This window comes from Malaclemys terrapin, chromosome 12 (assembly GCF_027887155.1).
Source record: "Malaclemys terrapin pileata isolate rMalTer1 chromosome 12, rMalTer1.hap1, whole genome shotgun sequence".
NCBI classification, from domain to species: Eukaryota; Metazoa; Chordata; order Testudines; family Emydidae; genus Malaclemys; species Malaclemys terrapin.
Genome location: NC_071516.1, coordinates 5,551,350 through 5,695,528, shown reverse-complemented (window position 1 = coordinate 5,695,528; position 144,179 = coordinate 5,551,350). Strand labels below are relative to the sequence as shown.

General features: G+C 44.6%; 1 protein-coding gene across 1 annotated transcript; it reads right to left on the bottom strand.

The window, feature by feature from the left end:
• Nucleotides 1-63,272: 63,272 nt before the first annotated feature.
• On the bottom strand, nucleotides 63,273-143,034 carry LOC128846701 (uncharacterized). The gene is made up of 7 exons (XM_054045946.1): nucleotides 143,030-143,034; nucleotides 141,973-142,489; nucleotides 67,872-68,061; nucleotides 67,116-67,460; nucleotides 66,093-66,168; nucleotides 65,281-65,367; nucleotides 63,273-64,520 (listed from the first exon to the last, which is right to left on the bottom strand). The coding sequence occupies exons 1-7, from the start codon at nucleotides 143,032-143,034 to the stop codon at nucleotides 64,073-64,075; spliced, it is 1,668 nt and encodes a 555-aa protein (XP_053901921.1). The 3' UTR covers nucleotides 63,273-64,072.
• Between the last annotated feature and the right edge of the window lie 1,145 nt (nucleotides 143,035-144,179).

Here is a 144,179-nt window from a genome sequence, read left to right as displayed (position 1 = left end):
CCACTTCCAGACTTACCAGTGATTGTGGCAAATGAAAAGTTTAGGTTGATAACATCTGTTCTGTGGTCAAATGATTAGAGATTCCTCTGGTCAGTTTCATAATAGCTTCAATATAGTTTATATATTGTAGAACTCATTTAACCTATAACACTATACACATCACATGAACTCTAAAATACCTTCTGTCCATGAATAAGACTTTACTATCCCTGATCCTTGGGTCTGGTCAAACTGGGATTGGTATAGGGCCAAATGGGTCTTCACAAAGGTAACAATATGCCAAATTTGTAGAGCTGGGGAAAACATTTCTATGGAAGAATTTTTTTTTTTTGGTGAAAAATGCAGATTCAGAGACACCAACATGTTTTGCAAATTTGTGTTAATTTTGACAAATTGTTTTGGGGAAAAAAATCAGAAAAATGATTTCATTTTGACATTTTTGAAATGAAACTTTTGATTTTTCTATTTTAACTGACTCTGCATTTCAAAATTTCCTTTCATTTTATTTAAAAAAGGGAAACAGTTTCAAAACACTTTGAAACTGAAATTATTATTTTTTAATTTTTGATTTGCTGAAAATTTTGAAAAAAATCGTTTTAAGTTCAACCCAAAACTATTTCTGACACCCCAACAACTTTTTGGAATTGCCAGTGAGCCAAAATACCTGTTCTTTTCCCAGCTCTACAAATTTGTGCTTCTATAATGCCTGGGCTGCTGGTGGCCAGTTTGGCTTCTGGTGTTAGTTAGAGCAGCCTTATGGTTGCTTTAACATATGGTGGCTGTTAACAGAGTCCAAAGGTCTAACTGGGGATTGTCAGAGAAGAGCAGCGATCCAGTCACACACACTGCCTGTTCTGGAGCATACCAATTCCTAGGGTAGTGCTCTAACCATTGGACAATCCTTCCTCTCTTGAAGGCACTTGTCCTAGTTCCAGATTATGGACCCCTCGAGAGCCATCTGTTGCTACTCGGAAGCAGCCCAAGTCTGGAAGCGATCATGTGTACAGAGGGAGATGGGCTGGAAATATCTCATAAGTTGAGATCACTGGTTTCATTCATGAACATAATTAAAAAATGACATGTTATTAACGTGTCATTGTACTCTGCATCCCAAGTAACGAGTATGTCACACATGCCCAGATAAACAGCTCTGTCACTGATGCATCACTTCTTCACTCCGGGAGTGATTCTCAGTTACACTAAGGCCACTTTACATGACTCTGGTGATTAGACTCTGAATATCAGGCCCTCAGCAGTCCATCCTAGGTAGAACAGCTGCCTCGTAATAATAGGGTTACCATACGTCCGGATTTTCCCGGACATGTCCGGCTTTTTGGGCTCCAAATCCCCGTCCGGGGGGAAAGCCCAAAAAGCTGGACATGTCCGGGAAAATTGGGGGGGGCCGGGACGGGGGCCGGGACGGGACGGGGGCTTGGGGGCCGGGACGGGCCGGCGGAGCCGGGCTGGGGGCTCCGGGGCTGGGCCGGTGGTGCGGTGCCTGGCCGGGGGCTCCAGGGCCGGGCCGGCGGGGCCGGGCCGGGGGCTCGGGGGCTCCGGCGGGGGCTCGGGGGCTCCGGCGGGCCCGGGCCGGGGGCTCGGGGGCTCGGCCGGGGGCTCGGGGGCTCCGGCAGGGCCGGGCCGGGGGCTCGGGGGCTCCGGCGGGGGCTCGGGGGCTCCGGCGGGGCCGGGCCGGGGTCTCAGGGGCTCGGCCGGGGGCTTGGGGGCTCCGGCGGGGCCGGCACCGGCGGCTCGGGGGACGGGCCGGCGGTGCCAGGCCGGGCCGGGTCTCGGGGGACGGGCCGGCGGTGCCGGGGGCCGGGCTGGGGACCGGCGGTGCGGTGCCGGGGGCTTGGGGGCCGGGCCGGGGACCGCAGTGCTGGGCGGGCCGGGGGTGGTCGGCCGGGGGCCAGGCCTGGGGCCGGCACCCCAGGGCCGGGTCCAGCCTGGGCCGCGCCTCCTCCCCCCACACTCCCCCTTACCTGCTTCAGGCTTCCTGCGACTCAAATGTTCGTGGGAAGCAGGGGAGGGGGCGGAGACTTTGGGGAGGGGGCGGAGGCTGGGGGCGGGGCCGGGGGCCCGTGGAGTGTCCTCCTTTGGGAGGCACAAAATATGGTAACCCTAGTAATAAGCAAATAGTGTGATCAGAAAAACATGGCATCCCCTTTTCAGGTTGAATTTGAGAAGCTGCAGTTTACAGAAATAGCTATAAGTCCGTAATAGCCAGCTTGGCTCTGGGCACCACTTTTACGTTGGTGCAATCCTCCTAAAGCATCTTACTGTTATTGATAATCACAGCTTATTGCTTGAACATTTTAAGGGACTTTGATTCTTTAAAGATTCTGCGCTTCACATGGATCATGTGATGAGTGTAAAAAAATGCAGGTTTCCATGCCCACATAAATCTGAGTTTAAGATGAAGACTCCTGCTGGCCAAGTTTCTCACTCTGAGCTTGAACTGAACCCAAGCCAAATATGTTTGAGGTTTTAAGGAAAAATATGAACATTAGAGGTATGAAAAATTATGCATGTTCATATGAAAGTTTTCACTGTTTCATTTTGGACACATTCACCTCCCTGTGTTGTGTTTTAATGCAAAAACATAAGACGTGTCTGAACATTCCTTTTTTCAAAGCCACTTATTATTTAAGAGGAGTCTATTTTCTCTCAATAATAGCACTTATTTTTGCAAAGAGACCTACCTCCTGGGTTTGACTGGAAAAGCCCTCAAATAGCAAAGGCAAGATCATTTCTGCAGTATTTTGGAGCATGTCAAGACATTAAAAAACCGTACTACTCCCTCCCCAAAGGTGGAAAGTTCATTTTTTATCCAAATCTCTTTTGGTCTGGAAACTATCAGATTATGGGACCTTCTGTGTCCTAGCCTGTACCTCAAACCTATAAAGGGCCTCCCATTATTAGTGGAAGAATCAGTAAAAAAGAACTTCCTGGAAAGTTCTATGTATTTCTGCTTTGAATACCATGCAATGCACCTTTTACAATGATGTGACAGGACACTGATCAGAGGAAGAAGAGACCCTCCTCCTCTCCAATATGCTCCCCCAGTTCAGGCACTTTTGTGTTAGTTTAAATATGAAAAAAGAAAAAGTAATGTCAAAAGGACCCTGCCCCTTCTGAGCCAAACACAAGTGCAATTAGGCTTCCTTCAGCCAAAGTCCAGGCATGAGGTGTGGCAACCTTCAGCCAAAACCAAAGAAAATGTTGGAAATATGGCTCATTTCACCCAAACTCCAGAGTCAGTAAGACTTCCACTCCCCTCTCTGCCCAACCCACCTTCCTAAAGAACCTCTTCCTAATTTTCACTTCCAGAGTCAATTCTAGCATCTCACTCCTCATCTTTCTTATAGAGTGTGAGAGATAAGGGGGATGGTAAATTAATTAATTCCTTACAGCTGGTCCAACCCTGTTATTTCCCCACCCCCTCCATTCAGGGGAGGCAGCTGTGGTCCATGCTCCAAACAGAGGGAGGAGGTTAACCTTTTCCCTGCCAATCTGCACACACACACACACAGAGTCTGACCTGAGTGAAAAAGGGAAAAGTTGATCTTAGCAATAAAATAGCTTTTTCCAGTTACTGAAATTTAGGTGGTTGGTTTGGGGTAGGTTTTTTTTTTTCCATTTCACATATATACACTGTAATATTTTACATTTAGTATTTATGTACGTTATACTCCCTTATTAATAGCTTCCTGGGTACACCAGTATATTTATGTACACTATAAAAGTGTGTAGATGTATACAGCTATATCTGTGCACTGTTGTATATAAACATATGAATGTATATACCATAGTTACTATATATCTACTTACAAACTAAATCTCTGTATATGTACACACAGGCCCATTGATATTTTCTTTCTCTTTCAGGCCCTTTGCCCAAAATTTCAGCGAAGAATCAGATTCATAGATGAACATGATTTGTTGTGGAAGAGTCAACACGGCCTTTGTAAAGGGAAATCATGCCTCACTAATCTATTAGAATTCTTCGAGGGGGTCACCAAATATGTGAACAAGGGTGATCCAGTGGATATAGTGTACTTGGAATTTCAGAAAGCCTTTGACAAGGTCCCTCACAGAAGGATGTTAAGCAAACTAAGCAATCGTGGGATAAGAGGGAAGGTCCTCTCATGTATCAGTAACTGGTTAAAAACCAGGAAACAAAGGATAGGAAAAAATGGTCAGTTTTCAGACTGGAGAGAGGTAAATAGTGGTTTCCTCTAGGGATCTGTACTGGGACGAGTACTGTTCAACATATTCATAAATCATCTGGAAAATGGGGTAAAGTTTGCAGATGATGCAAAATTACTCAAGATAGTTAAGTCCAAAACAGACTGTGAAGAGCTGCAAAGGGATCTCACAAAACTGGGTGACTGGGCAACAAAATGGCAGATGAAATTCAATGTTGATAAATGCAAAGTAATGAAAATTGGAAAATATAATCCCAATTATACATACAAAATGATGAAATTTAAATTAGCTGTTACCAGTCAAGAAAGAGATCTTGGAATCATTGCGGATAGTTAAGGCTACATTTTAGTTAGGGGTATTTTTAGTAAAAGTCATGGACAGGTCATGGGCAATAACAAAAATTCACGGGCCCATGACCTGTCCATGACTTTTACTAAAAATACTCACCCTCACTAAAACTTGGGTGGGGGGCTGTAGGTGCCTGGGTGGGGAGGCAATCCAGGGGCGGTCCTGTTGGTACTGGGGGAGAGGAGGGCCAGGTCGCAGCATGTCCCGGGACCTCTACTGATACTGGGGAACCGCAGCCAATGGGAGCTGCGGTGGCGGGGACTGTGGGCATGGGCAGCGTGCGGCACAGAACCCCCTTTCCCCCCGGCCCCTCCACTGCCTAGGAGCTGCAGGAGGGCCATGCCGGTGGGAGCTGGGGAGCTGGAAAGATGCGCTGAGACCACTGCATGCATTACCAAACAAACAGGAAGGGGACTTTCAAAAATCCCAAGGAATTAAAGGGGTGGAGCTCACGGTTGGTCACCTGGGGGCAGGGCAGTAGAGTTCAAACTGATGACCAGAGAGGCAAGAATAGGCATTGTGTTGTGGGACACCTCCTGGAGGCCAATTGGAAAGTTGTAATCAACCAGGTTGTCTACACTGGCACCGCGGTGCTGTAGCCCTGGTGCAGAAAGCTGTATGCCTCTCACGGTGGTTTTTTTTTTTTACAGTGCAGCAACTGTGCAGTTTCTGTGCACTAAGTGGATTGGCAGTGTGTACATCTTGGGAGTTACACCGCAGAAAGCTGCTTTACTGTGCAGAAACTCCCCAGTGTAGACAAGGCCTAATACAGGCTCTGTCCGAGTTGAAGCTGATCTGAGGAGTAAAGAGAAAGAAACTTGATATGTCTAAAAGCAGCCTGTACCACACACAGTCTGGCAGAGCTGGTTGGAATAGTTTTTCATCAAAATGAAATTGTTGTGAGTTCTGCTGTTTGGAAGCCAACAGGTTTCGTGGAGACATGTCATTTTTCACACAAGTTTCAATTGGAAGGTTTTTGGGTCGAGGGCACAAAGAGAAATTCGATTGCCATATGGGAGACCCAGATTCAAGCCACTGATTTGGAGTGAACCAGTATGAAAAACACTGCTCTAAATCAGGCAGAGGAAGGACTTGAACCTGGATCCCCACCTCCGAGGCCAGGGCCTTAACTGTACAGATATGTTTGCAAAAAATTATAATAATATAATATATGGAGATATATCTATCTCATAGAACTGGAAGGGACCTTGAAAGGTCATCAAGTCCAGCCCCCTGCCTTCACTAGCAGGACCAATTTTTTGGCCCCAGATTCCTAAATGGCCCCCTCAAGGATTAACTCACAACCCTGGGTTTAGTGGGCCAATGCTCAAACCACTGAGCTATCCCTCCCCCCCCAGATAATGTAGAGAGGCTTCCTCATTAGGGACATAGTATTATCAAAACAGGAATTTTGAGATGTGCCTTAGAAGCGGAGGGGGTTGAGAACAGAGGGTATCTATGGACAACAGTTCACCATGGAGGCTGTCTAGATTTTTTTTTAATGGAAATTTTATTCCTTCCTCATTCACTGGTTTGTTGTTTAATGAACTCCAAGATCATTACACTAACTAGCAAGCTACAGCGTGGGATATGCACCCCTCCGTCTCTCTGCCACAATTCCATTTTTGGTATAATTTTCATTCCAATGCCACACAAAAGCCACGTTTTGAACCCTCAAAAGTTGCCACAAAACAGAATTGTTGCCATCTGCTCAGCTGTAGAGGCAAGCCCCAAGTGGTTGCACATATTTTGCTTCATTGCATATTTCAATGGAAAAGGGAAATTTTCTAGAGCAGAATGTTTCACTTTTTATCAATCTGAAATGTTTTTGCCACTTACATTTCTCAGTAAATTATTCCAGCATGATTAAATAACAATGCTGTGTTAATTCATGCTGATTTTTGCATTGGAACCCTTAAAAGGATATACACTATCCACATTGTTACCCAAATGTGTCTTTATATTTCAATGATACTAACCCCCAGGAAGGCAAAAGAAATGAAGACAAGTTAGATTGCTCTTTATATTTTCTTGGACTGTCTTTGAATTTTAATCTTCACTAACTGAACATTAGTGGCTGAAAACATTTAAAATAATGCTTTGATTTAAAAGAAGGGTGTCATGTATTTGAACATCAGAATAAATAACTCACCAGTTTGCAATAGGAAAATTAGAGAAAACAATAACCCTTATTTCTGCAGTACCAATAAATAAAGAAAAGAAAACAAAGCTACAAAAAAGTGCTCTGTTTTCCTGGCACTGCATTAGCAGTCAACTAAAATATATTGGGCAGACCCTTCGCTAGTGTTAATTTCCATAGCTATGTTGATTTCAATAGAGCAATGGCAGTTTGCCCAGTAAGGTCCAGAGTATGACATAGTCCCACTGATGCTATTGATGATGTAGTTATACAAACAAAAGCCCTGATCCCGAACACATTTAAACACATAAATGTACTCCTGCTGGTAGTGAATATTGATTACCCATTGGAATCAATGGGACTGCTCATGTGAGTAAAATTACACATGAGCTTAACTGTTTGCAGGATTGGGACCAAGGAAGTTAAGAAAAATCATGTTCCCTAAAGGGGAAAAAATAGAGGGAATCCAGAAAGTTTCACTGATGGAACATGGCATAACTGGGCATAATTTCAAGACAATTGGGTCGCAATTGCCACATAATTAACAATTCTGCTGGTGATGCACAACCCAGAAAAGACTCCAGTCCAGTCTTTCACAGTGCTGCTGTTCCTATGAGGTTGACAAGAATAAAATATTATTTCTGTGGCTAATCTACGCAGGTGCGACTCCAATGCACAGAGAGAGCAGATCTTCTGAAAAGATGGTACCAGGAGTGAATATCAGAGTACATTCATCACTTCTAGTGACTAGCTAAGAATTGTTACATTACATTTTATTTATTTGTTACTAGGCCTGCTGGAAAATTTTCCCTTGAGACTTCCCTCCTATCCCCGCAAAAGGAAAATTGAATTTTTGACCAAATGAACATTTTAACAATAAATATCTGCGTTCCTCAAAAATATTCAATTTTTCATCACAAAACTGAAAATTTAAAAAAAAATCAGCTGAAAAATGTCAGCCAAAAAGTGTTCAAGTTTTGATTTTTCCATGAAAAATCAAAATTTTGTGTTGAAAATTGGGACAAAAAATGAACATTTTTCTCATCTTCATCACAATTTCCTGTGGAACACCCCTATTTTCCAACCAACCATCTTTGTTAACCCAGCTTCCCCACCCACCAGAGACTACTTTGTCTCATCCACCTGTTATGTCTTGTCTTAAAGCTACAAGGACTTTTATGCAGTGATAGTTATTTAATGATTGTACAGCACTGAGCACACTCATTGTAACCTTTATGTGCTGCCACAATATAAATGTTAAATAATAATAATAAATTGACAAAAAAGGAATTTTTGAATTTGTCCATTTATGTGCACTGGAAACCTTACCCTACAAGTTACGTTCATCCAGTCCAGGAACAAAATCAATCCAGGCTCCATGCATCCAGTCAAATGTCAGCAACACACCTTGAATTCTGAATACCAGATAGTAGCCATAAACAGTCTACAAATCAAGAATTTCTTCCCTAGATGTTATTCAGGGACTAATGTCACATAGAAAAGAAATGTTGAGACAATCGTAAGCTGCTCACAGATAATTCACAAACAGAAAGGGAGGCCAAATTCATTGAATAAAATCATTCACTGCATATTATTCACTCTGCTCTAAAAGCAGGTTGGGAGCAGCTCTGAATATGTAGCCTGTGCTCCCTGTCATTAATACCATGGTAGCGTCTGGAGGCCTCCACCTTGATCAGGGCCCCATTGTGCTTGGAGCTGTACAAAACACATAGAGATAGCTCTTTGGGCAGGGACTTACATTCTAAATGGACATGACAGACAAAGGGTCAGTGGCAGAGCCGGGAACAGACTGGGCCATAACAAGCACAAGAAGACACAAACCTAGCCCAGGATTAACTTAGCCAGGGGGCATCCCAACTAACAATAATTTTCCCATTTTCCACACTACGCCAGCCGCCAGGATGGTGTATGATGGCCAAGAACCAAGTCCCTATACTGACTGCACTCCACTCTGGGATCACCCATTCTCTAACATGATCTTCCCTGGGCTACATATTCAGATTTTGCAGCCAAACCATGTCAGTGGCACAGCACAAGGTGCCCTACCCTGAGGATCTGGCCCTGAATTTGTCAAGAATGCACAACTGGCTGGGTCTCCAATACTTTGTTACAAATTTCAGTTAAGTATATTGACTAGGGATGTCATGCCATCGAAGCTGGAATCGTGATACATTAACAGGACCTGAGGGGAAAGGATTCACGTGGGTTTGCAGCAGTCTCTCAGTACACTTCTCAGCGCAAGGGCAGCCAATTGCAGAATGTTCCTGCTTCCACCAGACTGTAAATTGAAAGTGAATTAAATCAGCAGAGTACAGACTTTCTGCAGTACCTTAATTTACTTCCTTAGTGAGTACAAGAGACACATGATTAGTCAGCTTCTTTTGTATGGCTGCCTTAATTTTGACATAAGCAGAAAAAGCAGCTACTGTTGTTGATAGAATGTGTTTATTTGTAGCACTGTGATGTTTCCTGTTCCTTCCTTTTAATAGTTGCCACACAATTATTCCCCATCTTTTCCCAAAGTAATTCTTCCACAACTGATAAACATCTTTCCTTTGTTGCAGTGAGCCTCTTTTATTATTTGCAGAGGGCTGATTGAAACTCCATTTCCTGATGGCACCAGTCTGCACTCCACTAGTAACAAATTTACAATGGAAATGGGCTTAATGAGATTCTTCATGGTGAAAAATAGAACTTGGCTGATGATGATAGTAATTACTGAAGCTGAGTCCTGGACTGATGTTTTCTCAGTTAGAACAATTTTGCTTGAGTAAAAGATTGACATTTATCAATGTGGAGTGCACTTGATAAAGTTGGTCATTTTCACTTGCATCTCTAGTGACATATTTTATACAAACTACTTGAAACCTTTAATTGAAGAGATGACACACTTCCTTTCCCCATGGGGCCCCTGCCTCATTCAGTGCACAAGATGGAGGTGCTCTAGGAAGTATTCATGGTTGTGCAGTGAAGGAGGCTGTTGTCCGTAAGACTCCTGCCTCAGTCATTGCAGAAGGTGTTAGATCCTGCCCACAAGAAGGTTCATTTGGTTTCAATAGGCCATTGTGGAACATGAGAGGACACAACACTTGGTTGATTGCTTCCCCCCTCTTCCCTGGTCCCTCCACTCGCTCCCCCCCAAAGAGGAGACATGGACTTGTCCCATCAGCTTGAACTCTGGGGGACGGGAATAAAAATCCTGGATAAATAACCCCCCCCTATCTTTATGCTGCTTGGACTCTGAGGGTTCAGGATTACTAAGCATATATCCCCAGTGCTTGGCCTGGGTTAGCCCTTAAGAATCGATAGAGCTTGCTTATTATAGAAGCGTCTACCACAGGGACTGGCAACCCTTGGAATGCGGCCCATTAGGGAAATCCGCTGGTGGGCAGGAACGGTTTGTTTACCTGCAGCATCCACAGGTTTGGCCGATCGCAGCTCCCACTGGCTGTGGTTCTCTGTTCCAGGCCAATGGGGGCTACAGGAAGTGGCAGCCAGCACATCCCTCATCCCACACCGCTTCCTGCAGCCCCCATTGTCCTGGAGCGGTGAACCGCGGCCAGTGGGAGCTGCAATCGGCTGAACCTGCAGACGCTGCAGGTAAACAAACCGGCCCAGCCCGTCAGTGGATTTCCCTGACGGGCCCCGGGCCAAAGGTTGCCGATCCCGGTCTACCATCTCTTGGAACCTAAGGCCTGGGCTACACTAGGGAGGAGTTTCGAACTAAGATACGCAACTTCAGCTACGCTATTTGCGTAGCTGAAGTCGAAGTATCTTATTTTGACTTACCTGGCCATCCTCATGGCAGCGAGTTGACCGCCGCGGCTCCCCCGTTGACTCCACTTACTCCTTCTGCCGAGGTGGAGTACAGGCGTCAATTCGGGGATTGATTTATCGCGTCTAGACGAGACCTGATAAATCAATTCCCGATACATCGAACACTACCCGCCGACCCGTCGGGTAGTATAGACATACCCTAAGACTGTAATTCATTTGTGTGTGTGCTTACCTGCTTTAACCTGGTAAATAACTCTTGTTTCTTTTTCTTAGTTAATAAATCTTTAGTTGGTTTATTAAAGGATTAGCTACAAGCATTGTCTTTGATGTGAGCTCTGGGGTTGAATTGAGCTAGGGTAAATAATTGGTTCTTTTAGGACTGGGAGTAACCTGAATGTTGTTGTGATTTTTGGTGTAGGGGACCATCTATCACAAAGGCAGGCTCACCTAGGTGGCAAGATAGACCAGAATCCCCCAGGGGACTGTCTGTGACTCCATGTTAAGGCAGTTATAGTGCATGAGGAGTTCACACTTGATGTTTGGTTGGTGGAATCTAAGTATAGAACTCACAACCAGTTTGGGGTTTGGGCCCTGGTTTGTAACAGTCTGCCCTGAGTTTGGCACTCATGCTCTTGAGCCGCTCCAGACAGCTTGACAAAATGTATTTTGTGTGTGTAATTATATAACAAAAATGCAACAACAGAGTGGGCATGAGTCCATATCCTAAGTTGTTGGTTTTTTAAGCGAATCTCCTAAATTGCCTCATTCTCAGGTCACTTCTACTCACTGTTGTGCTGGTTTCCCTTGCATTTAGTCACCCAAATGCCGACAGAATTCATATGGATGACGCTTTCTCCCATTTGTGAAAATGGGAGATTGGAGGCAGTGGTGAAATGAAATAGGCTAGAAATGTAAAAACTGTGATCTAAAGCCTTTTGATTCAGGGCATGAGACAGCCACAAACTATCTGGGGTTAGGGAAAAACGTGGGCAGGTGAGTCCATGATTGGTCTTAATGGAGACTCCTTCACCTTTCTTTGAACCATACTCCCAAAGGAAGAACAAATAGGAAAGTTCTGCAATTTCCTCTCTCTTATGTGGGTTTATCATTCAAAGGATCAGCTGGAACCCTGACCATTGACCTGAAGATCTAGCCTTTTTTGACCACTCTTGCTGGAACTGCAAAGCCTCAAGGTTTTTATGTGGGTCAATAAAGTGAATATTTGCAATTAGCTGCGTAGGCTAAAATACATAGGACGATACATGTTATTTTCAAGTTTCCAAGAGAATATTTACTGTAAAAAAGTGCAACCATTTAAAGAATAAAAGAGAAATTGCAATCCATAAAAAGTTCCTGACAGTCTTCTTAAATTAGCCCACCTACCTCTCAATTTAATCCAAAATTATAGCTGCTTTTTTGACAGTCTCTGAAATATTTCACAACATTTGCAGTATTCACACCCTCTGCTTTGTACCTTTCCACTATGGCATTTTTTTCCATCTCCATGTAAGTTTATAATCACCTGCCAACCTCTACAGAGAGAGACTGGAATATTCACTATGTTTAGTGCTTTGAAGCTGTTCTGTACCAAAGTCTATAAATGGCACAATGATGCCCCCCTTCCCTGCAATATCTCAAGTCAAATATAGAGATTTGAGGAGTTGCCTTTTCCAGTTTGCTCTAACAAAGCCCATATTCAGTGTTGGTGAAAAACTCACCCCCTGCCATCTCTTCCTGAGATTTGGCTCTAGCACCTCAAATCTTCTCCCCAGACTAGGCTGGTCCTAGGGCTCCTCTTTCCAGACTGCTTAGCCCACACCCTAGATCTTCTCCCTCCAGAAGGATCCTCCCAGCTCCAGTTGGGGTAGTGAGCAACCTGTCTGAATGACTCAGCAGAACCCAGCTGACCCTTTTCTCATTTGGATCAACACCTGCTGTCAGGCCAATGTTCCCATTCTGTTATAAGAAAGAAAAGACAGGCTTTGAAATACGGCCGAGATCTAAATGGAGCCAAACAGTCTGGAATGTTTCCCAGGCTTGCTTCTGTTATCTGAGCTGGTGAAACAAACAAAAGACAGACAAGTTAGATACTGACTTATATTGACTTAGAAAAATATAAATAGGTATATTCAAAATGGCAGCTAGCCTCAAGCAAGCCTCCAATTTTCTTGCCAGCTTTAGCAACAAAAGTGACTATACTACATGACCTATGAGGGAAGACTGAAAAAATTGGGTTTGTTTAGTCTGGAGAAGAGAAGACCGAGAGGGGACATGATAACAGTTTTCAAGTACGTAAAAGGTTGTTACAAGGAGGAGAGAGAAAAATTGTTCTTAACCTCTGAGGATAGGACAAGAAGCAATGGGCTTAAATTGCAGCAAGGGAGGTTTAGGTTGGACATTAGGAAAAACTTCCTAACTATCAGGATGGTTAAGCCCTGGAATAAATTGCCTAGAGAGGTTGTGGAATCTCCATAGTTGGAGATTTTTAAGAGCAGGTTAGACAAACATCTATCAGGGATGGTCTAGATCAGTGGTTCCCAAACTTGTTCCGCTGCTTGTGCAGGGAAAGCCCTTGGCGGGCCGGGCTGGTTTGTTTACCTGCCGTGTCCGCAGGTTCGCGGTTCCCAGTGGCCGCGGTTTGCCGCTCCAGGCCAATGGGAGCTGCTGGAAGTGGCGCGGGCCAAGGGACGTACTGGTCTCCGCTTCCAGCAGCTCCCATTGGCCTGGAGCAGTGAACCGCAGCTACTGGGAGTTGCGATGGGCTGAACCTGTGGACGTGGCAGGTAAACAAACCGGCCCGGCCCGCCAGGGGCTTTCCCTGCACAAGCAGCGGAACAAGTTTGGGACCCACTGGTTTAGATAATAATTAGTCCTGCCATGAGTGCAGGGGACAGGACTAGATGACCTCTTGAGGTCCCATCCAGTCCTATGATTCTACATAGATTGCAGGCTCTTTGGGTCTGAGACCACCTATTTGGTCTGTGTTCGTACAGCACCTAGTACAATCCTTGACTGGGGCTTCTAGGTGTTGACACAATAAAAATAATAATTAACAAATACTGTACCTGCTAAGTGTGTGTGTGCATATTTTGGGTAAGCAGTAAGGTGCTATAAAGGTACCAGTTTAATAGCATTTTAAATGAAAGTTCTCCATCTTAATACATGGAGCTGGCACAGTATAGACAATAGCAGTTGATGTTTCCTGCCAACCTTGATTATGAACAGAGGTTAAAAGATTTCTATCTAAATAAAGAAGCAGAGAAGAATTTTAAGGCATATTTATGAAAAATGCTAAATGCAACACCAGGGAGTGACAGTTAAAAAGGGTTTTCAACACATTGGGAATATTGGCTGTCCATTGCCATCAGTAATGTGATAAGATTTATGCCTGATTGACCTGCTCAGTGTGGTGAGAATGAGAAACCGTGTTTACCCAGGTGCAAAGTATTCAGCGAGATAATGATGTTCTCTGAAATAAATGGTTGGCAAAGGAATTCAATTGCTTTCCGGACATTAAGACTTTGGGTTTTGGATCACATTACACTGGGGAATCCAATCAATCAGCCCGTAGATTCGCCAATGAAGGGGATTAGCATTAACCACCATGAGTGTTAATTAAAAATAAAGGGATAATCTCTTTAAGGCTGCCTAGAGTTTAATACTTAATGGACAACACTGCACTGCCAAGTGAGACATGGCTGAAAATTGTGTCCAATTCAGAGATTTATAATACCTAAGTATAATCAGAAGCTTTAGCAGAACACCAGAACTGAATCACACACCAGATTGAGGAGAAAGTTGGCTGCAGTTCCAAATCTAAACTCTGGTTCTGGACCTTCTCTAGTGTAAAACCTTGACTCTCTATTCTTTACTATAGTTTCCTTGATAACTGATATTGGGTCTGATTATCATCTCTCAGGCTGCCTTTACACCAGTGTGATAATCATGTAATAATTATACCTCGCTTTTATCCAGTGCTTTCCTGCAATAGAACTCCAAGTGATTTACAAAGGAAGTAAGTATCAGTATTTCTATTTTACAGATGTGGAAACTGAGGCACAGAGCAGCAAAGTGATTTGCCCAAGGTCATCCTGCCGACCAGCCTTCGAGGCTGAAATAGAACTCAGGTCTCCTAAGCCGCAGTCCAGAGCTCTATCCACTAGACAACACTGTCTCTCCAACTTAACTGGATTCAGTGTAGGTAATGTAGACCTGAGTTCTAGTCCCAGCTCTGCAACTGACCTGTTGGGTGCCCTTGGACAAAGGCACTTGCTTGCTCTGAGCCTCAGTTTCCCCATCTGTAAAATGGAAATACTGATGTTTACTTCCTTTGTAAATCACTTGGAGATCTATGGATGAAAATTGCTATCTAAGAGCTATTGTTATTAATCCTGATTGACACTGGTGTGAATGAGATCAGAGACAGGCCCCTTAGTGATCATTAAAACACATTTAAGATTAACCTATTTTTCAGCTTCTTATGACCTTCATCTGTGCAGACAATATGTCACAGAACAGGGTACAGGTTTGAAGATGAAAACAGCATGGGAAGTTTACAACCCTAATCATAAGAACATAAAAACGGCCATACTGGGTCAGAACAAAAGGTCCATCTACTCCAGTATCTTGTCTTCTGACAGTGGCCAGTGCCAGGTGCTTCAAAGAGAATGACCAGAAAAGATAATCATCAAGTGATCCATCCCCTGTCGCCCATTCCCAGCTTCTGGAAAACAGAGGCTAGGGGCATATCTGTCCATCCTGGATAATAGGTTAACAGCTCTGCACATGGAACTGCCACTGAAGCCAACAGGAGTTTATCACACCGGATCAAGCCATAGGACTAACTCATCCAACAGCTTTTTGAGATGGAATGTTTTAACTCTGGGTCTGGCAATGTGAGTCCTTCGGTGCCTGCTTTTCCTTGGATTTAAAGATGGGGGAAACTCAAATTCCAAAGCTTTTTGTTTGGGTTTCTGCTAAAGCTAAACAGTCAGTATTTCAAAAGCTGATCTGAATTTCTCAGGTCTACAGAAAGGGACTGGAAATCTCAAAAGAAGAGGCTTTCTTACAAGACTCCACTTCTGACCCAAGAGGACTCAGACTTTCTCAGCACTCCAGGCTGGCTGGTGGCTGGTTTTGTTCCTGTCTGGAAACAAGAAAGGAAAGAAAACTGTATGTAAACTTCTCAGAATCTTCACGTCAAAAGGTTTGATTCAAGTTCTAAAAATAGGTGACACTCTGTGGTGTTCCTGAGTGTGTTCACTCAATTCACATAGCTAATTATTTGCTAGTCATACATGGTGATAAAGTGATGGTAAAGTTTCATTCTGGAAGCAGCCTGTGGTCTCAACACCCCATGAGCCCATACCTGTCACATCATTAGGAGGCGCCAGGCATTGGGAATGCAATGTGCGCTTACAGCTGACCAAAACTCATTTCGCCGCACAGTGCGAAGAGTCACAGCACGGTGCACCTGCCTCCCGCTAATCTGTATAATGACAAACTGAACAGGATGTCTCAGGGGCTGCCATCTATACCCAGAAGTCATTAATGGCTCCAGCTTCCATGAAAACTCCCCTGCTTTGGCCTGCCAGATTCTTTCCAACTCAGTAGTGCTTGGGAAAAAGAATTCTGTGTCTAAGAATAAAGTGAAATAATTATCTGGATGAGGGAATGACAAAAAGTGTTAGAAGCAATGGGTGCAGACTATGTGAAGGGCTAAGAGGGTACTAAAGATACTAAATTCACTTTCCCCAGACTACTGTTTGAGCCTTGGCTTTGCCTCAATTCACACTGAACTTTTTAATGCAGAGCATTTTGATGATGAATGTTGTTTTACATATTTTCTCCCCGATGAAATAAGAGGCAATACTCTGTGTATACCTGCAGTGAGCCAGGCCTACAGTGTGACAGCCATTTGTAGGTATCTTTAGTATCCCCTATTGCAGGGATAGGCAACTATGGCACGTGTGCCAATGGCAGCACGCAAGCTGATTTTCAGTGGCACTCACACTGCCTGGATCCTGGCCACCAGTCCGGGGGGGGGGGGGGGGGGGGGCTCTGCATTTTAATTTAATTTTAAATGAAGCTTCTTAAACATTTTAAAAACCTTATTTACTTTACATACCACAATAGTTTAGTTCTATATTATAGACTTATAGAAAGACACCTTCTACAAATGTTAAAATGTATTACTGGCACGCGAAACCTTAAATTAGAGTGAATAAATGAAGACTCTCACAGCACTTCTGAAAGGTTGCCGATCCCTGCCCTATTGGATGAGGTGGGCCTCCTCCAGAAGTCATGCATGTTCAGGCTCATGTATGCAAACATTTCATGGCCACACATGAGCAGTGAGAACACACGTGCATGCAAAACAAATGCAGACACATACAGAGCACAGCACACATATTTTGATCTATATACGTGCTGTACCATGCACGTATGCAGGATGTGTGTGATGCATGTATGCATGCCCACAGGCTGACCAGGTAATTTCACAGTACCCTTCACTCACTACAGAGAAGGAATGGGTCACCACAGTTTTGCTTACCAATATTTCCATTCTATCCATTAATAGCCTGTACTAGAGACTAATAACAAAGAATTACACAAGCAGGTTTAACAGTTAATTAATGGGGCATCCATCATTCCTTGAAAGAGTTTTACTTGCTGTCTAAGAAAAAGCTAAGATTTGTCTATTAGATCAGTAGTGTTTAACTAAGGGTCAGTTCCACCAGGAATTTATCACATATTCATTTAATAAATTATCACAATTTAAGACAAAATGTAGCAGATTGCAGGGAGATGGAGGGAAAGATCAGAGAGACCGTGGAATATAAAACATGCAAAAACAAGCTCACAGGCTAATTGAGTGGCTGCTTCACTTAAAAACAAAAATTTATTTAAAATATATCATGGGAAGGCAATGACAGGAGATAGTTTTGCCCCACTTAACATCTGGAGCAATATTTCCTTGCTTGCTAAGGCTAGAGAGAAAACCAAGCTGAGACGTTCACAGGCAGAGTTTGTACTGAACTGGAACTTTCTCAGCGTTCGGGGTGAGTGTTAGAGAGAAATCCAGGAGATGCAGATCTGAACTTTCCCAAAGTTCAAAAGATGTGTGTGCTTTTTGGGGCGGGGGCTGAGATTTGGGGAGAATTCCTCAGCGTTCTGAAGCTTTTTAACTTTGTTAGTGGGGAAAAGTAGAAAAATAAAAGTCTTCTGTTCCTCACAGTCCTCTGATGACAGTTTTTAATCCACTGTTTTGATGTCCAGTCTACTTCTTTCTTAACAAGACATATATATCCCATTCAACCCCAAATACTTAAACTTGGCATCATAAGCCATGCACAACCTACACCTATGGTTTACGTTCTCATTATAAATACCATAAATACTCTCAGAGGCTCTCATAAAACAGAGGTGTCATCTTCAGGACATAAGGCTCTTGAACCTTGAAGACTAAAATGAAATATTTACGTCACTTACAAAAATATTGTTGCATATTCCCACAAATCTCACACAGAGGAATTCAACCACCACCTGTTTGAGCTTGTTTGCCAGGTCATCAGTTTGATTACTCACCACTTAGACAGAGCAGCCACCGTTACCTTAATGTTTTCAGTTAGACCCTCAGCTCCCTGCAATCCGGAAAACCAAAGTTTTCCAATGTGTCATTTATTGAGAACACTGTAGCCTGAATCACATCCTTTAACTTACTTAATACCCTTCGGTGTCTTTCCTTAAACAAGTCTGACCTGAGTAAATCAAATCTATATCTCCTGATGGTGTGAACCCCAGAGCCTGCATGTCCATCTCCTGGCTGAATCGTGATGCTGACTCTCCCTGATATTTCTCTCTGGAAAACATTATTGCTAACTTCATGTTTGGCGCCACTTCCAGCAGTCCAAAGCCCAAGATCCTTCCTCAGGTAAACTGCCATTGACTACTTCTTAAAGGGAAGTTGGGTTGGTGTTCAGGAGTCACTCTGGTGGTTCAAACACATCCTTTGTATGCAATTCCAATACCTCTGCAGGGCCCCCCCCCCAGGACTTTCTGTCCGGGAAGCTTCAGCAATTCAAGTTACAGTTTCCAATACCAAAAATGGGATCAAGACCTCTCAGTCACTAAGACCTATAGGATTTGGTCCAGTCAGAATAATTGAAATTACATGTTGCCAAAACTATTCCAGATATCTCAATTTCACTACTTCACCCTTTCCTGCTTCCAATTCCCTGCACTTATGTAGGTGGTTGGTTCACAGCTGGGTGATGATGAGTGTTGTTGGAGCAGAGAGCTCTAAGATATGTGCTTCTCACAGATGGAAAGAAAGACTAAAGTCTTACCCAGAAGTCCCTCACTTCTTTATTACCTGTTTTATTGTAACATCTAGGTGCCCATCATAGACCAGAACGCCAGTGTGCTAGGTGCTGTACAAACACAGAACAAAAAGATGATCCCTGCCCAAGTGGCTTACAATACAAATGTAAGACAAGAGATGTCAGATGGGGGAGTACAAGGAAATAATGAGATTGTTATGTAACAAGTGAGCAATAGAGGCTGGTATCATGGACTGACTGGAGGTGAGCATTGACAGCTCTGTAGCAAATGAGAGATGATTGGTAGGGTGGGGATTGGCCAGGAAGGGCCTTGAAATTGAAGACAAGCCCTTCTTATTTCTGTGTTCCCTTATTCAGTACATATGCCTCATTGTAGTAAACAATTTAATATTTACTGTTTCCTTACCCAACAGGTCACCAGGAGAAGCAATCACTTCTTGCAAGATACCCTCCAAATTCTTATTTCTGGGAGTGGTCAGCTGCACGCAGATCCAACCAAAATGGAACCTTAAACCTGGAAGAGGATTATCTAACCCAAAGACATGGGGCCAGATCCTCATCGGCTGCTGTTCCATTTGTGGAGCGAAGAGAAAGGGCAACTGTCACATTATGGGAGCTGGGGATTCCCCTGGTTTAGCAAAATCCTGAGGTGGCACAAAAAGCCAGTGTAGCCAGCTCCATCCCACTTCCTTGAGAGTTTGAAAGTGGAAGGCAGCTTGGGTGAAAGTGATCATGAAATGGTCGAGTTCATGATTCTAAACTAAAGGAACGGCAGGAGGGAAAACAGCACAATAAAGATAATGGAGTTCAAGGCGGCAACTTTAGCAAACTCAGGGAGTTGGTAGGTAAAATCCCATAGGAAGCAAGTCTAAGAGGAAAAACAGTTCAAGAGAGTTAGCAGTTTTTTAGAGACATTATTAAAGGCACAGAAGCAAGCTATCCCCCTGCATAGGAAAGATATGGAGTATGGCAAGAGACCACCCTGGTTTAACAAGGAGATATTCAATGATCTGAAACTCAATAAAAAGTCCTACAAAAAGTGGAAACTAGATCAAATCACAAAGGATGAATATAAACAAACAACACATGTATGTAGGGACAAAATTAGAAAGGCCAAGGCACAAAACGAGATTAAACTAGCTAGAGATATAAAGGGTAACAAGGAAACATTCTAGAAATAAATTAGAAGCAAGAGGAAGATCAAGGACAGGGTAGGCCTGTTACTCAAAGTGGGGGTGGGAGGAAGAATAACAGAAAGTATGGAAATGGCAGACGTACTAAATGACTTTTTTGTTTCAGTTTGCACTGAAAAGGTTAGTAGCGACTGGATGACTAATGTAGTCAATGCTACTGAAAATGAGGTAGGATCAGAGGCACAAATAGGGAAAGAACAAGTTAAAAATTACTTAGACAAGTTAGATGTCTTCAAAGTCACCAGGGCCTGATGAAATGCATCCTAGAATACTCAAGGAGCTGACTGAGGAGATACCTGAGCCATTAGCAATTATCTTTGAAAAGTCATGGAAGACGTGAGACATTCCAGAGGACTGGAAAACGGCAAATATAGTTCCAATCTATAAAAAGGGAAATAAGGAGAACCCAGGCAATTACAGGCCAATCAGCTTAACTTCTGTACCCGGAAAGATAATGGAGCAAATAATTAAGCAGTCAATTTGCAAACATCTAGAAGACAATGCAGTGATAAGTAACAGTCAGCATGGATTTGTCAAGAACAAGTCATGTCAAACCAGCCTTACTTGATTTCTTTGACAGGGTAACAAGGCTGGGGGAGATGCAGTAAATATGGTTTATCTTGACATTAGTAAGGCTTTTGATAATGCCTTGCATGAACTTCTCATAAACAAACTAGGGAAGTACAACATAGATAGAGCTACTATATGGTGGGTGCATAAGTGATTGGAAAACCATTCCAAGAGAGTAGTTATCAGTGGTTCACAGTCAATGCAGAAGGGCATATCAAGTGGGGTCCAGCAGGGATCAGTTCTGGGTACAGTTCGTTCAATATCTTCATCAATGATATAGATAATGGATAGGGAGTACACATATAAACTGTGTGAACGATACCAAGCTGGGAGGGATTGCTAGTGCTTTGGAGGATAGGATTAAAATTCAAAATGATCTGGACAAACTGGAGAAATGGTCTGAAGTAAATAGGATGAAATTCCATAAAGGACAACTGCAAAGTACTCCACTTAGGAAGGAACAATTAGATGCATTCATACAAAATGGGAAATGACTGCCTAGGAAGTAGTACTGCGGAAAGGAATCTGGGGGTCATAGTGGATCACACGCTATATATGAGTCCACAGTGTAACGCTGTTGCAAAAAAAGCAACCATCATTCTAGGATGTATTAGCAGGAGTGTTGTAAGCAAGCCTCAACTCTGTGCTGATTAGGCCTCAACTGAAGTATTGTGTCCAGTTCTGGGTGCCACATTTCAGGAAATATTTGGACAAATTGGAGAAAGTCCAGAGAAGAGGAACAAAAATGGTTAAAGATCTAGAAAACATGACCTCTGAGGGAAGATTGAAAGAATTGGGTTTGTTTAGTCTGGAGAAGAGAAGACAGAGGGGACATGATAACAGTTTTCGAGTACATAAAAGGTTGTTACAAGGAGGAGGGAGGTAAAATGTTCTCTTTAACCTCTGAGGATAGGCCAAGGAACAATGGGCTTAAATTGCAGCAAGGGCGGTTTAGATTGCAGATTAGGAAAAACTTCTTGTCAGGGTGGTTAAGCACTGGAATAAATTGCCTAGGGAGGTTGTGAAATCTCCATCATTGGAGATTTTTAAGAGCAGGTTAAACAAACACCGGTCAGGGATGGTCTAGATCATTGGTCTGGAGTGGCGAACCACGGACAATGGGAGCCGCAATTGGCCAAACCTGCAGACGCGGCAGGTAAACAAACCGGCCCAGCCCGCCAGGGGCTTTCCCTGAACAAGCGGTGAACCAGCTTTGAGAACCCCTGGTCTAGATAATAGTTAGTCCTCCCATGAGTGCAGGGGACTGGACTAGATGACCTCTCAAGGTCCCTTCCAGTCTTATGATTCTGATTCCTCTTGCCCCACTCGAAGCAAAGGGGGCCTGCCAGTGGTGGTCGGGGGTGTGGTTGAAGCCTGAATTGCTCAAGCAAATTTGGGCTGCTACTAGCTACAGCATCCTTCAGTTCCCCCACCTACTCTTTCCATCCTTTTCAGATCTTCTGGGAGGGGCTCAGACATCAGAGGCTCTGGACCATCATGCCGATAATGGGGAAAGAGAGTGGAAATGCTCACCGAATAACCATAATTTGGGTAGTATTATTGGTTAAAAAGAGAGAAGGATTACATCAGTCTGGACATCAGACACAATTAACTCTGTGCACCAGACCAAGAAGAAACATAGGTAATTGACAGAGAGACCATTGCATTTTAATTCACTTCCCCTTTGAAAAATGAGCGTTGGTGCTAATGAAAGGTAGCAGATTGTCCTTCATCACTGCAGCCCTCTGTTTCCCCCGGAAAAACAATACCACCGGCGGCAGCCCTCGAGCTGGTTATTTCAATTTTTTTTTTGCATTGAGGGCTCTCCGCTTGATGCACAGACTTACAGAACTAGACATCTGGAATGATACCACTGGACATTAGGGGCTCCAGCTTTACACCAGTGTCATTTAGGGGTTGTTTGCATGCAGAGTTGCACCAGTTTAACTCAAGGTTTGACTGTAAAGAGATGGTTAAATCAGTGCGAAAGGCTGTGTGGACACTCTTATTTCACTTGAAATCAGGTTTCTTTTGGCTTAACTGAAATTGATTAGGAACTAAACCAAAATAAGCCACTCAAACCAAAGGTCAAGTCTGCATTAGAAACTACTGCCAATAGAGCAATCTCAGGTACGGGAGTGATTTTTATGCAACATTTCTATGCTGGCAAAAGCTCTAGTGTAGACAGTTATACCGGCTTTTGCCAAGAGAGCATATTTCACTCACTGAACTGGTGTAAGCTCTATTGTCAAAGGCACTTTTGCATGTATAAGCTGCATCTACATTAGGAGGTATTGTTGGTATAGCTACACAGGCTCATCTTTTCAATGTAGACCAAGCCTCAGTGTGTCCACACAGGAGCTTTGAACCAATTTAACCAGTTTAATAAACTGGTGCAAGATTGTATGTAGAGAAGCCCTGCGAGTAGATCTGGCCCTTTGTTTTCTTGAGACGTGCGTTGTATTTAGTGTCACTCTTTGGCAGCACATAGCATCTCAGAGCCTTGTTAAGAAGCTGGATTTGGACCTGGTCATTAAACCAGGTTGGCTAGGAAATCAACGTGAAGGCCAATTATTTCTTCTTCTGGCTCGTTATCTGCTCTCAGGTTTGCACCTGGCCGTGATGGCTGCTGCACATTCCACTGGTACATGCAGAACATTCCTCGCAATCTAGTCACTGATTAGTTGCTTTTTACTCATTTGAACACATCCACCTTCTCGCCATTATTTTGTCAACATGTAGGATCCTGCACTTGCTCAGATAATTGCTGTGGGAGCATTTGTTTCTTACTTGGCATTGTTTCCCCCATGTTAGACTCCTGAGCACAATACACCAAGGAGCTTAAAGCAGTCATGAAACCAGGTGGGAAATGATGCATCGCTTCTGACACAGCAACTCTGCCCATGTTACCAACTCCAGCAAGTCACTCTCCCCAGGAGGCCCAGAAATGCCCATTTGAATTAGGTTCTTTCAAATTCCTGCTGCAGTTTCTGGGTTGTGAAAAGGGGTTGCAGCCACATCAGTAGATTGAACGTCATGCTGAGCAAAACGAGGGCAGCTTTCTCCAGAGTTCTCCTTCCGCTAGTCACCTATCATCCCAAGCTTGGAGAGGTCCTGCTTTGAGAACCAAACGAAGATCATAAAGGGGTCTGGTGTTCTCAAATGTGGTGCCTGAGTTCTGATGGTGATGTCTTGGTTTCCATCAACCCCATTTAAACCCAAGCACTCTACTCTGCTGGGCTCTTACCATTTGATACTGCTGCCCATCACCAGAGTACTAAACACCAGTCACATAAAATCAACAGCAAAATGCCTAGTAGACTGGCCTGGTCCTCTGGTTTCCAAACCTGGGAGCTTTTTTGTGTTCATTATTTGTAAGCAGCAACCAAGGAAGGGGGTAATGTCTCCCAATTCCTTTATTCCCAGCCCACCATCCCAGACCAATCCATTTCTTTTCATTTTTGAGGAAAAAAGTCAACATTTTCCCCAGGCCGCAAATGCTCTTTGTGAATAATGTCATTTTATCAAAACCCCAAATTCCCTTCAAGAAAGAGTTTTGACGGAAAATTGTCAGCCAGTTCTAGTGATTTAACAAAAGGGGTTCATTTGTTGGGAAGGACATGGATGGGACTGAATCCAGCTTTTGTCCTCACCCAAAATGACTAAGCCGTTGTGATTTGTTCTATAAAATAAAAATAAAATCAGCTCCCACGACAGAAAATTATTAACCCTCTAGATGTGTTGATAACGTAGCTGAACAATTTCTTGATTTTTGCTTTAACCCTTGCCCAACCCCTATTCACCCACTCTTCCTTATACTTCTTGGGCTCAATATGTTGGTAACTGGGTAAAATGCTCTGGCCTGGTATGCAGGAAGTCAGACTAGCTGATATAATAGTCCCTTCTTGCTTCCCAGTCTATGAATGAATCTATGGCTACTCACTCCTGCCCCTCGCTTACCCCATTTCCATAGAGCTGGAGGCGGGGGGACACGACCGGGCTCAGGGAGCGTGCTGGCCGCAGGGGCTGTCTCAACTTGCTGATCTACTTAAAAAGGCAATGTTGTTATCCTGTACGATCGTCAAGGCCGGGATTATGTTTTACAATACGTTTGCACAGTGCCTAGCTGAACTGGACCTTGATTTCAGTCTCAAGGGGCTACTGTGAGACCAATAATAGGCACAATCATAAATAGCGGTGACAGTATCGTACATGGCTACCTGCATACTTATTACAACGAGGGAGAAACTCTAGTTCAAATTCAGATCAGCTTCCTCTGTCATCAGAGAGATCAGATAAAACCCACACCTTTGATTTTCTTTAGCTGAACAAGCTCTTGACGTGTTAGGAGATTTTAATTAGATTTTGCTTCACAGTAATTGCCGATCCTATGGCAACATAGCTGGAAATGAACAGATCAGACTAAGACACAATCTCCTCCTCTGAGAGAAATCTGTAACCCCAGCTTCACTCTTGTGGTGTGCCGTGCAGAGTGGTGTTTGGACAGAGCTGGGCAGAGGGGTTTAAATGCAATGACTCGTTCATGTTGTCTTGCATTGGGACAGGGTATGTGGCTGAAAGGGACAAATAATTGAAAAAAATAAAGAAAGACCATTACAGCAACAGGCTGGTTAATTGAATCCTTCCTAAGGTCATTTCACTGGGGCCCCTCTTGTGAGCAGAGGATGGGACACATAGGCAGAGGTTGAGTGTAAGTTTTAAGGACTGCAGCGGGTTGCCATAGATTGATGCCACTCCTAGCAGCAACAGCCCATGCCAAACGCTCCTAGACTCTGCAAAGCTCTGAAACATAAACTGCTCTGCACACACAACACATGTGCGGGTGCAGGGGAGGCTGATCCTCTAGGGTGGATTGTTCCTTGTAACTCATAGAACAGAGCAGAGGTGCTAACAGCCTCGGTGATGTTTTCCCAGGAGGGAACTGGAGGACATGAATCCTGCCTGCGCTGAGGTTTTTTGTGGGTGACTGTACATGGCTGGGGGCTGCATACTGGCCCTGATTCACAAAGTCCTTAAGCACTTGCTTTAGGTTAAGCACATTCCTAAGGGCTTTGATGGATGTAACCAAAGCAGCACCGACACAAAGACCCCTTTCTTGGGGCTGATTTCTATTCAGCTGCTTCAGTGATTTCACTCAAAGGAGACAGGACTTTACTTACACAAACCTGAGCCTCGAGTGTTCTTGTAAACAGGCTGCTCCCACAGTCTAGTATATGCCCTCATGTGCCAGCAATGCCCCTCTGCCATGTACATTGGCCAAACCGGACAGTCTACGCAAAAGAATGAATGGACACAAATCAGACGTCAAGAATGATAACATTCAAAAACCGGTTGGAGAACACTTCAACCTCCCTGGTCACTCAGTTACAGACCTAAAAGTCACAATTATTCAACAAAAAAACTTCAAAACCAGACTCCAACGAGAAACTGCAGAACTGGAATTAATTTACAGACTAGACACCATTAAATTAGGCTTGAATAAAGACTGGGAGTGGATGAGTCATTACACAAACTAAAAACTATTTCCCCATGCTAATTTTCCCCCTACTGTTACTCACATCTTCTTGTCAACTGTTTGAAATGGGCCATCCTGATTATCACTACAAAAGTTTTTTTCTCCTGCTGATAATAGCCCACCTTAATTGATTAATCTCGTTATCGTTGGTACGGCAACACCCATTTTTTCATGTTCTCTGTGTATATATATCTTCCTACTGTATTTTCCACTGCATGCATCCAATGAAGTGGGTTTTAGCCCACAAAAGCTTATGCCCAAATAAATTTGTTAGTTTCTAAGGCCTGGTGTACACTGGGGGGGGCGGGGGAATCAATCTAAGATACACAACTACGAGGCTAGCGTAGCTGAAGTCGACGCATCTTGGATCGAATTAAAATTACTTACTTTGCAACCTCGCAGCGCTGGATTCACGGCCGTGGTTCCCCTGTAGACTTTGCTTCCACCTCTTGCACTGCTGGAGTTCAGCAGTCGACGGGAGAGCGATCAGGGATCAATTTATCGTGTCTACACTACACGCGATAAATCGATCCCCGATAGATCGATCGGTACCCGCCGATCCGGCGGGTAGTGTAGACGTACCCTTTGGTGCCACAAGTATTCCTCATTCTTTTTTCTGATACAGACTAACCCGGCTACCACTCTGAAATCTAGTTTTATGTGTCTCTCATATGGGAGTGACTGTCACTCCCATATTTGTCTTGCTGATTTGGAGCTAATGAGACTCACCTGATCTGATTGAGTCAGCAGGTAACTCTGCACCTCCACAACAAGTTCCTAAAGACCTGTCACAATGACGTTAACGAGCTGCCAGTGCCTCTTATGCTTCAGCCATCCTAGGTGCAAAATTAAAGCAGGGACATCACGTCAAATGTTTGCAACAGGAAATTAATTTTCAGCTATCCTGGCTGAATCCAAGCTACAATCTTGGTTTTGCACAGGCACCTGAGTGCAGGTGTGTTATGTTCTTAAAAGTTGGTGTTTGCTGTCCTGCGACAGAAGAGAGTGGTATCTGAGAATGTACAATAACATTCTCATTTTGTACCTTTCAGCATAGAAATACTTTGAAAATTCAAAGTACAAAGCTGGAAGCAGGTGCAATAGGTAACAGAATCGAGATGGGAAAACAGGACAAAATTCATAAGAAAAAGATCTAAGATGTAGAACTGGGGGGAGAACCAGTCTAAGGAGATGACGGTCTTTGATATCATTCTATTGTATGAAATACAATACCCCCGACTGTACACCAATTAAGGTATAATTCCAGCGTGAAGCTCTAGTTACTCTGGTTTTTCTTTTATTATTTATGCTGTCATTAGGATCCTTTGATGGAATTACAGCCTGATTATGTGCACTTGGAGAGTACATTATACCTTATATTAGATTATTATTATTATTTATTATTATTAACTGCCTATATAAATAGTTGAGATAATACTTTTCTCACTGCAATACTTAGTGGTGACTTAGACACATGACTTGCAAGATTAATGGCTCTGAATATTGTATGGAGATTATTATTGTAATTATTATAATTATAATTCAGTACAAGGAAGTATGTTAAGTGAACTTTAAGGTGCAAATGAGCACTCAGAAGTGAGAAAATTCCACCGTTAAGGCACACCCACCCAGTCTCAACTCTGTCCCTTCCAGGACATGCATATTGATGATCTATAATTAAATGATCACATATATTTTTCCACTGGTAGAATACAATTGCTTGGTGGCATTTTCATCACATCTTGTAACTGTTTTTCGTTCCTTTATACTTCCGGTAGTTGAGCTGTCATTGTGACGGAATGGCACTATCCTGTAATAGCCCAAATTAACTTTACTGAATTAAATTAACCCTGATTGAATTAGGGTTAACACCTTTGGGGTACATTGTAGTAGAAATGCAAAAGTTTATGTACTATTGTAAGACTGGAAGGATCTTCTTTAGCAGGAAGAGAAGATTAATGCAATCTCTGGTAGGTAGGAGGAAGTTCAAAGGTCTTTATGGAACAATATGAGTGAAGTGGATTTCCTAGGAAGTAGCTTGAGGTTAGGAGAATGCAGAGTCTCCTCTCCAAAGCTAACCTTGTGAAGATATGCCCCAGGGAGAGAGATCTATTGTGTACTAACTACTGGCTTCTGGAAACTCCAGATCAACTCCCCCTGATCTGTATAAAGTCTGAACTAAACTTGTCTTGAGGGTGCTTTGTAGCTGCAGCTGTGATGAACTGGGTGGGGGTTTGAAGGCTTGGTCCTACCAGAATCAACCTTTGGCTCCGTGGGTTCCTGGTGAATTTATTAGCATGGGTGTAGATGCTTTGATTGTTTTTTAGTATGTTTTCTCTGTAGTGCCTTTTGCTTTAAGAATAAAGTCGGCTTGCTTAGAAAGATCTGTGTGGCACTTGGATCTGTTGACAATCATTCTGTTATCAGGGTCTGAAGAGAAAGCAAGCAGGTGTCTTTGGGCAACCTCTCTGTGCTGGGAACTATGCAATGAGGGCAGGGAACTATGCAATCTGGAAATAGCCAGGTCAGCGGGGAGAGAGATGCAGGACTCTCTCTCCAAGAAGGAATCAGCTAGGGAGCTGGGAGCTGGTGCCCTTGCTGAACCACTGAGGTGAATGACCGTTGCAGTTACCCTGAACTATGATAGGGTTCCAGCCCTCATTTTTCAAATAAACTTTTTGGTTGCGTTTGCAAAATTGGAGCTTGCACTTTTTTGTGCCTAGAATTGAATTTGTGGGCACAATGCTGAGGATTTGCATCTCCAACGTCTCAACCCCAGGCACCTCCTCTCCGGATGTTCGAGGTGGAAAGGCTCAGTTTTGTGCCTGTGTGGCGGGTTTTGTATCTCGTCAACCCCTTTGATTCGGGGGCGGGGGAGAGGGGCGGCGAGATTAACCCCGCCTCCCTGCGTCTGCATCGGTCTTACTACCTCCCCGGTAGTCAGGGCTGTGTGGCCCAATGGTCAGAGTCCCTCTAAATCTGCTTCCTCTAGTAGGATAGCGCAGCCTAGTGGCCGGAATCCCTATAGTGCACTCCTAAAGCAGCGGGGCCCAATGGCCAGAGTCTCTCTAAATTCTTTTCCCCTTGGGGGATAGCATGGCCCAGCGGCCGGAGTCCATCTATCTCCTCTGGGGTGAGAAAGGGGTCAGTGAACTATGTCGTCACAAAGGGGTGGGGGGTTAGAGACCCCCAGTAGGGGAGCCGGGGCCCACCCACCTTCACCGGGCTCCAACCCAGGGCCCTGTCAGTGACGGCGTGGTCCGCCACGGGCCAGCGGGGAATCCTACCGCAACACGCTGCCCTCAGAGTGGTGGTGAAAATTAGCAACACAAAGTTTATCCCAGTGTCTATCTAATTTCCCAGAGCATGGAAGGCCCAGCCAAGCATAGCTCGGCCTCATGCTAAATCTGTTCATAATTATCACAAAACCCACCAGAGTGTTTGTAAAAACAACTTGCTTTGAAGCGGGGAGAGTTTGCCACTTTCAGGGCATCAGAAACAGGTAGAGCCACATATCCAGTGCAGGCGTGGGGAGAAGCAATTTATCCTCGCTGCAGGAGAAATGGAGCACATCAGAGTTTGTGAAAGGCACCGCTCTTGGAGCTGAGTAGGGAGAAAACTGAAAATCTAGGTATGCAAAGGAAAACCACAGCCCTCAGGATAAAGAGCAAAACCCCACAAAGGGGCAAACATGACTCACCCTCCAGCATGAGATACCCCAGGCATTTATTTCTCCTTCTCTCCTCTAATCCCAACATAGCCTGAAATGAAATAATGGCTCTGTCCAACTGGTGGCTTCCACCACCTATTAAACAGTAATAACCTTTTGTCCGCAGGCTTTTCCTTTGCCCCAGATGCTGGTTATCTCATTTCCCAAAGTGGAAAGTTATTAACTAGAAATGCAATACCACAGCTCATCAGCCCATCACTTGCCTCCATCTCCAAACTCACCTGTCCTGTCTGCTTCCTGAGTGCATTCAGTCTGCAGCTGTGGCAGTTCTTTGTTCTTGGAAGAGAGAGAGAGAGAGAGAGAAAATTATAATGTCATGTCTCTCCTATTGAAAATACCCAAACTTGCATGGGAACCCTGAGTTGATGGTTACGTCAAAGGGCCCAACAGGCAGAAAGTCTGCAGGTGGCAAGGTTCTGGCTCTGGGAAGTGTCTGCCCTCAAGGCGACCCACAGTATGAAAAGTGGGCATTTCTGGCAGAGGAGCAGGAATATCTAGGGAAGAGGTGTTGATTCCATGCGTCCTGTCAGCAGCCCCCATAGTAGCTGCTGCAGGGAGGCGGGCTAGCTCAGTGGTTTGAGCATTGGCCTACTCAACCCAGGGTTGTGAGTTCAATCCTTGAGGAGGCCACTTAGGGGATCTGGGGCAAAATCAGTACTTGGTCCTGCTAGTGAAGGTAGGGGGCTGGACTTGATGACCTTTCAGGGTCCTTTCCAGTTCTATGAGATAGGTATATCTCCATATATATAGTGACCCCAATGTGGACTGAGGACTTGGTTACACTTAAAACACTACAGTGTCACAGCTGTGTTGCTTCAGTGTAGATGTGACCTACACTGACAGGACAGGACCTCCCATTGATGTAGGTAATCCACCTCCCTGGGAGGTGGTAGCTAGGCCCATGGAAAAATTCTGTCCACCTAGCACTGTCTACATGGGGACTTAGCTTATCTACCCTGCTCAGGGATGTGGGTTTTTCACATCCCTGGCCAAAGTAGTTAAACTAACCTAATTTTCTAGAGTAGACCAGGCCTCTAATCCACTGAAGCATTGGATTAGAGATTAAGGGCTTGTCTTCACATGCTGCACCGCTGCAGGTGATCCACTGTAGCGCTTTAATGAAGATGCTACTACACTGATGGGAGAACTTCTGCCATTGGCGTAGTTAATCCACCTCCCTGAATGGCAGTAGGTAAGTCAATGGGAGAAGCTCTTGTATTGACATAGTGCATCTACATGGGGGGTTAGGTCCATACAGCTCTGTCGTTCAGGGGGGTGGATGTTTCCCACCCCTGAGCTATGTAGTTATACTGATATAGTCTCTAGTGTAGACCAGTTAGAGAGGAAGAGAGATTAGATCTGATCAGATTAAATTAGATTCAACCCTCAAAAGATTTAGGGAGGGGGGTTTCTTGGATAATCATCCAACCTTTCCCGATTATGTTCACAGTGTAAAGACAGATAGGTTAGATACAAAAATAAAATACTCTTGCTGGAAAGGTGCAATGTAATATGACTTTATTTCTTAGAATTCAGAACCCTACCAGAAAAGAACCAAAACCAGAGAGGGACAAAGCAGGCTGCCCCTTAAAACAGAGAGGCAAAACTCACCTCACCTTGCTCTAAGCTGGCTCTCTTAAGATTGACTGCCGAGGAGACCGATCACACCCTTCCCTACAGAGCTCACTGGCCTGCAAGCAGAACCAGGAAACTCTTTAGGATTTAAAGTGACAGCTTGTAAGTTCTGCACAGTTTTCAATACACCATATTCTGAACAGTTCAAGACACCAAAAAATGAGCTACCAGTCTTAAACATGCAAGGGTAGACTTTCTGGGCTGATATCTGCTGGGGATGGAACTACCCTAAAGAAAGCATCTTTTCCAATAATAAGAGGCAAATTGTCCTGCAGCCAAATTGCACAATATGAAAATGATCCCAAATCCTCCAAGGGCTTCATATGAAACAATTAAACAGTTAGCGTTTTTTTCACAAGATGCCAAGGAATTAAGACAGGTTTCAGAGTAGCAGCCGTGTTAGTCTGTATCCGCAAAAACAGGAGTACTTATGGCACCTTAGAGACTAACAAATTTATTTGAGCATAAGCTTTCGTGGGCTACAACATCCGAAGAAGTGGGCTGTAGCCCACGAAAGCTTATGCTCAAATAAATTTGTTAGTCTCTAAGGTGCCACAAGTACTCCTGTTCTTTTTAAGGAAGTAAGACGATATTATGGGCAATGGAGAGGACAAAACACCATTGGTAAACTCTGAGAGAGACAAGGTGTGGGAGGGAATATTTTTTATTGGACCAGCTTCTCTTGGTGAGAGGGACAAGCTTTCCAGCTGCACAGAGATCTTCTTCAGGTCTGGGGAAGGTACTCAGAGTGTCACAGCTAAATACAAAGTGGAACAGATTGTTAAGCATAAGGAGTTAAAATGTGTTAGAATCATAGGGTTAGAAGAGTCATCTAGTCTAACCCCCCGCCAAGATGCAGGATTTGTTGTGTCTAAACCATCCAAGACAGATGGCTCCAGCCTCCTTTTGAAAACCTCCAGTGAACGAGTTTCCACAACCTCCCTAGGCAGTCTGTTCCATTGTATGACTGTTCTTACCATCAGGAAGTTTTTCCCGAGATTTAACCTAAATCTGTTCTGCTGTAGTTTGAACCATCACCTCTTGTCCTGCCTTCTGTGGCAAGAGAGAACAACTTTTCTCCATCTTTTTTATGGCAGCCTTTCAAGTATTTGAAGATCGCTCTTGTGTCCCCCCTTAATCTCCTCTTTTCCAAACTAAACATACCCAGTTCCTTCAGCCTTTGCTTATATGACAATCCCTCTGATCATCTATGTTATAGAATCATAGAATATCAGGGTTGGAAGGGACCTCAGGAGGTCATCTAGTCCCACCCCCTGCTCAAAGCAGGACCAATCCGCAACTAAATCATCCCAGCCAGGGCTTTGTCAAGCCTGACCTTAAAAACCGATAAGGAAGGAGATTCCACCACCTCCCTAGGTAACCCATTCCAGTGCTTCACCATCCTCCTAGTGAAAAAGTTTGTCCTAATATCCAACCTAAACCTCCCCCACTGCAACTTGAGACCATTGCTCCTTGTTCTGTCATCTGGTACCACTGAGAACAGTCTAGATCCCATCCTCTTTGGAACCCCCCTTTCAGGTAGTTGAAAGCAGCTATCAAATCCCCCCTCATTCTTCTCTTCTGCAGACAAACAATCCCAGTTCCCTCAGCCTCTCCTCATAAGTCATTTGCTCCAACCGCCTAATCATTTTGTTGCCCTCCGCTGGACTCTTTCCAATTTTTCTACATCCTTCTTGTAGTGTGGGGCCCAAAACTGGACACAGTACTCCAGATGAGGCCTCACTAGTGCCGAATAGAGGAGAATGATCACGTCCCTCAATCTGCTGGCAATGCCCCTACTTATACAGCCCTCTGGATCCTTTCCAGTTTCTCTACATCCTTTCCATACATTGGTGACCAAAATTGGACACAGTACTCCAGCTAAGCCCTAACCAGCATCAAGTAGAGCGGTACTATCCCCTCCCATGACTTGCATGCTATGCCTCTGTTAATGCAACCTAAACTTGCATTTGCTTTTTTTGCAGAAGCATCCCATTGCCGACTCGTGTTGAGGCTGTGATCCACCACAACTCCCAGAACCTTCTCACCAGTGCTGCTGCCAGGCCAGTTCTCCCCTACTGTGTATTTGTGCATTTGGTTTTTCTTCCCTAAGTGTAGCACCTTACATTTGTCTTCCTTGAATTTCATTTTGTTGTCTATAGCCCAGTTCTCCAATTTATCAAGATCCCCCCACCCCCCGCCCCAGCTTTGTGTCATCTGCAAATTTGATCAGTGTGCTTTCTATTCCTACAGCCAGGTAATTAATAAAGATGTTAAACAATACCAGACCTAGAACAGATCCCCCTGGAATCCCATGTGACACCTCCCTCCAATCCAATGTCATTCCATTAATAGTTGCTCTTTGTCTGCAGTTTAACCAATGAGGTGTCCACATAATGGTAGCTCTGCCAAGCCTGCATTTCTCCAGCTTACTTATCAGAATGTCATGTGGGACTGGTTGCAAAGAGAACATTCAAAATGAAGTGGGCAATTAACACTCTGTGACACTGATTACTTCCCCACATCTGAAGAAGAGTTCTGTGCAGCTGGAAAACTTGTCTCTTTCACCAACAGTAGTTGGTCCAATAAGAGGTATTACTTCACCCACCTTGTCTCTCTAATATCCTGGGACCAACAGGGCTACAACGCCGCAAACAACAATTCATAATCACTTTGACTCTCTTTCAGCATCTCATGCAGGGACTTCTCATGGGGTCATGTGCTGGCAAGCCACGTCCCTCCTTCGTTAGAATACGGGCAGCTGTGTTTCTTATGAGCAGAAACTGTATATTGATTTATCTGAGAGTCAAATGAGAAGAGAGTGGCAATAATCAAAGCTGGATGTTATGAAAGCATGAATCAGAGCTGCCAAATCAGAGCTGGGAAGACAGGGGCATACTCTGCTAATGTTCTCACCAGAAGGCAATAGGAACACGCAGAGGAAAAGATTCAAGGTGTTCCTGTATCAGAGTTTTAAACAACACTCCGGAGATCCTCAGGGATGGTATTGAAACCATGGAGAGACTGTAAGCATTTTGGGGCTGTCTGTTTGTTCTGGGCTTGTACAGCACAGTGGGGTCCTGCTCCATGACTAAATGACACTAATAATAAAATTGCAACCACAGAAAGGCAATGTGAGTATAACAAAACCCAATCACAGCTCCTGAGTGGGGATTGAACCTGCAACCATCAATACCAAAAACACAATTATCCTACGTTAGACTAAATGAGTAACTCTGTGAACTAGTACCAGTAGTAGGCTTTTTTACTCTTGGTGTGAAACAGCTTCTAGAGGGTGACATGACACATTTAACCAGTGTGTCATATAAGTAAAGGCAACATGATTAATAAACAGCTTATATTTGTATGTGATGATCATTTGGCTTGGGGTGCAACCAGACAAGAGAGGGTTTGTGTCACCTCTTGCCCTGTAACCTGGGGGCCTCACAATGCTTTTCTGCCATAGACCCCAACTTGGGCTGCTCACCAACAGCCAACCAGCATGCATGTCACACCCTGAGTGTCTGTGCATAGCTGCAGCCCTGGTCCAGGGACGCTGACCCCAGCAGTCTGCCAGCAATACAGCACCCTTGGTTACAACCAGCAAGGTGACCCCAACACACTCCCAGTCCCGAATTTCTCCAAAAACAAGTGCCATGCAGTGTCCAGCCCTCTCTTAGACAGCTCGGAGAAATAATAAGGTTCATTGCTCTCATCAAGAGACAAAACCCCATCACAGCATATTAACTTAACTGGGGTAAATGCACCCTTACCTTTAAACACAGCACTGGTGGTTTAGATTAATAGTAAAATGAATTTATTAACAAAAGACGATAGGGTGAATTTTAAGTGAATACAAGTATAAGGAATGAAGATAGAGTTACAAGTAAAATAAAATATGCTTCTAAAAGTCAAAAACATAATCTAGCAAGCTACTGGCTTTGTTCACCATGATTTCTCTCACCAGCTGTTTTTCCCAGCTATGGCTGACTTTACCTCAGTCAGGACCTGCCACAAAAAGTACAAGGTGTGGGCTTTCCTTGTCTTCTTAGGTGAAAGACCTTTGCCTACACAGGTTTCTCACCTATATTCAGTTCCAGAGACTACAACTCCCCTGCCCCTTGGTTGAAGGACTCATCTTTCTCAGTTTTCAAGAGCTCTGTTCCCTCGTGTCTTTCTAGTCACGGATAGCAAAGATGGCTTCTATCATTGCTTATAGCTTCCAAAGTTCAATGACCTTATTTCAGTGGTTCTCAAACTGTGGGTCAGGACCACAGAGTGCGTTGTGACCTCATTTTTAATGGGGTTGCCAGGGTTGGCTTAGACTTTCTGGGGCCCTGGGCCAAAGCCTGAGCCCCACCGCCCAGGCCAATGCCAAAGCCCAAGCCCCACTGCCCGGGGCTGAAGCCAAAGCCAGAGGGCTTTAGCCCTGGGCAGCGGGGCTCAAGTTACAGGCCCCCTGCCTGGGGCTGAAGCCCTTGGGCTTTGGCTTTGACCCCCCCCCTGCCTGGGGCGATGGAGCTCGGGCTGGCTCAGACTTCGGTCCCCACTCCTGGGGTTGGGTAGTAATTTTTGTTGCCAGCAGGGGGTCGCAGTGCAATGAAGTTTTAGAACGCCTGCCTTATTTCAGAAGGCAGGATGATGTCATGTTGTTCTTCTCTTCCTGTGGGCATCCCATTCCCTTGGCTCCCAAATAGGGCTTCCATTGTTTTGACTGCAGTTTACATAGGAGACAGGTAAACAGCTGCCTTCTCGCCTGTCTGGGAGGGAAACTGCTTCTGCCTGTTTGGCCACAGACTTGAAAACATAATAACATTAAGTATCCATATTTCCCCATATAACATTAATACCTACATTTCACAATGATATTAATCATCAATGTCATTAGCTTTCAGAAAAGACCTCACCCTACACACATTTATAATACAGTGATATTGTACACAATCACTTGATTCAATTGCTTATCGCTTGAAGTTCAGCCTCCCTGTCTTTCTACACCAGAGAACCTTTGCAACATATTCTTTGAAAAATAAAACCCAGACCAAGGTTCTCTCTCCTTGTGAGCGTAGACGCCATGTTGTCCCCTCTCCTCCAACCCTTGTTAGTGTGAGGTTTGCCTCCATACCTTGTTAGCTTGCTGGGTCTGCTTCCGCGATATGTAAATACATTCTCATTGTCTTTCAAAGTACTTTGGAAGTAACTCCCAGCACTCGCCGATGGAAAACTGTTCCATAGGAAAATGTTCAGTCAGCTCTACTCAGACCTTTACTCACGCTGGGAGTTAGTAGAAACCCCCCACTTCCAGTATCCCACTGAAACCAAACGAATCGACGCAAAAGAATAAATGGACACAAATCAGATGTCAAGAATTGTAACATTCAAAAACCAGTCAGAGAACACTTCAACCTCCCTGGTCACTCAATTACAGACCTAAAAGTGGCAATACTACAAGAAAAAAAGTTCAAAAACAGACTCCAATGAGAAACTGCTGAATTGGAATTAATTTGCAAACTAGACACCATTAAATTAGGCTTGAATAAAGACTGGGAGTGGATGGGTCATTACACAAACTAGAACTATTCCCCCTGCTGTTACTCACACCTTCTTGTCAATTGTTGGAAATGGGCCATCCGGATTATCACTACAAAAGTTTTTTTTCTCCTGCTGACAATAGCCCACCTTAACTGATTACTCTCGTTATAGTTGGTATGGCAACTCCCATTTTTCATGTTCTCTGTGTGTATATATATCTTCCTACTGTATTTTCCACTGCATGCATCCGATGAAGTGGGTTTTAGCCCACGAAAGCTTATGCTTAAATACATTTGTTAGTCTCTAAGGTGCCACAAGTACTCCTCATTCTTTTTGCTTGAAGAATAAGTTATTTCTCAAAGTGAGTAAAGGGATCAGAATCTTTTCTCCATGCTGTGCTGAGAGATGCAGGAAATTAAAATTACTTGTTTGTTTCTTATCAGGAGGTAGCCATGTTAGTCTGTATCCACAAAAACAACAAGGAGTCCAGTGGCTTAAAAACTTCAGATCTGAAGAAGTAAGGTTTTTTACCCACAAAAGCTTATGCCCAAATAAATCTGTTAGTCTTTAAGCTGCCACCGGACTCCTTGTTGTTTTTGTTTGTTTCTTGTTAGTTGCCTGCTTAAGCCTAGCATGTTTAACCCACCCCAGACTTATTTATTTATGTATTTAGTCATTGCATTAGACACACTGCGATTCCCTCCCGGACTCTCCTACCACTCACCCCCCCGCCTTCCCTCAGGGCTGGAGTGCTGAAGTAATATAAAACACCAAAGAAGAGGATAATATAAGACCATTATGATACTGCTGGGAATGTAAATCAAAGAAGGAAATGCATAAATGAGGTATGATGAAGCAGAATGGAAGGGAAACAATTCTTTCAAGATTTAAATTGGGAAACTTTTTGATAGTGACACATGTACTGTCTTGATAAATTGCTGGTAATTTAATTCTAATAACTCTCTACCCCTCTTGCATCAGTGTCCACTCATGTTCAGCCCTTCCATTTCACTCCACTGCATTGTGTGGGTTTCACTCCTTTGCTAAATCCATAACTATAGAGATAACTGTAGCACTGAATCAGCTATGCACCAAACCCTGGACAAACAAAGCCAAAGAAATGAAGACCATGATCAGAAAGAATGGCGAAGGTGTGAGGATGAGTTTCATTCCTTTAACAAAGATGATAGGAACCTAAGATACTAGGAATTTCCCAGCTGAAACCTGTTTGGGCCACTATCCTGTCTCTGACAATAGCTAGAGAAAAAATGTAAGAAAGCTTGCATTAGGCAGTTTGGGGATAATCTGGCCCTCCCTCCCCCCCAGAAAGCTTCTTCCTAGCTCCCATCAATCAGAGATTGGCTTATGCCTTGAAGCATGATGTTTATATCCCAAACTTTTTAAAAGCCTCATTAATGTAACTCTGGATATCTGTATATTACTATCATTATTTATGTGTATTATGGTAGCAGCTGGAAGTCCCAGGAGGGGGTCTTACTTTGCTAGATGCTATACAAACACATAACTAAAAGACAATCCTTGCCCCAAGAAGTTTACAGTTTAAGTATAAATGTTCAGTCTTCATTATATTCCTGCTTAGCTCTTGGTCTTAATAAGATCTTGTGGCAATGAGTTCCTCTGATGAATCGTGCCTAAGAATCACTTCTATAACTTCACTTTCAAGAATCTATCTTCATAGTACAGATGAAAAATATACAAAGGGAGAGAGCAGAAGGGAGATACATTTGGGGTACAAGTGAGGAATAGCTCACTGCAGTCAGCAGGGTTGTTTATGTGGGCAGAGTTGCTTTGGTGCATGGGTATTTCCAAGATTGGACTCCGTATTTGTAAAACTGAAGTGTTGCTGTATGTAGCGGGAATCTCTGCGATACTCCTTGAATGCTCATTTATATAAAGAAATGTTTGAAAAAGATAAGAAACCGCCCACACGAAGAAGGGCAGCTAATGGTTGCCCCTACGCATGGAGTTTTAATCAGGATTGTCTGTTTGTTTATTAAATATGTTGCTTACTGAAACTTCAAAATATGGTCCCATCAGAGGTCTTTGGAAAGACTTCTGCCACTTTACTGTCCTGGGAATATAGGCTACTCCAAGACACCACTGAAATTCGGGACAGATTTTCTTTTTTCCTTGAAGATATGAACAGTCCTTTTGGGGCCAGATTCTAACATCCTTACACGGAATAGCGTCTTACTCCTTGCATAGTTCCATTATCTTTAATGGGACCACTTATGGAGTGAAGTGAAGTGGAGAGAAACATGAGTAAAGGTCACCGCATTTGACCATTTGACAATAGTGATTTGGTGGGCCAAATTATCAAAGGAACCATTTGGGTTGCAGGTGAAGAAAAGTGTGCACACATTAGCTCGTTTTTGCAATGACCTTCCTTTGTGGGCACATTTGTGTGATAGGTACTTCCAACAACCCCTCTTTCCCCCCCCTCCACCCACTGGAGGAACAGAGCCTCCAAATCTACTTGGCAGTTTGTTCAGCATGGCTGCACCCCAAAACTCAAAAATAATGGCTCTTTTTCTTTGCATGTTTAAATACCACAGAGACCTTCATTTTCTGTATTCTCCATCACATTCATTTATTAAATTGGCTTCTGTTATTTGCAGTAATGAGGTTGTTAGGATGACACTTGTATATATGTACAGCTATCTTAAATGTACCCACCTCGAGCTTTGTTCATGCAAAGAGTGGGTAGTTGATCTCATTTGCGAGATGAAGAATAATGTGCTGGGTTGAAATGTCAGAAATAATAATGGGTGGTATTAGCTCCCTCGATGAAAGAAATACATCTCTCGGTGAAATAACCTGGATTTAATGTTCAAGATTGTTACAATGAATCGGATGCCAACCCTTGATAAGTTGCCTACAATTGAAAGCATTGTGGAAATTGAAAACATAATGTACCTCACTTAAGTGATTCACGCTATTAATATATAGAGTTTCCAAACTCCTGTTTATCAAAGATGAGCAGACTGGAGAATAAGTGCGTTAAAAAAAAGAAAGAAAGAAGGAAGAAAGAAAGAGAAAACAAGAAAAGAAAATAAGTTCATGTGCGTACAGAGATGAAAGAAGAAGTGAAAATGTTTCTGAGAAATGAAACGTAGCATAGCTCTAACAAAAGCTGCTCTGCTTGGGCGAAAGGAAAGAGAAGAGCAGGGGGAAAAACACCGATCTTTAGTGTGGGAAGAGAATTGCAGAAACATTCCTGAACAATAGTGATGATTTTCAGCACATAAGGAGAAAGGCAAGTCTCTTCAATTTGTTGCTTCCCTGCTTCATTGTGAAAAGTCTCATGGCACTGACAGCTGTTTCAAATGGCTACCCAATGAATGGAGCATCCCATCTAGCCTCCCTATTACCACATTGTTGCAAATGCTGGCAGGTTTCAAATCAGAAGCAAGACTGGACAAGATTGGAGTATAATTCTAGGTGTCATAGGCCAGTTAGCTTTGCATGGAGGAAAAGAATGGTATAGGGCAAGCTAGGAATTGTTGACCCTGAGATTCTTATCACCTTTCATGAAGAGTCCACGTTTCTCATACACAATGGTGATGTTGATTCTTTAGGGCCGTGACCTAACAGCCCACTAAAGTCAATAGGAATCTTTCCATTGATTTCAAATGGACATTAGGTTGGGCCCTTCCTGAATGTGACCCAACATAGAAATATCAGAGCTGCCACATCTGGAGCAGAAGAAGTCACTGTGTTTGTTTCAGCTTGCCCAACCATTCTGAGTACCACTTTTCAGAGCTCTGTACTAAGACTTGCCGTTTACAGCCAGAGTGGCAGTGTGGCTGATGCAGTGACTGACCAGAATTGCTCCCACTTGAGCCCTTTCACTTCGGAGAGTCCTGCATCCAGGGCATGGAGAACCTTTTCTAGTAATGGTTAGATTGGTTTTAGAGCTGGTCAGGAATTTTTGCAAGGTAACATTTTTTTTGGTCAAATGATCCTAATTTTTCAGAACTGAAGTGGTGCGTGAAACAGCGTCAGGTTCAACAGACCACCTGACTCGAACAATTGTTGGTTAAAAAAACAAGTTTTGAGATCATTGAGCCGGAAAATTTCATTTATTTTTTTTTACGTCAAAATGTCTTTTGGTTTTTGAAATTTGAGTAAATTTACTTTACAAAAAGAAAAGAGGTTGAACTCAAAACAAAATGTTTCAGCTGCCCCAAACTGACATTTTTATTTATTTATTTTGGGGGTTTGGGTCTGAAAAAGTTTTGAGATTTTGACTTTTCCTGATAGAAAAAATCTTTTCCCATCCAGCCCAATTTATAAGTGACCAATATGGCGAGTCTCAGTCTCACCTCTATTCTCATACACCCACATTTGCCAGAAAATCTGCCTTTGTGTCAGCTTAACTGGCTTCATGGTGATTCCCCTATTGTAGATGAGTCCTCAAGTAGCATCGAGCCAGTGAGGCCCGTTCTGTGTCCCCTCATTCCTGTCCAGCCATGCTATTAGGGTTGCAGCAGAGGGTTAGGGCATGTTGCTAAACGGCTGTGTTCCATCAATCCCTGGCTTCAGAATGGAGGCTGTTGTAGCCAGGCATAATTTAGAGAAGCTCTGAGGCTGCTCCAAGTTACTCTGAGGACCGAACTGGTCCTTGGCTGACCTAGCATTCAGGATGCACAAAGGTTAGTCACCTTTGCCCCAGCAGCACAGAAAAGCAAATGAAGATCTGACCCCAAAGCAGCAGGTGTGGTTTGCTCATATGAAGTGGTCAGCTTTGCTAGAAAATGCAAGACTGGACAGGAAGGGAGACAGGAAGGCAGAGAGTGTGATTTTGGGAATTCTGAGTGTAGGAGTAGAAGACAATAGGCGCAGTTTTGTTTTTAGCCTGTAGGAAAAGAAAAATGAGTTTCTTAAGCTTTAGTTTCTCAGGGAAACCTCGTTACTTTGCATTGAGATAAATGCTGCTCCTCCACTCGCATTGCTTCTCTTTCAAAGTTAGCTGACCTGGAGTAATACATTTTGATTTTGATTTTAAGTGGTTTCACTTGCGAGATGATAGCAAGCCTATTCCTCCTTTATGTTGCTCCAATGTATCGGTGGCATTTTATTAGCTTTATTACCTTGATTCTTGAGTAAGACTTTAATGGTGCCTGACAGTGCCCCACCTACATCAATTAATTCCCCGGGCATTCAGTTCTTCTCTGTCATTGAATCTCCACCACAGTCTGCATCACAAAGGGGTTTCTAATCATATTTAAGAAAGTTATAGTTCTATGCCTTCCTTATCCGATTACACAGTAATATCTTTTCATTGCTTTCCTGTCCAGCAGCCCGTTAGCCGGTCAATTAGCTACCCAAGGTTGATTCACAATATGTCCCTGAAATAGATAAATGCCCGTCTTCATCTTGAAATTCCCTTGATATATATGACAATGATCCACCTTTTCCTACAGCTACTTAATAATATGTAACCTATAGAGCAGCCTATATGAGAGAGCAGGTGGCAACTGCCCTCCAAAATATGCTTCTGTAAAACAGGGTTGGAACTTTTCACGGAAGTTCTCAGAACTCAGTAAGAGAAGTTGAACCCTCAGAAACAATGACTGCATTTTAAAATAGGTGTTGCTGAACCAAATGGGACACAAGATTCTTGCAAAAGATAATGGGGAGCAGGTAACTTAGAGTACTGTGCACATAGAATCCATACAGCCATAGAGTACAATTTACAGTATCATGTATTGACATGGAAAGGCAAGTGAGGTGTCTGTGATCAGCAGAGCTAACCTCAGATCAAAACCTGGGGTCCAAACACTCTGAAATTTGCCTTTCCCTAAAACAGGCCATTAAAATCAAAGGATATATTCCTATTGACTTCAATGGCTTTTGCATCAGGATTGGAACATTTCTGAATGTTGCTGGCGGACGGAAGGCGGGTTTTCTTTAGGAATTGTGACCCAGATCCAAATGTTCTGATTCAGGCCCCTCTATACTTATCTGTGTCTCGCCAACCAGCTTTGATCGTGTTTTCCCTTGGAGACAGAATATGCCATGGTTTGTTGCTGCAATGAATGCCGTGGTTTTCTGGGGACTGCACCCAGATCACCATCAGAACTAGTGAAATGAGGCCTCCGATGGGCAGCTTGAACAGTATAGACAATGTTTCCATTTCGCATGGCAGCTTCCTTCAAGGTGATTCACTTGTAGGAGAAGAGTAAGTCAGGGAAATTCCCCATCCAGTACCCCAACCCACGCAACACTGTCTGCTCTAAACATTCAAACATTTCGCACATACTTCCCCTCATTCCCTGTATGCTTTTCTATAGTTTGCGCTATCACTTGCTCGCCTTGGTCTGCAGTCTCTATACTTTTGTGAAACTCCCCATTACCTAGAAATTTCACCAGCAGATTGAATTCCAGCCCCTCTTGTGAGCAGCGTTGCTTTCAGTCTCAGGGTCTCGTCTCTCAGGGCCAACATATCCTGCATGCATTCAGCCCAACTAAATGGATTCTGAGGACTGTAGAACAGTGGTTCTCAACCGGGCATCTGGGGCTCCCTGGGGGGGCTGTGAGCAGGTTTCCGGGAGTCCGCAGGGCCAGTGCTAGACTTCCTGGGGCCCAGGGCAGAAAGCTGAAGCCCCACGGCATGGTGCTGAAACCCAGAGCCCTGAGCCCCAAAACCCGGGGCTGAAGCCAAAGCCTGAGCAACTTAGCTTTGCAGGGGCCCATGTGGCGTGGGGCCCTGGGCAATTGCCCTGCTTGGTACTGTCTAATGCCAGCCCTGGCTTTTAATTGCAGAAAACCAGTTGTGGCACAGCTGGGCCGTGCAGTTTTTATAGCATGTTGGGGGGAGGGGGCTCAGACAGAAAAAGGTTGAGAACCCCCCCGCTGTAGAAGATAGGGGCCCACTCCAGGCCACAGAGTCATTTTGTAGCTACTACTGTTAGCTTTGCGGTTGCAATAGCCTCCACAGCTGCTACGTGCCTCCACCCCAGAGGATTTGTCCAGTGGATCTGTCTGCATCATTGTGAACCCCCTACCCTGCCCCATGCCCATACTCCCCTTCAGAAAGCTTCCTGAAGCATAGCTGCATGGGTGCACGTGGGGTGCAGAACCTCACGTGGGCTGTCCACATCCCCCTCCCACTGTGCACCGACCCCAGTGTACTCAAGGCCTTTTATAGTGCTTTTTTGGGCCACAAGATCTGCCTTAAACTATCTCTCCTAGTGCAAGTCCTTTACAAGGGTGCTTGTGGCAGATGCCGACCCCATCCCTCTCCTGCTGGCATGGCCCAGCCCAGCAAGCTCACTGCCTTCTCCTTTCTTCTCTCTCTTGGGTCTACCCATGATTTACTCTGACACTAGAGCCTTGTGGGGTTTCTATTTTAACTCTATAGCACCTCAAGTCTACCCTTCCTCTGGGAGCCTGGGTGCCAATCAGTGGCGGATTAATGATTTTGCCACCCCTAGACCCTGAAATAATTGCCGCCCCACCTGCCCCTGGCCCTGCCCCGACTCCACCCTTTCCCTGCCCTCATTCCAACCCCTTCCCCAAATCCCTGCCCCGGCCCCGCCTCTTCCCCCAGCGCGCCGTGTTCCCCCTCCTCCCCTCTCCCTCCCTGCTGGGAGGGAGTGTTCAGAAATAGGATGCGGTGGCGAGCTGGAGCAGGGGAGCTTCTCCGTGGGTGCTCAAATTTGCCGCCCCTGCAAATTTGCCACCCTAGACCTAGGCCTTGTCGGCCTAGGCGATAATACGCCGCTGGTGCCAATTTAGAAAAGCCCCCTCTCCTAAATACAGGAGTCTCACAGTCTCCCCCTGGGCCTGTGTAATAATTCCGGTGAGCGTACTCTCCTTATATTCAATAGTTCCCAACTCTCCTTCTGGGGTGTGTATGCTAGAAACCAGGCAGGCTTCTTCTTCTAAATCAGGAGTCCCACTGCCCACCTTCTGCAACTGTGCAAATAATTCAGTCCTTCCAGCCTATGACTGGGAGAGCTCAGCAGGTGAGCATCTTCCCCTGGGTAGTGTCCCTCTTGCTATGAGGGAGGAGGCACTGGCAGCATCTCAGCTGCCATCCTTCCCAGAGCTCATCCCGGTTGGGTGAGAGAGAGGGGAGCCTTGCCCCACCCTATGTTACAAGGTTCCTGATCCTTGGCCCTCCTTAAACAGTAGTGTGTGTTTTCCCCAAACATTGACTAATCCCCTGACATCATTTCTTCTCTCCCAATAGCTGCCTCTGCAATTCCCTAGGTCCTCATGTACCCCAAACTCCTGAACCTCAAAGAGCCCTGGGGTTGGCTGAGCGCTAGTCCCTGCTGCCCTGAAAGGACAGTACCAGTCCTGTTACAATGCCATGCTTAACCCACATGTGAGATCTCACATATTTTCTCTTGCAAACGCTCCCCGGAACTGTGCAAAACCCCACTAAACACTGGTCTGTTTAACCCAGAGAGAGGAAAGAGGCCATTTTCATTTCCTCCATGCCAAAGCAAGAAGAAATGGCTCCATATCCTTTCCTTTAAATGCATCTCTTCCAAAACTGCTAAACAAAAAAGAAAAATCCCTTGTGTGCCTGTCTCTGACGAAGTGGATATTCACCCATGAAAGCTTATGGTCCAATACGTCTGTTAGTCTGTAAGGTGCCCCAGGACTCTCTGTCACTGTCTCCTCTAGGACATCCTGGTAAACAGCTGTTTCACCACATGGTCTTAACTCGAAGAAGAAAACTCCACACTGTAGCCCAAGGGGCAGTTTTCACTACATTGTCTGGTTTCCATAACATGGGAATCCTTCTGCCTGCATTCAGAGCACTTCAGCTCCAGCACATCGTCGCTGAAGCATAAACTTGCTGAAATGACCTTTGCCTCTGATTCCTTTTGTTGTGTCATGCGGGGTAACTGTTAGAACTCCAAATACTCAGAGCCAAACGCCAATGTGCTGCATGTCCCCGTAATCTTAGTTCAAAGTCCACTTGGCGTGATCTAGGTGAAATAAATGATTCCATGAAAGAATTCCCTATGATCACATTTATATAAACGTGCTCAGGCTTCAAGCATGGCATGAGCAGATGGGGTGGTGGGGCGTTAATACGACCTGCTGTTTTCACATGCATATGCAAGAGGGATTTAGACAAAAACTGCCCAATTGTCTCCAGTGAATGGATCCACACCACTGCCAGGCAAGTATTGGTGTTATCTGCCCAGCATACAAAATATGTCCCTTTTGCTGGCTGTCAAGGTGGAAGCAGAGGCTTGTTCTGTGACACACACACAGATTATGATGTGCATCGAAGAGAGGCTTTTTCACTTTTGCTTTACTTTTAAAATGTTGTGCTAGCCGGATACAGGCTGTGTTTCATTCTCAATGCATATGGTAGCATGAAGGCTTGCAGATTTTAACTTGAGGTGTGTGGGGCATAGTCTCATCCCTTTCTGATTTCCCCTAACAATTTGTTTTTTCTGACTCAGGGAGAAAAAACCCACAACCACCACAAAAACCCCAGACCTCTCCAGATTCTGAGAGCAACACAAAACACTTGAGCCAGGCTCTCATGGTTACCTTGATGTCATCACAACCCCTTCATGTGTTTGTGTATCCTTCTCACTCTCGAGTGCCTGTGCAGTGCCACAGTCAACGAATGTGGAGGTGTTTCCGTGTGTTATCGTCTAGCTTAACAAGCACTTGTTTCATTTCACTGATGGTGAATTGCAAGTTATTTATGGTCCAACAAGACTCATGACCTTCTCATGCATTTCACTCAGTTTCTATTCCCCACCCACCCACGGGTTGTCACCTAGAGCATGGTAAATTCAAACAACATGGCTGGTGTTATAAATGGGTTCATTAATTTTATGAGCAATAATACCTTAATTCTGGTATCTCTGTGCTCCCAATCACTGTCATATCTGAGCACCAGAATGTTATTACAGAAGCTAAGATACTGGTCATCAACTCTCGTACTTCAGGACACAAGTTCAGAATAGTCGGGAAGGAATTTTACTCTGAAAACTCAGGGTTTCAGTCCTGAAGAAAATGGGGGTTGGGGGTGTATAATATTGTGACATTATCCAGGGTACAATCTGGACCATGGAACAGCTGTGTCCCCTTAGCTCTGTAGCCTGGGGTGCCTTTTACCCTGCTTCGCTGTCAGAACCTCCACTCCTGGCCTACTCACACGGCCTTCAGCATGCAAAGTCACTCCCAGCTGAGTTCATTAACGCTATGGCCAGCCACTCATGAATTACATACAGCACAACACTAGAAAATCCCTAGGCCCAGCCTTGTTCCCCAGAAATGTGCGTCTTGTACTGCTCAGTACCCTTCTGAACAATACAAGCTCATAGAAAGTCCGTCATTTCATCAAGGGAAAATGATATTGCGCCAGCCGTGTTATCACTGATGGGAATTTCCCACACACTCTAATTCAAACACACCGGTTAAGATAAAACAATAAGATACGTTTATTAACTACAGAAAGGTAGATTTTAGGTGATTACAAGTGATGATGCATAAAGGATTGGTTACAAAAGAAAATAAGAGTAATACGTAAGCTAATGGCTAACTTAACAAACGAACAGAATTCAAAGCGAAGGTTTTCCTCACCATACACTGCAATACATTTCATGGGCTGGATCTGCTTTCAGCCTGGTCCCCTCCCGCTTAATTCAGTGTCCTTCAGGTATTCATTGATGTCATGAGAAGAGAGATGGGAGGAGGAGAGGTGAGTTGGAGGCCACTGTCCCTTATTCTTATACCCCTCTCCCTTCTTCAATTACCCCCAGCGGGGATGCAGGTGACACGCAGTCTCTTGTGGACATGAGGTTTGAACCATCTCTGTGATAAAATTTAAATTTCTTGACAGATTTCAGAGGGGTAGCCGTGTTAGTCTGTATCAGTAAAAACACAAGAATTCCTTGTAGCACTAAGTCTCCAAGGTGCCACAAGGAAATTTGATAAATTTCTTGTTTACCTCTTCCCCATGCTGGAGTATGGCTGCTTAAGCAGGTGATAGCCCTTTTTTTTACTTAAAACATTAAAGGAAATTTCAAAATAAAAGTCATTTCAAATTGAAAAATCAAAGCGTTTCCTTTAGAAAATCTCAAAATAAAACTTTGGGGTTTTTTTTGGAATTGCGTTTTGGGCGGGTTGACTGAAACAATCTGGTGTAATTGACACAAATTTGCAAAATATTTGAGCGTTGCTGACTCTTTCTTCTTCACTGAAAAAAGTTTGGGTTGAAAAATTCACCCAGCTCTACTCACAATCTCAATTAGCTTTGAGATTTAATGATGAAAATCTCTACCTACAAGCTAGGGATTGTATAATAATTATTAAGGACACAAACAAATGCAAGCGCGGGGAATGCAACATGTAAACAAATTACTCTGATGAAACTGTACATTTTCGATGCTGTCTGCTGCGCTGTCCTAGCCCATGAGAACGGCTATTCAAACACTGGTGTGGATTCTGTAGTTCTTTGGATTGCAATCACTCAAACAGTGGAGTAAGCATGTACGTTTGCAGTTTTAGTCGTGGCTATGGTTTAATTTCTAAAAATGATCCAGAGACTTAAAAAAAAAAAAAAAAAACAGAAAAAAACCCCTACAGCTCCTTCTCCAACTGGTTATGACTCTTTTAAGCTGGGATGGTGTGATCTTACTAATGGATGAGGAGTTTCCCGAAACTGAATACCGTACATTGGACAACAGCAAAGCAAACCCTGCCCTGTCCCATCGCCACTGTACCTTGTGAGATGAGACAGTGTCTGCTGCTCAGAACTAGATGCCATAATCAGATAAAGGCTTCAGATTAGAATAAAGATTTCAAGATGGCGCTCATTTCTCTGGTGTACAGAAAGCGCTAATGTCTACAGTGAGTGACAGCTTCAAAGTACCAAAGCAATTTTCAGCAGCAATAGCCTGTGTGGAGGGGGGGGGGGAATCATGACACGTTATTACGCATTACGACAAGACAAGGAACATTTGGCGGTGGGGGAGAAGCAGAAACTTCCCTGTTTTTTTGTTTGTTTGTTTGTTTGTGTCACTAAATCAGGAAAACCGCAAAGTAGAAAAAAGCCACGGCCTCTGTTTTCAACTGGATGAACAGCAGGATTATTTGGAGAAGATAAAATGCAAAAGTAGGAAGGTCCACTGGTCCCAGCTCAAGTGTCATTCACACCCCTGTAACTGCATCCCACGCACTTGGCCCATTGACATATTTTTAACCATCAGAGGATTTTAAAATGAGTGACTGATGCCAAAATGTTCCAGGGGCTCTTTTATTTTGCCAGCTGGAAAATCAAGATTGTATTTTTCTGACAATATATTTTCCAAGTGGGAAATCCATGAAATGAAAAACAATCTCAGCAGGGTCTCCTGATTGTTTGGAGGTTCTGCAGGCCTGAGCGGGCACCGACTGATGATAATTAGCAAAACTCACATGGATTTCAATGACGCAGGACTAGACCCTACATGTGCCTATCGTGGGGTGACTGGGAGTTCAAGGGCTTCATCAATTCTTTCTTTCCTTCCTTCCAGTTTTCAGCATGGAGAAAGATAACCAATTTTCACTCCCTGGGTATATTTCAACTGGCCATTCTAGCCTAATCAAATTCTCAGTCTAATTATTCATAAAAGAGGTAGCAAGCTGAAGAGCTCAAAGTGATCTTTCACTCCCTACTGACATCATGCTTAGGGCTGTTTCTTATTTTTAATAATCAGGCAACCTACATTCAAACCGGGCATGGGTTGAGGGCTGACCTTGCATTTATTTGTTCCTTTAAAAGTTTCGGGCATGCAGGCCCTCAGGACTAAGCAATACACTGAAGCATAAGTTATTCTCTAGCTAATTCTTGGGAGCTGTCACTGTTAGGCATTGAATTTTAATAGGAAACGTCAGGATAATCTCCTTGTACCTGGAAGCACCTCCATTGGAGGACTTTTTCTAAACAGAATTAATGGCTCTCCCCCCCTCCATCCCCCCCCCCAAAAAAATAAAAAAAGCTTGATGTACATCTAATCCCGCTTGGCAGGCCATTTGTCATGGAGTACTAGTCTGCATTTATAAGGCAAGCTCCTTGGTACGGTTGCAGAGGGAGGAGTGGGTAGCTTCTATGCCTTTGAATTGCCTTTACCATTGTGGGGATCAAATTCAGGCAAGTTCTACTAGCTGAAGAAGTAAAATACTGACTACAGAGGGTGGGATTTCCAAAAAGTGCTCCCTGTTAGCCTAAAGTTGCTCCTACTGAAGTCAATGGACTAACTGGGCTCACACTGAAGTCAATGTTCAATCCAACGTGATGAGTGTTTTTGAAAATCTCATGCAGCGTTTCCAGAGCTTGGACATTGGTCTAGGCTTGACTGGTTGTGTGCAAAGAATGTAAGTACATGGAGCTAAGGCTTAGGAAATACCTAAGATAGGCAAAGAGGAGAGAGAGAGGCCCATTGACTTCACTAAGCTTTGGATCAGGCCCTATGAGAATTGGAAAAATCATGCACCTGAACATTGTGTTCCAATTCTGAATGGTTGGTTCAGCCTGGCCATGTCTAGATCTCTTATTTGCTGTTCATGAGCATTTCTGAGCACCGGCTTTCATTCACAGGCTGTCTAGTGAATGATTCCGCTTCGTACAAACACCTGTATTTGCCTGCAAACAAGAATATTCATTATTTGTTATTCTCTCTCTGTCATTCCTTTCCTTCTAGTTTCAATCATCGAATCTGGGAATAGAAACAATACTGTGTGCCTGAGGTGACTAATCCCACCCCAGGAATAACAAACAGCAAAGAGACACAGTCTCTAACACCGTCTAGGCTGAAAGTTGCTCATACACACTCTTCAGCAAATACTTGCACATAAAAAGTCCCTTTACAAAGATCTGATTGATTACCAGCAAACAGGCATCTGCACTGAATATTTCAGCCAGCACTAATGAGAATGGTTTGGGTTCCAAAGAGAGCTCCCAATAATAGTCTCTAAGGGCCGTCAGCCTTGAGAGCGGTTTTCTCACGGAATCTCCAGAGCTGAGAACCGCAGAACACTTGCAGAGGGACTTCCAGTCGCAATGTCTTCACCAAGACAATGAGTCACCGGGATACGAGTCTTGACGGGATGACACACGTCAGGAAGTCCCGCTGCAGTCACTCGGTGGTTCTGTGCACTCCAGTGTCCTCTGGGTCACACTCTGACCTCTTCCCCCTCACCTGGACTCTCCAGACGCATGAACACATTCCGGGCGAGTGGGAGTCAGGAGAATCCTCGGAGGTAAGAAGTGGTGTTTCCCCCTCTAGTCGGTTTCCCTCCTAGTTGTTAGGAACATAAGAACATAAGAGCGGCCATACTGGGTCAGACCAATGGTCCATCTAGCCCAATGTCCTGTCTTCCGACAGTGGCCAATCCCAGGTGCCCCAGAGGGAATGAACAGAACAGGGCAATTTGGTGTTTGGTGGAGGCTGGAGAAGCAGCAGCAATAACTGCTCCACCTGGGTTTGGGGGCCGTGGGGGCGTGGAAGGGGAAACCTCTCCCCCCCAGCAGTACCCAAGGAGGGCCACACACTGTGATGTACTTGAAATCAGATGAGAAATGTTGAGTTTGCATCTCATCCATCCATTATTACTGTGGGCACCGTGGGACAGACTCTCTGATGCTGTAAATCGTCGTTGACTTCAACTGAGCGACACCAATTTATACCAGCTGAGAACCTGGCCCTTAGTTTGTTTTCCAGAGAGCAGGGTACTCAGATACCACAATGACGGGTGACCATAGTCGGGCCTCTGACCCTTCAATGGACCCCCGATGTGGTAGAGCGTTTCATAGTCTTACCCCAGTTTCCCTTTGTTAGAGACCAGGTGGCCTATAGAGCTTGGCCTCTCTTTATGGCTCCAGCCCTCCGGCTGGATTGTTTGAGTCAGCCCTTTTGAGGCAGTAAAGAGTCTCACCCCAAGGTCCTAGTGGCCCTGTGATGGGCCTCCATTCGCTGCTCCCGGGGCCCGACATCTCCCTCCCCCTTCTTCATCAGGGAAGGGACAAAAGGAAGTCAGAACAGGGCCAGGAATAAAGTTTAATAGCCTGAGTTAGGAGGGACAGCCCCAATATGGGGCTTCGGCAGTCTTTGCCCTCCTTCAATGTGGGGACGGAGGCCCGCCATCTCCTCTGGGTCCCAGCCCAAGGGCTCTATAGGCAGTGAAGGAGTGTGTGCTCAGGTCTCCTGCTGACCCTCCAGGGCTGCTTCCGACCTACGGCCTCTGCAGGTATCTGCTGTCTGGCAACCTTCCCTGAATCCTTCTGCCAGGAAACCGGCCTCGCTGGCTGGCTTTTTCCTATCCGGTGCTGTGGAGCTCCTCCACAGTGGCTCTCAGCCTCTCCAGTGCCCACCCTTCTCCGACTGGGTTGCAGCTTTTTATCCCCGCTGTCACTAAGGAGCCATTTAGCTGCAGTGCGGGATTGCTCTCTTCATTAACTCTTTAGTGTCTGCTGCCGGGTGGGGCCTATATACCCCGTCACAGTGACCCTTGTAAAACCTCGATGAAACCTAGGGCATGTCTACACAGCCCCGCAGTTCAGATTACGGGTGTGTAAATTACAGCACGTACTAGCGTGCTGCTCTGTCACCGCTCCGTGTAGGCCCTGCGAGCGCAAACTAGAAGGTACCTAGTTTACATTAATGTGTCCAGGGCCGGCTCTAATTTTTTTGCCGCCCCAGGCAAAAAAGAAGAGTGCCGCTCCGCCGTAACACACACCCCCGAGCGCCGCCCCGCTGACCCCCCCCCCAGCGCTGCACTGCTGAAACCCCCGCCCCTCCCCAAGCGCTGGGCCGGGCTGCCCAAACCCCTGGAGCACCCCGCCGCTCAAACGCCCACCCCAAGTGCCGCGCCGGGCTGCGAACCCCCCCCCAGCACCGGACCGCCCAAACCCTCGCCCAAACCCGCGAGCGCCACGCCAGCCAAACCTGCCCCCCCCCCCGAGCGCTGCGCCGCACCGGGCCGCCCAAACCCCCCGGAGCGCCACGCCAGCCAAACCCCCGCCCCCTGAGCGCTGCGCCACGCCACCCAAACCCCTGGAGCGCCCCGCCGCTCAAACCCCCGCCCCGAGCGCCATGCTGGGCCGCCGAACGCCCCCCAGCGCCGGGCCACCGAAACACCCCCCGCGCTGCCCAGCCGGAAAAAAACAAAAACACCGCAAGCGCCCCCCGCAACCCCAACATTGACCGCCCCTTCTAATGTGCCGCCCCAAGCACGTGCTTGGTCGGCTGTTGCCTGGAGCCGGCCCTGAATGTGTCCTGTTTCAGGTAGTGTGTGCTGCTGTTTATAACCCCATAGCCCAAACTGTGGGGCCATGCAGACAGGCCCCTGGAGAGATGATAGAGCTGAAATCAGCATGAGGTTTCAGATCTCTGACTGTTACTGAATCGTTTGAGATGCATGTTGCATTCAATACTGTTCCTGGATGACAAGGAGGCGTGAGTAGTAAATTATTCCTCCTTTCGTTTTCATAGCCAGCCAACCAGTTACAGTACTTACGTTGCAAGCATGGGATCCCAGGGCAGATCTGATCAATCCCATCCCTAAAAAAACAAAGGGCAAATCAGACATCCAGAATCTGCAGCATAATACTAATTACTGTTGTTATTATTACTTAATTATTTAACTACATGGCGCCCAAAACAGGGACCATTGCCATCAATGAGAGTTAGGTGCGTAACCTACTTTGGCGCTACTGAAAATCCCACCAGGTGCCTGTCTGAATTTTAAGGCATCTAAATACTTTTGTAAATCTGGTCCTAGGAGTTTTTACACACATACAGGAAAACAGGCAGTGTCCCAAAGAGCATACAATAAAACCCAAGCCTTCAGAGCCTGCATCAGAAATCAGAAACCAGTGCTACTTAATTCCCTGCTGTTCCTGGTTCTTACTGGGAAGTTTTCTTCTCAAAAAAGAGATGCTCTTAACCCAAGCAGCACAGTATGAAATAAATCTATAGTGACAGGTTTCAGAGTGGTAGCCGTGTTAGTCTGTGTCAGCAAAAACAATGACGAGTACTTGTGGCACTTTAGAGACTAACACATTTATTAGGGCATAAGCTTTCGTGGGCTAAAACCCACTTCATCAGATGCATGGAGTGAAAAGTACAGTAAGCAGTATATATATTACAGCACATGAAAAGATGGGAGTTGCCTTACCAAGTGGGGGATCAGTGCTAACGAGGCCAAAGCAATTAAGGTGGAAGTGGCCTATTCTCAACAGTTGACAAGAAGGGGTGAATATCAAGAGAGGGAAAATTACTTTTGTAGTGCTAACGAGGCCAAAGCAATTAAGGTGGACGTCGCCCATTTCCAACAGTTGACAAGCAGGTGCGAGTATCAGCAGAGGGAAAATTACTTTTTGTAGTGACCCATAGTGTGTATTATGAAAGTATGAATGAATGGGTTTAAGAGCAAGCTCTATTTGCTGTAAAAGTTCTTTCAAAACAAGTCCCAATAAAATGATTAATTTATTGTTTCCCGCTAAAAGCCAGGGTTCTCCTTAGACAATAATGACATTTGTGTCTTCAACTGACAGCCAAGACAACAGAGGAAACAGCAGAGAAGCTGGAGTGAAAGGCAGTATCTCCGATATGCTTTTGGCTTCATTCGAGAGGGAAGCGAGTGGGGAGAAATAAGCTTTCTTTGGTTGTTCTCAGGAGAAGAAGTAAGGAGATTCAGTTCTGAGGAAATTTTTGCAAGCTTTCTTGGTGGGTGTTTTCAAGTTAGTTACCTTTCAAGAAACGAAATAGGCTTCTAGTTCTTGAAAGGGGTTTCTATAGCACGGTGGTTATAAAGCAGCACCTTTGAACCACTCATAGAAATGTTAAAAGCTACAAGATCAGATGGTTAACAGTGGAATATTAGGCCTTTCTAAGGGTATGTCTATACCCAGCCGCTAATTCGGCGGCTGGCAATCGAAGTTCTGGGTTCGACTTATCGCGTCTTGTCTGGACGCGATAAGTCGAACCAGGAAGTGCTCGCCGTCGACTGCGGTACTCCAGCTAGACGAGAGGAGTACCGCAGAGTCAACGGGGGAGCCTGCCTGCCGCGTGTGGACCGAGGTAAGTTCGAACTAAGGTACTTCGAACTTCAGCTACGTTATTCACCTTAGTTCGATTTGGAGGTTTAGTGTAGACCAAGCCTAATATTGGTCCAATGCCTGTTAAAGTCAGTGGGTTTAATGACTTCAGTGAGCATTGCATAGAGCCCATCCTGATCAGTATTAACAAGATTTCTCCATTCCACAGCATTTCATTAAAAGCATATTCAAACACTGAGACAGCACCATTTTTTTCCACAGTAGATCATGATTTGTGAGGTTGGAGAAAACTCCAGGATCAAGAAAAATAGATCGCTGCAAATCTCGTACCACCCTCCGTTGGAAGGGAAGTAATAGCCCAACATGCTGTTCAGGGAACTGTTGCTAAGCGTGGTATTTGGGTGTAAATGTGCCGCTACACTGAGATGAAATTGGAGTGGAAGGGAAGCGTGGTGAAAATGGGTTTCTCATGCTTCTGCTATGAGTTCCAACTGTTCCTGAGCAATGGTGTGAGAACATGCCCGTGCAAGAGTGCAGGCCCAATGAGTGCCTTACCGGTTCCAATGTACAGTATTTTAAAGGGAAAATGTGTTCCCTATATAAAGAAAGAGCCACTGGTATGTGTTAATATGCTCACTTCTTCCCACTGAAGATGGAGGTTCAAATCCTGATTTAAGCCATAATGGACGATTAGTCAAATGTATCTCCAGTGAAGTCATTGGAGTTATACCTGGTATGAAGCTTGCCCAACGAATTCTATGATCTTACCTGTATCTTTGTGCATCAGAAATGATTGATTCTTTCATTTACAGGATCATTTTTAGAACTGCAATATGTAGATAGTAAACTTATTGGGAGCAGTGGGAACTTATCTAACTATATGGTCTGTGAGCATGATACAACTATTAATTATTATTTATTATTAATACCTGGCTCTTGGATAGTATAACAGTGTATCCTAACTATAACCCATAACTATATTCCCTCTATTCTGCTGTGAATTCTTCTCTTCTATATCTGACATCCTCTCTTTTACTGCATAAGGAATAGCAGTCAATAATACTGTTTATCTTTAAGAGAAACAATAAGTAACTAAGCCTCATGCAGTAATATGCTTTGTAGGGTGCTAATTTCCTAGGCATTAAATCAGGCATGCAACTCTCATTATTGCAGCTAATTCCCAGTTCTCAACAAAACATTACCCAATAAAACATTATGAAAATAAAGTGTTTCCTAAGTGAACAAAATGTGAGCTGACACTCTAGACAATCTAAGAGATGTGTAAACACGGCTGGTGGCGTACTGTTTCTAGAGGAACATTGGAGACTTTCGAAAGAAAGAAAGAATGATGCCATGTTACCAATTAACTTGTGTCTCCCATCGCACATTAGAGCCAAAAGGAGAGAAAAATTAGGAAAAAGTTATTAATACACACCCACATAACATGCAACCTTAACAATGCTGTTGTGACCAGCTCCAGCATAATGTATCATATGTGATATGTACAGAATTCAAATTAATGTATAAAGAAATGGTTTAAAGATGTTATAAAGATGTTATTGGCTCTTGTTTAGGATGGCCTGAATAAGGTTCTGATTCAGCAAGTCACTTAAGCACATGCTTAATTTTAAGCATATGAGTAGTCCCATTGAAGTCAATGTTTATAGCTAGGCGCATGTTTAAGAACCTTCAAGCATCAAGTCCAAACTCAGCAGGGTTTCTTCCCATTATACACACCTGATTTCATTCTTATGCTACTAATGCTAAATTTCTTTTTGTTTCTCTGTATTGGGCCCTACCCTATATTCATTGCGTTCCTAAAATCCCCATTCAGGCCTATGGGAATGCTCAGTGTAGAAGGAATGCAGAACCGGGCCATGGGACCAACTGAATCTTTGGTGCATTTCTACTGACTTCAGCAGATTTACAGCAGGCAACAGAGAACCTATGGAGTGAAATCCTGATCCCAGAGAAGTCAATGACAAAAGTTCCATTGACTTCAGTGAGGCCAGAATTTCACCCACAGTGCTTGAAATGCTTTTACATATGCTAATCAACATACACAGGAAACATATACAACTCCAATTTCCATCAAAATATGCCATCTGGTTTTGAAACCTTTATGACATGTTGGTATAGGCTGCTGAATAGGGGAAAGATAACAGTCATTCTATAATAGAATTCATTCTTTTTCATTTTGCATGTGTCTGAGTGTGTGAATATAATTCATAGCCATTATCAGACCATTCGTACCCAGATTTTATGAAAGTACCTTTTATTTCCTTTGTGTGTTCAGCACACAGAGAGCTGGCAGTATATTTAATTTAATTTCTATAATAATGTATGTATTGCTATCTTCCCCATCCTACTTCCCTCTCCAGCTGGAAAGAGGAGGAGATAGGTATTGTCAACCTGAATATACTATAGCCAGAGAAATATTTATAAAAAAGTATGAATGATTAATAAGTACAGCCAAAGCATAGTCACAAAAGATTTTAGAAAAAAAATTATTTGAAATGATAAACAATTGCAGGTATGTATACGTACAATGCAACACACACACACACACACACACACACACACATATATATATATATACATTTTGAACACCAATGCAAGGAGGTAAAAATAGATATGGTAAATATATAATGTATGTGTGTGCATTTGTAATATATATATATGTATGTATTTATATAATTTTTCTCACTTTCTTACATTGATATTAAATATTCTACATTGTTATGAGAGAGACAGACTCATTAAAACAAAGAAGTCATTATAGGCATCAAATAAAGAATTACTGTTTGACAGCCCGAGGCACTTTAGCTGTCTCTTGTGCCTTGAGTTCTGACACAGCTGAGGTTCGTGCAAATGCCTTTAGCAACTTGTACCAGTAGAAGGATTCATTGGCTTCACGGAATTTGCATAAAAGCACCCTAATACCACTGGCTGGATAGACTGGATAAAGAACTCGGGAAGAGTATAAGCAACATTTTAAATGATTTCATTAAAGTAATGTGTGGTGGTCCATGGGTTTCACAGAGCACAAACGCTGAAAGGCAAAGTGATAAATGTTTGTTAGGAGCCCCTTAAACAGAGTACAGAAAATCCCGTGGGCACTCCAAACCGGTGCGGATGCGGATGGGTTTACATAGTTACTGTGTGATTGTGATTCTCAGACTGTTTCCTATTGTGAAATCTTGAGATCTCAGACCTTGAGACCCATTCCTGAACATCCCCCCTCCCAGTCCTAAACCTGCATTTTCTCTGTGGCAACTACAGTGTTTGGTTAACTGAAAGAGTCGCACGGGCAAAACTGTGAAGAAGGTATTAAAACAAACTGGATTTAGTGTTTGGGTATGTCCCTCTTATGTTGTAAGTTTAATTTCTTCCCATGTGGAGTCTTTATGTCCCTCTCCACTAATTCCCTCACTTCTTGCCAGTGGCCCTCACTGTTCTAACTTTTCTAGATGTATCTATGTGTTCCAGCCCTTCTGTGTGTTTGCTCTGCCATCACTTTTGGCATGGTCTGCCAGCTGATTACACCTGAATTTACAGCAAAGGAACACATGACAAGAAAAGAGACAAACCAGTGTAGTTGGGCTTTGTTGATTTTCTTTAAGTCAAAAGAGTCTCTGGAAATCTGTAACCGGGCTACAACGAAAAAGAAATTCCCAGCTCAAAGACAGATCAATGGTGTATGGTCTAAGCTCTGCAGGCCGTCTGGGATTGCCTTGTGGAGCACCACAAATACATGGGCTGCTGCTCCAAAAGCAGAGAGTATTGGGTTATTATATTATTATTATTTCTATTATGGTAGCACCTGGAGATCAGGAATCGGGGCTCCATTGTTCTGGGGCTGCACAAAGGCACAGTAATAGAGATTCCCTGCCCCAAAGAGGTCACATTCTAAACAGACACAGGGACTGGATATGAAGCAGAGACATAGCGAGTGGCAGTGACTCACCCAAGGTCTCACGGTAGGTGAGTGCCAGAGCTGGGAAGAGAACCCAGGTTTCTGGACCCTGAGTCCAGTGTGCTGGCCCCTAGATTAGGCTCCCTCTCCATTGTGCATGCAGGCCTTAAAAAAATGGCATTGAACAAGAAATCAGAGCGGTCTAATGCTGTGCTATTCCCAAACATCGGAAACGTATAAAAACATTACAGCTAGAAAAAGGCTCTGATTGCTGTTCCAGAGATTGTATCTAGCTAATAGCATTACTGTGACCTAAAATCCCTCCCGGCTATTACTTAGTCCAAGTTTCAGAGATCGTGTTTATATAAATTAGATTTTCTAAGCTGGCAGGTGAGAAGCAAAGCAACGTTTATTAATGCAACTTAGCCTGAGGCCAATGCACAAAAAAAAACCCAAAAGTATTACAATGAAACTTAAACCTAAATCTAACATTATAAAATGTTCAAATGCTTAAATAAAGATGGAGGACATAGACTATTAAACCAGAGCTGATCACCGGGCCACTTGTCTTTTTCTTATTTGAGCAGCTGCTCATAGGCAGGTTAGAGGGTTGTCCAATGTGTTCAAAGACCCCTCTCTCCTTTGGCAGCCCCTCTCTCTAGCACTTGCTGCCCAATCTGTGTCCATTCTTTTTCAGAGGCCAATTCACTGGCCCCGGGGAAGACAAGGGGAAGGGAGGCAAAAAAAATCTGCAGAGAAATGATGCATCAAAACGGTCAAGAGTCCTGGTAATTGTCAGAAAGTGTCTTATCATCCAAAAAATGCCACTGAGTCACAGTTCCTGAACACCAGGGCATTCTAATCAAATCCACTTCAGGGTTTCACAGCTGGAATCTGAACTTTAGCAGGCATAAGAAGTTCATTTCCCGCTCGGTTCATAGTTAACTGACAATTACCCCACATTTCAGTCTGAATTGGTTTGAACTCTGAAGACAATGACCTTTGGATTTGCCTCATGGTTTCGCTGAGGGAGGAGGAAGATCAAGATTCTGAGGCATCAGTTTAATTCTGGAGGAGTAAAACTGTGTGCAGATCTGTGGCCAACTCAGCCGTAATACAGAAATTTCCAAATGCTTCAGCGAACTGAAAAGTAAAGAACAAATTAATTTAGGGTCAAAAATAGTTTGTTTCCATTTTGATCTTTTAAAAAAAAACTTTGAAGGACATTTCGAAACAAAAAAAAATCATTTTAAAGCAAAAGTCTGAAACATTTCATTGAAAAAATGTCAAAATGGAATGTTTGGATTTTTTCAGAATTTTTTTTCTCCCCTGACTGAAGCTATTCGGTTTGGTCAATCCAAATCTGCATTTTTCACTGAAAAAGTTTTCACCAAATAATTTCTCCCAGTTCTAATGAGAAGGAAGGGGCTGTACTTCCTTGCTTTTGAATGAATGACAAAACTCACCTAAATCCATTCTGTTTGGCCTTTCCTTTTCACTACAATTCTGACCTTTCTGCACCCAGAGTAGCTAAGAGCCCTGTTAAGAGCCATGTCTTATCTGAGATTATGGATTAAAGTATCCTGTGTATTTTAGCAAAAGTCCCGTCCAGACACTCACTTTAACTCTGATGTTGCTGTTAGAGTGGAAGGTGAACATAATTCAGTTGAGGTCTTTTGAGAAGTGGGGAGGGACGTAGGCTTTGAAAGGCTTTGAACATTCCTCATTGAAGTAGCTCTGACATACATCCTCCTCCTCCTCTATTCTCCCAACCCTTAGAGCACTAAACAATGACACCGCTTGGCATGATGTGATGTTCTCTGATGAGGTATCAAGCAGCCTGAGTGAATGTTGGTGAGACTACTGGCTTCCTAACTGCATTTTTTATTGGGTGCTGCTCTCATCCTGTAGGGTCACCTGTCTGTGAGTGCATCCAATTATCTCAGCAATGCTGACTTCCTTTGATAATACCCTCAAAATGAACTGGCACCTGTGTCTTCCTTCTCCACTCTGCCCCAGGAACCATTTCTCAAAGGACGGAGAGGGGATAAGGACACCTTTTATTTGCTGTTAGGGAACCATTTGAACATTCTCTCATTAGTGACTTAGCGGGCTTTGCATAGATGGGAGGGGGCTGAAACAGCTGCCATTTTCTGAGCGCATTTGCTGACCGTCAGGGAACATATCAGACAGTGAAGTTTACCTCAAAGGGATCGGCCACGTGACCTTTTGTGCTGAAAGGTTACACAACCTATTTGTTTCCCCCGAAGCAAATTGGGATTGATTTGTTACAGGGGCCTTTGGCGGCTAGAAACATGTCCTTAAAAAAACAATTAACAACATTCTCTGGTTCTGCATCACCCTCCGTTGATCAGGATGTGGGGCTCAGTATGGGAGGAAAGAAAAAGTAATTCCATAAATAACATTTGCTGCCTGGCTTTCAAGGCTGCACCTTGGCACATGATCTGATGAGCTCCCAATAAGTAAGCTTCTAGGGCTAAGTTAGACCATCTGTGGGATACTCTGGAGAAAAGCCCAATTGACTCAGGAGGTGGTGCTGGTCACCAACTTGGCAGTACTTTTCTACTTGAATCATTACTACCGATCACGGAAGTGTTAAAAGACACCGTGTTGCTGAAGGCACCATCTTTCTGAGGAGACTTCAAAGTGACGTCCTGGGGGAAGGTTTTCAAAGGCACAAGGGCAGTTGGGCCCCCATCTCCTATCTGTGCCTTTCAAAATATCCCCCCTGATCAATTATCATGAAAAATCTCTTGGGACTTTTCACAGAACAGTGATGTCAGCCGAAAGCAAAGCCTCTCGCAGGAAACTGAACCACCTCTGAAATGGAGCCCTGGTTTATGAGCGAGCTCCATGTTCCACACCATTGGAGAGGAATGACTCAGACTAATCCATTTGGCCTTTTGTGGACATATTTTTGGAAACTGGCAGAACATTTGTCCCTAATTGCGTAGGTCTTGACATTGATAATAAGAACAAATTCATCTGATGCTGAGGATGAGATCCATACAAAGAATAGACAACCTCTAATAATGTATTTGTAATATATGGAGTTGTGCAGAGATGGCTGTGTTGGAGGAGCTTATAGAACCTCCTTTGTTACTGACTTGACTATTCAACGTATCTCCAGCAATCAGGCACTACTGCCAAATATTGCTGGGTAAAGCTGGTCTGAAAATCTTTGACAAAATCCTTTTCCTTTGGAGAATTCAGTTTCACCGAAATGGAAATATTTTGCGAAATCCTGTCGATTTTGCCAAACTTTCATTCTGGAGAAAAATATCAGGACAAAAAAGTTCTGAAAGGGGACTGTTTTGATTTTTCCTTTCAAAATGATTTTTGGTTTCAGAATTTTTTTTTATATTACATTACAGGTTATTGTTGAAACAAAATGGGTTTTTTTCCCCAAAATTTTCTTTTATGGACAGGTTTGAAATTTTCGGGTTTCGTTCCTCATTAGGACGAAAACAAATTTTTGATCTCTCCAAATCTGTGAAATGGAATTTCTGTTCTCTGCACAGCTCTACTTCTGGACATGCCTTTGCTGGGGTGTTGTTTTATTCTTTTATGGGAACTTTGACTGTAAGCTCCTTGGGCAGGCCTGCCTTTTTCTCTGTGCTTATATATAGTACAATGGGGCTCTGGTCCATTACTAGGGTTCCCAAGAGCTACGGTACTTGAAATAAATAATAATAATAATGAATAATAGTGACTGTGGTAGTAATGTTTCTGACTCCTAAAGGAGAGGACAGCTGTAGAGAGCCAAGTGCTCTCCCTCTTACACTGTTGCTACTGAATTGTTCCATGTCTGAGTAGAAAAATCTGTTTTCTGAAAGAGCAAAAGAACAAAAGAAAGAAAGAGTAATTTAAGTGCTGCTTTGAGCTTCTATTGTTGGGTAGATTTGTGATAGTTTGGATGAATTCTAACTGCGTCTTCCATATAGCTGCATTAGGAACAATACAAATAAAAGCAAGCAACCACCACAACAAAAACCCCACTAGCTAGCATTTCCTTCTGATAGCATAGCCTTCCCATGCTATTGTCAGAGGAAATTCTCAGACACACTCATCTGGATTTATTTTGCTCTATCCTTGGCAGAAGCTGGGGGCTGCAGCTGAGAGGAGAGAAGCAAGGTTGAATGAGGAAAGGGATGTAAATCCCATGTGAGGATCAGGTGGGCCCAAAGCCCATTAAGTTGCATGTACAATTCACGTGTATTGCTTTTATTCAGGTTACACTCATTGCCCCGAGAGGTGACATTTTTTGTTCTGACCCACTACAAGGCTGAATGTGGCATCTACATCTTACTGCCTGGTGTGTTATGAGAGAGATAAGTGGAAAGTGTCTCACCATGCCCTTTCAGTGAGTGGTGGCTTGCTTCCCTCTGACCCCTCCCTCTCTGCCTTGTTTACCGCCTCAGTAACCTGAGAGGAGGTGAGGAAACAGAGACTAGTGAAAAGGTGAAAGTTGGTGTTTGCAAGTCTGCAAATAGGTTATAGCTTCGTTTGAGCTGGATCGGAAATACTAGTTGTCTGCTGTGCGTGCAGCGGTAGCAGTGCAGGATCAACTTCAGAAGGCTGAGCGTTTCAGTCTGGAACACACATCCGAAACCTACTTCTTGTGAGATTTTCAGCATCATTTTTCAGCCCCAAGGTATTTGAATAGTTGGAATCAGATTTGATTACCCGTCCATATTTCTGGGGGCTTCTTCAATTGAAATCTCCAGTCTTTTTTCCCCCAAAGTTGTCCATTATAAATGGAACAAAAACATCGACTCCTTTGCCCGAGTTGCCAAACTGAGGGGTTTGTAAAATGACGCCAGACTTGGAAAAGTCTGGGTGAAAATCTCCCAGGGTGTGAATGCAAACAGAGTTTTAGCCACAAATAGTTTGTGTTGTTTCTAGCAGATATTTCGCCGAGCTTCCACAAATCATCCAGGGGTTCAATCAGCAAAACAACAAAAGTGAAGCAACTTTTTGGAAAGGCTGCTCAGCGCATTGTATTCCAGATTCCGGCGCTGCCTAGGAAATGAGACATCGACTCACATGCTGCTCAGAGACATTCCGTCTTAAATTTCTGCCTGAGTGCTTTCTGCACATTTTGGATTTTCTCAGTGATTACTGTGTCGCTCAGGTGGTCCCCAAACTTCTGCTTCAGTAACACCCTAATGATTTTGATGCACCGCTCATCCATCATGGGCTTAGCCTCCCGAAAGGTGTTCCCTCTCCTTCCTGTGATGGAGTGGCTCTGTATATAGTCGGACGTGAACAGCTTGTAGAGTAGTGTTTTGCATGCGGTGCTGATTTTCTGGTCAAATCGGATGGCCTCTTTTAAATGCTCCTTTGTGTAGCCATTAAACAATTCCACCACCTCGCATTGCTGCCTATGGGGTTCTTCCTGAAAGGACAGTGACTCCAGCCGCTGCACCTTCCGTTTCAGGGAGAGGACCTCTTGCTGGAGATCTACTATGATTCTCTCCAGTTGTTCAATCTTCTCGGACCTAAAAAGTAAAATAAAGCATATAACATGCATGCCTGCCACAAGGCGCCATTCTCCTTCAGTTAGCAATGGGTGTGATGTGTCAGTTCAGGATGCATTGCCCATTGAATACCCAAGCTACCTGAGTCTGAAAAACTGGGCTGGGAAGAGCAGACTTTCTCCTGGTACTAGTTAAGCCAATGGGAGTTTGCCTGGGTGAGGATGTAATGATCTTTCCTTCCATTTCACTTTGCTTTAAGCTTTGGTTAAAGTTTAAGATGGAGTTATCGGTCTTTTCCTATTTTGTTCCTATTCTCAAAGTTCCAGAGGGCAGGTATGCACAGTATGAAATAAGACCCGCAATGACGGGAACACAGAAAAGTGCAGTGCCGGAATCATGCCATGATAAGAGATTCAGAGCTTTAGAATAAAATAGTTTATAGACTTGGTTTCATGATCCCACATTTCTGATGCAAGTAACAATAACAACAGTGAGACAGAACTATGTTTGGGTGGGACAGAGGTCAATCTGAAGGTTAAATGATGGAGAGCTGAGATATATATGATGCTGCAATATTTTGAAGCCGAGTTATCATGATACCAGCATATAAACCTTCAAATCTGAAAGAGGCTTCAACCTGATTCTTATCATGTTGACGGTTTGGGCTCTAACAATTGCTGCATGTTGTCTGGTAGCACTAATCTGAATGCTTCTATTTTCTGAGTATTGAGGGAAATGTAGCTATGTGCAGGTATCTGTAACTTCATCTTTCATTAATTACCTTTCCATTTCACCAGGGCCAAAATCTTTCGGAACTACCTCAAAATCAGCTGTTTCTGGGGAACCTTCAGTCTTTGGTTCATCACAGCTAGAAAAAACAAACAAACAGACCAATAAGCAATGGAAGAAGTTGTTTCATATTTATTTCGTAAGTGCTCTGTGGTCTAAAGTGTAGAACGCAGCATTTTGTAAAAACCCACCAACTTCCAATTTCATGTGGCATCCCAAGTAAACAAGGTAAATATCTCGCAATACTTTATGTCACTGGGCAAGCATGTCAGATGAATGTCACTCCTTGTGTTTTACATAGAAAATATCAGCGACTTAAATACATGTTATATGTTATGGACTTGATTCCCCACTAGCTTACATGTGTATAGTCTCTTACAAAACAAGTGCAAAAGGGATGCAGAATACTGCCATTCATGGTTTGGGTCATACTTAAATGATTACATAGGGTGCGGGGCAGTGGAAATTCAGGCCCTCACTATAACTTCAATTGAGTTATTCTAGATTAACGCTGGTGTAATTGAGGGCAGTTTCTGGCTCTATGTGGAGGGCAGGAAGAGCTGCCCCAATTTCCGCTTTGTCTTTCATGGATCCTTTGTGGTCGGAATAGGCAGCTCTCCTCAATTGTCCCAGATCCCCTGGAACTCCCCTTTGTCTGAAAAGTTCTGTGAACAAGGCAGGACAAACCAAACTATATGAAGCAAACAGCATCAGGAAATGGAACCTCAGCTACTGAACCACAAGTGGAGACTATGAGAAGCACTTTGAAACCTTCACTGTCCTTACTGCTTATGGGAATATTACCTGTTGGTACAGATGTGCTGCTGACACTTAGCTAGAATGCCATCTGACTTCCTTTTCATTGTCAGGGTGATGTAATCTAGAAAGAGGGTTAGAGCAGGAAGCAAAAGACAGATGTGAAATTGTCATCACCTGAATCCATTGGTCTCCAGAGCATGTTCATCTAAGTATTCTGCTTGATGTTCCCAAACTACCAACAGCATGACCCAAACATGCTGTCTTTGGCTTGAACTGTTGGATTTTGTTACAGGCAGAAAGAAAAACCCTCGTCACAATATATAGTTGAAATTCAACCACAATATCCTTAGCAAGGCACTGTGCCATCAGTGAAGAAACTGGGCAGGGGGAACATGGCTCATGAAGGTTAAAAGGTCTATGGACACTAGTGTAGTCATCAGCACAAATGACAAATACACAGAAAACAAGATTGTTACTTTCAGGGAGGTTTAGTATGTGTGTATGGATGAATTGATAGGTAAACCCGAAACAGGTCAGATGTTCAGGTCAGCACATTTTTGGGTACTTTATAATTAATTAAACAAATACATTATATTAGGAGTGTGGTTCACTGGCTTGTGTGGAAAGAATTGTGAGCGTATGAGAAAAGAGCTGGCGATCTCAGGGTTCTTTGGATCACAAAAAAGCCACTATCACAGAGTTTCAGAGTAGCAGCCATGTTAGTCTGTATCCGCAAAAAGAACAGGAGTACTTGTGGCACCTTAGAGACTAGTCTCTAAGGTGCCACAAGTACTCCTGTTCTTCTTACCACAGAGTTGTCACCTTGGTGAGCAGCCCCATCAGAGAAGAGACACCAAGGATGAAAAGGACTCAACTCTCACCATTACTGTTCTCACACCCAAGGAAAGCACATGTGCATTGGTCTGCAGCCCACGCTGCAGAGAAACAGGAATTCAGAGCCCCTCTGACACTTTTCACTAACACCAACATTCAAATTTAAAAATAGACAGGAGTGGAATAAAATAAAACATTTGACTCATTCACAGACAATAATCCCAGCTGGTTTACCTCTGGTAGCTGTGCCAGGCCTTGCTTCTTCATTCTGGGATGTTCCAGGCACCGCCAGGGACAAGAACGGAGATGGTGATTTGAAGGCCGGGGAAGAGTGGTGAGGTGCTGACATTGTGCAGTGGGATCTAGTCGTGCTAGTCAGGATGCACCTCTCTTTTAAGACAGAAGAGATGGCAGCATCACGCTGGAGCCCTGCGTCTTCATCCCCGACCAGCGGTTTGACATAGAAGCTCCTGTCATCGCTGTATTTGCGAGAGGAACTTCCTGGCATCCATTTTGGAAAAGACTTCCTTGATTTTTTAGGTTGGGATGGCAGCCCACTGTGCACTGCTGGTTCTTCTTCTGAAAGCAAGATGGGGCACGTATGGTAATTGGCAATACCACAATGACATATATTGCAACATCCCACAGCAGTGTTCTCAGTCCTTACTACATGGACGCTGTCGTACGATTCATAAGGGATGGGATGAGGATATATTTATGATCCATCCATTTAAAAAAACCACACCGGGGTATAAGGTTAATATAGTTAATTACTTTCCTCCAGAAATACACTGCCTGCTGTATATTAATCCTCCTGTGCAAAACTCCATACTTACTTAGCTTCTCAAAGAGTTGTCTATTTTCCTGCAGCCTTTTCTCTAAGATATCTTTATGCTCTGTTGGAAGAAAAGGGTTTTCAATGTTCATTTCACTTGTTTCTAGAGGCTGCTCCCAACAGGCCTAAGTCTAGGATGGATAATGATCACTTACCGCTTATGCCTTCCACAACCCCCCAGTACAGACCACTGAAGCCAGGGCAGCGGGCTAGCACCTGCTCCCCCACCATGTAGCGATGAAATGGCTTTCGGGGTTCTTTGATGTTTTCAATGTTGATCACACGGCTGCCATCTGGCCAGCTGATTAGAACGAAAAGCTTGGCAGCCATTTGAACCCGCACCACCTAGAAGAGAAGAGAAGGAACACGAATACATGCCAGGGGTAGTTCACCCTTGCTGGAGCTATGTTCCAGAGCATACCCACTTTAATTATTAGGGACGCAGAGGGAACTGCTGGTTGCCTAGAACTTTTGGAGATCAGGCTTCTTATTTGGGTGCCCAATTTAGGAGCCTGACTTTAAACATCCATCTTTGAAAACCTTGTCTATTATTCACTGTGAAAAGTGCGTTCAGCTTTAGTGAAACCTGTGACCACTGCTTGCTTACAGTGTTGTTATGATGCCTTGTTCATGTCTGATGAATGCAGCATGTTTATCAGCAGTTTGTGAACTGCTGAGGGTCATTCATTAAAAGGAGTAAATTCAAATATTGTGCATCTATTCAAGGACTTGCTTCAGGGCAAAAATAATGCTAACAGCATGAATGTCCTGGAGATAATCAGGTTAACTGGGAGCTCAGCTGCTGTAGCGGGGAGTGCTCTGGTAATGCCTACAAATCACGAGAATTACAAAAATAACCAGGCCAGAGTGTTTGTAACCACTCTCCAATTCCTGACAGCAGATTGTTTTCGCACGGGTATTTGTAATCTGGCAATGCTGGGACCACCTTGGAGTACAGTCGCATGCCAAAACGCTGCCCACCGTGATCGGGAGGAACACAGAAGCAAACCCCACCTGGGAATTTGTATTGACGATGAGCGTAGCACGTGAAATACTTGTCCCTGCAACAAATTCCCTCCCCTCCTTTCTGCTGTTCCTCTGATTCTCGGCATTGTGTGCACTGAACATTTCCAGTTTTCTCCTGGAGATTGCTCATTGAAGCAACTACAGGTACAGGCCTGCGGGGGTGTCGTTGTTGTTGTCTGGTATTTTTTTGAAAGAGAAACTGCAGTTCCAACAATGACATGTATCATCTCAGGCCACCCAGAGCTGGCCGGAGCAGTGAGAGCTATTTGTCTGGTGCTATATAAAATACTCTGCATTGACTTCAATGGAATCATGGCAATTTCCCATCAGCTGAGAATCAGGCCCACTGTACATGAAAGGCAACACAAAAGATAGAAGCAAAAAGGAACTACATGCATTTTAGCCAAAACCAATAGACCGTTCGGAGTAAAACGAAATATCCTAGGAATGAGAATATTATGCTCTGAAGGCATGCTCTACCCCAGCCGAGTGAGAGCAATACTGCAAACAACATTTGAAAGCTGAGTTCTTTGTGGGATGGGGGAAAGCCAAATACTTCCTTCAAACCCAGATTTTCAGGAAAGTGAATGCACATTTGTGTGCCTGGTTTGCATGCTCATGTAGCGTGTCCGCTTTCATGACAACTGCAAAGGAAAGTTCGGACATGTCACTGGTCATTTGCACATGCGGCAACAGCACTGCACTGAAAACGCCCGATTCTCCTACACGGCGCTCAGCGTACTTTGGGCACAAACAGCCCAAGTCACACACCGCCCTCTTCCAAAAATCAAAAGTTACTTTGAAACAAGTTCTCCTGTGATCAGCCAGGCTAGGTGGTCAGCGGAGAGACCATGTGGCCCAGTGGCTAGCCATGAACTAGGAGACAGGAGATTTTAGTTCTATTCCATCACTGGCCTGCTGGATGAGCTTGAGTAAGTCAGTTCCCATCTCTGTACCTCAGTTTCCCCATCTGTCAAATAGGAATAATGACACTTCCCTCCTTTGTAAAGTGCTTTAAGATGCATGAATGAAAGACTCTTTATAAGAGTACTAGTATTATTGCATGACTTGATCTCTTTTTAAGCACGCTCGAGAAAATGTGGGTGTGGCTTTTCCACAAAGAAAGCCAACTCGGTATGAACCCCTGCAAAGGCAGAGTGGAAAGTGTTGATCACGTTAAAACTCGCATGCCAATGAGAGAATTTATAGGCCCCAAACCATTGCAAATCACTGCTCTTTTTTAGCGTGCAAATTCTGTCATCTGTGCACACAACAGGAATTATGCTTAACTTCTTTCTGCCAAAGAACCACACACCTCATGGACTAGAACCTCAAAGTCATTCTGCTCTGACTTCTATTTAAAACAGGCAACTGTTTTCTCTTAATTTTGCTTAGAATACTCCCTGTGAAAATGCTATGTAGTCTTTCCTTTACGACTGGAGCTGCACAAGTTAGTTTCCAGTGTAAGTGGACAGCTCCATCCATTGTTATTATTATTTGTATTACAGGAGCACCTAGAGGCCTGAATCAGGGCCCCATTGTGCCAGGTGCTGTACAAACACCTAACATGAGTCAGTCCTGCTCTGAAGAGCTTACAAATAAAACTGACGGGACAGACAAAGGGGACAATCTGAAAACTACTCCACTTAGGAACGACCAATCAGTTGCACACATTAAAATGGGAAATGACTGCCTAGGAAGGAGTATTGTGGAAAGGGATCTGGGGGTCATAGTGGGTCACAAGCTAAATATGAGTCAACAGCGTAACGCTGTTGCTTAAAAAAGCGAACATCATTCTGGGATGTATTAGCAGGGGTGTTGAAAGCAAGACACGAGAAGTAATTCTTCCACTCTACTCCAGGATGATTAAGCCTCAACTGGAGTATTGTGTCCAGTTCTTGGTGCCACGTTTCAAGAAAGAAGTGGACAAATTGGAGTAAGTCCAGAGGAGACCAGCAAAAATGATTAAAGGTCTAGAAATCATGACCTATGAGGAAAGATTGAAAAAATTGGACTTGTTTAGTTTGGAGAAGAGAAGACTGAGGGGAGACAAGATAACGGTACATAAAAGGTTACAAAGAGGAGGGTGAAAATTGTTCTTGTTTACCTCTGAGGCTAGGACAAGAAGCAATGGGCTTACATTGTCGCAAGGGAGGTTTAGGTTGGACAACTTGAACAAATTGTCCAGTGAGGTGTGGAATCTCCATCGGAGGTTTTTAAGAACCAGTTAGACAAATACCTGTCAGGAATGGTCTAGTTGTAGCGTAGTCCTGCTTTGAGTGCAGGGGGCTGGACTAGATGAACTATTGAGGACCCGTCTAGTCCTACACTTCTATGATTATCTCATTTTACAGATGAGAATTTGAGCCAAAGAGAGATTAAGTGGCTCACTTACGATCACACAGGAAGTGTACGGTGGAGCTGGGATTTGAAGCCAGACTTCCTGAGTGCTAGTTCAGCTCCTTAACCTCAAGGTCATCCTTCCTCTCCAGTATTGGAATTATCAATAGCATTTCTCTCACGCCAACCACCGTGGTGTCGGGTACTCTGGCTTGGATTGCTGCAACATAGTAGGTGCCCCAGGAGTATCCGGCACAAGGGGAGGAGCTGATGGGGCATGTACAGAGCTGAAGCATCTGTACTGCACACTGATAGTAAGCCCAGCACCGCTGGCGTGGGTACATCTTCCAAATGGGAGTTTACAGAACAAAATGGCAAACACGAGGGGAGCCCAAGGCCCTGCTAGTGCCTCTGGTCACACAGTGAAATGGAACGGGAGGGGAGTCTGGGTTACGCCCTGAAATGGAAAGTTGGGGTGGTTTTGTTCCAAGCATCATTGCATTGCATGGGCTGTGGCTATAGGAAGCCTTTAACAAGCTCACAAAGATTCTGACAGCCTCAACGACACTCAGCAGCGCTGTCCTCCAGACACCAGACAGGTTTATTGGAGACAGAGGATAACCCAGAGCAGTTACACACGGGAGCAAAGACATGTTACAGCACAGAACAAGAGGGAGACTGGAGCAAACAAAATGCATAGTCAGACCTCACCCAATCCAAACTGGTTTCATGACTCCCCCCCCCCCCCCCCCCCCCCACACACACAGATTAAAGACTTGGTGTTTTCCACACCATCCACATTGATTCCATTCACTCTGGGCTCTGAATCACTCCAAGGGAATTGTTTCATCTCCCACCCATTCTCAAAAGGAGGTTGCTTGCAAAAGCAACTAACTTTCCACAAACCTTCCGAGTCCTATGTAAAATAGCTGCCCTTCTAGCAAATACTATCCCCTGATTCGTTCCAATTCCTCTCCCTCGGCTAGGACATGTCAATGAGTTTTTAATATGGTACAATATTTTATCTTGTGTTAATTGGCTTGTCTCCAATCCCCGGTCTGCTATCGCTGTACAGCCTTAGTGCTGTAAAGCACTGGGCTGCAGATAACCCTGCTCTTCAGACCACAAAAGGTTACAAAGAGACTAAGCTACCGGGTGGGATAAATGCACAGCTGCGATTTCACCCTCCCTTAAATGAACAAACAGGTTTCCAGATCTGTTTTCCAGCAGCTAATAATGATCCAAGCAGCTAACAGCTCCAACCTGAAAAGGAACTTTTAAAAGATGTTTTCTTTTTCACTAATCTTCAGAAGTGGCTCTTGTCCCCTCCAGCCCACTTGCTCTCCTAATTTTTATTTCATTTTAAAAGAACGCAACTTAACGAACAATCCACATAGACAGAGCGAGAGAGAGAGAGCAAAAGAGAGAGAGAGGGAGAGAGAGAGAGCAAATCCTGATATCAATAGATCTCAGTCCTTGCCTGGTTAGCACTGCTTCAGTTGCAGAGTCTTGCAAAATGTCTCCTGTCTATCCAGCTCTCAGCTGCCTGCTGCAAAAGAGAAGGTGATGGTACAATTCTTTTGCCTTGCCAGGTTTCTGTTGTCTGGATAAGGAGCCCCCCACTGTAAAACAAATCCCCCCCCTTTTTCTTTCTTTAGCCTCTGTCAGTCTGTTTCTTACAGGAAGAGTGAGCAGAAAAGGAGAGGAACAAGCCTTGGGTTTTTTGGAGCATGAATAAACCTTGCATTTCCATGAGTTATTCATGAATAATTCATGAAAATGCATGATTAATTCAGGTTCATGAATTATTCAGGCCTAATTCTCGAACATTCCTGGTTAATTCATGCTTGCACAGTGAGTAAGGGAGTCAGGCTCTGGGGCTGGGTGGATTCTTTTCTCCCTGAGAGGGAAGAAAAAGAGGCTCGCAAACCTGTATCGTACACTGCCTGTTTCTGCACGTTATAAGAAAACATTCTCCAGGCCCTTTGGAAACGAGAAGTGGAGGGAGAGCCTTAATATGCCTGTGCCCTGTAGCCTTCTGGCTGTTGGGAATAAAAGGAACTTGCACACAAAAGAAAAGCACTTGGCAGCTAGGAACTCTTTCAAAAACACCGCACAAGTCTGATTATGCATTTCTTTCTATTGCTGCTGCCGAATCCTTCCCTCGCTGAGATTCCTCTCAGTCATCTGACTGGGTTACATAGTAACCTGCCATGTAAGGAAAACGACAACACCTACAGGCCTATGCTTGAGGAATCAATACCCTTGCAAACTTGCAAAGCAAATTGATTTAGGTTCAGTCCTTCAAAGCTCCGGCTCCAGGTTGTACTTGGCTTGGCTGAGTGACTGTGTTATTCTCAGTCTCAGCAAACAATGGGGCTCACCCTGACTTACACATCAACCTATTGGACATATCTAGCTGGCAACTCGCAGCTCTGCTGGGAGTCTACCATTACAATACATTGGCTTCATTTACACAGAACTGTTGATACTCAATTGCGTCCCCTACGTGCAGTCAAGCTTACAGCTGGTGGTAATGACCTCTTGTCTATAGTCAGACAGCGAGCATGTGGTCTAGTGATTAGATCAGAAAACAGAATCAGGACTTCATTCCCAGTTCTGCCACTGGCCCTCTTGGGTAAGTTATAAAGGGCCAAAATGCAGTATCTTACTCACCCTGAGAAGCACTTTACTCCTCAAGTAGACCCATTGGAAGCATGAATAAACATACTACAGTCTGGTCCTAACCCTGTTTATATCTGTGAAATGGGTGTAATAATGAGACATCCGGCTCGCTCTGGATTTGGGGATTGTCTTAAAACCCCAGATCTAGAATTCTCCCCTCAAAGGTTTTGGGTCTGGGCTGGCTTAGGAAGTGGAATTGGTTCAGGTGTTGCCAAAGATATCCAAAAACTCATAGGAAGAGCTGATTTCACATCCTTGCTGGCATTGTTCAAGATGGCCGACATCCCGTGGGATCGGCTGGCCTTCCAGGATTTCCTCCATGTCAGACTGAGAATTCAAGAGAACAGCGTGTGAGATTTCTGCTCGAGGGATGGGCGAGTAGCAGAGCGGGAACTCCTGTCAAGATTATCTGGGTTAACAGTGAGTGATGCAAAGATCTCCGGGGGGGTCCTGGCAGTGACCTGAGCTCAGTTCTGATATCGGTGGCAGCTTCTGGCATCAGCAATAGCTCCGAAGGGGGAGTCACCTGAAAAAATGCCAGAAGTCAGCAGATAAGGACTAGGTTCTCAGGACTGCTGGAATACCTGAGAACCTAGTGAACAAGTGGTAGGGATCAGATGAAAACATTGTGCTAATCAGCCGCAATGTTCAACTGAAATGATCAGATTCATTAGGATCTCACCCACCTTATCATCAGCTCACTTTGTACCGGTAAAATTGGCATCCATCATTTTGTGCCCTCAAAATGAACTGTAGTTGTTTATGCAAGTATTTGCCCCTCTCGTCTGCCCACCTGACTTGTGCCTTCAACCAAGGAGTAGAAGAGGCTGCGTGTAGATTTGTGCCCACTGCTCCAATGATGGGGCAAATTCTACACCCACCCCTCGCAGCCGCAAAGAGGAAGCAGCCCTTTGGAAAATTAAACCCACTGCTGGTGAATGAAGAAAAGGGTCAGCTGGCAGTCTGGGGAGTTGAACAGTGCAATACACTGGCGACGTAGCAATGGAAATAAAATCAGCTGGAGATCAAAGCAACACGCAGGCAGAATGGTGATGAGTGCCATAAAAATGCCTGTAAATAATTAAGGCCAGGAAAGAGTTCAGCTCCCAGAAGAGGTGCAAGGTTTTCTAAAAGACTCTGCATGCTGGGTGAGCCCCTAAAATGACTGCTAGTGGATGGAGATTCACTATTAGCTGACGTGAGTCTGGGTTATGTCCAAAGACCCATCACTCTTGCACCCCAGTGGCATTTGTTCTGTCCAGCTCGGGGTCTATATTTATGCGGCTCACAAATCCATTACAACAGATGCTGCTCAACTGCTGGGTTTGTTTGGTTTCCCTGCTGCTCCATATAGGCAATTTGTTTAATCAGATTTTGGTGCAAACAGATAAGCATTGAATAAGGGTTGCCATATGGCTTTTTTTTTTCTTTTAAGCCTTCTTTGTGGGCTGGGATTTGGTTTATTGCTAGGCGTGCTGATGGCAGCTAAGTTGGGATGTGTCGGTTTTTATTGTCTTTAAATATTAAAGATCCTGCAGCATGTGAATAAAAGAGAAAGGCATCTCTGGGTATTTGTGTAGCTTGCAAAAACAGTCTCAAGTCTCCAATGAAGTTAACGTCGCCTCAATTTCTGTGAAAAAATTCAGCACAACAGAGAAGAGACTTGCTACCCGTGGTGCTCAAGCCGTCCTACAGAGAATTGTGGGCGGGAGATAGTTTTCATTCCTATGGAAAGGAAGAAATCTTATATGAATCCTGGGAAATCTTTTTCAGGAAGCATTCAGAGTGGCTGGTGCACTTAAGGAGACATCTGCTCACCATATTCCATGGGAAGAGGATCTGAGAAGGAACTGACTATGCTCCGTGCTTTTGGAGGTTCCATATTTGGTGTTTTACAGCCATCACCTTCCCCCAGCCTATTTGCTTTCCTACACATCTACCTGCTATGTTGGCCAGCTGTAGCAAACAAAGGAACTAGATTCCTGGTCATGGTTTACTCGATTTGCATCAATCTTCAGGCCCAATTCTATTAACCTTCCTCAGATGGAACAATATTTTACTTCATACATAGTCCCACTGAAATCAAGGGAGCACTGTGAGTCCCACTGAAATCAAGGGAGCACTTCTTAGGCAACAAGAGTAACACTGTCATAATCTGACTGTTTTTTTAAGCGGATTCTCATTAAGTCTTGCCCCTTTGGGACATCAGAATGCACGTTCTCCATGGCTGGTCTCATCTGATCCAATGCATAGGGTATGAAAAACCTGAGGATCTCATAAAACATATAGAATCATAGAATCATAGGACTGGAAGAGACCTCGAGAGGTCATCTAGTCTAGTCCCCTGCACTCACGGCAGGACTGGAGTATTATCAGTATCAAATATAGCATATCACCACAATTTCTGTTGCATTCTTCAAAGTTCTGCAAATTCTATGCTTACATTCATAAATATACAGGATTCCATTTCAGAGAAACTAAATCCATTTCCACCTCCTCGACCGCCAGCACACGAAAACGAGGAATTCTATTCTAGGTTAGCAAAAGGGAACTCTGAATATTGGTGGAAAGCAGGTATTTATGCAGACTGTGACGTATTAAAAAAAGGAACTCTATTTCATTTACAAGTGGATTAAGAAAACACAGTATCCAAGATCTGCAATACTGACAACTCAAAGACTATTTTAGTCACAAAAAAACAAAAAAACAAAAAACAAACCAACAACACTTTAAATAGAGATTTTTCAACGATAGAAAAATGTATCAGTGCAGTATAAAAGAAGCAGCATCTGGATTATATGAAACTTTGAATAATTTTGCTAAAGAGTAAGAACTGCCTTTCATGAAGAGACGATAAGAGAAAAATTGATGGAGAGGCAGGGAAATCGATATGGGGTCTGATTCCGTTTCTATGCAGGATCCAGTCCAACTAACACCCGTTTGCAGGAGTTGCTTTACTCAGGTGCGTATTTCCTGTCTTCCACTGAAAAATCAACAATACTTAAAACATAATGAATTAATTCCCCACCCGTTAGTAGCAGTTAGATGTTCTGTTGTAAATCGTTGGATGAGAAAATATGACATTATCTTGCTTTAACCAAAATTGGCAAATATTCCTGCTAGGAAGCCTCAGTCACTAAAGAAAGAAAGTGGAAACATATTTTGTACTTAACATTTATTATATTAATTGAGGAAAAACCTTTCCAGATGTCAAGTCCACAAAGTTTCACTCAATTAATGGCAACACTGCGGTCTTGTTTAGTAAATTTCCTTCATTTTGTTTTGATATGAAAACCTCAATAAAGGTACATAATTACCAACAATCAATAATTATTTGTTACCTAAAGGAACTCTAACCTCTTCATTCCCTGACTTTTAAAATCAGATTCCGTACAATGGAACAGAGATAATAACACAGACATACATATTTTGCACTCAGAACTATATTTTGTGAAACTCGTATTCAAAATTTTGCAACCACAGAATGGTTGCTTCATTTTAAGGTTATCTAGCGATGAAATGAACAAACTGAGTTCTATGTTTTGGGAAACCAAGACCACGAGTTGTTTGGATGCGGATCTTATCTTTATCAAAACAGCCAAAAATTATGGTTGTGGGAAGGGAGATTTGGATAAAAAGCTCAAATGTTTATCATTCTCTGGTTTTACCTGTGTAAAATTGATGTTGCTTTAACATAGTGTTGGCAGCATATGCACCCTCACTACTTATTAAAGGCAGCCATTTTAGTGTGCAATAATATTTCAGTAATTAACCCTGGTGAATGTTGGGAGCTACATTGCTCATTAATTTTTTCTGCCACTGTGCAGAGGAATGAGATCCATACAGCTCCTGTTGTTCGTCAACCACCGAACTGAGATCCATGCTACATCACTGTGTCCTCAACATCTCATCATAGAGAGCAACCTGCTGGCATCTCATGTCCTTCTTGGAACACCACCACTGGGGAGTGAAGAGGGAAATGTGCCCATCCAAGCAAAAATACAGGCCATTTCCCAGACCAGTGAAGAGGCCAGTACAACAGTGGAACATGTCTGGAGGCCTGGAGTGGGGGTATACGCTGCAGAAGAGGCTGGCTGAGTGTCTGGGATGGATCAGTGATGAGGAACATGTCTACTGTGGCCTGTGCTTGTGGCATAGCATTCCAGCCTATGATTCAGTGAGTCCACCCCAGGTAGAACTGCTGACTGTGGTTCACCAGGGACAATCATAGAATCACAGAATATCAGGGTTGGAAGGGACCTCAGGAGGTCATCTAGTCCAACCCCCTACTCAAAGCAGGACCAACACCAAGTAAATCATCCCAGCCAGGGCTTTGTCAAGCCTGACCTTTGTCAAGCAATGCACTGCTGTGGTGCAAAGGTCAGGCCCACAGTGAGCCCAGATACAAGATAGGGAAGGATACTCAATCGATTAGCAAAGTCCACTCCTCTTTCAGGTAGAAGACACAACAGACAGATTCATCAGGAATGTAGACTGGAACTCAATCATGATTTATGAGCCATGTGCCAGACATTACAGAAGTCACTGCTTATACCATAGAGAGACCACATGGTAGCATATTACATTTGTAATAAATGTAGCAACAGGGCTTACATTGTGGGGGGAGAGGGATGCTAAGCAAAATTTGACCTAGGTTAATGAGGCTGAACTAAGCTGTGTTTTAAATACAGTTGACTGTACACTCTATAAGAGGATAGCGAGCAATGGCTAATAAGGGCGTAGCTTCTGATTCAGCAATCTAGCCGTACTCAGCAAAGCATTTAAGCATGATGTGGAGAATGAGGGAAATATCTCAACTATTTTTATGGCCATCAGGCACATCTTAGTTTACCTAATTAATATTATTCTGTCTGACTGTATAGAGTTAAATGAAAGGAGGATGTTGGGGGAAACAAACAGGGAATTAAACTATGATAGAGGTAAGATTCCTTAAGGAAACAATGTGGGGGCTATTAATTGGGAAATGCCTTTGCCTGGGTCCAACCAGGCTAGCAAGATTTATCCTTCCCAGATCCAAGCCAAGGCTCAAAGGGGGTACCAAACCTTTCCAGGACCCTGAGCCTAAAACAGGATGGTGTTGTGTGGCCAGCAGTGGCTGGAGAGGAATCTCTGGCCAAGAGACAAGGAAGATGTTTCCGGGGACTATCCCCAGCCCAGGAATAGGCTGGTCTAGGCTAGTGAAATTTACCAACACTGGCAGGGAAAGAACAAAGCATAGGTGAGAGCCAGGCATTGTTCTAACTCTTGTCTCTGATCACCACCTATCTTGGATGCCTTGTTTTGCAGGAGCTGTTTTTGAGTCACTTTAATTATCTGGTCACAGAGTAAAGGGACGTACAGATGCCAAAGCCAGTTGGGCCTGTCACATTAACACAGCTGGGAAACAGAGGGCTGCCCAGTCCCAGAATGGCTGAACTGTGAGGTTCCACCCTTGAGAGAGGTGATGGAGGCAAGGCCTGTCACTGCACAGGGGGGCACTCGGAGGGACAAAATGGAGTCTCACCTTGTAACCTGTTTGCACATGTGTTTAACCCACGGGCTTCAGTGTGTTTAATTGCTTTGCTGAATAGAGTTGTAAGCATCTGTTTAAATGCTTTGTTGAATTGGAGCCTCACTTACTACTATTTATTATTTGTGTTCTGGTAGCATCTAGAGGCCCCAGCTGAAATCCGGGCCCGGTTGTGCTAGGCGTTCTGCAGACGTGAAGATTTCATGTTATTAAAATTCCTTCTTACTAGCATAGCATGCACCCACTGCATTGCTTATTCTAGCATTTCCTCAGGCTACACACCAGCCTCATGCCAACGCAACACTTAGACTCATAGACTTTAAGGTCAGAAGGGACCATTATGATCGTCTAGTCTGACCTCCTGCACAACGCAGGCCACAGAATCTCACCCACTCACTCCTGTAACAAACCCCTGACCTATTGAAGATAGGTCTGAGATATTGAAGTCCTCAACTTGTGGTTTAAAGACTTCAAGGTGCAGAGAATCCTCCAGCAAGTGACCCGTGCCCCATGCTGCAGAGGAAGGCGAAAAACCCCCAAGGCATCTGCCAATCTGCCCTGGAGGAAAATTCCTTCCCAACCCCAAATATGGCGATCAGCTAAACCCTGAGCATGTGGGCAAGACTCACCAGCCAGACATCCAGGAAAAAATTCTCTGTTCACTTATCTGTATTAATTCCTTTTGTCCCCTTCCAACTATTGACAGTGTTGGACTAACTTATAAGCCTCTCATTGCTAATGCAGTACCTGTCTGTCCTGTGTGTTCACCACCTGCTTTCCTCCTGGGGAAGGTGATTCCAGAGGAGGAATGTTTCCCTGCTAGTATTTTAATGCACAATTACACATCATGGCAGCTGGTGATTTTTATGTGATTCTTTAATTATTGCTGGAATTGATATAATCAGCAACCACAAAACATCTTGGGGTAGCTTTAAAATTAGAAACTTAAGAAACTCAATTCTTCTTCTTATGCGGCCTCTCTATTACTGTAGGTTTGCAACCATGGTAGCCCATCTGTATGATCCTCTGCTACCCTCTTTGTGGATGAATAGACCTTTAGACCCACCCAGGACACCACACTGTCCATCCAAGATCTTCTTTTCTTCTCTCATGTTCTTCTGCCATCAACTTTCCCTTCCAGTGCCCATAAACCTGCATCGATCCTTAAAATGTGCCCTACAGATCAAATCTCTCTTTTCATACGCTCTCCAACTAGCATTTGCTGAGTTCCAGTCAACCCCAGTTATATACATTGATTATTGATATTTATTTGCATTATTGTAGGGCCTAAGAGCACCAACCATTGTGCTAGGTGCTATACAAACACCTAACAGAAACAGTCTCTGCCTCCAAAGAGCTCGCAATCTAAATAGATAAAGAAACAAAATCCAGGTCTCCTGAGTCTGAAACCACTGCCCAATCCACAGAGCCACTCTGCCACTATTATAATGAGTGATCACGTCCAGGAGATTCAAGAACAAGTCCAAGTTAAGATTCCAATCCAAGTTTCGTGTTCAGTGGGATACTTGCATTTAGGATTAGCAGGACTAACCCCTCAGGGAGTCTTTTCATTGGCTTCATATGGAATTGGATAGGGGTGGACATAGTTTGTGGAAAACCCTCATATAATATAAAATTATTACTATTGACAAGTGAGGACGGTGTGTTTGGTGCTGTATAGAACACGGAGGGAATCCCATAAAATTCTGGCTCCAAGAAGCAGAAAAACAGGTTCCATTTGTCAGAATGTTCACTGTGAATTTTCACTCATCTTCTCATGGGATCTTTAATTACCACAAGTGGGCAGGACCATAGGTTCATATTCACACCTAAAATTCAACAACTCCAGTAGCACAGCATCCCACAATGTCTCTACGGTGCAGTGGTTACTTCAGATTCAGCAGGAAGAAGGCCAACTAGTGAAACACCAGCACCACTAGAAGCCTTGCATCTCAGGACTGATCCGCGTTGTTCTTGCTTATAGTTATCCTCTCAAAAAATCAATAAAACTCCACGTTAAGCACATGATACAACTCCAGGGGCCAATTCTCCTCTCACCTCAGCTTTACATGCCACTGAAGCCAATGGAGCCGTTCCTGATTTACACCAGTGCAAATGGCATATTTCCAGAGTGCAATGGATAGAACAAAAACAAAAAATATCCAGCTGCAATATCTCACAGTCCCTAAAGGATACAAAGGCTAACAGGAAGAGTAATGCTTTGCACTAATGTTGTCTCATTGTCAGCTGATAAAGGTACCACCAACCTGATACCCCCTACTGCAACATATCACTCATGTATGGAGTTCTGAAGAGAATGTCGTGTGGGGCATTCAAGATTCAGTGAAGTCCATGTGCTGGGAGCATCAGATACAATTATGCTCAGATTCTGTAAAAAAGGCACTTTGTTATTAAACAGTCCCTGGGTGTCTTGCCGGTCATATCTCCCTAGTACATTGACAAATCTAGTTGCTGGAATTGTTAGAAGCACCACAGAGAAAAAATAGAAAAAGAACAAGTTGTTTTGTATCCCATCCCATGGGCCACCAGCAGAATTCTAATTCCAGACTCTGTTGTCACTGCTAATTACTGAGGTATAAATGGAAAGTACACACCAGTGACTTGCCTGGTGTCACACAGTGAGTGCCTGAGCCAGGAACAGAACCCAAGAGTCCTGGATTCAACTTGCAAGAACCCCATTCTAATGACTCCATTAAAGGGAGTGAGCTCACCTATAATTATGTTTAGTCATGTTTCCCTGATTCCTTCTTGTTCTGGGAGGGGGTGTAGAGGACTGTAAAGAACAGAAGTATTTAGCATTTTCTTTCATCAACAGTAACAAAAATCTGTTTCTCGAGTGCCAGGATTTCCCTGCTAACAGCAAACGCAAATCACAGGCTGGGATGGCTGGATGTGATTAGGAAGAAATTACCACTGTCTAGGGTGACCAGATGTCCCGATTTTATAGGGACAGTCCCGATTTGTGGGTCTTTCTCTTATATAGGCCCCTATTACCCCTCAACCCCCTGTCCTGATTTTTCACACTTGCTGTTAGGTCACCCTACCACTGTCTGTGGAGGGAAGAGAAAGGAAAGGCAGAAGGGGTATTTTGAGCAAACTGGTGCACATACACAGGTATGGAGGGGTATGCGCTGTTTAGGAAAGACCGGAACAAAGGTAAAGGTGGGGGGGTGGCATTGTATGTCAATAGTGAAATAAGCTGTTTGGAAATAATAGTTGATGGATTAGATAACACAGAGTCCGTCTGGGCAATACTCACACTGGGTAATAGGACTACTAGAGCCTCTCCGGGGATAGTGCTTGGAGTGTGCTATAGACCGCCAGGATCGACCCAGGATATGGATAAGGAACTATTTAATGTGTTTAGAGAAGTAATTACTAATAGAAACTGTGTAATTATGGGGGACTTTAACTTCCCAGATATAGATTGGGGAACAAACGCTAGTAGCAATAATAGGGCTCAGATGTTCCTAGATGTGCTTGCTGATCAATTCCTCCATCAAGTGGTAGTTGAACCGACGAGGGGGGAGGCCATTTTAGATTTGATTCTGGTAAGTAGTGAGGACCTCGTTGAGTAAGTGGTAGTAGGGGACAATTTGGGCTCCAGTGATCATGAGCTAATTCGGTTTAAAATACATGGAAGGAGTAACAGAATTAAGTCAAAGACTAGGGTTTATAATTTTAGAAAGGCAATTTTAACAAATTACGGGGACTGGTAAGGGAAGTGGATTGGGCAAACGTATTAAGGGATCTAAAGGCAGAAGAAGCCTGGGATTACTTCAAGTTAAAGATGCATGAGCTGTCGGAGGCCTGTATTCCAAAAAAGGGAAAAAGATTACTAAGCAGGAGATTTAGACCGAGCTGGATGAGCGACTAACTCAAAGGGGCGATTAGGAAAAAACAGAAAGCGTACAAAGAGTGGAAGAGGGGAGGGATCAGTAAGGAAATGTACCTAACTGAAGTCAGAGAATGTAGAGATAGAGTGAGAAAGGCCAAAGGCCGTGTAGAGTTGGACCTAGCAAGGGGAATTAAAAGCAATAGTAAGAGGTTTTACAGCCACATAAATAGGAAGAAAGCAAAGAAAGAAGAAGTGGGACCGCTGAAGACTATTGCCGGAGAGGAGATTAAAGACAATCTAGGCATTGTGCAATATCTCAATGAATATTTTGCATCGGTGTTTAATGAGGCCAATGAAGGTATTAGGGATACTAGCACCACTACAGAGGGGCATTCAGGATGGGGGATTACCGTATCTGAGGTAGAAACAAAACTTGAATGCCTTAATGGGGCTAAGTCAGGAGGACCGGACGATCTTCATCCGAGAATATTGAAGGAATTGGCGCGGGAAATAGCAGGCCCATTAGCGATAATATTTAATGAATCTGTAAACTCAGGGGTGGTCCCGTTAGATTGGAGAATAGCTAATGTGGTTCCTATTTTCAAGAAAGGGAAAAAAAGTGATCCGGGTAACTACAGGCCTGTTAGTTTAACATCTGTAGTGTGCAAGGTGTTAGAGAAAATTCTGAAAGAGAAACTAGTTGAGGACCTGGAGGTTAGTGGCAATTGCGATAAATTACAACATGGTTTTACGAAGGGCAGATCGTGCCAAACGAATCTGATCTCCTTCTTTGAGAAAGTAACGGATTTATTAGATAAGGGAAATACGGTGGACCTAATATACCTGGATTTCAGTAAAGCGTTTGATACTGTACCCCATGAGGAATTATTGGTTAAACTGAAAAACATGGGGATCGATATGAAAATCCAGAGGTGGATAAGGAATTGGTTAATGGGGAGAATGCAGCGGGTCGTATTAAAGGGTGAACTGTCAGGTTGGAGGGAGGTTACTAGTGGAGTGCCTCAAGGTTCGGTTTTGGGACCCATTTTATTTAATCTATTTATAACTGACCTCGGAACCGATTGCAGGAGTGGTCTGATAAAGTTTGCGGATGATACGAAGGTGGGAGGTGTTGTAAATTCAGAAGAGGATAGGGATATCCTGCAGGGAGACTTGAATGAGCTTGTGAATTGGAGTATCAGAAATAGGATGAAATTTAATAGTGAAAAGTGTAAGGTGATGCATTTGGGGATGACTAATAACAATTTTAGTTACAAGATGGGGACGCATTGGTTAGAAGTAACGGAAGAGGAGAAGGACCTAGGGGTCCTTGTAGACCGCAGGATGACTATGAGTCGACAATGTGACGTGGCGGTGAAAAAAGCCAATGCTGTCTTGGGATGCATTAGGCGAGGTATATCTAGTAGGGATAAGGAGGTCCTGCTTCCGTTGTACAAGGCGCTGGTGAGACCTCATTTGGAGTACTGTGTGCAGTTCTGGTCTCCCATGTTTAAAAAAGATGAACTCAAACTGGAACGGGTGCAGAGAAGGGCCACTAGGATGATCAGAGGAATGGAAAACCTGTCGTATGAAAAGAGACTAGAGGAGCTTGGGTTGTTTAGTCTGACAAAGCGAAGGCTGAGGGGGGATATGATTGCTATCTTTAAATATATTAGAGGGATTAATACAAGGGAGGGAGAAGAATTATTCCAGCTCAGTACTAATGTGGATACGAGAACGAATGGATATAAACTGGCCGTGGGGAAGTTCAGGCTTGAAATTAGACGAAGGTTTCTGACCGTCAGAGGGGTGAAATATTGGAACGGCCTTCCGAGAGAAACGGTGGGGGCGACGGACCTGTCTGGTTTTAAGATTAAGTTAGATAAGTTTATGGAGGGAATGGTTTAATGGTAAAACATAGTAGCCAAGGAAAACCAAGCAATAGTAGGTAAATAGTATAATGGCTGACAGGGGTCAGGCTGGAGACTCTTGCCTATATGCTCGGGGTATTACTGATCGCCATATTTGGGGTCGGGAAGGAATTTTCCTCCAGGGTAGATTGGCTGAGCCTCTGGAGGTTTTTCGCCTTCCTCCACAGCATGGGGCAGGGATCTCTAGCAGGAGGGTCTCTGCCGATTGAAGTCACTTAAAACAGGATTGGGGACTTCAACAGCAGAGTCCAGGGAAGGGGTAGGGACGGTTTTATGGCCTGCAGCACGCAGGGGGTCAGACCAGATGATCATAATGGTCCCTTCTGACCTTAAAGTCTATGAGTCTATCTGTGGATCTGTCAGTTTTCTGAGAATTGTGCTGGCTAATTTGCAAATTGGAAAATATCAGTCCTCACACCCCCTTCATGTCACTCCTGTGCTAAAGCACCTCTTGGGATTTTGCAGTCCTTGACAGCTGCCTGTTTTATTTCGTTATGCTGGGTCTTTGTTCATAGGTGCTGGAATTAGGGGTACTGCTGCACCCCCTGGCTTGAAGTGGTTTCCATCATATACAGCGTTTGCAGTTTGGTTCAATGGCTCTCAGCACCTCCACTATACACATTGTTCCAGCACCCCGGTCTTGGTTCTTTACTCAGCATTAAGAATACGAGGAAACACACAGACACAGCTGGGTTCCAAATAACTGTATTTACTAACTACTCACAAACATACAAGACTTGGCTACATATGTACACTGCTGCTCTGGTAGGTTCTGGTGGCTTCTGCAACTGAAGACAAGGAAGCCCACTAGCGGGCTTCCAAAATATTGAAAGGGGTATTACCTAATTCCTGAACACATTCGAGTTTTGGGGCAAAGGAAAATAGGTGGAGGCCTCTGCAAGCTGGAGATGTGGTGTTCAGGGATCACTCTGTGCTAAAGGAGCTCGCAAAAGCTTTGCTTTATTCTGTGGCCAGTTGCAACTGGCTGTATCTAACCACAAGAGCTCCACCGCGCCCTGCCCGGACTCTCTGTCTGGGATGCTTAGCCCTTAAAGGTGCAGCCCCCACCCCAATACCACAATGGCATGTCCAATGCCTCCCATCCAAAAGCCATACTCAGATTTGGGACAGTTCTGGACAGGATCTGCAGGCAAACTTCACAGATGCCCTCTCACCCCTTCACGCCTCCCCAGAAAGGGACACAGAGATAAAATGTATCCAACCATCCCTAAACTTTGGGGGAATGTGGTTCTGGATGTGCACGGCAACCGATGTTCATTGCCTCGTCCTTGTCCATCATCTAGCCACAGCGTTATCTCTATAAGCTCTTACTGCAATGAGTCTGTAGGCTGATTATACACTGAGCTCCAGCCCTGCCTCCCCCCATGCAGGGGGCAGTTGGAATGTTGATACTTATGCTACTGGGTACAAGCGAGTGCACGTGGTAGCCAGTGCTACAGATCTTAAAGGGGATGTGCCTAAGCTTAACCACACCATGGTCCCCAGGCAGCATGGCTAACCCAGTGTAGCCAGAGTCACTTGCTTCAGCACTCACTAGAGAGACCAGAAAATGTATCAAACAAGTGCTTAGCCAAATATTATTTGGCCTACTCTGTCTACTTTAAACTCGGGTCCGATTCCGAACCCCTTCCATTAGTGAACAGTTCCTCTCATGAACAGTTCCATGGACGTCAATGGAAGAGTAACTGCTCACCAATGTAAATGGTTCTCAACCTGGCCCACAGTGCACCTCATGTGCCGTCTCTGTGGTTTCGGCATGCTTATCAGGTTCAGGCAATATGTTCCCTAATTTGCTCAGTTGACAGCCTTGATTTCTTCATCTCAGGAGACGGCCTGGCCCCTGCCTCCAGCCTTTTCAGTCTTGCAAAGATGGTTCATAACAATGAACATTCTTCTGTTTTGTTTTTCTTCCCTGGGACCCTCACTGACCTTTGATTTTTAATATGACAGCTATTTTCACATTGCCATGTTGACTGCAGAAATTCACTGCAAAGGCCAACTCAATAGCACCTGTCTCCCTGCTCATGGGGATCTCCTCAAGGAATAGCAGATTAGTAAGAGGGGAAGGTTGGGTGGGAGAAGAGAATTGACTGGGATAGCTTCTTCAGATTCCCTCTTCAGAGGAGTGCGCGTTAAGGTGAGGAAGAGGTGGAGGGAGCAGGGGTTGAGAAGATGGTATTGGTTTAGAGTGCAGACTTACAAAACACAACACAGCTTGTGGGGATATGTGGGTGTGCACAACCCATCTGGTGTGTTGACACAAGCCATCACCCTCACAAATGGGTTTGGCAATCTGGGCCCCAGCTACTAATCTCGACTTGCTGGGTAAATTACTAAATGTTTCTTAGCCTCCCTATACTCTTGTGTAGAATGAGGACGATGATCTTCGCCTCATTCACGTCCGAGGGTTGTGGAAAGTGTCACAGTTCTAGGGTAACAGCTCCTGTATTCCCCCTTGAGAACACCCACTTAAGGTTTCTGGCTCCCAGCTGCCACCTAGCTTGGGTGGAGACCTGTTTCTCTCTCCTTCCTGTCCAGAGGTTTTAAGGTTGCACAACTCCCTGCCTTAGATCTAGTGGCCAGTGCCTGTGCTTTGCTTTGCTTTGCTGGAGTATAGCCAGTAGTTACAAGTTACCACACAGCGCCTTCTAAACAAGCACATTTGTTGTGAAGGTAAAAGGATTACAGAGAAAACATGTAAAAACAATAAAAGTTCCGAGATGCCTGCTAAAAGCTCACCAGAGGTCACCCATCAGTCTTGTGGAGCCCTAGTAGGCCAAAGTCTTTCCAACCCTTCTGCAAGGGTTGGGACCCCTTGCACAGAAGGTCCTGTCTGTTTGCTGGATCAGAAAGAAGGCCCTGAGTCAGTTTAAATACAGGCTTTTTATGCCCAAAAGTCCTTTCTTTATCCATTGGTGTCGGGAAAACTCAGTTTGAACCAGTATGTGCAAGCCTCCCCACCTCTCTGGAGGTGTTTACAACCTGAGTGATTCACCTTCATCACCCCCACACGCACTGTTTTTAGCTCCTGGGGGAAGCTGTGGCAATCCTCCCCGGAGTTGCACACAATCCCTGGCCACAGAGATACATACACCTTTCACAAAGCTAATACCATACGTTCCCCCATAGACACTGCACTATCTGTCATATAAGACATAACTAATTAATGCTTGTAAAGAGCACAGTATTAAGGCTAGTCAGTGGCAAAGGAAGGAATGGAATTTCAGCACCTCCTAGACACTGGATTGTTGCTCTGGGATCACACCTTGCAGCCCCACCTCATCCTTGCTGATAATTCCCAAGTGTGGACGGTTGAGGAGAAAAGGCTTTTCACGCCTGCATTTGGATTCTAGCAACACACAAATGAACAAAAAATCATTCAAAATTCCATGGACACTGAAATTTTGCGATGCAAAAGCAGCTCAAAACAATAAGGGGAAATATGTGGAATCCAGCTTACGAAATTTCAACAGTCACACCCAACTCTCAGAAACAGATTAGTAAACAGAGACAGAGGATTTGTCATGCCAGTCCAGGTTATTAACCCATGTAGCCCATTAACCTGCCACTAATTATCTAGGGATCATAAGCAGGTGAAATATGTATTGTTCTTATTCCCAAAGCAACTAGGGACCCTATCAGTATTGCCTTAGCCTCTAGAGGCCCACATCAAGCTCAGGGTACCATTGTGTTGGACACTTGATGTATGGCGACAGTCAGTCTTTGTCCTGAAGAGCTCGCAATCTAAACAGACAGATAAAGGGGGAGAGAAAGGGACATAGCACATAGCCAGAAGATTGTGAACTGAGGCACAGACAGATTAAATGAACTGCCCGAGGTCAGACAGGAGCCTGTGGCACAAATGGGAATTGAGCCAGGTGTCTGGTGTCCTAGTAGTCCATGCCCCATGCACAAGACCATCCCTCCTCCACGCCAGGGTACATTTGCAGCAGGGCATTGTTCCTCACTGTGGGTATGATTTGCACCTGAAAAAGACTGAACATATGGAATAATTGGCATCTATTCAATTGTCCAATGCGGTACAGAGGGGAACAGTTGGAAATTCCTTTCTGCCCCCTATAATTCATACATTCATAGATTCCAAGGCCCGAAGGGCCCATAGTGACCAACTAGTCTGATCTCCCAAATGACACAGGCCAGAGAACTTCCCTGAAATAATTCCTAGAGCAGATCTTTTAGAACAACATCCAATTTTGATTTAAAAATTATCAGTGATGGAGAATCCACCATGATCCTGGGTCATTGTTCCAATGATTAATTACTCTCGCCATTAAAAATTTACACCTTATTTCCAGTCTGAATTTGTCTAGCTTCAACTTCCAGCCACGGGATCACATTGTACCTTTCTCTGCTAGACTGACAAGCCCATTATTAAAGATCTGTTCCCCATGTAGATATTTATAGACTATAATAAAGTCATCCCTTAACCTTCTCTTTGTTACGCTAAATGGAGTGAGCTCTTTGAGTCTATTGCTATCCAGCCTGTGTTCCAATCCTTTACCTTTACTTTATTCCCTCCAGCCTGAGCTTTGAGTCTCTCCAACTGCTGCTATTCGTCACAAAGTTACCCATCCTTTCCCAGCATTCTAGCCATTGTGTCTGACTCACGTTCAGGCTTGATATCACATTCATCTGTTCGAGAGAAGTGACTAATGAGACGATGGGGGGGGGGGGGGAACCGTCATTAGTCGCAAACAAACAACATTCCGGGAACCTGTCTGTTTTCAGAATGGATTTAGTGACCACGAAAATGAAGGACTAAGCAGTAGCTCCGTGGGTGGGCAAGTTCCGTGCTATTTACCTCCACACAGCTCTGTCACTGCAACTCATTCATGATCTGCAAAACCTGCTGCTGCTGCTACAGTTCTTCTGCCCTTGTGCCCCACTTCTCTGTCCCACACAGTTTGGTCCTGACTTTCAATTCCTCAAGTAATTCTGAGTCCCCTGCTGGCCGATCCATGATGCTGTATTGTGCACACACAGATGCCTAATGATTCCAGTTGTTAGGATGGAGACCCAAAGGACATAACGATTTGCTGTTTATTGTAAAGTATGGCAAAGAAAAATCACCCCTTCTGCCGAAATAGCTGAAATTGCCTTATTATTTTTGACTGATTTTGTTTCCCCCGATTCTGGGGCAGCTCCTCGGCCGCTGCTAATAAGCAAAGCTCCACTAACGTCAATGGAAGTCAAAATGATTTACAGCATTTTGCCTGGGTGGGGAACGGACCCATTCTGTCCAATCCTTTGCATGTTAAATAAACAAACACCCTTAGAACAGCTTTAACAAAACCTATCACTAAAGCTGCTTCTGTCAATCCACTTTCTTACCTGATCATTCAGAAAGCAAAATTTTATCTTTAGATTGAGTAAAGCATTAAAAGAAAGCAGGAAGTGGTTTGTTTCCTAAGGATTTAGAATGATGTGAAGCAGCTGGAAGGAGTAATTTTGACTTAAGGCCGGGCTGTCCTTATTTACTGTTCTCTCAATTATTTTGGCATCCTGTTGTTTTAAAGTCTCTCCTTGTATTTTGCTCTTCAAATTTTGATTGATCTTTTCAGACTCCCATAGTTTGCTGATAATTTAATGCTCGATAAACGGTAAATGAAAATGAAAGCTGAGCTAGAGATGAAACAATCCATGTAAAGAACTTAGTACCTGCTTTGCAGGATAGAGTTGTTTGGAGCCGAGGATTTGTGTGTAGTCTATTTGGAGGTGAGGTTGTTTTGCTGCCAGAGCCCCTTCCATGCTGGAATTGGGGTCACTTTTGATGCCTTATTCAAAGAATCCTGCTTCCAGTCTGGCCAGGAGAATGACATCACAGCATTGGAAATGTGAATGGGCTGTTATTAGAATATAAATCCTGGAAGAATTGTGCTGTGCCTTTCACATAAGATTGAGGGTCCAATTACAGCAGAGAAAATATCTTTTGTAAGCTTTCAGAAGTATGCTGAATATGATAAGGACGGTGATTTTAAAGCTCTGTAGAACCAGAGCTGCACCAGAACATTAGGGGGCAGGCCCGCTGTGGGGAGACGAAGCAGCTGATCTGATCAAGTTCCACACACCCCACACAACTGATATAACCAGGGATCCCACAGACAGATCTAGGACGAATCTATTAAACAAATTAACCACACACGTGCATGCCTAATTTGTGCATACAACTCCTGGGAGTGTTCAAGCAAATCAGGCAACAAATGACTACCACCGCCCATTTGTGCATGCAGTTGTCCAGGTAGTTTGCACAGACACAGTACTTATGTGCAAAATTTAAGCACAGAATAGCCCCCCTAACTTGTTTAAAAATATGGCCTGTAATTTCAATATTTCCGAGTCCTATCCAGGCTGACACTAGATCCAGTCCAGGTGCCAGACAGTGTTTAAGATCCTCTTTTAGCACCATGTATTAGAGACCAATTAGCCATCTAAAAATCAGCTGTTGTCTGTCACATCAAAGGGATCTAATCTGGAAAGGCACTTCCCTCTTTGTTTTTTATAACATCGATCTCATCCTTGTTACCAGTTTTCTCTTTTATGTTCTCCATCCACAAAGAGCCAAACTATGTATTTTCAGCCCAGATGACTTTTATTTCAGGTGAAGGAAAACAACAAATGAAGAAGGAACCACGCTAAAATTGTCATAGGGGAGACAAAAGAGTGTATCTCACTTAATGAGATCTTCTATTGCCTCAAAGCTCTGAGGCCCACAGACATGTAAGATGACTTCTTACATGTAAAGGTGTAACATACTAAAAACTGAGTCTTAGTTACATACACTACAGGGGAAAATATGTCTGTCATTTGGTTCTTGCAGTGAGTTTTATGCATGTGAACATTTAAGACTGATAGGGACAGTGTGTGCTTTCATCGCACTCTGAACCTGCTGTGTATCAGAGTTCAGAAGACTTGCCAGTTGGCTGTAAATTGTAGATGGGGCTGGTTGGAGACTGAACCTAAGTTTGGAATGGAATAGATTGGTTGCAAACTAAAACAAGGATCGACATACAGGGCTAGCTTGATTCATTTTTGTTGCCATTTGATTTTTCTTGTTGTTTTGCCTTTCCTGTGAAAGTTATCCTCATTTATTTAAAAAGGCCCAGTTGGCTGATTGGGTATGGGGGAGGACTGGGCAGAAAAATTCCAATTTGTGAAAACTTTTGAGATTTCATTATTTGTTTTCAGTCCACATCGGAAAGCAATTGAAACCTTTTTATTTGCAGGAAAACATGAGAGAGATCCCAGCATAGCCAATAACCAGATTCAGAGTAGAGCCTTGAACCTGGGCTTCCCTAACCACTGAGAAACATTCCTGAAGAAAGTTTCATTAAAACCGATATCTTTCTTCAATAAATTTCCATTTTGATGACACAGCATTTTAAAACAGAAAAAAGTTTCATCAAAAATATTTTGATCAGCTCTAATTTGGGGAGCCATAACAAAAATATCACTACCAGTGAGGGTGGAAACGTCTTGATTGGGTACCTTAGAAAGAATACTTGGAAAACAGTGGAGGAATCACAGGCGCAACAGATCTCTGGTTCAAAGTATAAAGAAAGGTTACAAAAATGGCAATGGAGGGTAAAACAAATGGCTTCCACTTTAAAAAGAGAGAATTTCAAAGTCTGTGGACAAGGGCCACAACAGCACCGTCAAGAAGAGATGCAATTGCTAACTCTGGCTGTAATGGAGGTATTTGCTGTCCTGAATGACTTATGATTCCCTGAAGAACAGAAGGATATGAACTATGAGGATTTGATTGAAGGATTTGATCGCAGGCCCTGGTTCTCATGGGAGTCTTTAATCACCCTGATATCTGCTGGGAGAGCAATACAGTGGTGCACAGACAATCCAGGAAGATTTTGGAAAGTGTAGGGGACAATTTCTAAGGGTAATGGGAACTTCAACAGTTACCTCAGAAGCAGGGCCGGCTCCAGGCACCAGCTTGCCAAGCAGGTGCTTGGGGCAGCCACTCCGGAGAAGGGCGGCACATCCAGCTGTTCGGCGGCAATTCGGCGGACAGTCCCTCACTCCTGCTCGGAGCGAAGGACCTCCTGCCGAATTGCCACCGCAGATCGTGATCGCGGCTTTTTTTTTTTTTTTCCGCCGCTTGGGGCGGCAAAAACTCTGGAGCCGGCCCTGCTCAGAAGGGACACAAAAGGATATAAATCTTCATACTTTGGGGCAGAAGCCAACCACACACTGACAAGTGGAAAAGTGTAACACAATCTGGGCCTGTCTGCAGGGCTTGTTATTGACTCAGAGCTGTTTGTAGTGCAGAATAAAATGGAATCAAATGCTCCGAACTGGGCTAGAGTCCATATAACGAATGCAAAATATGAGAATGAAAACCGATAAAGGTGTTACAGTGTTATTTTCTGAAGAGGCCTACAAGAGAACATTTGCTAATGTTATTCTGGGAGAAACTGATACAGGGTTGAAAATTTATAGTCAAGGTGAGAGAAAGGCCTTCGGGTAGCTATTGGTCAATGTAAGGGAGAAGGGTATTGGGTTGCAGACTGCCATTCATTGTTACAGAAGGCAAAGGGCATTCACTAATCAGCAGAAATTGGCTTAACAAGTTAAAGTTGGACTGAACTCATGTGAACCATGTGTTTTGATTGAAACCAGACTTGGGTTTAGTGAAAGGCAGAAGAGCCTAGGTAAAGGTAGCGTCAAATACCAGTCTTAGGTTCATAAAAGCTCCGTAAGCCACAATGTGCTCTTCACTTTGGGCACCTGAACTCTGCCTTACATCCTGGTGATGATTTCGGACGGTGGGGAAACCTGGCTCCAGCTCACAGCCATTCTTCTCAGCCATTGCAGAGAATGTCACTTGTTTTGGTCCAACGTTGCCTACATTCCTCCCAAATCTGGAGCCCCAATTCTTCCATTGTCAAAAATCAGCCATACAGAATCATGAAACCAGGACTGTAGAAAAAAGCTGTTTACGCTGATGGAAGGAATCTGGCCGCATTGTACCTTTCCTATACGTGTACATTTTTTGTGTTTCTCATTTTGGAGCTTGGTCATGCATTTGCACCCTGTGTTAGGACCGTGGTGGGTTGAGATGTATGCTCCCAACGTTGGTATAGTGAGGCAGGGTGGTAATATATATAATGGGCTGGATTCGCTATTGAGACCTATCCCTTATCTGCCATTTAGGGGGTGCAAAGAGACTGTAAACTGGCTGCAAATTGCCAGCAGACTTTCCTTGTGTAGGTGAGCTCCCTGCTGGCAAAAGTGTCAGCTCCAGGCCTGGTGTCTGATGCCCCGATCTAGGGGGCATGTTGGGGGTAGAGGACCAGGGATGGGGTATAGAGCTCTTCTCTGCATCTATCTTCCGCTCCAGAGAGTCCATTAAGGACTCCAAATCAGAGGTGGAGCTTTACAACCACCTGGCAGTCACTCTAAGTGGCATCAATGGGAGTGGGGCTAGTCCCAAGAATCAGGGAGATGGAACCAGCACCATCAGCTCCTCAACAGCACCATCACCCCATTTCCTGTGCTGAGCAGAGCCTGGGCACAGGACAGAATCAGCCTCAGGGTCTCCTGTCCAAGGAGAGTGCTGCAGTAACTAAGTCACCAAGCTCCACAACTGCTTTAGCCACACAATCATTTCCCCAGATTCTTTCAACCAGAGGCCGGTTCTTCAATGGCCAGATGCCACAGTGAGTTTGTTAATTACTTCAGCACAGATGGCTAATACTTTGTCCTCCTCTCACTGATGAGGGATCACAGGGGCTTCTGTTAACACAGCCACCCTTTGGGCTCTTGCTTTTAAAAGAAGTAAGGCTCTGATTACTCCAGCGGAGTAAAGGGGTGGATCACTGGTGATGATGACCCCTGGGGAATGCACCTGTATAGGGGACCTCCGCTGCTGGCACACACCGCTGGCATCTGGGCTCTGCACCAGTTTCCTGTTGCTTTGCTCAATAAAATGTGCCGTCTCCTCTGAACATATCCACTGTTGCCCCAGGCGCAGCAGCTGCTCCAAGTGAGAGATTTCTTTGTGGTTTGGGGAAGAAGGTTGAAGATCTCTTGGCTAAAAAATGTAAACAGCCCAACTAGCCCCATCGGTTCAGTGCGAGCCCCTGGCCACTGTGATTCTCCTTTGCCCCAGGTGTGCTTGTGAGGGATGGCACTTTGGAAAAGGCCCCAGACTGCTCAGCTCTGGCTGCAAAACCAGTCAAGCCCTGGAGCAAATGCTGGTTTGGTGCAACCTACTGGAATGCATATGAGTCCACCATTCAGCCAGCTGCCCCCCTCCCCTGAGACCCTGGAATTCCAATCAATTAATAGCTGTGAACTGGTACATGGAAAGGGAATCTCCCTTTCCTTATTCTTCTGTGAGGAGTCAGTGCGCTGGTCACCCAATGGCAGAACAGCCAAGGACTGTGACTAGTCAAAGGGGCTGCTGTCCGTCTCTCAGGGCTTGTCTACACATACGGCACTGCAGCTGTATCGCTGCAGTGTGTCTGGTGAAGACACCATATGCCAACGAGAGAGTTCTCCCGTCGGCGTAATAAACCACCTCTGCGAGAGGCGGGAGAAGCTCTCCTGCCAACATAACGCTGTCCACACCGGCGCTCATGCTGGTATAACAATACGTCGCTCTGGGGGGTGGTTTATTCACAACCCTTAGCGACATAACTTCTGCCGACATAAGCTGCAGTGTAGACATAGCCTCAGCCTCTTTTCACTCTCAAAACCTCCCCTTCCCTCACGTTAGTGTCCATTAAATAGCTCTGCTCACTCTACCCAGCTGTAACATTAACAAGCCTGCAACAGACTAACTTAATGACAAGGCCTCAACTCGCCAGGCCTCAGGTTGGATGCAAGACTCTGCTTACCATAGTTGCAGACGCGGCATGCAGTTGACAGAATGATATAGCCTGCAAGAAGCAAGGAATGAGGATTCTCAAGGCTTGTCTGGGGTTGTGTCTGTCTCTGGTTTTCACCTCACGTAAGCCTCTCCTTATTTCATCCACCTCACATACCCTCCCTCCAAAAAGCACAAAACCCCCATTGCCTTTAGCAACCTCTTGGACTTGATAGCACCTGAAGAATTTGCATGCTCAAAATACAGCGAGTGATGTAGGAAGCTTCCTGTCATTCCCCATCACAGCAACTGAGATCCTCTGGCCGCTGGATCGAGAAGTGCCTATGGAGATGGTGGAAGGGCATTCTCACCTCAGCCAGATAGCAAATAACTTTTAAATTTGGGGTTTTCATCAAAAATCGACAGAAAAAACAATTCCCCCCCACACACACCTAAGATTATTGGTTTGAGAAGTGAAACTTGCAACTTCTTCCTGTTTCTTTCAATATAATTCACTGTAGGTCACACAAAGGCCTTTCATTTGTATTCTCCTGTGGTGCCATGGATACAAGACCTTTCCAAAGGACTGTCCATAATGCAGACTGCGATCATGTATTTATGAGAAAAGGTTATGGAGAGGAAGGATTTATAATTACTGAAATCTTTAGTTTTGCTGAACATACTCTCCAGAATGGAGGAACTTCCTTTGCTATAGCAGGTTTTCAGCTCACCTTCCGTGGAAGTGGAGTTCCGATGAAAACCTTGATCACAGGACATCAAGAGATGGAGGCCCAAGAGACGTTAGTAGGTGAGCTAAGCTTTTCTAAAATGTCCTAGACCACCAGACAGCATGTCTGTGTTTGTTTTTTGTTCACATGCACACTAATCACTGCAATCTATGTGTGTGCCTGCATTAAACAAAACTCTGTCTGCACAAACACACTCTTAACAAGATGCTCCGTGTGGGTGCGCCCACGGCAATGTCTCTCTGTGTGTGCCCAGGCTAAACAAGATGGAGGATGTGTGTGTGTGCACGTGCATAACCAATTATCAAACTCTTCCAGCTCTGCAAAATAAATGAATAATGCAACGTACAGAGTGACAGAAAAATGAGGTCTCGGTAGAGCAATGGGCTGTTTTGAATTCTCCTCATTAGGTCATTAATTACCAGCTTCTTCAAACTGAGTGTGGACAAAATGTAATTGCTTCATTGACACTGCGCATTCAATAACCATTTCAGCTTATTAATGTTCTTCCAGCTGTGGAGTCTAACACTAAAAAGTCTTTTCAATACAACTTGTAAAGTATATTTCTGCTCTAGAAGAAAGAATGCCTGGATAACGTTGAGACACTGGTATCCAAAAGGAATGCCGCCATAGGAAGTGGTATAATATGTGGCCCAAAACCTACCCAGGATTTCTGGGTCTCAAAATCTGTTGCAGACTTTAGTCCTCATTGAGATAACACTCTTGGAAACCACTAACAGAGTGCAGGTTGCAGCTGGTCCACTGCAGGATAACTGCCTGTTACTGCTGCTACCTTGTAGAGCCTCTTCTTTAGCTCAAGTGATAGAGGCTTGTGCTTTGGTAGTGAAGGTCTACAGTTCAAACACTGCTGACAGCTGATGCTTGTCGGGAGGTCTCACTTCAGTACCATTCATTTTAATGGGAATTATATCTCAGTAAGGAATTGTTTTGAGGGGGTAGTGATGAATACCTTTCATCTGAAGGATCCCAGAGCATTTCACAAAATTTGCAGTGCCCTATTTATTACTGGGTCTGTGTTGGCTTCCACCAACACAAATTCAACCAGGAAAACAGACCCAATAGTGGAAGTTCTGTCACAGGGAGAGCAGTGTGGATGATTTTTCAGTTTGCTGGCCATTCAGAAAAAAAAAGATGGTTTTGGATCAACACAAAAAAATTCAAATTTTTCCTTGAACCAAAAACTCAGAACCCAAAATGAAATGCTTTGTTTTCATTTTGAAATTGACACATTTTTTAAAATAAAATGTGTAAAAATAACTAGAAAACAAACGTTTTGAACTGAAAAATCAACACATTTAGAATCTTAGGGATTTTTTGTTTTGTTTTGTTTTTCAACAAAATCAATTAGGCAAGTTAAACATGTGGCAAAACGGTTAGCTCAACACAAATCTGCATTTTTGGCTAAAAACAATTTCACACAGCCCTAGTCATGGGGGAGGTTATCATCAGCAGAAAGTAGCAGCAGTGACTCCTTCCTGGGGTTAGCAGTACTTCCTAGTGCAGAAGGATTTAGACTGTGCTCTCAGTAAAAGACTTTGCCTAAGTCCCACCTGCTTTTCCACTTCTTTCGTTGTTAGCCAGTGAGTTGAGTCTCAAATCTGCCCAGGAGGAAAAAGGTGAGAAGCATGTTCTTCGTGCAATACATTCCTTGACATGCTACTACGTTCCAGTCTTGCCATAAACTCACACAGCTGGTCCCCTGGAGACTTTCAGAGCAGTTGCTTGGAATTCACTGCATAATCCAACAGAACATGATTGCTTGTACATTGATCATAGCAAGGATCTCAGCTCGTGCTTGGCTGTGCACTTACAAGACAAATTTCTTAATTATTACTCTTCCTTTTCTGTTTTTATCTTGTCCGTGAGAAAGAGAGACAAATCTTCCATTAAGGCAAATACATTTTTCTACTCGCTGTGTTGGATAATGGTGTATAATAGACTTGTCACTTATCATCTTGTTCCCTGCCTGCCTCACACTCAAAAATTCTACAGTCACTTACAAACTTAACTAACTGATTCCCAGGCCTTCCTGAGAGAACTCCCTCTTGTCAGACTTATGAATTCATCCAAAAACTCCATTTCGCATCTCATCCATGAAATGCAAAGAAGATGGCGAAAATATGCCGGCTTGTTTATCTTCCCTACCCAGGAGCCAATGGAGTGTGCAGAAGGTCCTTGAAGGTAATGGAGTCAGTCCGCAAGCCAAGGGGGTAAGTGATTCCATCGGCGCAGTCTATTACCTCATTTACAGAGAAGAGAATATCTGGAAACTATGGGATTTACAGGTCATTAGTATATTTTACAGGAGACTGTAGAAAGGGGGTAGAGATGGATGCATAGCCACAAAGCTCCAATCCAGCCCTGAGCCCTCACAAACCTCAGAGCCATTCAAATGGAATGTTCCAGTTGGAATCCACCTCTATAAAGCACCTGTTCATTTGGTACCTGTTTGAAGAGGACTACCTTAATGTGAACTAGGAACCTTTTAGTAGGTGCTCACAGCATCCATATGGAGGAGTTACACTGCAGCACTTTCCTGCGCACTGCTATTCACACCCCCATGGTGTGAACTGTGGGGCAATGTAGAAAAGCCCTTCATCGAGCACTATATTAAGGGTCACATGAGTTGGAGAGCACTATCTAACATGTGCTGGAATTATTGGAAAAGATGCTCCAATCAAGTCACCCAACTATTGTTTCAAAATATGATCTGATTTCATCAGACTAAAAATGACCAGAAATCCATACTGGCCCGCTTCACCCATCCATTCACTAATGGTCCCAGCTCAATAATGAAGAGGAGTGCTGTGTAAATTCTGGTGTACATGAGGGGATAAATTATTAAAAGGGTTTTGACTAGGACTTCTCTTTTGTGTGCAAAATTTGCACCTGTACTACGGTTTATGGGGCCATGAAAGTGAGTTTTTAAAAAAAAATTACAATTTTTTTTCCACATTTCATTTACTGACAGAGAGAGATTGCACATACACATATTCTCAGTAGAATTAATGCTGCTCTAGGTATACTTACTCCTGTCTCAGTCCAGGGGGATAGAATAGTTGACCTCATAAGGTCCCGTCCAACCCTACATTTCTATGATTACTTCATGTTCAACACATTCAAAATTTCTTTCTAAACTACATGGCACTACATTAGCTAAAGATAGTCAAAACCTTCACTGTAACTCATTTTGAAGAGACATTTGTATTTCCTTTTCCTAATAACAAGCACTAGAACAATTAAACTAAGCCCATCAGGCCTTTTATGTTCGTTTCCAATGGCGCATATGGTGAGGGTTTCCCCATCCCTGCCCCATGCCTTCTACATTCTACTTTCTCTGCTTTTCTGAATCATTCATGAAAACTAGAATGTGATCCTTGCTTTCTCTTGTCTTCATCTGCAGTTGTCTGGAGCTGAGTCAAGGTCAGCCAGATGCAAACAAGCTATTTGAAACAAAAGCACAAAAGGATAATTAGCTGTACAATATATTAGAAAGGTGGGAGGGAGGAAAATCTTTGCTGTGCCGACCTTGTTAAATCATCAGCACTATTGCAGAGATAATGAAAGGACAAGGTAATGACTCTTCTCCAAACTGGCTTTGCAATGTCATCATTACTGTCATTAAGACAAAGGTGCAAATATCACAGTTGGGTCACAATGGCTTCTCCTCTTTGTCTGTTGCCCCAGCATCTGCCATAATGAAAATGGTGTCAGCCTGTCAGAAAGAGATGGGTTTTTTTGCTGGGGCATTGAGTCTGGTTTTCCAGCTTTCTTCTGAACAGGTAATATTTTGTAGGTGGTGAAAATGAGGGCGATATTTGACCCAAATTCATACAAGTGACAGTGAAAATGAGTTTGTTTTTTTTATCCAAGGCTTGGTTTTTCAAGTTGTGTAAACTTTCTACTTTTCTTGGACTCTTTGCTAGCCACATCTCCATGGATTTCCTAGGATTCACCTTATAATTTTATGCCTGGGGGATCACCTCTCTCCCCACGATGTACTGCCACACCAGCAGTCAGCAGAGGTGCATGAGCTCCATTCTCTTCCATATAAAAGAGAGGGAGAGAGCTGGAAAGGAATACTTTGTGAGGGGCCTGGAACGTGAAATTTGCTCTTCCACCTTGGTCTGAAACAGCCTGAATTTGATGACTTTCGGTGTGTTCTACAAAGACATTGTTCTCTCTGCATCATAAGCACCGTGGAAGAAAGAGATGGAATGGACAAACAGCCAACATTCACAGCACCAAAAAGATCACTTGCTGTTAGTATCAGTCATTCAATGTCAACTGCACTGTCCTTAGGACAGTGATGGTCATGAGAGTAGAAAATGGCACAGTTGAATCCTAGGATCTTCTTTTATTTGTTACCCTTTTTCTGCCTGAGGTTATCACAAAATAGCCTTTTTTCTACTGGCCTAGACAATAGCTATTGTTATCTTCAAAGTCTCTGGTCACTGGCTCTCAGTGGCAGAGATCACACACAAGGCCTTTGCATTTTATTGAGAGAATCTTAAATGATGCGCACGCCTTGTTCCCAGGGCAAATTTCACCCTACTTGAAATAGTTGCCAGTAAAGGACTGGAGATACTTGTGTTGGCAGTGGGATGACTGATACGGTCCTTACAGTACATTCCCTCAATTCAACCTCCCTGAAATGAAGTGGCTAATGTAACTTTAAAAAGTTGGCTAGCCAATGACAGAAGTATTACTGCTCTAAGAAAAGCCCTCATTTCATGGCCATGTCCTCAACACCAAAACTTCATCCCTGTAGAGCTATGCAAGGAAGCAGACATGTTCAGGGAATGGGCTTCTGAAGTTAGGTTAGATGGACTTAGTCCATTCTGAAGCTTCATTCAGAACAACTGCTGAGACCTATATAGGTGGGCCAGCAGCAGTGAGGGAGTTAGTATGAATATATCTAAGAAGTGACAGAGAACAAATAGAAAATTGCCTTGGAGAATTAAGGGAGAAAAGAAAGAGCGTGCATTAAGGAATAAAAAGCAATAAAAGTTTATTGTTCCAAATGGCTGGGAAGAATGCAGATAAAAAAACCAAGAGAAACAAATTCAGATCATGGCAAAATTGGCCGATAGAGTGTGTGGCAATCAATACAGAGACAAGCCTTTCACAAAGAAGGCATCAGAAAGCGTGCGCTCCATACAATGTGTCAAATAGAAGAGAACTCATGCTAAATAGAAACAAAGTGGGTAACTGACAAGTCCACCTTTCCATTATAGAAGAGACATTGATACTTGGGATGATTTTTGATATCTCCTGGGGTATGGATGGGGTATAGATAGGAATCTCTCCTTCTTTGAAGTACCTGAACCAGAATGCCTGTGTTTGCTCTTTATGGTTTTTGTAACTTGCAGTTTCCTATATTATAAGTTAGAGCAGTATTTCCCAAACTTGGAATGCCGCTTGTGTAGGGAAAGCCCCTGGCAGGCTGGGCCGGATTATGTACCTGCCGCGTCTGCAGGTCCGGCTGACCGCGGCTCCAACTGGCTGCAGTTCGCCACTCCAGGCCAATGGGAGCTCCTGGAAGCGGTGGCCAATACGTCCCTCTTAGAAAATTGTACCTAGGTGATTCATTGAAGTTTAGTACAAACACAGTAGATAAAAAGACATATTCTTCAAATGTGTGATATGTAGTAACAGTATTGTCCAATATTAATGTTCCTCCTTTCATCCTGATACATCCTAAAATATTTTACAAAATATATTAAGGACTCAGTCAACTGTTAACATGCAGCCACCTCTGGAGTGGAGTGTAACCGCTAGGCACACAACTAGATCACAGCACAACCAAGAAGGATGTGAAATTTCCTCCAAAGACACTGCTACACATATGAAGAGTGCTCTGGGGTACCGTTAGCCTTAACATCAGTCCCCCAACCAGGGCCTTAACATCAGTCCCCCAACTTCCTTCCCCCGGGCTCTGGCTGATTCTCACGTGTGCTGGAAATTCACAGTAGTCACAGAAACAGGCTGATCCCTGGGCCTGGACCCCACCCTGTGAACAGACCCTCAACTTCCCCTGCTGTGTGCCTGCAGCTGGGGCAACAGCAGCGCCGCGTGGCCAATCCAGTCCCTTCTCATATGGCAGTCCCATCCTTCAGTCAGATGAGAGCTGGCATAGGAAGTAGGGGTGGGGTTTCCTGCTAGCTCTATAGTCAAATAGAGTTTGGGTGAATCCCCTGGCCAATCAGGGCTCTGAGACAGGGCCAGCCTTATATGGTTGCCAACTTTCTACTTGCACAAAACCAAACACCCTTGCCCCACCTGCTGCCCTGCCCCTCCTCAGAGGCCCCACCCATGCCCTGCCCCTTATTTGAGGGCCCACCCCCACTCACTCCATCCCTTCTCCCTCTATTGCTCGCTCTCCCCACCTTCCCTCACTCGCTCATTTTCACCAGGTTGGCTCAGGGGACTGGGGTGCAGGAGAGGGGAAGGGTTCTGGCTTGGGGTGCAGGCTTTGGGGCAGAAATGAGGAGTTCAGAGTGCAGGAAGGGGCTCCAGGCTGAGGCAGTGGGTTGGGATGTGAGAGGGGGTGAGCGCTCCGGCTGGGAGTGCTGGCTCTGGGGTGGGGCCAGGGATGAGGGGTTTGGGGTGCAGGCAGGTGCTCCAGGCTGGAATCGAGGGGTTCGGAGGGCAGGAAGGGGATCAGGGTTGGGGTAGGGGGTTGGGGCCTGGGAGGGGGTCAGGGGTGCAGGTTCTGGGTGGGGCTTACCTCAAGCAGCTCCTGGAAGCAGCAGCATGTCCCCACTCCGGCTCCTATGCAGAGGTGCTGCCAGGCAACTCTGCACACTGTCCCATCCGCAGGCACCACCCCTGCAGCTCCCATTGGCCACGGTTCCCAGCCAATGGGAGCTGCGGGGCTGGCACTTGGGGCAGGGACAGTGTGCAGAGCCCCGTGGCTGCCCCTACGCATAAAAGCCAGAGCAGGGACATGCCGGCTGCTTCCCGGGAGCCTGCCAGCCCCGCTGCACAGCGCCACCAACCGGACAGTCAACGGCCTTGTCAGCACTGCTGACCAGAGCCGCCTGGTCACCCTAAGCCTTCAGAGCCCTGCTGCGGATATGGAGACGCCACATCAGTAGCAGTCTTGCTGTAGAATGTGGTGCTCTCTAGGTTTTATTGGCACATAAGCTTGAGATGGCAGCATTATTCACGAGTGGTGAAGGCAGGACTGAATTATGCAGACGATTCCAAATGGCCGTGCTGCACTGGTTAGAAAATTGTTGGAACTGGTATTTTTTTCATCCCATCCTGCCTGGGAAGCCAGATTGCCTGTGTTACTCCAGGCCACATTTTAAAAGGACAGTCTCTATTTTGCAGCCTCTTCCTGTATATTATCATGTACATTGCACAGGTGCCAAAGAAGGAGAATAGGTTTCATTTATCACTAACTATCCTAATTAGTTTCCACAATGATGAAGCCAAAGAGCTTTCTAATGGACCAGCGAGTGTACAGGAAAAGTCCCGCTGAATCAAACCCATAGACAGAGAGGTGGATGGAGACATTTAGCATCTTCTTAACAAATAAACGGACACATGGTGCTTTCCTTGGTTCATCTGAATATTCTATAATGTACAGCTAATCCAATTCACCTAACATCTCAGGCTGGAAAGGATTCTATTTATGTCTGTATCTAACAGCAAAATTGCAGCTATAGTTAAGAACTCTGCCTTGAGGAGGTATACACATGGGGATTAAACAATCTCTTTTTCTCACTTTCAGTAGTGCTAAAATCATATCATATCAAATCAGCAGCAGGCCTGTAATGTGTTTATAGATGTATCTACATTTTTCGAGGAAGGAAGATACAGAACCCTTTTGTTGATATGCATCGAATCAAAATTTTCACATGCTTTTCAGAAAGGGTTGCCATCCAGTTTTCTTATTTATCCCCTTGTGGTGGATTATTTCCTTTTTGGTTGCATTATCTATACCATTTTAATTCTAGATCCTACTGGGGCCATTTAAAATTGCTTGGCTATATATATCGGGGTGGCGAGAATTTTAAGATCTATGCTTGCAGGGGTAGATCCAAGTGTTTATGACATTAAAGGCCTGGAGTTCCCATCCTCTAATGAGATGTGGTAGATATTCCTAAACCCTGACGATTCTGAAGAGATCAGACATTCAGACTGATAGTAGTCTAGGGTGGAATAGAACAAATGTAGTTTCATAGCTCTAGTTTATCTGTGCAACAACTGGAAGGAGAAAGAAAGAAGGAAAATTCTAATATTTATTACAAAATACACCTCTACCTCGATATAATGCTGTCCTCGGGAGCCAAAAAATCTTACCGCGTTATAGGTGAAACCGCGTTATATCGAACTTGCTTTGATCCGCCGGAGTGCGCAGCCCTGTCCCCCCAGAGCACTGCTTTACCATGTTATATCAGAATTTGTGTTATATCGGGTCACATTATATCGGGGTAGAGGTGTAGCTTTTCTACATATCAGGGTATCACAGATGTAAGCCGCATACCTACAAATGCACACATGCATAACTTTACTCACTTGAGTGGTCCCATCAGCTTAAATGGGGCTACTCACATGGGTAAAGTTAGCCACATTTTTCGCTCACCATTGGTTCATCAATAAACAACAATAGAAGCAGAGGCGTAGCGAGCGCCCTCTGTACCCTCCGACCGGAGGGGGCCCCGCAAGGAAGGGGGACCCTAAAAGTGGCAAAATAAATACCGCATTCCAGTTTCTGCATTGTAAGGGGCCCCGCCCGGACATATGTTCGGAAGGGGCCACCGTTCGGAGGGGGCCACGTTCTTTGTTGCTACGGCCCTGAATAGAAGCTGCTTTCCCTTCCCTCTCATGAAATGCAGAAAGGGAGGTGGGTCGGTTTGGTTTACATTTTTCTTACTGTTCTAAAAGGATAACTTTCAATCCAAAAAGTTAAGTCAGTTGAAAATCATACTTCAGCAAGTCCATTGAAATAATTGCCATTCGATGCTTCATACTTGGTCCATTTGCTCCTAGGGGTTCCTAATTCTATCCTCTATCTTTCATCGCAGTCTGTTCTGATTACTGAGAAAACAACCCTACCATTTCTTGTTTATTTTGGCGCTACATATTCTGTGTTTATATTTTTTAAGGAAAGACTTTAACCGGCAGCCAGATACACAGTGGGTCTAAAACTAGAAATCATTCAAGACGGGAGGATAATTCTTTAATTCCTGTTCTTGTTTGCTTTCATTTTAAATGTTTGTAATAGGGGAAAAAAGAATGAGACAATGAGACTGCATTAGATTTGCCAATGCAATTAGCGAGATTCTTTATGAGCCCAATTTTGATCGCATTGAAGTCTACAGCAAAACTCCCACTGACCTGAGTGGCTTTATAAGCAGGAAAAGAATCAAATTAGTTCTAATTAGGCAAAAAGTCAATTGCCCATGTGCCATTAGCAGACTTCATGACAGCAGATGTTTATGGAGGAAACTTAACTGATTCTGCTTGTGATCTAGGGATGTACAATACAGGGCACCTTTTTTTGTAAAGCAGAGTCTAGTCCTGTTGTATGGACATTGTGGCATGAAAATAATTCCCTGGCCACATGGGAGGATGACGCTAGAGGAGAGAGAACTGTGTTGTGTCCGACCGCTTCACATTCTGCAGCTGCCAACAATGGGCAGTTGCATTGGAATGCTGTGTTGTATAGGCAGGTATTTTAGTGAATGCCAACTGGGAGACAATTTGCCCAATGGACAGCTCTGCATAAGTTCCTGTTGACCTTTACAACCATCTGGAGTGGGATTCATCCCTGGTATCACAGAAGGAGAGAGCAAGTGTTACCTAAACAACCAGCATTTGCAAGACAGAATAGAAGATGAAGCAAGAGAGCTAGCCTGGGTATGCAGCCACAGATCTGAACTCAGGTGCATGGTCCTAAAGAGGACTTTAGTCCCAGTGAGGGTCATGAGAGTGCCTGATAACAGTCATCTACCAGATTGCAGCCCACAGTTGTGAGCAACAGGTACCCATGACAGTGAAATTTCCATGATGGGAGACTGAACCAGTTCAGGATGATTTGCCTCTGTGCAGACTTTATCTATCCTCAGAATCGTGAGTTGTCTGCTTAAGAAGAAAATCCTGTTTTAAAGTAGACTGCTCCTGTATATAGTTTAGAGACAGAGCAAGATTTGCAAGGCTGGGTAGGTGTTGAACTCGCATGAGCAAATACCCACCGTGCCTGCACAAATCAAGTATTTACGCACATAAAGTAGGACCCTCAGCTAGCATAGATCAGCATAACCCAACTGAAGTCAATGCAGCTAGGCTAATTTCAATTAGTTGAGGATCTGACCCCTATCCATGGCCAACCAAGATCATACTGTATCTGTCCCCATGTGTAATAAACAGATACCTGGTCTGCATGAGCACACTGGGTCTTTATGCACCGGGGTTCAAGGAGGTTGAAACAGCAGGGGAGCTCCCCTGGCACCAGCGAAGGAGGAGAGGAAACGTGAGGGAGCCCAACTTACCCACGCCAAGGCAGAGAACCGAGAACACTCACTCTGCTTTTTAGCAGAGGCAGGGACGCTGTGTTCCTTCCCTGCCAAGCCCCACTTCCTCGTACTTCAACACTTGTTTGTGCATAGAAATTAGGCATGTGAAGCTGTACTGCGACACCTAATCTTATAAATCTGCTCCCCCCTCAAATGACTCAGCAATGGTATGTGGGTATTAGTCTAAGCAACTGGAATAATTATTTTTATAGGCAAGGGAATCTTCAGCCAATCTACATTGCTTTTGTCGTAGGACACCCCTGACATAGTACATTGGAAACCTGGTGGCAACAAGGCCAGCTAAAGGGGTCACAGCCACACAAAGCGCAAGGAATTATAACATAACTCACAACACACGGAAATTCAACATGCAGAATAAAACTCTTATCTTTTGACACAAGGGGACGCTGTTCTGACTGGCTATGCTAAGGGTTCTCAATGATGCAACTGATAAATAGCTTTCTAGCACTGAGGTTCTCAAACTGGTGTCCATGGACCACCAGTGGTCCACGAGTTCCATTCAGGTGGTCAGCGGATAGTGCCCTCTAAGGTGTGCACCTGGGTGGCTGCACACAAGAGAATGAAGGCTCCACTAATTAGGGGTCTGGACCTTGGAGAAGGAGGGAGGTGGGAGGGGGCAGTGGGGTGAGAAGAGGGGGTGGAAGGAATTTGGGATGTGCAGGCCTGAAAGAAGCGACTTTCCCCAGTTCCAGGGCTCGGATGCCGGGAAGGGATGGTCCTCCTCCCCAGCCTCAGCTCTGTGGCTGCTGTGGCAGGGGAGAGACCCCGCTCCTTCCCAGCCCCAGCTCGGAGGTTGCCGCCTTGGGGGAGAGAGGGCAAATTCATTGCATTAGAAAGGTAAGACTACTGATATTAAAATCTGAGTTGTGTGCTTTTATTTGTAGAACAAAAAATGTTAATGATTATTAAGTTTTTTTATAGTACTTTTATCCAAAGCGCTTTACAATAGTTAGCTAATGGTACAAACAACATTTGGAAAGATCATTAAGTGGTCCACTGAGACCCTCAGCAATTTTCTAGTGGTCTGCGAAAAAAAAGTTTGAGAGCCACTGTTTTAGCAGAATTGTGTAGTGTACACCCCCTTTTCATATTTAAGTCATGATGTATATACGAGTAGTACAATGACTCTACAGACCAAGGGAGTAGCTATAATGCCCACCAAAACCTCACACAACAATGCCGTTTTTATGACGGATGGTGTTGTGCCAGGCTCCAAGGCCCTGGGCAGTTGTACAAAGAGATCCAGGGGGTCTTTAACAGCCATCTAACCCCCCGGAGAGAAACAGTGAGACGTTGGTGGTTTCACACATCATCCCACAGGATGGCCGCTCTCCCGGTGCCACCCTGCAATATACCACAAAGGCCTAACTCCTGAACTATGTGAACCCAACATTTCCATTCGCCAAGGTGAGAGTGACACCAGCTGAACCTTAGGGCCACTACTTCTGCACCAAAGAACGCTACTTAAATGGGGTAACATTTACCAGCTGTCTCCCTTTATCAAAAGCCAAATACAGGCATGAATGGGAACTTTAATTAATGACCCAAGAGATTAAACCACAGGTGACTGTCCATGGTACATGGTGTAAGGTGACTCCGAATGCACCAAGTAAGAAAAATAACAACTCAGTCTGTTGAGCTGCCAGAAAATGGGTAGGAATTTTTAATTTCTGGATTTCCTGGGCCAGATTCTCCAATGTCATAAATCTTCAAAGCTCCACTGAAGTCATTATACCAGCTGAGACTCTGACCTTATGTTCAGACGAGACACTAACATATTCAGGAAATCTCTTTGGGGATGTTTACATAATCTGGTTTTCTTATTTTGCTACGGGGAACAGAATTTGCCCAGCTTTGTGCCTTCAATTCCTGTCAGTTATTAGCAAGGACACCTAACTAAAGTTGAGCTCTAGAGGCATTGTTAAGCAAAGATGGCATCTGCCATTTTTTCTTCAATTAGCGCTGGTGCCAATATGTACCGACTTGTTGCAGATGGGTTTCTTCTGCTTAGTTCTATGGTTTCTGGGAGAAAGCAGTCTGGTTACAAAGAAAGTGGCAGGCGTAATGGCTGAGTGCTCCCGCTCCGTAAGCTGGAAGGATAATGCAGAAGAGGGGACGCCTGTGTGAAATGTGCTCTTTCAATGCTGTCTGCAAAAGGATTTAGGAGAAATAAATCAAAGGAAAAGCTTGAGCTTTTCATCCAGTCCCAGAGGTTGGGGGGGTGATTAGAACGGGGGCCAAGAGCAGGATACACCCCTGGCAAATGCCTGCAGGCTAAAGTAAGATGAAATTGACTGATGAACTATGCAACAAAGTGTGTGTGTGAGGGGGGGTTAAATCTCTCTTCTTTGTTCCAAATCTCTTTCCTGTTAATGAGGTTTGTCGATCACTAGGAATTAGCTAATGGGGGATAAATACAGTGAGATTTGCTTTCTCGCCGTACTGCTTGCAAGAGCACAGCACAGATCAAATTTGGCTCCCCGAAATCCAATTTTCACTCCTACTGATGAATTCACCCTTGTTCCTATTGAGTGGTGCTGCCGCGTTGTGTCATGCTGACTCAGTTACCCAACGTGCTGGAAAGTGGAGACGAACACAAAGGGGACACAACATTTGGGGAAGGCTGGATCTGTTTGTAGGGCTGAACAGTTAAACAACTGGCTGTAGCCCATCTCTACTACAAAGGGAAAAGAAAGGAAAACGAACTAACCTAAGGGATTAGATTGTCACAGCCTTTGCTCAGTCATGCAGGGGCATAAGGGGAAGTAGAACCCCCTTTGATCCTCCTGTAGCAACCTGATATGGAGCCTGGAGGGAGGAGCACAGGCTGTAGGAGGGGAACCATCCTGTGAGCACATGGCTAGAATACTAGTCCCATTTGCAGGAGCTTTGCACAGGCCTCTTAATAAAAAGCCAGTTTAGTTTTACAAGCACGGAGACCTTTCATGTTATTCCTTGGCGCACGATACACGGAACACGGCTTAGCCTTCTCAGAATGGGAACGCAACCATGAGAGGCACAGCAGCGGCTACTCGCCCCATACTTCCCCTTCCCGAGCAAGTAGTTGGGGTGGGGGTAGAGAGGGAAGAGGAGTGGAAGGATCTCTGTTGCAGAGTTTAGGTATATCTATCTGATGTGGCTGTTATGGAAATAATATTGTAAGATTGCTGTTCTTAGCAGTATCCAGCAGGTTCTATTGTGTTCTTTACAGCCACCACTTTGGAATAGCTCCTCTGGGTGAGACATAAGACCATTTGTGAAGCTTTGTTCGTTGATAGGGGTGCATTGTATTTGTGCATTGCCTTCTTTTACCCTCCTCCTGCTCAGTCTTTAGATTAGACATCATGCGTGGGTGCTTCATGACAAACAAGACATTAACAGTATTAGAATGTCCCCTCTTCCTTGGCCCTGAAGTTCTTTTTTGTCATAACTGGTTGTCAAAAGTATCATCTTGGACTGGAAAAAATATTCTCACTTGAGCCCATGAAATGGCTCCAATCTTAACTCTCTATTTTGTCTAATGACTTCTACAGTAGCACCTGGTGTGCCATTAAATCCAGAAGAATGGTATTCTCTGCTGGGGGAGAGGATAAAGTAGCAAGTTGAACGTTGTGGGTGGGTGCACACAAATAACCATCAGAGGGTCCTGTGGCACCTTTAACACTAACAGAAGTATTGGAGCATAAGCTTTCGTGGGTGAATGCCCACTTCATCAGACCCATCTTGCGTCTGATGAAGTGGGCATTCACCCACAAAAGCTTATGCTCCAATACTTTTGTTAGTCTTAAAGGTGCCACAGGACCCTCTGTTGCTTTTTACAGATTCAGACTAACATGGCTACCCCTCTGATACTTGACAAATAACCATGTTAACAAAGAGGTTGTTATAAAGAGGATGGTGATCAATTGTCCTCTGAGGGTAGAAGAAGAAATCAGTTTAGTTTTCAACAAAGGAGATTTAGATTAGATATTAGGAAAAACTTTCTAACTATAAGGATAGTTAAGCTCTGGAACAGATCATCTGGAGAGACTGTGGAGTTTCTGTCACTGGACGTTTTTAAGAACAGGTTAGACAACCACCTATCAGGGATGGTCTAAGTACTGGAGTACTTGTGGCACCTTAGAGACTAACAAATTTATTAGAGCATAAGCTTTCGTGGACTACAGCCCACTTCTTCGGATGCATATAGAGTGGAATATATATTGAGGATATATATATACACACATACAAAGAGCATGAACAGGTGGGAGTTGTCTTACCAACTCTGAGAGGCCAATTAAGTAAGAGAAAAAAACTTTACAGGGGGATGGACTGGATGACCTCTTGAAGTCCCTTCTAGTCCTCCATTTCTCTGATTCCATGTTACTGGAGATATTTTAGAAAGTGGGTTTGCATTTTGGTCAGCAACGGATAAACGAAGAAAAACTATGTGCCATTGTGATGCTGTAGGATTAAAATATGATCGTGTATGTCATTGATGTTGCCACTGTTAGACATTGCAACAAATCTTGTACAAAGTATGTTGGGTAAGGTGTCAATGGAAAAGTTACGATTGGCTGAGTATGATTATCCTGTTTATATGCATGTATTATTTTTGTATCTGAAATATTGACTATGTACTAGCATCCTCTATATGTGCTGTCTTCCTGGGTAAGATCCACCAGGTAAAATCTATTGAAGCTAGATACCTTTGTGTTGATGGCCCATCAAAGGCAATTAACTCTCACAATGGGACATTGAAGAAACTCATTCCACCCAGATGACTCTTCCTGAAGATGTCTTAACATCCAAGTGGCTTGTGAGTCAGCAAGCCATGTAAGGGCACGTGACTAGCTCATGTGACCCTGGACTCCATCTTCTGCTTGTACTTTTCCACAAACTGTACTGGGGGATTTGTTTGGGACAGTAAAATTCCATCCACATGGAAGAGGGTATAAAAGACCCTGCTGGAAACGTCTCCATTTTGTCTTCATTATCTGCTTCATTTCTCTGGACTGGATTTCTAACAAGGAAGCTCTAAACAAGGACTAATGACCCCCATGGTGTTTGGGTAATTTCCAGAGGGACTTTTTGCAGATTAGCCGTTTATTCCATCACTGCTTCAAACCTGATACAAGAACTTTGCAATGTTTGTATGTGTATGAGTGCTTTAGTCATTTTAACTCTCTATTTCTTTTATCTTAAAAATAAACCTTTATATTGTAGCTATCAAAGGATTGGCGACAGCATGATTATTGGGTAAGATCCGAGTTATATATTGACCTGGCTATGTGGCTGATCTCTTGAGATCAGAAGAACCCTTTGTTTGATTAAATATTTTTCAATAACCGCTCACCATAAAGTCTAGTGCTGGAATGCCTAAGGAGACTGCATTCTTGACTTCTTGTTAACCAGTGTGGTGAGACAGCAGTTGACTTTTGTTACTGGCTTGGTCTATCCAATGGTAGAATAACTACCATTTTAGGATGAGTCTGCCCTATTTCTCAGCAGTTTGTCCTGAATCTGGTATTCTCAGCTGTGACCCACTGAGGCACGGTGACGACCATGATTCTATAATGACCATTCAGACATTTTTAAAACATGAAAATAAATAAATAACAGGCGGCCTAAAATAGGTATCGATTTTTTTAAAATTGTTGTGTGCCAGTTCATCTGATGTTCTAACCATTTCTCCCCCGGACAGAAGAAATAGTTTGTGTCACTCAGGAAATCAAGCAAATCAATTTCAATGATCAGCCCCCACTAGACACACCTATCACTCCTGAGAAGAGGGGGCAGCTGGGATGCAACTTCAGGGCTGAACAGCAGGCTGTACCTGAGTGACAGTTAAAGCTTTAGGACGACAGTCCTTGTCTTTGTTCACGATATTCTGTCGAGATGCTAATAACTGAACCCGTCGATGCACAAAAGAATTAGAAAACCTCTCTCCTTGTGCAGCTGGATTTAGCAGCCCAGCCTAGGATTTGCATTAGTGCTGGACTGGAAACTGATGATCAAGGGGCGCTTCTACCGTCGAGCTTCGCTGTGTCTCAGTGATGCTAAAGCTTAAATTAGGAACTGAGTTCTGAGTTTGGCTTTAGTTTCCACTTGGAATTCAGTTCTTCCGAGTCGGCCACAACCCTTTTCTCCCTCCAGAGACCCAGTGAGCCGCGCATGAACAGCTCATAGGATGAAACCTGTTTGCAGATGCTATGTTCATTCATTGAATAACTATTAGACTAACAGAAACTAGTCTCTTTTGTGAATGAGCGGTGAGCTGATAAATGGGACTAAATATGCAATAATATTTTCACTTGCCCAACTGTAGCTGCCAGATTGTCATTCACACGAACCCCAAACATGCCCACAATTTTAAGAGATGCCTTAAAACCACAGCCAAATGTCTGCAAGCTCGAGTGTGGTTTACTCTCCAAGTATGGGATCAGTCTCTTTTTGGATGTGACACTGCCTGGATCCGAAATGTTGCCACTGGAAATAATGTCAGATTAGATTCCTCCCGAGCTGACATAGCAGAGTGCTACAGAGACTCTGGAAGGCCAGGTGCATCCATCAGAGTTGGCCCTTATCATGCTAACTTTCAGCTGATCCAGTGGCTTTGAACAGCAGCGAGTGAAAGGGGGTTATAATGGTATGCCATTAGGAGAACCATGGAGTGTATTATCCCAAAGAGCACAGCTAATTCTGTGAAATGGCAAATCAGGGTCAAGTGATATTTCATTTGATAATGGGAAAGCAAAGAGCTGATTGCAAAATTGTGGGTTTTAAAGGAGTTTAAGAGATTATCTGGGGATTTTAAATCGCCTTCATTCAGCCACTGCAATAAACTTCACAGTCTACTGGGCCCTCTCCTCTTGGAACTCTGCGGCAAAGGATGATAGGGCATTCTGGGGGAAAGTGGCAAATTTGCATTGGCAGAAATGATAATGCGTGTTGAGTTAAAATGGTGAAAAGATTATAATAAAAAGTGAATGTTCTCTGAAAAGTATGAATGAGTTAAATTAGATCCAGGACAGTCTTGCTTGACCCTTTCCCAAAAGACAAGAATCAGAAGGCTCAGAAAAAAATTAAAAGGCAATGTATTTAGGATGGAATATATATATTTTTAACGCGTGGAATACACTTCCTGAGGTACTAAGCTAATTGGCTTAGGGATGTTCTACCCACAAACTTGTACCAAAATAACTAACTTGGTGTAAAACACTTTAAACCAACTGAAACTAAGTCAGAATAAGACACTTTCATTTTGCAAGGAGAAGGTCCACCAGGGCTGTCCCTAGCTATTCTGGAGCCCTACACAGCCCCCTCGTGGGGGGAGGGGCAGGACTCCATTGGGGTGGGGGGGCTGGCTTGGGGGGAAAGGGGGAACTGCCCCCCCCCCACTCACCACCGGTGAGTGCAGGCCCGGCCCTGCTGCAGTCCTCGGGGGAGTGGGGGCAGGTCTCGGGCGGGGGCTTTGGGGAAGGGGTGGGGTGGGAGCATGGCTGGGGCAGATCATGGGCAGGGGCCATGGGGAAGAGGCAGGGCTGGAGCAGCACGCAGCACTCAGCACTCAGGATAGAAGTGACTGGGCTTGATGCAGAAATTATTGAATGGGGTTCTCTGGCCTGTTGATGCAGGAGGTCGGTCTAAATGATCATAATGATCCCTTCTGGCCTTAAAGTGATGAATTTATTAATAAAACTCCCCACGGTCCCGGCCCATGTGCCACAGGGTATAAATTATTTCCCAACTTCAATTTGGCAATCATTCCACCCCGGCAAGGCAGCAAGAGCTGCCAAGGTTAAGTGTTTTCTCCAATGGATGCCCACCTCGAGAAGCCATTTGTTGAATGAATACAATGAAAACTGGAGGTATTATGTTGTACTGGTCTGCATGACCTCTATCATGTTATCATCCATGAACTTCACACCCAGCTGTGGTGGCGAAGGCTATGTGGGAATCCATTTACCAATGAAAAGAAAAACGGCTAAAATGCCTTTTGTGTCCCCCCAACTCTGGGGCTGTCCGGAAGTTACCCCAGCCCACAGAGTAATTAAAACCTCATTGGGGCTGCCCTAAATTCCCCACCTCCCACCCTGCAACCACCTCGGGCCTTTCTAGCAGTTGGAGGTCACCTAGCTGCAGGGATACCCTGCCACACTTCTTACAAAGAGAGCAAGAAGGGTGGGTAATATAGTACCACTGTGCTGGGCCTAGCCCCTTAACACGCCAAGACTCCTCGAGGAGCTGTTGGAGATGGATTTCCAGTTGCTTTGCGCTACAGGAGCAGTCTAAAGCCGCTGTAACAGACCCAGGAATTGGGCCCATCACTCAGATGTTCAAAAATCACAGAATAAAGAGGTTTTCTCCCCTTCCAGCTATTTAAGCTTGCAGACTAATAATATATTCCTCATCCAAACTTCTTAATACCATGAGCAATTATTATCAGCTGCCCTTCTGTCATTAGGGGATTGCTTGACATCTGCAAGTTATTCTAGGAGCTGCGTTGGGGTTTTAAAGATTCCCCCTGGTAGTTCTTTGAAAGATGTCATTTCTTGGTAAAAGATGGTCTCTCTCCAGACAATGCAAAGAACTTCCTCCATTTTTCCACTGCTTTGCATTTAAAACAAACTGCCTGATCCACCCCCAGTTGCTTCAATGCCCAGCCTCCGAACAGCCTGTTTGGTAAAGGTATGAGCTGATAGTGTTTCATTTGGGTTTTGTAATTTTAAAGAATTGGTCGGGTGCTCAGAGCCTGTGAATGGGACCTTTTATTGATTCCAAATCAAAATAAAATAATAATGCATCTGGGATGGATTTGACTAGAAACCAAGAATTAAAATGCTCAATATCCCGATTCCTAATCCAATCTTCATGGCTGTCCAAATCACTGTTCCCGCTCTTCACAATGCTTCATTCAGGTGCTATGACATGACAGATACCGACTGCTCACCTAGTCAGTAATCAGTCTGATTTGTCTGCTCTGGCTTTGACTGGCCGCTTGGATTGATGGCTCTTTTTTGCCGTTCATTTAGGAGGAAGGCTGAGATTGGTAAACGGCATCGCTCTTTGTTCTGGTGAATTCATTTCCTGTCCCATGCTTCTGACTGGCACGGCAAACCATTTGGTGACCGGTGTTCCACTAATTCAAGTCATGCTCTAACTTTAGGCAGAGAAGGAGGAAAAGTGGGGGGCAGAATGCTGCTATGACAGACAAACAGCTACAGGATTTTAAGCAATTGCATTTGCTGGGGGCTGATCCTCAAAAACAAGGGCTGGAGATTAGAGCTGGTTGGGATTTTTACTTTTGTCTCGTGAACATTTCCATTGAAAACAGACACATTTTTGACCAGCTCTACTGGAGAGGCCATGCATCCTGCCTCCAATAAATGCTCGAGGAATGCTAATACAGTTCTGCCACCTCTACGGAAATATACATCGCAGAGAGACACCACAGAGTTAAGCAGAGCTGTTGCTAGGTCTAGCACAAAGGGGATGAGGAAAGGGTTACCATGACCCAGAAGCCGATCTCATTATCATGACCCGTCTTGATAATAACACTATCACACAGGGAATGTTCCTGTACGGCCAGGCTATGGAAGCTTGGGAGTGAGAATGAGAAGAACGTATTTATTGCCATGCCAACTCAGATCATGTTCAGATTAATCCAATAGCCAGTCTCAACAGCACCAGCTGCTTCAAAGGAAACCTGCAGAAGGCAATTATGGAATAACCTGCCTGTAGGGAAAGTTTCTTCCCAACCTTGATTAGTTAGAGGTCAGTTTATGGCTTCATTAGTGGATATAAATTATCGCCTACCGTGAGGGAACTTTCCAAGGTGTAGTGGAATGACCTCTGTCAGGCAATGTAGAAAGGAAAATAAAAGGCCTTGAGATGCATTGTAACCTTTTCATGATAATAAATAATGTATCAGTACACTTCTGTGAATGTTAATGATATTCATATCTGGGACAGCTTGCATGCAAAGAGCTTAATTCCCTTTCCATTATTAGGCAAAGGAGCAAAACAGAAAAGGTCAATGAACTGGGTGTGGCCATGAATCATTAGGGATCTCTCAAACCTAATGAAGATCTGAGCCTGGCTGGACACAGACCAATTATATAGGGCACAGGACTGCAAGTGACGTCCTGGGTCATCGAGTCCAGGGCCCTGCTATCATAGGCAATCCTGTCATAAAATCCTGTTAATAAATTCATCAAGCTCCATCTTAAAACTAGTGTGAAATTGTTTGTCCTTCCTACTTCTACTGGGAGGCTGTTCCAGAACCTCATTCCTCTGATTTCCAGGCTAAACGTATTCATGGCCAGTTTATACCCATTTGTTCTTGTGCCAACATTGTCCTTTAGCTTAAATAGCTCTTCTCCTTCCCTAGTATTTATCCCCCTGGTCACTCATATCCCCCTCTCAGCCTGCCCTTTGCTAGGCTAAACAAGCCAACCTCTTTGAGTCTCCTCATGTCAGATAGGTTTCATGTGCCAGCAATGCCCCTCTGCCATGTACATTGGCCAAACCGGACAGTCTCTACGCAAAAGAATTAATGGACACAAATCTGACATCAGGAATCATAACATTCAAAAACCAGTAGGAGAACACTTTAACCTGTCTGGTCATCCAATGACAGACCGGCGGGTGGCAATTTTGCAACAGAAAAGCTTCAAAAACAGACTCCAATGAGAGACTGCTGAGCTGGAATTGATATGCAAACTAGATACAATCAACTCAGGATTGAATAAGGACTGGGAATGGCTGAGCCATTACAAACATTGAATCTATCTCCCCTTGTAAGTACTCTCACACCTCTTATCAAACTGTCTGTACTGGGCTATCTTGATTATCACTTCAAAAGGTTTTTTCTCTTAATTGGCCTCTCAGAGTTGGTAAGACAACTCCCACCTTTTTATGCTCTCTGTATGTGTATATATATCTCCTCAATATATGTTCCATTCTATGCATCCGAAGAAGTGGGCTGTAGCTCACGAAAGCTTATGCTCAAATCAATTTGTTAATCTCTAAGGTGCCACAAGTACTCCTGTTCTTCATGTCAGATAGGTTCTCCGTTCCCCTGATCATCCTAGTTGCCCTTCTCTGCACCTGTTCCCATTTAAATTCACCTTTCTTGACATGGCGACCAGAATTGTGCACCATATTCCATATCACGTACAGAAATGTTTTCTATCAGGTGCTGTCACCACAACGGATGTCTCTTGGTATCGCTCCTGCCTCCAAGAATTTGGCTTGTGTTAATGCTGAGACTAGAGTGCAGCTCTAGGCTTTGTGGACTGCTGAACTGTTGGACAGAACTCCCACAAAGACAGGGTCCCTTCTTGAAATGTCCCATATTCCAGGGGTCTGGAGCTGAAAATACCCACAAAACTGAGCCCTAGTTTCCAGCACTCCTTTTGCTAGCCCCAGCCAGACTCAGGAAGCTCAGAGGCATAACAAATAAGCAAAGCAATAACAATTAGGGGGAGAAGTGATTGGAACATTTGCAATCCTCAGTGGATTTTATTCAGCGTTTTGAGTGAAGGTTCTCGTGCTGACAGGGCCGGCTCTAACTTTTTTGCCACCCCAGGCAAAAAAGAAGAGCGCCGCCCTGCCATACTGCCCCCCTGCGAGCGCCGCAGAAATCCCCACCCCCCCAGCGCCGTGCCGCCTGAAGCCCCACCCCACTCCAAGCGCCGCGCTGCCCGAAGACCCCACCCCCCCTCCGAGCGCCGCTCTGCACCAGCCCCCACCCCCCCAGCCCCCACCCCCCCGAGCACCACGCCGCCCGAAGCCCCTGCCCCACCTTCGGGCGGCGCGGCACCCGAAGCCCCACCCCCCCGAGCACCATGCCGCCCGAAGCCTCCGCCCCCCTCCGAGCGCCGCCCGAAGCCCCCACACCCCCTCCGAGCACCATGCCGCCCGAAGCCCCGCTCCGCCTCCGAGCGCCTCGCCGCTGAATCAAAAATAAATAAATAAATAAAATTAAAAATCAAGCGCCGCCCTGCCCCAAGGTGCCGCCCCAAGCACATGCTTGGTCGGCTGGTGCCTGGAGCCGGCCCTGCACCGTGCTGAGGCTGGTTTTCATTTCAGTTGCATTAACTTCCCCATTCACAGTGATGAGCACTAAAATTATATAGCAAACACAGGACAATACTCTCTTAGGTGACAGTGATGGGATTGTCGTGGGAGAAACAGAACCCTGAATTGGGATCTTGTCTCACCAGAAACTTCTTGCTTCACCTTTAACAAAGCTGACCCTATTGTCTCAACATGCAGGGGAGCTAAGGAGCACGAGATAATGGCCAGATTTCTCTACATGGTCACTGCACTACTGGTATCCAATACATTGCACCGTAATGCAAGTCGAGATGCTCTGCATCCAAGAGGCTGACATTAACTGAGCCAGTCTGGCACATCTTCCTGGATCATTGACTCTATGGTTCAGGAATGCTCTCATGCATTGCACTGGAAATCCTTTCATCTGTGAACATTTGCAATAACTGACAGTGCTTCTCACAGGAATCTGAGGAATACAAAAGTTATTCCACCCACTCACACACAATGAAAAAGGCAATGCACAAACATGTGTATTTACTGGATAAGAAAGTGACTGGAAAACAGAAGCATTCTTTCATGGACAGAATGAGTCTTCTAACTATTACCACCCACTCCTACAATCAACCGTGCATCAAAAGCAGGGAGTCTTCAATGCAAGGCAAAAATAGCTCCTATTTATCAACACAGGGTTGTCGATAGCTGCACTAGTCATGTATCTTTGGGAGAGGTGCACATGGGGACAAGAGCGCCTTTGCGCTCCATGCAACTGCAGAATGGTAATTGCCAAGGTTTCGCTTAGTATCTTTGCAGCTCTATCCTCAAACCCTAATTAAAGCTTACATTCAGATTCCGGCTGAATTCATAATCTCCTTATGGTTCCATTCCATTGAAACGGGCAGTTAGATAACGCAGTGGAATGGCCAGAGCCTCCGGACTGGCCCTTTTGTGCCCAGTGCTCATTGGAAATAGGTTGGCTGGGAGGTGGCTTTAAACTACCTATATGTCCCCCACAACTCGCAGGCATTAACTGGGTCCTGAGACACAACCAAGAGCAACCTCAGGGCTACTATAATTTGGGTCAGCTGGCAACGGCTGCTGGGATTGACTGGGTGTAGCAGCTCCTGGCCACTCTCACTTTCCCCGCACACATCTCCAACCGAGCAGGAATCTCAGGCAGCTAATTAACCCAGCTTTCAGATAACCCACTGCAAAACTTGGCAGGTTCTCGAATTCAGACCTTCTGGGATGAGGACAGTGGTTGAGAACTTTGCTTCTCTAGCAAAATGGAACTTCCCATTCTAAGGATAAAGCGTGTCTATGTAGGAGACAGAAATTTCTTGGGGGTCAGCCTACGACTAGGGAATGAACTCCTAGAGCAGTGGTTCCCAAACTTGTTCTGCCGCTTGGGCAGAGAAAGCCCCTGGCGGGCCGGGCCAGTTTGTGTACCTGCTACATCCGCAGGTTCGGCTGATTGCGGCTCCCAGTGGCCGCAGTTCGCTGCTCCAGACCAATGGGGGCTGTGGGAAGTGGCGCAGGCCGAGGGACGTACTGGCCGCCGCTTCCAGCAGCTCCCATTGGCTGGAGCAGCAAACAGCAGCCAGTGGGAGCCGCGATTGGCCAAACCTGCAGACGCGGCAGGTAAACAAACCAGCCCGGCCTGCCAGGGGCTTTCCCTGCACAAGCGGCGGAACAAGTTTGGGAACCACTAGTCTAGAGGAACTAAGGACTATCACAGACCTCACCATCTTCCACTCTGACTGCAAGATGCATTTCTTTGAACTTGCCTTCTACCATAAGCATATAGCAATGTGTGTATGTCTGTCTGTGTGTGTTTATACATGTATATTATTTTTAAAAATCCCAAACAAAACATTCCCTATCACACACTGCTCCCCCTTTGAGAGAGGAGGAGAGAACAAACATGTGACAGACGTTAGTCAATGTTTCTTAATGCACTGTGGAAAGCGCTCAGATACTGTACCGACAAGCATGCTATTAGAACCTGTCTAAAACAGAACCAAATCAAATACGGATCTGGTTCCAAAACCAGATTTGATAAATTACCACTATCTCTACAGGGACTCAGTTGAAGCCCTGGATCTAAGCACCCTCAAACAACAGGGGTCTGAAATGCAGATTTGGGTATAAAATTTGAACCATTCTCTGATTCTATAATTTCTACCAATCAATGTTAGAAAAGCCTGTCTGGTATATTAAAAACTTTCTCTTCCTACTATTCACCCTTAATCTAGAAAAATTTGTGACTAAGAGCAGCTATGTCTCTGAAAGAGGCATGCAGATTCCTAGAGATCTTTGGCTTGTCTAAGGCAGTGGTTCTCAGCAGGTGGTCCAGGGCCAAGCAGGGTTGACATTAGACCTGCTGGGGCCCAGGACAGAAAGCCAAAGCCCCACCACCTGGGGCTGAAGCCTGAGTAACTTAGCTTCGCAGGAACCCTGTGGCACAGGGCACAGGCCAATTGCACTGCTTGCTACTCCCTAACACTGGCCCTGGTTTTATATGCAGAAAAACAGTTGTGGTGGCACAGCTGGGCTGTGGAGTTTTTATAGCATGTTGATGGGGGGAGGGGGCTCAGAAAGAAAAAGGTTGAGAACCCCTGGTCTAAGGTGTCAGTCTAGAGGTAATGCACTATATCATGTAGGGTATAATTCATGCATTAGCATGTTGTTTAACATTGCTGGCAGCTACATTTATTAGGATTTATACAAATTCTAAATAAATTCTACACCAATGCTGGAGCAACCTTGAAATATATCACAGATAATGCCTCAATATAACTGAAGTTGCAGCAGTACCAATCAATACAACCCACCACCCGCAAGCTACTTTAAAAGCTCCAGAAGACCCAATAATTTAATTCAGATACACCCTAAATCTGGCTTGTTTGCTTTGTGGGAATCTGAGATGCATCGTCAAGGAGCCTTCCCTTGATCTCTGAAAAAAGCAGCACCTTGTTTGGTTGCGTGTGCATCAGCACTAATGGCTGGCAGTGTGTCTGTTTCCATCCACTTCTGATCCTCTCTGAATGGCAGCAAAGAGATCTCAGGGTCCCAAGGAACAGACCCCATTTCATTTCTCCCAATATGTGATCAGAATTCTCCACCTTTGCAGTCGATTTCTTTTTTGTTGTTGTTGTTCTTCTTATTCTTTGGGAAAAGGCACAATAAATCTCAGGCCCTGGTCTCAAAAGCACGTGTACTTTTAAATCTCACATTTTTATTCTTCTCAAATGTTTCATTGTTCAAAGCGCTTCGGCAGCCAGGCCCATTTCAAGCCATGACCTGCTAACTCCAGTACGCAGCTGGATTTTCTAAGGTTTCTAATTGGTTAATTTAGAGCAGGATGTCTCCCACTCCCCTCCTACAGCTGCCCTGTACCACTCTGGAGTCGGTGGTATGAGCCCGACTGTAGAGAAATGGAGAGTCAAACCCACAGTGTCTGGCACTTGTGTAACTCTGGGGACATACACAGGTTCCAAGTGCTGCAGTTGCTTTGTGGCGGAGAGAAATGGAGCTGAGTGTAAAGGAAGATCCACTTTTCTTTCTCTGGGGAAAAGAAACTTTGCTATTTTTCCTATTTATCCTGAGCCTTGTTTGGCCATGGAGACACCTACCCTGGTTGGAGGAACCAATCATGCTGTGCCCTGGCCATAAGAGGCATCTGCCTTGCACACAATGGTATCAACAACAAGCCATACGGACGTGGTATACAGTCAGGGCTACAAAAGAGCCAGGCCTCCAAATCCCAGGTTGGATGGGCTTTTTGCATTTCCGAACGCCCATAGTGGGCCCTGGGGGGGTGGAATTCACCCTTGTGCAGAGGACACGGCCTACCCACTACTGTTTCCAAATCTTTAAAAGAATGAGGTTGCACAAGCCTGCCAGATTTTGTGGGGAGGCAGGAATGATTTATGGAGGCTGCTGCAGTTCTCCAAAGCCACAGGGAACTTCTTAAAGGTTCTTAAAGACCTTCTTCAAAAGCACCTGCTCCTTCAGCAGCTCCTCCTTTTGTTTTGAGACCCATCATAACCTACCAAAAATGCAGCATGAAGAAGCCCATTGAAAGACAATAACTTTTTACTTTCTTTCACTGAGGGGCGTCTCGGCTGGAGCAGCAGCACCCTCAATGTTTTAGACTTTGTGTGGGGAAGAGGAATGCTAAAGGTGCAGATGATATATGATATCACACCACTCATGGAAGAATATGAATGGTGGTGTATTTCTCACCGTCCATTTTGGATGATATAACAACTTTCTGGAAGTGGTTTAAGTACCACCAGTATCAGAAGCTGACCTTTGAAACTGGTCAGCTTGGTTACCCAAAGCAACTCAAAGGTGGACCAGCATGGCACACCTCTCTGCAGCATTATTCAGCTCTTAGGGGGTTTTCATATTATGCGACGATTTGAGGTGGAACAATGGATCTTTATGGTCCACTCACAATGGTCCCCTGGCAGTTTATACCTTTGGCATTTCCCTTCCTATCAGGCCTCTGTATGCTTCAGCTATTTCTAAAAAGAGATTGGGCAGCGTCATGAAGACTGGATCCAGATTTGCACTTCTCCAGATTTTAATGTTAAAACAAACACTGCTCCTAAGGCACCGTGTCTATATTTGGAGCCATTTATTCCTTGCTGCCTTCATTTTTTCTCTTTTAAAGTCTCATTTGTCTTTAATTAATCTCTTTCTGGGCTCACCCACTGATTAGATGTGGCTTGGGGAGAGCACTGTGTGTATGTGTGTCCAGGGCCGGCTCCAGGCACAGCACAGCAAGCTGGTGCTTGGGGCGGCCCACGGAAGGGAGTGGCATGATCGGGGGTCTTCGGCAGCAAGTCCCTCAGTCCCTCTCGGAGGGAAGGACCAGCCGCCGAATAATGAAGCGGCACGGTAGAGCAGCCGCCGAAGAGCCGCCAATCGCGTCTTCTTTTTTTTTCCTCTTCGACGCTTGGGGCGGCAAAAACGCTGGAGCCAGCCCTCCGTGTGTTTATCCCAAGTCCTTATTGCTCTCCTCAGAAGTCTCTTTGCTTGGGGCTGAGCTTTCATCTTGACTTCTTTTCAGGTGAGAACAAGAATGGAAACAAAAGGTGGTAATCAAGTATGAGTACAAGGGGGAAAGCCGCCAGGGTTCTGCTGTGTGGAATAAGATTATCACTGCACTGAGCAGTAAGAGTCTTGTGTTTACAGTGGTTTGAAAATGGCATGTTACAAATCCTGTGTTCATTTTTTCTCTCTGGTTCTGGAATCCATTCAACCGCCAGTGGGGAGCTGAAGATTAAAAGCAAAATGCCCGTTGGTTGAAGAGTTGACCTGAACCAAGGTCACCAAACAGCTCAGTGTCAGAGCCAGGAACATAATTTAGAGCCCCTGGTTTCCAGGCCAAAGCCCTAACTGCCAGGCCACACTACTTCCCATTCCTTTAACAGTCACGTTTAATTCATAAAATGACACTGATGTTCACTTCATTCAAGAAAAATTGAATATTCAAATCCTTGGTAGCCAAACACCAATGCAAGCCCTGGTCATTAAGACACTGCGATCCTTGTGATAATATCGCAGTTCTTTCTACATAATTCTGGAGTTTTGGCCTCTTCATCTTTCCCCCCTAAGTAACTGCACATTGAATCACATTACTCTCACTCCTACTAAACACACTGACTTTCTAGCCTGGCGTGTAGTTTTATGAAAAGGACGTAGAACACATTTCAATTTAGCATATGAAAGATCTGAAAATTGCACGGACATGACAAAAAGGGTTGGGGAACTGAAATCCTTTGTTTCTTTGTCTCTGACATGTTGTCATTGTGATAGTCAGTGCAATTATTGCCTTTTCTTGCCGTTAATAATGAGTGCCCAGGAGACATTCTTAATTGGATATTTTGCTACTTTTTTTATTTTGAAAGCTTGATTAAAATTGAAAATGTTCCTTCTTAAAGCAAAATACTGCATGTTTTCTAAGCTCTTTGGGGTAGGGACTATGTTTTTGGTTTGTGTTTATACAGCACCTGACACAGTGGAGATGTAGGCACTACCCAATACAAACCACACTAATCTAATAAAGTAACTGAGATATTTTCTCTCTCATGCAGGAGTCAAAATGACCAGAAAGTCTTTATCAGACCCAGGCAAAAAATATAAATAAGCATTCTGCACTGAGGGCCTGCTCCAAAAGCCATTCAAGTCAATGGCACTGATCAGACCCATAATGCAAAAACAACCAAGTGTGACTGGTGGGCTGATTTTCACAAAAGAAGAGCATACAGATGTAAATGATTTCCAGCTGGGGCAAGTTCATCAGGGTTTCCTATCATTGCGGTTTCCATTCACCAGCAGAAAAGGGAAATGTTGCAAAACACATCCCTGCAAAATGAGGATGAACTGATTTAATTTTACATTGGACCTTTCTGTACCTGATGCTGAAGAGAGTCTCACCAAGCCAAAACAAGCTAATTTTTCAGCTGTTCCACCACATAGCAGGCCATCATCATAAGACCAGAACAGTTAGAGGTAGAAAAGACCTATTAGTTCATCCTGTATCTTCTTTCTAGTGCCTCATTGTTCCCTATAGCATATGTTGCGGATTGCTGCATTTTGCATTCTGTGTACACCCAAAACTAACATTAACGTGAGTTACAGTTCTCAGGGTGTATGGAATATAGGGCAAGATTGTAAACTTAGATCTGAAGCTGACAGGTTTCTCAGTGGGTAACTTGATGCAGATTTCCAAATATGAGCATGAAGAGAATTTGCAGGCATCAAGAACTGTCTAATTCTCTACCTCCTACTGTTTCTGCCCTGTTCTACTTCAGCTAAATGTTTCTAACCCTCTGCTCCTGCAGCTAAGCAGAGTAAAGCTGCCCTAAGAGGCGTAGCGAGCGCCCTTCGTACCCTCCGACTGGAGGGGGCCCCGCAAGGAAGGGAGCCCCTAAAAGTGGCAAAAAAATGCCGCATTCCAGTTTCTGCATTGTAAGGGGCCCCACCCGGACATATGTTCGGAGGGGGCCACGTTCTTTGTTGCTGCGGCCCTGGCTGCCCTGATGAAGCTCTCGGTCAGCATGTCTGTTGCAGATTGTGAGGCCCAGAGGGGCGGTGTTACTTTTCAGAGTTTATGGCCATCTCAATTGCATTTGTGTTTTCCTCCTAAAGAGCAATTAAAAGAGCTTTGCTGAAAACGGGATCAATGGGGATTAAAATAAATAGGCTATAAAATATACATTAAAAAACGACCTTGCTTGTGGCAAGCTGCTTTGGCAATAGAAAAGCACAGCTTCCCTGAGCCGCTTCTTCTAACACAAGATCAGAGAGTGAAGTGGGTGCAGCTGTGTTAATTGCCAGTTTCCACTGGAGTCAGTGACAGTGATTAGATCTATTAACCTGTACAGTATCTGTGACCAGGGTTCATTCGTGAGCCCCGGGGCCAGCTGTCAGCACAGGACCAGAAGAGCGGAAGGAGACAAGGTGGCTGTATGACAAATTTGCAGTGTCCTAATCTTGGGGACAGTGTAATTTGGAGCAGCAGTCACCGCACTTCTGTACATCATCCCTATTGGCCCCATATGGGGGTGCTGGTGATCCCAGTTAGCTGTAGCTTACCCTTTCTCCAGGACAGCTGTCTACATCAGGATCCAGGAGGAGGGTGGCTTAGCGCTACATCAACTTTGCACTACTCAGAGAGTCTCCTTCTGCAAGGGAAATCCCCCAGTAGTTGGTTAAACTGGCTTCACAGATGCTTTCCACCACTGATTTGTGGGAGGGAATAAAGGACCTGTATTTTTAGAAGAATAATCATATTTGTATCTCCTTTAGCATCTCCCTTCAAAGCACGTCAATGAATCAGACCTTACAATCTCCCTCAGATGTATCCATTATCCCCTTTTATAACTGGAGAAACTGAGCCACAGAGCAGTCAGTGACTTGCTCCAGGTCATATCAGAAGTATCCGGTGAATCAGAACTAGCTGCCCTTGCTTCCCAGGCTGTGCTTTAACCACTAAGCAATTCTTCCTCTCCCCTTTGCATCACATACATGTGTGTTCCCTGCAAAGGCAGGACAGTGAAGCACTGAGAAGTTAGGCAGTGACATAGTTAAGGCTGCCTGTGGAACCTTAACTCTGCTGTGTGCGTAACAATGCTCTGGTTACATGACCACCTACTGGTTTTCCCACAGAACCCTGCCTCACCTACAGGCTGAATGGAGCTTAGCGGACAGGGCGGCTGTTCCATGTTTCTTTGCCCCTTCATCACTCGTTGTCTGGCCCTCTGCCACACAATCCAAACACACTGTGAATAAGGATTTATTTTTTTCTTCCTTTGTAAACCATCCCCGCAGTGAATGGATGTGTGTCCAATGCCCCTGTGAGGTCAAAAGTATTACCAACCTCATCTGGTGATGAGGATACAGAGTTACAGAAAAATTAGGTGAGTTGCCCAGTGGCTGAATAGGAAGTCGGTGGCACAGGCATAATAAGTGCTGTAGCCACACTATCATCCTTCCTCTTCCACATTCCCCAATCTCATTGACTAGAGGCCATAGAGTTCCTGTAGTGCAGGGGAAAGTAGTGCTCACCTAGTCTGACCTCCTGCACATTCCAGACCACCGAGCCTCGCCCACCCACTTCTGTATGCTGAGCCTCAATTTCCCCATCTGTCATCTTTCCTTTCTCCCACCCTTTGTCTGTCTGCTCTGTTCAGATTGTCGGCTGTTTGAGGCAGAGACCACCTCTTACTATGTCTGTCTGTACAGTGCCTAGCACATGGGGGCCCTGATAGCAGCTGGAGCTTCTAGGCACTGCTTCAACACACACAATTAATAATAATAGAATTATCTATTCCCCCCGCAACATTTCTGCTTGGATCTTCTTCAAAGTGCTCCTAGTTTTCCTCATGTCTGAAGTAGTGTGTGATTTCAAGAGGGAACAGAAGTGTGACAGGTGAAAAAACACCACCAGTGTAAGGAGCAAAGGTTACGTCAATTTGCGGATGCTCATTTGTGTTCCTATGTTATTAATTTTTCTCTCAAGTGTCCTGTCCTTGCCTCCCAGGCAAACGGGCAGTTCAGTTGATTGGGGGCCCATTTATTTAAGCTATTATTGCTTTCATTCCCCTGCGGTGCCCTCGTAGCCATATTCTGGGACCTTGGTTTCCTTGACTAATGTACAGCGGATGCAGAAAGTGTTCTCAGTGTTATTGAGGTTAACAGCCCACTCGTACGAGATGAGACACATTAATAAGGCTCATCCTTTGTATGGTTTGCTTTTGCTGAGCATCAACTGCATGGATTAGGCTTTTCTTTGCTCCCCCAAGTGGTGTGACTGGCTGGACTCAGCTCTGTTGACCTTTTGGTAATTGGCACTTGGAGAGTTATTTCCTGCACTCGGGCCTGATTGTAAAAGGCAGTTTGTTGATTTAAAATGCAAAACATTTTTAATGAGACAGGGTGGGTGAGGTGAAGTGAAATCTCTTATTGGACCAACTTCTCCTGGGGAAGGAGCCCGAGCGTTCTAGCTACGCAGAGCTCTTGTTCGGGTCTGGGAAAGGTACTCAGAGCAACCAAGCATTTTTAATAGCACGGAGGTGAGCCCAGTGGACAAAGCAATACACAAAGAAGACAAAGGAAGGAATTAAGCCTTCTTTCTTTTTTTCCTGGAGGCACTGAGAGAAAGAATCCAGGGAAGGAAAGAGAAAAAGGGCCAGACTTAGTTGAAGGCCAGAAGGGATGGTCCACTCATCTAGTCTGACCTCCTGTTTATCACAGGCCACCAGCATACCTCAGCACCTGCACGCTAACCCCAACAACCAAAACGTTACAGGCCCCAGGAGACTAGATATGTGCCACAGGCAGAGAACAGGAGGGACCGAGGTGCCCCACTGCCCCAGGCTGCTGCAAGGACAAGGAACTGATTAAGTAAGATATACCCAGTTGATCCAGGCAAGCAGCTCGTGCCCCAAACCGCAGAAGAAGGCAAAAAAAAAACTCCAGGTGTCTGCCAGACTGACCTGGGGCTACCCAGTGGACCTATGCAGATTTACAGTAGATGAGGATCTGGCCCAAAATATGTCAAAACAGAAACTTTTTGCAGGAATGTATCAGTTTAGACAAAACTTTTGAAGTCACCTTCAAGTCCCTGCTGTGAATGAGGCAGGTTTTCAGAACAGAGACTTTTAGCTGAGTTTCCTCCATGCCAGGTGAGTGCTCTAACCAGTGGGTTATTGGATATTCTAGGCAGGTGTCTCTCAAGCTCTCCTGTTGGAGGTGTTCCACTTTGTATCAATAATCAAGTATGCGTTGGGCCAGTGAGAGAGAGGAATGGTTCTATAGCCTAGTTAAGGTGCTCACTGGAGACATAGGAGTCCTTGAACCTGGGTCTCCCACTTCCCATGTGAGCGTGCTAACCATTGGTCTATTGACCGTTTGGGGGTGGCTCTCTCTTTCTGGTATTTCGTGAAAACTTTTGAGAGGTTTCTTCCCAGTGTGGAATGGGGAAAAGACTACTGAAAGCTCAACCCTTTTCCCAGGACAGGAAAGCCATTTCCCACCCAGCACCACTCAGGGGACCTGGATTCAAGTCCCCACTCCACTGAAGACTTCCCAAGAGGCCTTGGGCAAGTCACTTAGTCTCTCTGGCCCACAATTCTCTGTCCATAAAATAGAGATCCTCGCACTGGCCTATCTCACAGGGGTGTTGTGAGGATAAATACCATAAAGATTGTGAGGCGCTCAGGCCCAGGTCCTCAAAGGTATTTAGGCACTTACCTCCCTTTGAAATCAATAGGACCCGAAAAATCAAAGGGAGTTAAGTGTCTACATACTTTTGAGGATCTGGGCCTTAGATACTACAGTAATGGGGCCCATAAAAGTACCTAAGAGAGAGGGATAGAAAAGGGGTGTTTATGACGAGGAATTCCTCCTGAAAAGATTCCACACTTCTCTTCTTTACTGAAGATGTTTTTTAATAGTAGATGTTTTTCAACCACACCCGAGCATACTGTGAACCCAATTGCTGAGATGGGCTTCATGAAAGATATTGATAGTACGAGAGATTCCTCAAATCCCTTTTAATAACATCTCTGCATGAAAAGAAATCAAGAGATGGGTCTAGACAGCTGCTTCCAAGGGAGCATGAAAAGTTGCTTCTTCCGCTGTGCAGGCAATGGTGCAATGATATAAATGATGGAATGTTACACTCCAGCCCCCAGAGAAGTGAAGCTTTTTCAGCTGAACTGTGTGAAAAGCACTCCCCTGGGGTCACACAGCACTGGATTTAGTCTGCAGTATTTTCCTGACATATGTTTTTTAGCTACCTAAATGTCTACTTGTTTTCATCAGTGAAAAAAACCAATCAATCAAAACCTGTAGCCACAATCCCAGCAGACTTCATTAGATCCAGAATTCGTCAGAAGAGTATTGTGCCTCATTAGAGCTCATTCCCAAAGGTCGGGGTATTACATGGCCACTGGTGATGGGGGTGGAATTAGACCAGTAAATCTCAGTTAGGACTGGTCAGCCCTTCATCAAGACAACGGATGAGAAAAAGTGTGTTTAGTCAACTTCTCTTGCCTAGAAATATAGGGCAAAATATTATTTATTCATATTTATATTACAGAATCACCTAAAGGACCCAACTGAGATCAAGGTCTCATTGCACTAGGCACTGTACAAATGTAGAGACAATCTCTGTTCAAAAAAACTTAAAATTTGAAGAGAGAAAGGAGACAAAGAGTAGAAGGGGAAACTGAGGCACGGAGAGGTGAAATGATTTACCAAGGTCACACAATGGCCACTCACCCATGCTGCCTTTCCATGCTGTCTCACCACAGTTGACTCATAGGTGAGCATGTGATCTCAGAAGGGGTGACTTGCAGATGGCAGGCATTGCTGTGATTGTTAGCTTTTGATTATCCTAAACCAGGATTTCTCAAACTTCCCCATAGTACAGGAACACAGTACTTGGTATGTGGGAGCAGACTATTGGTCTATCAAGTCCAGTATTCAACCTGTATTGGCAATACATGCAAGCTTCAGACAGAGAGGTGAAAATCCCTATAATGCAGGGGTTGGCAACGTTCGGCACGCGGCTTGCCAGGGTAAGCACCCTGGCGGGCCGGGCCAGTTTTATTTACCTGCTGACGTGGCAGGTTCGGCCGATCGCGGTCCCCACTGGCCGCGGTTCGCTGTCCCGGGCCAATGGGGGCGGCGAGAAGCGGCGCGGGCGAGCGATGTGCTGGCCGCAGCTTCCCGCCGCTCCCCTTGGCCTGGGATGGTGAACCGCAGCCAGTGGGGGCCACGATCGGCCGAACCTGCCGCGTCAGCAGGTAAATAAAACTGGCCCGGCCCGCCAGGGTGCTTACCCTGGCGAGCCGCATGCCGAACCCTGCTATAATGCATCTGGCCAATTATAAATAGAGATATCCTATCTCCTAGAACGGACCTTGAAAGGTCATCAAGTCTAGCCCCCTACCTTCACTAGCAGGACCAAGTACTGATTTTGCCCCCCATCCCTAAGTAGCCCCTTCAAAGATTGAACTCACAACCCTGGGTTTAACAGGCCAATGCTCAAACCACTGAGCTATCCCTCCTCCTGTACAAGAAGCCATCCTATTTGAGCCCTACCTTTGTCAGCTGATGCCCTGGCTGATGGATATGGACTCAATAGAGAAGATAGTTTTGTCAAATGAGTCTCATGGAAGTTAGGGCATAATTTTTTTAATGCATTCTTTAGTTCCAATCTGTAGAGCCCTGCAAATCTGAGGCTATATAGGCAAGATGCAGATGTGGTTATCCGCGGACCATGTCTTCAGATCGTGGATGAATGCAGATCCACATTTTGTATCTAGAACCCTGAAAATCTGCAGATCTCCACTTTATATCCGCAGATATCTGTGGACCATGTTTGCAGATCGTGGATCAGTTGCAGATACAAATTTTGTACCCGTGCAAGGCTCTACCAATCTGTAACAAGATGATGTCTTGACTTCAAATTCATCCCCATACATCTTTGATGCTAGCACTGTTCACTTCACCAGTGCACATCTCTTACACAGGGCCTAGTTCTGATCTTTCAGCAGTTTAAGTCAGGAGTAATCTACTGAGATCAGTGGAGTTACACCATTGTGAAACCAGTCTACTGGATATCAGAATCAGGCCACAGATTCCACTTGCACTTTCAGCACCAGAGACAGAGGCTAATAGTAGCATATAAGAGCCTGCTCATTTGTGGGGCCTCAACCCAGTCTCCCGTTGTTAATACACTGCACATGCACTAGCACTGCTCACAGCTGAAAGTTTCTAGCACTTGTGTGTGCAAGTGACAGAATTTTCATGCACAAAATCGATTTATCCAAACGTATTGGTGCACATAAACAATCTATCACTTGCATGAACAAGTGATAGTGCACGAAAACGCACACACAAGTATGTGCATTTGTAAAGCTGTATGCACAAGAGTAATGGCTCAAGTTTGAAAAAGGATGGATGTTTAGAAAAATGTGCAGTGTGCCCCAAATTGCACATGCAAAAATGTCCATACTGTCTAGGCATGCTCAAAATTACATGCATGATTACATGTGCCAATTCTAAGCATGTCACTTAGGACAGTTTGCAGTAATCAAAAAGACCATGTTTGGATATTTTCAGCCACCTCCAACCCTTATAAGTGTGTTTCAAAGGACAATTATACTTAAGTTAAATAGGATTAAAAATTAGATCTTTTTGCCTTATTCAGGTAGGGTCGATAGAATTTACATTTTGTTATTGGTAACACAGCTTGCTTTATATTGTCTCAGCAGCATGCTAAGCAAGCCTGTCTGACCATCAATTAATGAAAAAGGCATCTTAACTACCCATAATTATACCCCTCTTGTGCATGTGTTCAGTCTGCAAGGGATGATAGAGGGAAGGTTGAAACAACTGGCTTCAGTGATTTCAGCTAGTGCCAAACCATGGCTAAGCAAACGCTTTGCTTCCTATTTACACTGTGGTTTAGCAGAATTTAGAAATGGAAGTGATGCAAACAACTTCAGCGAGCTGTGCACAGTGCCAGCGATTCAGCATGCCCCCTCAAGACTCAGCCCTAAAGTCACCAGTTCCCATCTGTGCCTTGACCATCAGACTAACTTGGCATGCCTCATGAGGGATAGTCTAGACAGTATTTGGTCTTGCCATGAGGGCAGGGGACTGGACTCGATGACCTCTCAAGGTCCCTTCCAGTCCTAGAATCTTTGAATCTATGAATGAGTGAACACCTGTCTTCCACCATTAGGTCTCCATGTCTCATGTCTTCCACATCTGCACATCTATCTGACTGGTAGTGATGTGTGATCTTGGTGATCACTAAAATTAGACCAACAAGAAGTTCAAGACCAGATTTTGCAACATATTAGATGCTCAGTTGCACCTGACGGCATTGTTTTGGCAGAGGTCAGCTCAAGCCCTTCTCCTAGTAGTATTTAACTATGGATCTAGTCTTAGCTTTCTTATTCACTTATTTTTTCCTTCTTTCATTTCTTTTCACTTGTTCTTTTCCACTAAGGAAGGACTACATGTCCAACTTGGGTACAATGGGTGCATACTCCCTCTGTGCCTGCAAAAACCTTCAACGGTGTGTGCAAATCAGGTAAATGAACGTGCAGACAGAGAGTTAGCCACACAGTTGCCTGATTTGCACATGCAAAAGCTATTTTACAAGTGCAAATAGAAGGAACTATCACAACCAATCTAGTTCCACCTCTTGAGATTTGTCCAATTAATGCTCCCTGGACTTTACGTTTCAATCACTGCTTTTACTGAGGAACAAGGTTGACCACCAGATTGCTTTTCCCCAAGCTTTCATGGTAAATATTTTGGGAACTATAAAAAGTCCATTTTCCTACCCTACAGAAAGAGGCAAGTTGAATCACCAATTTATTTTCACATTCTGCCTTGTTTCAGAGCATGAAGAAGAACAGCTAGAAAGTGACTGACTCATAAATCTTCTCCGAATGAAGCCAGTGTATAGATGAGCCAACTGTGTTCATTTACAATTATTCCTGTCAGTCATATTTAAAGCAGATCAGATGGGGAAGACAGCGCAGGAGCCTCGCTAGCATGATCGGGGTGCTTGGTTTATTAATTGCAGTAAACTGCTTGGAAAACCAGCAAGTGTTAAACCTGGCTGCAGGGCATCTTGGCAAACGGATGGAGAGTTGAAAAAAAAAGACGTAAGCAGAGGCTAAGTGAGTAGGCCTTCTCCAGCTGAGCTGACCGTAGCATCTAGTGCATTGCATGGAGCTAGGCCATGGATGACAAACAAGTGTTCCTACGAGCAGTGAGAGTAAACGTTCTCTGACTTGGGTATTAACATTGGAAAACCATCCATGTGGTTTGGAGCAAAGGAAGGGAATTAGATGGGCTGGGCCGCTATGTTAATGGTCTAGAATTCCACAAGAAATAACAGACCAGATCTTCAGCTGGCGTGCATTTGCAGCGCTCCATTGATGTCAACGAAGCCGCGTGAGTTTAGTGTAGCTGGTGATCTAACCCAATCTTTTTAGCTCTTTTTCCCTCAGCACCACCAAGTTATTTCTCCTATAACCAACTTTCATACATGGAAACAGGTTGTTTATATTTGCATAAATTCATCCTTGTCTTACCTGCAGGAGTTAAATCATCCACCTAGCAACATGCTAATATCTGCTGAGTCCTTCCACTCTCTCTCTGTAGCAGCAAAGGAGAGCGCATACACTCCACAGGTGTTTGGGAGTTCAAAGGCTATACATACACCCCAAGAGGATTGAAATGCCATTTACGTATCACTCCATCTACTCAAGCACGCTGTCCCATCAATAGCAAACCTAAATGCCAAACACCCTTTCAGGAAACACCCCTTCATATGTTTGTCCCCTTGTGCAAGCTCCTATATTCTTTCCTGGACAAACTTTTCTAATATGTCTATATCCCTCCCATTCCACAGATGTTTCTATCTTGTTGATTGGACTGCTAGCTCTTTGGGGCTGGGGCTGTTTCTCACTGTGTGTATGTGCAGCTCCTAGCACAACGGGGCCTCTAGGCCGGGCTGTTATAAAAATAATCAATAATTTCCTTACATCATACTTATGTTCATTACTGTCACCACAGCGTAGCACATAAGTGACAAATGTCTCCCAGCACGGGACATTGATTGATCAGCTCTCCAAGATCTGTGACCACAAACCAAACGAAAGGGCCACAGGATAGAGTCTCCAAAGCACTGTGGGTTCTGTCCTGTAGTCTATCACATACTGAGAGAGCGCTTCCATGCCTGCCAATCCCCTGCTGTATTTAGCTATACAGCCCCCACTCTCCCTTTTCAATCACATCTAGCATCTTAATGAAAACCCACTTCTACCTTCTTCTGTGCACTGCCTGGAACAAAGGCAGGATTTGCTCATTCTCTGTTTTGGAAGGCTGGATTTCTAGGCCGTTTGATAGTAAATGTGTTTGGAAGGCAGCTCTCACCAATCCATTAGGTGTGAATCAGCATTTATTTTCTTCCTCTCAAGAACAGCTAAATTAATCTCTCCATCAGGGTAGCATATGTATATTCATATAACTGTTCACTGAAAGCTTTCTTATTTAGCTCCCTCCCTCTGTGCATTTGAAACACATTATTGATGGAGAAGGTACAGCTGGCATGGCTCAGACTTTGCACTGCAGAAGATGTGTACAGTTATGATGGAGGGAAGAGGGATCTGTCCCTTAGTCACTAGGACCCATATCCTCAAAGCTATTTAGGCATCTAACTCCCTTTCATTCCAAAGGGAGCTAGATGTCTAAATACTTTTGCAGATCTGGGTCTACGATGAGCTACCCAAGCAACTGAAGAAAAACATTCACAGTCAGTGGCAGCAAGCCCCAAAACTAGGGATGGAATAATTGCCAAATTGAGAACCCACTCAACCAGACACTAAGATTTAGAACTCAGGGCAAAATATTTGAGGTTCAAGTTCTGTTTAACTTTCACAAATCTCGAGCCCTGGGCCGCTGCATGGTATTTTATTTTAGTTCCCAAGTATCTTAGCAGCGGGTCAAGAACTTTCTTCCAACAAGGTTCTTTATTCTTTGCCCAGCACGGTTTTTTATATAGTAGGAAAAATATGTTTGTATGTCAACTTGCCCTCAAAAATTATGGTTTAAATCAGGGATCGGCAACCTTTGGCACGCGGCCCATCAGGGAAATCCGCTGGCGGTCCGGGACGGTTTGTTTACCTGCAGCGTCTGCAGGTTCGGCCGATCGCAGCTCCCACTGCCCGTGGTTCGCCGTTCCAAGCCAATGGGGGCTGCGGGAAGTGGCACAGGCCGAGCAGGTAAACAAACCGTCCCGGTCCACCAGCGGATTTCCTTGACAGGCCGCATGCCAAAGGTTGCCAAGCACTGGTTTATATCAAGGGATAAAGCTGTTTGGCAGAGCCTAAAACAAAAAGCAAACTTCACAGAACTTAAAACCTAGAGATCTCCCAAAACCCCAAGTGACAAGCCAAGTGTTCCAATCCCAGCTACCAATAAATAAGCATGGATGAAACAAGGTGATGAGAAGGACCTAGACTCTGAATCTTTCCCTGATAAATTCAGATCAGTAACAAGGGTACGCACCAAGAAGAGCATAGGGAAGCTATAAATTATTGCTTTGGGTGGGGATGAGGAATGAATTTATTCCTGTCCACAGTTGTAATCAGTTTCAAAGAGACTCGCCATGCGTCTGACGAAGTGGGTATTCACCCACAAAAGCTTATGCTCCAATACATCTGTTAGGCCTGGTCCCCACTAAGTCCCCACTTCGGACTAAGGTACGCAAATTCAGCTACGTTAATAACGTAGCTGAATTCGAAGTACCTTAGTCCGAACTTACCGCGGTCCAGACGCGGCAGGAAGTCTCCCCCAGTCGATGCCGCGTACTCCTCTCGGCGAGCTGGAGTACCGGCGCCGACTGTGAGCACTTCCGGGATCGATCCGGGATCGATTTATCGCGTCTTAACCAGACGCGATAAATCGATCCCAGAACATCGATTGCGTGCCGCCGGACCCTCCGGTAAGTGAAGACAAGGCCTTAGTCTTAAAGATGCCACAGGAGACTCTGTTGCTTTTTACAGATCTAGACTAACACGGCTACCCCTCTGATAAAGAGAATCAGTAATTTTAACCCTCTCTCTGTTTTTATTAATATTATTATTGCCATTATTTTCTTGATTTCTCCTTAGCATTTTGAAATGTTTGGCAAAACTTGTTTTGGAGAATGTGAATTTCTTTTTTTCTCCTCCAAAGGACTGGAGCAAAATTCCTTATTGTGAAAAAATGGTTGGTAGAAGAAGATGCCTTTAAATACGGAATTTCAACTGGGCATCTTGTTAAAGCACGGCAGCTAGGAACTCCTTGTTCTCCATTCTTGTAGTTTAAAGGATAGTCATGTTTTACAGGAGAACAACAAGATGTGGAATATTTCATAGGTGGCTTCGATTCCCTCCTGATTTGCTATGCTTTAGTAGCCATGCACTAGGGGTCTTGGGAAGTAAAGATAAGAAAAGTGGTGGGATGAAGATCAGGGTAGTTGTAGCCGGATCAGTCCCAGGATATTAGCAAGACAAGATGAATGCTAGAGGCAGAGTGAGGATCACACCCTCTTCTTCCAAGCTGCTTCTCCAACAGGTCTTTGGCTGCTGCAATACAAGCTACTCCTCAGGTTCCAATCTGCTAGCATAGAATCATGGAATATCAGGGTTGCAAGGGACCTCTGGAGGTATCTAGTCCAACCCCCTGCTCAAAGCAGGACCAACCCCCAACTAAATCATCCAATTAGTAGTTATGCTACAACGACTAAGAACAAGGCCAGGCAAACTGTCTTGGATTCATTTCTAGAGCTGGTTAGGAAATGATTCCACCAACTCTTCCCCACTCACTCTCATGCACACCCCAGGGAAAACTTGAGACAAAAATATTTTTTTACCAACCATTTGGATAGCAAAGTGAAAATTAAATCCATCAGCTATGAGTAAAAGAGCAGACAAGGGAGAGAAGAAGCCTGATGAGAGTTATGCAAGAAGTTATGGGTAGAAAGGGGCAGGAAATGGCTGAGATTTGTGGTTTTGAAAAATGTTCCCAACCTGAATCATAATGAAAAGTCAAAATTTCAAAAATCTTCACAAACTGAAAATCCAAAACCACAAAAAAAAAAATCATTTTGGGTCAATCAAAAATGTTTCAGTTTGATCGTGGCAAAATGTTTGATTTCAATTTAGACCCTTTTAAAACCTTTTTTGGTACGAATTAGCTAAAATTTCAAAAGGAAATGTCATGTTGAACCGGAAAATGAAAAATGTTGTTTAAAAATGTCAAAGCAGATAATTTTGACCATTTCAAAACTTTTGTTTTACCAATTTTTGTTTTGAACCGGAAGATTCTTCAAAATCAATCCTTTCTTTGCCCCACCCCACTCCGCCAAATGTTTGTTGGAAAATTGTCCACCCCTCTTTGAATTGGGAATCTCCAAGAAGCAAATTAGAATCCACCTCTGAACAAGTCATTATATCATTTTATGTTAGTGTGGTGTCTTTACTGTACATGTATTTTCATTGTTACATTTGAAATATTCATATTTATGGGTCTGATGCAGAGAACGCTGGGTGAATTTCTCTGGCCTGTGTTTTGCAGGAGGTCAGACTAGAGGATCATAATGGTCCCTGCTGGGCTTAAAATCTGTGAATCTGAGAAAAAAGAATATGTATCTGTACACTTCATGTACAGTACACTTAGTGGCAGCTTATAGTTGGATAGGGGAGTGTGTGGGTGGCCTGGTGGCGTTCAGCTAATCCTGGTACAGAGACCATGCAGCTTGGTGGGTAAAGAGAAGACATCGGTCTTTACATCTGCTAACCCAGCTCCTTTATTAAGCACTAAGTAAAACTGGAATAACAATAAACCACGTTGTAATTAGTTTGGATAGTCTAGGGTGGCATTTCCCTACGCTCAATAAGTACAATCGCTTCACCACCTAGGAGAGTCCCAATACCAGCATAACGATGCTGCTACAAGTCTAGCACTGAGGTGCATTGGATAGGGTGACCAGATGTCCCGATTTTATAGGGACAGTCCCGATTTTGGGGTCTTTTTCTTATATAGGCTCCTATTACCCCCCACCCCCATCCTGATTTTTCACACTTGCTGTCTGGTCCCCCTAGCATTGCTGTGCTATATAAGGGAGTGTCCCAGATCAGAAGGGAGCTGTATTGCCCAGGCTGACTTTGGAAGTTGGCATGATACTTGTCTGCCACAAACTGGGTATTCCCACGTAGTATTTTGTTTCCGGCTCATTAGAGTCGGGCCTGAGCCAGAGCCCATGGAAGTCAGTGGGAGTTTTTCTACTGACTTTGGTGAGCTTCGGAACAAGCCCATAAAGAAGGAAAATGAAACTGAAGAAATTCCAAACTTGGGCTTTATAATATCTAATAAAATGCTGTTCTGCCTGTGTGTAGTGAAGGGAATGATCAAGCTCCCTGTTTATTGCTGCTTATTAAGTCATTACAAACAATTAAAGCAGCTGAGATAAGGAGCGCTGAGCTATCATTTGCAGTTCCCCAATCTGCCTCTCTCCCCCCCCCGGCGTAAATTTCACAAAGCACAGTCCTCCCACTGCGCCCGTGAAATAGGATCGGAAGATGCCCCTGATTCGTGCAGAGAAAGGGAGAGCAGTTGGACATTTTCCTCTGAATTCTTTCCAAGTAGCATAGTCTGGATTTAAAATTCTCCGTTACCAGATGGCCTTTTGAGGAACGTATTTTGGCAAACGGCCCATTTGCCTGCCTATTGGCACATGTGAAAGGAAGCTGGTGCACGTAAATAGGGTAACCACATAGGGGCTGATCCAAATCCAGTTTAAGTCATTCGCAGCTTTTCCATTGTTTACACTGGGTTTTGGATCAGTCCCATTCTGGAGAAGGAGAGCTAGAAATAGAAGCCCGTTCTCCCAAGTCCCAGTCCATGTCGCTAGCCCCTGGACTATTCTATTACTGGACTCACTGACCTGCCTCAGGGTATGTCTACACTGCAATAAAAAACCTGGGCGCCGAATCTCAGCGCCTGGGTCAGCTGACTTGGGCTCCTGCGACAGGGCTACTAATAGCAGTGTAGGCATTTCTGTTCTGAATGGACCTTGGCTCTGAAACCTGGTAAGGGGGGTGGGTCTCAGAGCCCGAGAGGAAACGTCCACCCTGCTATTTTTCGCTCTGCAGCCGGACCCAGGCTGTGAGGCTTTGTGCCGTGAGTTTTCACTGCAGTATAGACATACCCATAGTGCGCCCAAAGGGGCGGCGGTGCAGACAACAAACAGGTCCATTGCCGACTGACAAGAGGGGAGTAACAGGACAAGTGTAAACCAAGATCCAGCAGCGATGTGTCTTATGCAAAGCAGCGACAGCCAAGACAGGGCAATGCACATATCAATCATTGCGACGTCTGCCTCACTCACGCGATGAAACAGAATGATCAACAGTGTTCAAAAGACCAGCCAGTCTCCTAAGAATTGGCTGTGAAATTGAAACATAAATAACATCCTCATAATCACAATCAGCTGTAACAGAACCAATTTACAAAAAGGAAAAGTCAAGTACAACGGGTGAGATGCCAGCTGGTATATATTGCCACGACTCCATTAGAGGCAATGGAGCCAGGCCAGTTTGCACTAGCTGAAGATCTGGCTGGTTCATACTTGGTTTTGTACATTGTCCCTATTTCGTGTATATTCCAAATATGTTTTTGTTTTCAGTAGCAGTGTGGCAGTCAAACAGAAGGTCTGCTCATCTCCCATCTCCTGCTCCCTTTCAATCCTCTACTTGTTTATAATTATTGGGCCAAACTCTGCTCTTGTTTCTACCCTTATAATTACATATGCAACTTCTATCAATTCCTGTACAAAAACAAATTTTATTACCACTAATGTTAAAATTATATAATATACAGGCTGAGAAAAGAGTGTTTGTACATCTGGGTATAGTGCTTAGATTATCCACAAATACAAGGTTTGTTTTTAAAGTCATAAGATACATATAGAGGGTCCTGTGGCACCTTTAAGACTAACAGATGTATTGGAGCATAAGCTTTCGTGGGTGAATACTCACTTTGTCAGACGTGTGCGTCACATGCGTCTGACGAAGTGGGTATTCACCCACGAAAGCTTATGCTTCAATACATCTGTTAGTCTTAAAGGTGCCACAGGACTCTCTGTTGCTTTTTACAGATCCAGACTAACACGGCTACCCCTCGGATATAAGATACATATAGTGCATAATCAGCAATAACCCAAATTTAGGTGAATGAATTTAAGAATACAGTTTAGATATTTAGCATTTGAGTACATTACTCATGAAAAATGTTATACAGAGAGTTGGTGGAGGAAAGCAAAATATATCAACGTGTGAAGATTGTCCCTCAGTAATTGAGAATTTAGGATAGGTTGTCCATTTAGAAAAAACAGTCCATCAGGAAAGTATTTGTTACTTTCCCAACAGTGCTTCTCATCGGCACTCCAGCTCATCCCTCTTGGTATTACTGAAGTCTGGTGATGTGTTCTATGTAGATGTCCCTCAACCACCTGATGGTGTCCGACACCATGAGTTGCCGCATCAGCTGAGCATAGCGTTGACCAACTCCACATTCTCTCAGCATTTGCTCATTACCGGGGTCCCATGCATCCAGGGCTCCAACAATCAGCGCGTGGATTTGGACCTCATAACCCTTAGTTCTCAGGGTGTCAGCCAGAGAGGCGTATTTCTCCAGCTTTCGAGATCGGGCATCGTGGAAAGCTGGGGTCCTGCTTTCAAAGGGCACTGGGATGTCCACCATGATGATCTTCTTCCAGTCCTCGTTGGTGATGACGACGTCCAGTCGCAGTTGGCTGTCGTTTCCGGGGATGGTGGAGTTCACGGCGACCTTCCCTATGGGTGGTCGGATGGCTCTGACCAGGCGATCGTGGATGGAGTTGTGTCGCAGCTGCCAAGCTCTCGAATGGGGCTTGCAGCCACACAGGACGTGGGGTAGTGTCTCGTGGGCATAGCCACACTTTCTGCATCGCTTGTCCTGACTCCAATGGTGGACGGCTCCGTTCAGCAGGATGCAGTTGACCTGGGCCCGGTGGATGAACCTCCAGTCGGGAAATCGGGTGAAGCTGCCCCCAGGGAGGAAGTGGAACTACTATCTTCCCAACCTCCAAATGTCCCCACATCTGCCATGCAGATTAAAACTGAGAGCACAGAGAGCCACGCCAGCCTCTGCTTATGAATTCTGACATTAAGACAGAAAACAATGTTTTTTCTTCTTCATGGCCTCTGAATATGAAAAACGAAGGATAATCATTGAGAAAATGCCATTCTCTTGACTGCTACCTGAAACTTTGCCTGCAGCAGTGCGGGCATTAGTGTCACCTGAAATCAGCTAGCAAGTCCATGTTGCTTTTCTCACTTTCTTCCCCCACTGGGTTGGTACTGTGTTGCCTGAAGGGTGCTGTGCAGCTTGAAAGATTTGCAATGCTAGAAAACTGTTTGCAGAGGGAGGTGGAGGGAAAAGCAACAGGACACATTTTGAGGCGTTTTCTGAAGTATTATTTTGTTTCTGTGCATCATGTGGGTTAGTTCAGCCAATCCTCCCGAGTTACCGTGTCATTCATAAAAATGAAAATGCTCAGCTTTTCATCCATTCTCTTACTCACCGCATTATGTCCATCCCCTGTTCCTCTAACTAGACGAGTTACCGGCTAGGTGGGCCTGCTAATATTCTGTATCTATTGTGTCTGTGTTATTCTTACTCGAAGCAGGTCAATTGCTTGGACACGAAAATCCTTCTCTCCATGAAGAGCCCAAGAGAACGTGGAAGCTCTACTTAAGTAATTGTGTCCTCACTGGTGCTTCACTCCCCTGTGTGTGTCACTAGGCCTTCTGGAGGCACACCCCCTGGTTCTTAGTCCTGCAGTAAGATGGACTGTTCTATGACTGCGGGGAATTGTGGGAGAGTTTGTCTGTCCTACTGGGCACACAGGAGGAATTGCAGGAAGATACTGGAGAACTACCAGCACTTGAGAGATTTGGCCTGAAACTCACTATGAGATAGAGCCAGCTGGAATACTTTCAATGAAATTCAGAATGGTTTTCGGGGCTGGGGGAGAGAGAGATGTGGGAGTAGGGTGACCAGACGTCCCGATTTTATCGGGACCGTCCCGATATTTCCTTGTTTGTCCCGCGTCCCGACCGACATGCGGTCGGGACAACCGGACAAACAAGGAAATGCCCCGGAGCCTAGAGCCCGGAAGTGCTCGCACCCCCCCCCGCCCCGACTCCGCCCTCTCCTCCCCCGATTGGCTCCCTCCCCGAATCCCCGCCTCTTCCCCGGGCTCACCATTCCCCCTCCCTCCGCAAGCGCTGGAGGGAGGCCCCGGGAGACTCAGGGGAAGCGCGGGGCCGGGTTGAGTGAGAGTCCGGCCTGGCCCCGAGCAGGCAGGACTCAGTCGGGCGGTAGGGCGAGGAGGGGGGGCGGCCCGCGGGGCCAGGCGGCGGCTGTTCTCCCCCCTGGGCAGCGGGACTCGGGAGCAGCCACTGCTGCAGCTCCCACTGCCGCGGGGGAGGAAGCGGCCGATGGCGCTCCGCGGCTGCGGCTCTGGCGCCCCCGAACCTCCCGAGCCTGGGCCTGCTGCAGGGACCCAGCAGCGCGCACGCTGGGCCCAGCCCCTGGCCAGTCGCGTCTGGGCTGCTGCCCAGCTGGTGCTATCCCGCGGCGGCCCCGGAGCGGAGGCATCGGCAGCCCAGCCCCGTTCGTTCCCCTGCGGGACCCGAGCGGGACGGGGGGGCTGGGGCCTGCTGCCCCCG

Excerpts from the sequence above, each read along its gene's own strand:
- LOC128846701 (XM_054045946.1), bottom strand. Across the intron at positions 68,062-141,972 it reads AAATGCTGAGAGAATGTGGA|GTGGTGCGGGTTCAAATGGC; the intron begins GTTGGTCAACGC and ends CTTCTCTTCTAG. Across the intron at positions 64,521-65,280 it reads GGCCCTGGTGAAATGGAAAG|GTCCGAGAAGATTGAACAAC; the intron begins GTAATTAATGAA and ends TTTACTTTTTAG.